The sequence below is a fragment of the Thalassophryne amazonica genome, chromosome 10 (assembly GCF_902500255.1).
Source record: "Thalassophryne amazonica chromosome 10, fThaAma1.1, whole genome shotgun sequence".
NCBI lineage: Eukaryota > Metazoa > Chordata > Actinopteri > Batrachoidiformes > Batrachoididae > Thalassophryne > Thalassophryne amazonica.
The window spans coordinates 64959976-65081871 of NC_047112.1; the positions used below are offsets into that span (position 1 = coordinate 64959976).

Here is a 121896-nt window from a genome sequence, read left to right on the forward strand (position 1 = left end):
CGAAGAGAAGACAGGTGTAGTTATCCTGTTGCTCCAGGTGGGTCAGCGTGGTGTGGAGGGCAGCGGTCACAGCATCCTCTGTTGACCTGTTGACATTGTAAGCAAATTGGTATGGGTCTGAAGTGGGGGGTATGAATGACATGATGTGACTTCTAGCCAGTTTTTCATAATACTTCATCACCACCAGTGTGAGTGCAACAGGCCGGTAGTTATTGAAGCTGGTTATGGGGGATTTCTTGGGTAGGGGGGACTATGGTGGAGGTCTTAGGAGTATAACAGGACAGCAGACTGTGTCAGGGACCAGTTGAAGATTTTGATGAAAATCTCAGCACAGCCTTTCAGCACCTGTCCAGGGACATCGTCGGGGCCCGTTGCTTTGCGTGGGTTGACACCCCTCAGCGTGCGTCTCACCTCGTGCTCCACCACCGTGAAGTTGCTCCCGGCCACTGGTGGCAACGTGGTTGCTCCTGATGTCACAGTCTCAAAGGGAGCAAAGAAGAGATTGAACTCTTCTGCCAACATGGCGTCACCTTCAGCAGGGGCTTGTCGTTGGTGAGGTGCTGGACCGCCATCCATGTCTGCCTGCTGTTGTTGCTGGCCAGGTGGTATTTGATGCTGCTCCTGAAATCCTCCTTGGCCTTCCTGATGCCTCTCTTCGGTTTGGTGCTGGCTGTGCTGTAGAGAGAGCCCAATCACCAGCTTTGAAGGCAGAGTTTCTCTCCTTCAGTAGCTACTTCACTTCCCCGGTCAGCCAGGGTTTCTGATTCAGGTAGAGCTGGATGCATTTCTCCACTGTGACCATATCTACACAGTTCTTAATGTAACTCAGTACAGTATCTGTAAATACATCCAGGTCCTCACCCTCGAAGATGTCCCAGTCGGTACTGTTGAAGCAGTCCTGCAGCTGCTGAGAAGCACCGTCTGGCCATGTTTTGACCGTCTTAATGGTGGTGGGAGTGAATTTCCAGAGGGGGGTATATGCAGGGATGAGTTGCAGACAGTGGTGGGCACAGCTAACGAAAAAGTTATCTTCGATAACCATTAATTAGATAACTAAAAAGTTATCTTTTATGACGCTAAACCAACAAACTGCTAAAAAAATTTATTTTTATTACAGATAACCGATAACTTTTAGTATTGATTCGGATACATTAGATTACACCGTCAGTTTCTGATAAACCAGTTTCACTTTAAGCGCCACATGGGCTGCTGGGTAAATTCAAGGATCACAAACAAAAAAAGAATGCACGAAAAATGAATGAGAAAAAACCCCCCCAAACACTGTCAGCATCTTTAAAAAGCAGTAAAACACAGTATTAGAAGTCACAGTTTATCTCGGTATTAGATACAGCGTCATTTACAAACTAAAAGATGTTGCTTTTTCACACACTTTGAACCCTGCGGCTTAAACAGCTGAAATACGTACATTAATGCATTGATTGGCAGAGTAAAAGACACGTAGTAAATATAAATTCTTACCTGTGGGATTCATGAAGAAAATAATCCACATAAAGCATCCTGATTATCTAAAACGGTGTCTAAAACAGTGAAGAAAAGTCCCTCTGTAAGACAGCTGTGCTGTGAGATCTTTCTCCCACTGAGTCTTGGAGATTAAATTATCTAGTCAGCCACAAATAAATAAAATAAAATAATGTTAAAATTAGTCCGTTTTGTTTGTGTCATGCGGATGATAACAGTATAACGTCCAAAATGAACCTGAACGACACTACCCACAATGCTCCCCGCGTCGACCGGCCAATCACGTCTTGCGCTTAATGATGACGTCATCAACAAGCGACAGCCAGTCTGCCACAAGCACTGATCTACACATGACAGGGACTAAAATGTTTGATTTTAGGGTTTACAAACATTTTTGACTGTTTGCTCATTTTACCAGCAAAAAAAATGTTAGGGGACTGAAAGTTATCGGAAGATAATTGGTCCATTGATGGTTTTTAAACTTATCTGAAAAGCTAATCCGCGAACAAAAACAGCTTAGCTAATTAGCAGTTATTGGATTAGCTGAACAGTGCCCACCACTGATTGCAGAGAGATGTGGTCTGACTTGCCTATGTGTGGTGCAGGTCTGACCTTGTACCCTTGCTTATTAATGTTGGTATAAACCTTGTCCAGTGTACTTGCTCCTCTTGTGGCACAACTGACATGTTAATGAAGTTTGGGGACCACTAATTCTAATTCCACATGGCTAAAATGGCTCGCGATAATGTGCACTGCGTCTGGATGTCGGTTCAGCTGTGGGCTGATGTTGCTGCATAAAAGTCAGAGGGCCGAACTAACATTAGCATCCGGTGGAATGTAAACAGCGATTAGCAAGACTCCAGTAAACTCCCAAGGAAGGTAAAACGGTCTGCATTTAACAGTTAAATATTCCAGATCTGGGGAACAGTGGTTGGCTACTGTTGTGGTGCTGTTACGCCAGTTGTTGTGGATGTACATATATAACCTTCATCCGTTTTTCTTACCAGAGTCACTGGTCCTGTCGAGGTGCCGCGTTGAATAGCATGCTAACTCGATAGCCGAGTCTGAGATGGATGAGTGTAGCCAAGTTTCTGTACAGAGCAGGACACAGCAGTCTCTGGTGAAGTTATCCAAAGCTGCCTGCAGCCTCAATTTTTATTAGAGAGGGATGTTACACTGACAAGGGAGAGACTGGGAAGCAGTGATTTGTGTGGCCGTTTCCATAGCCTGGAGAGCCTGCCAGCCCTGTATCCCCGCTTTTGCTCGCGCTCCCTGCACCACCTCCACTTCCTCCTCGTTGGGATGGTCATCCACAGAGAGCCGGGATCCCTTGCTATGTGTACCGGGATGTTTTATGAACGAGAAGATGCCGCTGTAATACTCCTCTCGCACAAAACTCCAATTTTTAAAAGATTGTGTTGACTGTAGGCGGTGTTAGCTCAACAGAAAGTTGCTAAGATGCTTAGGATGTACATAATAAACAATAAAACAAAGCACTGAAAGTGAGAGCAGCTGACTGGACATGATTTGGAAAGACACACACCTGTCTACATATAAGGTCTCACAGTTGACAGTGCAGGTCAGAGCACAAACCAAGCATGAAATCAAAGGAATTGTCTGTAGACCTCAAGACAGGATTGTTTTTGAGGCACAAATCTGGGGAAGGGTACATAAACATTTCTGCTGCTTTGAAGGTCCCAATGAGCACAGTGGCCTTCTCCATTATCCGTAAATGGAAGTTCGGCTTCACCAAGAAGTTCTACCAAGACATTTGGATCTACCAGGACTCTTCCAAGAGCTGGCTGCCCGTCTAAACATTGTTGTCTCAATCGGGGGAGAAGGGCCTTAGTCAGGGAGGTGACCAAGAACCCGATGGTCACTCTGTCAGAGCTCTAACATTATTCTGTGGAGAGAGAAGAACCTTCCAGAAGGACAACCATCTCTGCTGCAATCCACCAATCAGGCCTGTATGGTAGAGTGGCCAGACAGAAGCCGCTCCTTACTAAAAGGCACATGGCAGCCCACCTGGAGTTTGCCAAAAGGCACCTGAAGGACTTTTAGACCATGAAAAAACAAAATTCTCTGGTCTGATGAGACAAAGATTGAACTCTTTGGTGTGGATACCAGGCATCTTGTTTGGAAAAAACCAGGCACCATCCCTACAGTGAAGCATAGTGGTGGCAGCATCATGCTGTGGGGATGTTTTTCAGCAGCAGGAACTGGGAGAGTAGTCAGGATTGAGGGAAAGATGAACGCAGTAATGAACAGAGACATCCTGGATGAAAACCTGCTCCAGAGCACTCTTGACCTCAGACTGGGGTTACAGTTCATCATTTAGCAGGTCAATGACCCTAAGCACACAGCCAAGATATCAAAGCAGTGGCTTCAGGACAACTCTGTGAATGTCCTTGAGTGGCCCAGTCAGAGTCCAGACCTGAATCCAATTGATCGTCGTTGGAGAAATCTGAAAATGGCCGTGCACTGACGCTCCCCATCCAACCTGATGGAACTTGAGAGGTGCTGCAAGGACGAATGGGCAAAACTGCCCAAAGATAGATGCACCGAGTTTGTGACATCATATTCAAGAAGAGGCTGTAATTGCTGCCAAAGATGCATCGACAAAGTATTGAACAAAGGGTGTAAATACTTATGTACATGTGATTTCTTTGGGATCACACTCCTCAGCCTCCCCAGTGAGGTCTATTCCAGAGTACTGGAGAGGAGAATTCGACCCATAGTCGAACCTCGGATTCAGGAGGAGCAGTGTGGTTTCCGTCCTGGTCGCGGCACACTGGACCAGCTCTACACCCTCCATCGGATGCTCGAGGGTTCATGGGAGTTCGCCCAACCAGTCCACATGTGCTTTGTGGATCTGGAGAAGGCGTTTGACCGTGTCCCTCGGGCACCCTGTGGGGGGTGCTCCAGGAGTACGAGGTCCGGGGTCCTTTGCTATGGGCTATCCGGTCCCTGTACGACCACAGCAGGAGCTTGGTTCGCATTGCCGGTAGTAAGTCAAACCTGTTTCCAGTGCACGTTGGCCTCCGCCAGGGCTGCCCTTTGTCACCAGTTATGTTCATTACCTTTACTGACAGAATTTCTAGGCGCAGCTAGGGTAGGGGGGCCCTGTTTGGGAACCACAGAATTTCATTTCTGCTGTTTGTGGACGATGTGGTTCTGTTGGCTTCGTCAAATCAGGACCTTCAGCGTACACTGGGGCAGTTTGCAGCCGAGTGTGAAGCGTCTGGGATGAAAATCAGCACCTCCAAATCTGTGGCCATGGTTCTCGACTGGAAAAAGGTGCCTTGCCCTTTTCAGGTCGGTGGAGTGTCCTTGCCTCAAGTGGAGGAGTTTAAGTATCTCGGGGTCTTGTTCACGAGCGAGGGACAGATGGCGCGTAAGATCGATGGATGGATTGGTGTGGCGTCTGCAGTGATGCAGTCGCTGTAGCGGACTGTCGTGAAGAGAGAGCTGAGCAGGGGGGCAAAGCTCTCGATTTACCGATCGAGCTACGTTCCGACCCTCACCTATGGTCATGAGATTTGGCTCATGACCGAAAGAATGAGATTGTGAGTACAAGTGGCCGAGATGAGTTTCCTCCACAGGGTGAATGGGCACTCCCTTAGAGATAGGGTGAGGAGCTCGGTCACTCGGGAGGAGCTCGGAGTCGAGCTGCTGCTCCTCCACGTTGAAAGGAGCCAGCTGAGGTGGCTCGGGCATCTTTTCCGGATACTCCCTGGACGCCTCGCTGGAGAGGTGTTCCGGGCATGTCCCATTGGGAGGAAGCCCCAGGGAAGACCCAGGACATGCTGGAGGGACTATGTCTCTTGGCTGGCTTCGGAACGCCTCGAGGTTCCCCTGGAGGAGCTGGGGGAGGTGTGTGTGTGTGTGTGTGTGGATCGGGAGGTCTGGGCGGCTTTGCTTGAGCTGCTGCCCCAGCAACCCGACTCCGGATAAAGCGGAGGAAAATGGATGGATGGATGATTTAGTTTTTAAATTTTTAATAAATTTGCAAAAATTAAAAAACTTTTTCATGTTGTCATTATGGGGTGTTATGAGTAGAAGTTTTAGGGGAAAAATGAATTTACTTCATTTTGGAATAAGGCTGTAACATAAAATGTGGAAAAAATGAAAAGTGAAGAGCTGTGAATACTGTCTGGATGCACTATATATAGTATATATATATATATATATATATATATATATATATATATATATATACACTGAACAAAAATATAAACGCAACACTTTTGTTTTTGCTCCCATTTTCCATGAGCTGAAATCAAAGCTCTAAATCATTTTCTATATACACAAAAGACCCATTTCTCTCAAATATTGCTCACAAATCTGTCTAAATCTGTTAGTGAGCACTTCTCCTTTGCTGAGATAATCCATTCCACCTGACAGGTGTGGCATATCAGGATGCTGATTAGACAACATGATTATTGCAGAGGCGTAATGTTCTGTTTTATCACACAGCAGAATGCCACATCTATGTCGTAAGTTAAGGGCCACCTGCAAGGGTGTAATAAAGGTCATAGAAAGAAAACTGCAGACATTGCTATTTTTTTAAACAGCATAATATTATTTTTTCTTCAGTTTCTTGAAAGTAGTAACAAATTTGACAAAACATTTCTTCATATTTTGATTTGGAATAGAATGTGCAGTGTTCCCAATGCATTTGCGTGTATGGACATATAAGCTATCATAAGGTTTTTGAACACAACCGTATATGTATTGTTTATTTGTTAGCTTTAATGGGAAAATCAAACTTTCAGACAGTGAAAATCTGCAAATACAGGTTGAGCTTGTAAAACATTGTTAAATTACAAGGTGAATGACAAAACAGATTTTCATGAATCTTAAAAACTTTTGGCCTGTTCTTACATTTTATTCAGTTTTGGAGCCGACCTGATAAATCAGCAGTTAAAACAATTAAGTTTACTATATATTTTGCTAATTAACAAATTTATTTATTTAATAAGGTGAACTAGACGAGCACACAGTGTGACACCTGTGCCTTACATGTTTGACACTGTCACAAATTCTGTCCAAAATTGAACTGCTTTCAAAATAGTGGTTGCGCCCTCCCACACTTGGCACAAACTTTTTGTCACCCTCCCCTCTGGCAGGAGGATGAGGTCCATCAGGACCAAAACCTCAAGACATAAAAACAGCTTCTTTCCATCCGCAGCTGGCCTCATAAATAATGTCAGAGACCCCCACTGACTCTGCATCCCTCCCCCACTACCATAAATCTCAGATCGGTCATCCCTGCACTGAAAGGTACTGTACATCTGTACTCCAGTCACCTGTCCTTGCACTGTCCCATTCCATTACAGCTAGTTTTGTCTATTTGACTTTTTTTTTACTTCTTACAGAGGTGTTTTATCCTCTTCCTATTGTTTATGCACCAATAAAACCAGATCAAATTCCATTTATGTGCGAACTTACTTGCCAATAAATTAGCTTCTGATTTTTTATCCTTGACTAACACACAACCATTACACCATGTTTAATCCATATTAGTGCCAAAGTATTTGACTTATAAATTTTGAACACTGACAAGAGGAGTTTGTTATGCAATTCCAATGCACTGAAACATGTATCAGTTCTCATTTCCCATCTCTATGTCAATCTCCTTTGTGCTACAAAGTGCACAATCTGAGTGCAAATAGGCAGCTTGGCTCAAAGGGGTTGAATTTATGTTCTAACATGAAATCAGCCAATCAGAGGGTCATCTATTGTCCCCTTTAAGCTGGAATGCACTGATCACACAGCGCTGCTACTGAGAAAGTGAATTGAACTCAGAGCTTTTCTGGCAAATTAGCGGATCTGCAACAACCTATCGGAGTGCAGCAGTGCACAGCAGCCACCAAAGCTCCCTGAGGTCAAACAGTGGAGCAATAAGATGAAGTATTTTGTATTTTTTTAAAACTCAATTTCATGGACACCTGACCACATTACTTTAAGACAATATTTGGTCGCTTTTGTGCTGGATAAAAGCTCAAACACAGTGACTGTTTCAAATGTTTCTGAAACTTCCATTGCTACAACAGTGTTGTATTTATGGCTTTTGCTCTTCCTGTTTTCCTTCATGAGCACAAATTCATCATTTGCTGTTTTGCAAAACATTTTACGGTCGAATACCCCTCCAGGGCTGGTATGCTTAATTGACATGCAGCCATAATGCATCCATCCATCCATGCATTTTGTGTTTAACAAAGTTTTTTCTTCCTCTAGCAGAGATAAAGCAGCTCGCTGTCTCTCAGCATGCGGCCAGCTTGCAGCCCTTCACTTCCCCCTCGCGACCCCCACTAGTGAAAGGTGATCAAGGGAAGATAAAGGGAGGCACTGATCGAATTTGATAATGAAGACGACCCCTTTAAGCTGCTTTTCTCCACATGTTCAAATCTCTGCAATACTCAATAAACACTAGGAAGCCCCCCTCCCTGTCACTGGAACATTATGTAGGTATTGATCCCAGCTAACTGGGTCTTTTAATACCTGGGGTCTGTGGCCTGGGGAAATGTATACTGACATGTGACCATAGGAGCTTAATAGGCAAACGCACTGAAGAAAAGATGGGCCTCTCAGTTTAGCATTTCACTCCCATTTTTAGCCCCCTCCCAATGTACACATCTGCTGAAGAAAGGAGACGTGCAGCTTCTGCACCTGCTGTTAAGACCATGTACACTCTGCACGCACGGACAGGCTACAAGAGGCCCGGTGCTGCACTTAGAAAAAGCTGTCACACTGTCAGAAAGTATTTGTGCAACAATTGTTCAATTCCAAAGGCAGAGGAGCATCTTTTTGGAAACATACATTTTAATAATAATAATAAAAAAGAAAATGAACGCATACAAAATGAAGCAGCTTGCAGCATATTTACAAAACTCTTACATTTTCAGTCATTTATACATCCTGGAATAAACAGCACAGGTTAGCTGATAACTAAATGATAACTGTCTGCATATAATAACCCAGAATCAACTGTCACTCGAGGAGCCAAACCATCATTATGGAGCAATAACGGTGTCATACCCGTTCCCACAGTGACTCTCGCCTTATTCTTTATGTTTCATGTTTGCACATGAAAAGGAGACAGACACTATAAAATACAGTGATTATATCTGATCTACTGCTTCAAACAGGTAGCAACATTATATTTTTGCTGTATTTTCATCAAGTGTTAAAGGATTATTCAGAGAGAGCGATGATAAAATTAAGTTTATCTGATGCACCATGTAAACATGGTAGCAGTGAGGACAAATGTGCAACAACAAAAACACAAGTGTGTTTATGTCGCAGTATCCAACAGAAGCAGACATCACTGCACTTTAACTAAGAAGAAGTAACTTATTACTTATTGTAAGTGAAGGTTTAGAACACAAATGAGGTACTTAAACTTGGGCCCTGTATCATTAGAGCGTTCAATAGTGCAAGGATCATTTAGTGGACATGTTTCCTTCCTCCTGCAACAGTGAAGGCAGTGGAATAGAGGGGTCAGAGGTCATCTTTTGACCTTTGCATCCTCTTTGAGTTTCCAAATCATCAGCTCCATGCAGGCAGAGGCATCTTCGCTTGAGTCGTGGCCCTCCACTGGAAACAGACCAGAGAGGATCAGTGGAAGACAGGGAATAAATAACATTGCGCCAAACTGCTAAACAGTTTCTCTCCATTAAAAACACTTTGTAGTCACAACTTTGTAACTTGATATACAGCAAACTGAGCTGAGGCTGAGCTGCCACACATAACATAAAATCAGAAATCACTGCAGTAGATTCGGCTGTTGAGTGACCCCTGCTGGTGATAAGCTTTCAGTGTTTCCTCATCTTTTTGCAGAAAAATGGTAATCTAATGGCCCAGTCACACGACACACATCGATTCCTGAACGAAGGGAAAAAGTAAAAAACGTCACAATTCGTTGAGAAAAGGTGGACGAAAGAGCTTTTATCACCGAACAGTCTGCGAAGCAAGAGCGCAAAAGGGATGAAAGAGGAAATTAACAAAACTGAAGCTCACGATCTTGACGAAACACGAAAGTCTAGATTTCTTGTTTCGTCAGGGCTTCGTCACCCTTCGTTAAGTTGCCGTGTGACTGGGCCATTAGTTGTCACTTGGTTAAAATTCAAAAGAAGGAGCAACAATGTTTGACTGAAACACCTGAATACGAGGTCTGTTAGAAAATTATCAGACCTTTTTATATTTTGCAAAAACCTGATGGATTTGAATCACGTGTGCTTGCATGAGCAAACCTTGAACCTTCGTGCACATGCGTGAACTTTTTCACGCCTTTCTGGTGTTGTGCTCTTGGCGGATTTTCATTACAAGGAAAATGGCAGAACGACTGCATCACATTTTGCCAGAAACTGGGCGACAGCCAGGTGGAAACCATTCGGAAGATTCAGACGGCTTTCGGTGACGATCCTATGGACATCACAGAGATTAAGGAGCGCTACAACCGGTTTAAAGACGTCCGCACAACGGTGGAGAGCGAGCCACGCTCCGGTCGGCCATCAACATGCTGAAATGACCAGATCATTTCCAAAGTGAACGCTGTGGTGATGCGGGACCATCGTGTGACTATCCGGGAAATTGCGGAAGAGGTGGACATCAGCACTTTTTCAGCATATTCCACTGTGACAGAAGATTTGGCCATGAAAAGAGTGGCAGTGAAATTCATGCTGCTGCTGACGGCGGAGCAAAAGCACCTCCGTGTTGAAGTCTCACAGGACATGCTGTGACATGCCCACCTCTTCCATAATTTCTCGGATAGTCACACGACTGAAAAATCACCGAAAGCCGTCTGAATCATCCAAATGGTTTCCACCTGGCTGTTGCCCAGTTTCTGGCAAAATCTGATGCAGTAGCGCTGCTCCAGTCATTCCGTCTTTTTCCTTGTAATGAAAATCCGCAGAGAGCACTACACATCCTCACACAAAGGCTGCTTACCAGAAAATGATGCAATCGACAGGCGTGAAAAAGTTCACGCATGCGCACGAAGGTTCAAGGTTTGGTCATGCAAGCACACGTGATTCAAATCCATCAGGTTTTTGCAAAAAATAAAAAGGTCCGATACTTTTCTAACAGACCTCGTATAAACTGAAAACACAGTGCTGCCAAATCTGTGTGTCTTCTCACCGTTGTCCTGGATGATACGTTTGAGGTGGTCGGCCATCAGGTTCTTCAAGGCACGTTTGTAGGGTAAGCCAAGGCGGTGAGGGAACACGATGGCTGTGTCTACGACTGAACTGTGGATTAACTGGAAGCAACAGGCAGAAAGCAAAAGAAGAGCATCTTTATATCAGCCCAGGTTCAACAACACAAACCCACCATGCAGCCAAAGCTGCAGCATGAAACAAATTACCATGAGAACTCTGGATTTTTACTACACATCACAAGCAGAATGAAATAAATGGATGGATTTTTAAAGGACGTCACACAGAAATAAGAACAACTTAGATTTAGGCTGTTAGTGACCATCTGATGATACACCGGGATTACTTTGTGCACTTCCATAACCCGTCTCAAAGTATGCACCATTCACAACAAACAGCTACGGAGACTGCCAACAACAAAGTACTTGTGAGTACTCATTTTCCCAAGTGTTTCCGACAGCATTTAATGAGCTTTGGAGAAAACATCCCATCACCGCTTGAACGGAATGTAGCTGTTAATGTTAAGAACAGAGCCGCAGATTAATTGCAAAGTTTACATAAGTGTGATGTTGTGTTATGATGACTCGTTTTATGTGATAACTGTTCATTTTGATGCAGTCTCAGTAAAAGCAGCAGCCACTCTCCTCTGTGACAACACAGTGAGTGTGCATATGCATCCATAAATGCAGCCTGTTAAAAACAGTCTGCTAGAGGCTCAGCTTTGTGCACACTTATAAGTGTTGTCATCCATGTAACTGTGAAAAATCTACGAAATACATCTGTGTCATCAGACAGCCTGAAACACAGCAGAGTTCCACATGCACGTTCACAGTGGGAGCTACAACGGGGTTACCACAGCATGCTGCTCCGGTACAGAGACCCCACCCACCCACCCACCCACCCACCCACCCACCCACACACACACACACACACACACACACACACACACACACACACACACACACACACACACACACACACACACACACACACACACACCAAGATCCAAAATCCGACAGACTCTCTCAAAGTAAAATTAAGGAAGCCCATCAGCTCCACTGAGGAGAATTAAATACAAAAGAGAAAAAAAAACTGAACAGGGCAGTCACCCACTTGTAGAATGATTTCCAAAATTAAATATGTGAAGTCCACACTATCAAAGACGCCCTCATGCATGGATCACGTGCAGCATGGTGGGCTTAGTGGTTAGCACTGTTGCTTCACAGCAAGAAGGTCATGGGATCAATTCCCACCTGTGGCCTTTCTGTGTGGCTTTGCATGCTCTCCCCATGTTTGTGTGGGTTTCCTCCGGGTACTCTGACTTCCTCCCACATGTAAAGACATGCAGGTTAGGTGAACTGGAAACTTTATAATTGTCCAGGTCTCCCTTGTAAAAGAGATCTTGAACTCAATGGGACTAACCTGGTTAAATAAAGACTGAATTAAATGTAATTAAACTGCCAGCCAGAGAATAATATCCAGGTCCATTCCATCAAGGAGGTCCCGACTGGCACAGTCACACATGGATGGCGCACGATCACTAGCTGGACAATAATGTCCAAGCCATCAAAGAGGTTTTGACTGGCACTTTTGTGCATGGATGGTGTGAGATCGCCAGCCAGACAACTATGTCTAGGTCCACATCATCCTCCCGTGGATAGACGTCTTCCATGGTTCCACTGTGGTTAAGCCCACCTCTGTGCATGGGGGCTGACCACGGCCACCAGCATGAGCCGTTTTCCCATTGTGGTCCTGATTCAGAAGAAGAAGGAGAAAAAGTATAATCCCAGCTGGTGCGGACAGGTTTATCCAGTCCACTCCCCATTAGCCATAGCTGCTGGACTCTCTTGGCCACTTCCAAAAGCGGCTCCCTCTCTTCGATCATCTCTGCTATTTTGACATTCTCCCACGGCATCTGTGCCGTCAGCTCTTCACAAAGTTCTGTCATGATTCTTGCATATTATATAGAAAGTCCATTATCTCCTATTATTATCTACTATTGCTTATTTGCACATCCACATATTGCATTTTGCAATACTTTTTGTTTTTGGCATGGACTCTGGATTGAATATTTGACATTGTATGGGTATTGTTTTTATTTTATTTTATTATTATTACTATTATTATTATTATTATTATTATTATTAAGTTTTATTAAGTTTTACTTTTATTACTAAGTTTAGAGATAAAGGTTACTTAGTTAGTTGTTATTATTAAGTTTATTCCTTTGTTTCCTTCCTTGTTTGATTTTAGACTTTTAATTGGGTCTTATTTTCACTGTTGATATTGTTATCTTTGTGTATCTTGTCCTTTGTGTGCTCCTGCTGCAACATTAATTTCCCTTTACGGGACAATAAAGAAATTCTGATTCTGATTCTTCTGATTCTGATCTCCTGAAAATAACGTATTCTGACTTGTTCCAATGTAAGATACATCTGCATGTAAAAACAGCGTCGTGGAGACGTTCCACATGCATGTTCATGCAAGCAGTAAAATACTGTCCTGTGACAGACAGCAGAGTCAGCACACATTAGTAGGGTTGGGTATCGAGAACTGGTTCTTTTTGGGTATCCGTAAGAAATGATTTGATCCACCGACATCAACAGCCTTTTTGCTTACCAATTCCCTTATTGGTCCTTCAAAGCAGCCGTTGTTTTTGAGGGTGTTTGTCTGGAAAATTATCATTTCTCTACAATGATTACAGACCTGCAGCGGGTCTGTAATCAACTGCTTCTGCAGCACGACTTTGCTTTGAAGCTTGAAACAATGAAGCAGTGCCTCGATCTGCTGCTTCGTTGATTTTTTGATTCGCTGCTCTTCAGAAGCGGCAAGTCCGCGTCTTATCCCCTCTCAAAGCCATTAAAATATGTCAATGGTGAGCCACTTTTGTGTGGATTCAAGTCACTAACTGGGACTCTTGTCTTGTTGCAGTCAAGAAACGAGAATAGTACTCCGTTCCATTCGCACAGTTCCAAACGCTCTGTGGCTCTCTGTCAAGTCACGTTTGAGTCTGGTCGGAAATAATAACTTCAAAGTGAACTGCCGCTTTAAATAAAATGACACCTCTTTCCAAACGTAATACAGACAAGAAACTACAATTGACTAAAATGTTTTTATCCTCCCAAAACGAGACGTCCTGCGTTCTTTATGAATTACAATGATGCTGACGTGCAGCACAGCCAGCTGCAAGAGCTCAGCTCAGCGGTATGGAGTGATATTCATGCCAATAATGTCTGAAAGGAAATGCTTTTGACAAAAACTATAGATTTTGTTTATTTCTATTTATGTCCAGAGATCAAGGACCCACCAATGAGAGTTTATTATGTCCAGAATTTAAGGATCCAGTGACCAATTTCATATTTATTTACTTTAAGACTCAATACAATGTTGTTGACATAGAAAAACTGTAAAGCCTACTTTTATCCATCCATCCATTTACTTCCGCTTTATCCGGAGTCGGGTCACAGGGGCAGCAGCTCAAGCAAAGCCGCCCAGACCTCCCGATCCACACACACCTCCCCCAGCTCCTCCGGGGTAACCCCAAGGCGTTCCCAAGCCAGCCGACAGATGTAGTCCCTCCAGCGTGTCCTGGGTCTTCCCCGGGGCCTCCTCCCAATGGGACGTGCCCGGAACACCTCTCCAGCGAGGCGTCCAGGGGGCATCCGGAAAAGATGCCCGAGCCACCTCAACTGACTCCTTTCCATGTGGAGGAGCAGTGACTCGACTCCGAGCTCCTCCCAAGTGACCGAGCTCCTCACCCTATCTCTAAGGGAGCGCACAGCCACCCTGCGAGCCTGGCCAGCCAAGCCAGGCCTGGCTGGCCTACTTTTAGTACACAGAAAATTCACAAGAGGTATCGATAACGGAATTGATAGGGAATTGGGTTGATAAGCGGAATCAATATCAATAAAATCTTATCAATACCCATCCCCACACAACGTCAGAAACGTCAAGTAAGATGCTTTCCGGAAACGCACCTGATGACTCACAGAGAGAAGGATAATTAGCAATAAAATACATCAGAAACCACTAATTATTACAACATGTGCGTGGATAGACTTACAATCATGATTACTTTAATGTTGTGTTGCTAACTGGGGCATTAAATAATATGCAATGTCATTTAACAGATTTCACATCTGTAGTAATCATATGACTGTTTCAGTTTGTTATGTGCAGAGTCTTCTGTGGATGTAAAACATTCACTGCATCCAGAAAAACATCCATGAAAAAGTAACACTGTGTCAAAGCTGATGTCAGTTCGCAAGACGTTAGCTGACTTCTGTGCAGTGATTAACTTTAACTGCTGTTAATTTCATTTATTTAATCTTTATTTAAGCAGGTTAGTCCCACTGAGATCTCTTTTGCAAGGGACACCTGGTCAGATATAAAGTTTCCAATCCACCTAACCTGCATATCTTGAGATGTGGGAGGAAACCAGAGCACCAGGAGGAAACCCACACAAACATGGGGAGAACATGCAAACTTCACACAGAAAGACCACAGGTGGGAATCGATCCCGTGACCTTCTTGCTGTGAAGCAACAGTGCTAACCACTAATCCACCTTGCTAAGTCACAAGCTAAAAGACAATTTAAAGCAAAGTCAGTTTATGGAGACAGAAATATTTTTGTGTATAAAACTAATCATTCCAGGATTTTTTATTTACATCTCCAATGAATTATGAAATTAAAATTTATCTATACTATTTCATGAAAATCTGACAACAGATGTGATAACTGCATGCACATCACACGTGCTATAGTCCCGAAGAGCAAAACTATCCAAATAATCACAAAGTGTCACAAAGAAAAACAAAGGACACATTTGCTGCAGTACCTTCAGAGCCAGGAAGTCACTCTCAAGGCTGTGTCCTATCAGGATGGACTCATCACTGAACAAACTAAGCAGCACTGCCTGAACATCTCTCAGAGTGATTGTGGTGTTCTCCAAGTCCTCCTCTGTCACGCCTGAAAATCTGCAAATCAGATTAAGAAGTCGTCAAGAGCTATGAGTAAAACAGCTTCTGCTCCTTGTTTTACTACAACTCAACACCATTTTCAATGCACATAAGTGGAATTCTGAGAATGTTAAATGGCTGCACTCCCATAAATGTGTCCTGCAGGTGGCAGGGTTGGCATTTAATGCTGGTGATGGGTGAGGAAATGAGAGAAGTCTGGCGAGGGTGGGCTTTTTAACTTGAAATCTAACAATCGGCTTTGACAAGGATTCCAATATACAGTGAGGAAAAAAAGGATTTGAACACCCTGCGCTTTTGCAAGTTGTCCCACTTAGAAATCATGGAGGGGTCTGAATTTTTCATCTTAGATACATGTCCACTGTGAGAGACATAATCTAAAAAAAAAAAAAAAAAAAAAAAAAATCCGGAAATCACAATGTATGATTTTTTTTAATAATTTATTTGTATGTTACTGCTGCAAATAAGTATTTGAACACCTGTGAAAATCAATGTTGATATTTGGTACAGTAGCCTTTGTTTGCAATTACAGAGGTCAAACGTTTCCTGTAGTTTTTCCACACACTGCAGCAGGGATTTTGGTCCACTCCTCCATACAGATCTTCTACAAATCTTTCAGGTTTGGAGTTTCAGCTCCCTGCAAAGATTTTCTATTGAGTTCAGGTCTGGAGACTGGCCATCCTCCCTTCAATACGGTGCAGTCGTCCTGTCCCCTTTGCAGAAGAGCACCCCCAGAGTATGATGTTTCCACCCCCATGCTTCACGGTTGGGATGGTTTTCTTGGGGTTGTTCTTATCCTCCAAACATGGTAAGTGGAGTTGATTCCAAAAAGCTCTATTCTGGTCTCATCTGACCACATGACCTTCTCCCATGCCTCCTCTGGATCATCCAGATGGTCACTGGTGAACATCAAATGGGCCTGGACATGTGCTGGCTTGAGCAGGGGGACCTTGCTGCCCTGCAGGATTTTAAACTATGACAGCATCATGTGTTACTAATGTAATCTTTGTGACTGTGGTCCCAGCTCTCTTCAGGTCATTGACCAGGTCCTCCTGTGTAGTTCTGAGCTTTCTCAGAATCATCCTTACCCCACAAAGTGAGATCTTGCATGGAATCCTAGACCCAGATTGACAGTCATCTTGTGTTTCTTCCACTTTCTAATAAATAATCATAACAGTTGTTGTCTTCTACCAAGCTGCTTGCCTGTTGTCCTGTAGCCCATCCCAGCCTTGTGCAGGTCTACAGTTTTGTCCCTGGTGTCCTTAGACAGCTCTTTGGTCTTGGCTATGGTGGACAGGCTGGAGTGTGATTGATTGAGTGTGTGAACAGGTGTCTTTTATACAGGTAACAAGTTCAAACAGGTGCAATTAATACAGGTAAAGAGTGCAGAATAAGAGGGCTTCTTAAAGAAAAATTAACAGGACTGTGTGAGCCAGAATTCTTGCTGGTTGGTAGGTGTTCAAATACTTATTTGCAGCAGTAACATACAAATAAATTATTTAAAAAAAATCATACATTGTGATTTCCTGATTTTTGGTTTTTTTTTTTAAGATTATGTCTCTCACAGTGGACATGCACCTAAGATGAAAATTTCAGACCCCTCCATGATTTCTAAGTGGGAGAACTTGCAAACTGCAGGGTGTTCAAATACTTATTTTTCTCACTGTCCAGTATGTGAGATAAACATGAAAGAAGGTTCATTATTCCATATCTTTGTCTCTTTTCAACTCTCTTGTATGTCCTGCTGCTTCAGTTACTCCTGTGTTTTCTGAAGCTGACAGCAATGCTTTTTTGATTTTTTTCACTGACAAAATCAAGTTGATTAAGGATAAAATTCCACCCTCCCTGTGTGGTACTTCTACTGTTATTGAGCCTGCTCCCAGCATTTGGTCTTCATTTAAGGCTGTGACACTTGCTGATATTTCGGCATTGGTGATGAAGATGAAATCTTCCTCTTGCTCATTGGACATCCTTCCCTACAGGCTCTTTATTAAAGTATTTGAGGTAATTGGTCCGTGCGTTACTAGAATGGTAAATCTTTCTTTGTCCACCGGTGTGTTTCCCAGTGCTTTTAAGCATGCCATAGTGTTGCCTCTACTGAAAAAAACAGGTTTAAATCAAATAGAGCTAAGTAGTTTTAGACCTATTTCTAAGCTCCCATTCCTGTCTAAGATCCTCAAGAGGGTGGTTTCAGACCAACTGACACTCTTCCTGGATCAGAATAACATTCATGACAGGTTTCAGTCCGGTTTTCGTAGACAACACTCTACGGAAACGGCTCTTTAGAAAGTGTCCAGCGACATTATGATGTCTGCTGATGCTGGGAAATCCACCGTGTTGGTTCTTTTGGATTTGTCCTCTGCCTTTGATACTGTTGACCACCAGGTCCTGCTGAATAGACTGAGGGATCATGTCGGACTGTCGGGGTCAGTTCTTCTGTGTTTTTTTTCATATCTGTCTGGGCGCAGCTTTAGCATTTTTGCTAACCAGATAAGGTCAGAGTCTGCGGACCTATTATGTGGAGTCCCTCAGGGTTCTGTATTGGGCCCCATTTTGTTTTTATTGTACTTGATCCCTTTAGGTACAATCATTCAAAGATTTACTGATGTCTCTTACCAGTTATTTGTGGATGACATCCAGCTTTACTGCTCCTTTAAGCCATCTGAGATTAAGAGGATTGATTGTGGCTCTTGTCTGTGAAAGGTGCTATATAAATAAAATGTACTTACTTACTTTTCAACCAGTATCTTCTTCTACAGAGTGTTATTTGACACTGTAAAGCCTTATTCACTTATCTGTGAAGGGACAGTGCAAGTCCATCACCGTACAGTGAAGTAAACAAGCCAGAATATAACCATCGGCTAATTTCCATCTGTTGTGCCTGGTAAATGTTCCACAGCATGTTTTTGATTATGGAAAGAAACCCACGCAGACAACATGCAAACTCCACACAGAAAGGGCAGGAAGCGATGCCACATCCCTCTTGCTGTGAGACATCAGCACTAACCACTAAGCCACCATGCTGCTGATTCAAAGATGTGGCTTTGGACTATACAAAGAGTCATATGTCAGGTCAAGTCAGGTCTGGAAGCATGCAAAGGTGTCCCATGTTGCTGCATCCACCACACACTATGGAATTGCAATGGGTTCACTAAAGTAGACATCCAGCCCACGTTCACCTCTCAAAAGGAACCACCTATCTGCTCCAGCCAATTGAAACATGGACATCCCCTTGACCTTTTTAAGCTGCTGAGATCCTCATCACTAAGTACCTGAGCGCTGGATCACACACAGAGAAATGCGCCACATGTCCAAAATGTTGTTGCTGATGTTCCCACATAATCATAGGTGTGACTGGCAAAGGACAAAAAAAGCAGGAAATTATACGGTGCACCTACCATGACGCGGCAAATCCAGACACTCGATACATCATGTGCTGAGCAAATTAATGCATTGACGCGTTGAGACATTGCAGCACTACACACTGGCAGGTACAGCAGCTGCCACATAACTACACTGACCCACAATCCCCTGCAAGGCTATGCATGGCAGCTTGTAAAATTCTGGTCTGTCTCATCAGGTAGCCTGATTGTGCAGTTTTCCTGCATAATCTTCAGTGCACACAACCTCTGCAAACATTTAAATCCTGTAAAATGTATTACAATCAGCAGATTCTCATAAAACAATGATCCGTTTGTCTAAGAACAGACATCTCCTGCAGTCAGGCTACCATAGTGTGGACTCACCGCGTGTTGTAATCGACCACTTTGCTGTCTGGTTTGACAAACGTGTCATAGATCACTTTCAGCTCAGAGTCGATGACGGTCACTCTCGTCAGTTCCAGGCCTTGTTTTGTGTAACACTGTTTCCAAAGATGAAAGGGAGGAAAAAGAAGATGAAAACTGTCACCAAAGTGGCTCACAACTAATATTGACTCAAAGGATACAGTTCACTCGTGCACAAACATACACTGTAATATTACTTCTATTACTTCTACTTTTGTTGACACCATCTTTGTTGGTTTTTAAACTGCTGTCTGAGGACAACAAGGGACATGAACACATTTTTGAAAAGTGACTCACCATCTCGCAGTCCAAAGCAAACACTCCTCCGTTACCATCAGGTGATGGAGGTTTACTGAACGTGGAGACATAGCCATCTAGCCACTCTTTACGTCCATCTTGAACATGTTGCTGTACAAATACAAAATGCACAGTCAGGAATTTTATTTAAGTGTTAAAAAATATATATATGGGAATATGCTTTTTTAAAATTCTGATTTAGTTTTTAAGCACCAGTTTGAAGGCAATACAATTATTTAATCCCAAACTGGATTAAACAAGGACCTTTTATGACCTTTGGGAGTTTATTAACAATTTCTTCTGACATGATATACAAAAAAGTTAAGGCTTATTACTCCCAAACACTAAATGATAAAGGACATATTTACTTGGTACCAACACTCAGAATACATTTTTAGGAAAATGAGATAGCATTACATTTAGACATTCTCTCAGCTCCTATAATTATGATAATCACCAAAATATTTAGGCAAGCAGGATTTTATTTGAAGTTACAGTAAAAGAAAATGCTCATCTAAGGAACATGACAAGCCAGCTCCATGCACAAAATGTTGTAATGTTACCACATATGTCAACTAACTGAGAAAGATTTGAAAAATTTGTAAAAACTACAAAAACAAACAAGCAAACAACAAAAAAAGCTATGGGATTTGGCTTGATTGATGTCCCAGTTTTGGCACAAAATGTATATTGTTTATGTGCCCAAAAGGAGCTCCCCCCCCCCCCCCCCCCCCCAAAAAAAAGTACAAATTCTATTTGTATTTATTCTATTTCCTACACAATGCTTATTATTCTTCTTATTATTGCATTCTGTACAACAATTTGTCCCTCCATGACAGCGGTAATTTGATGCCTAATTTCCATGTGGTAAACTGTTTCCTGTTTCTATCAAAACCAGACTGGACCACCAACCCATCAATCAAATCCTCTGCTCGTCACAATTTAAAACCCTCCCAGAAATGGCATCAAGAAGCTGCACTTCAGCCTGGATGCTCTCTTGTGCTTTTATTAGATTTATTTTGGCTTGCATTGTCATAAAATGTTATTCTTGGGTTCATTTTGTTTGTGGGAGCGTAATCTTTCTGTTGACACATATAGGACCAATTTGTTGAAAAATTGCGAATATATAATGTGAAAGCAACTTCTATGGCGATGGACTGAAATTTAAATACTGATACAGTTTGCACAAACGTGCAAACTGCAAAAAAAAAACAAATTAAACAATGTTCAGTAATACCAATCTTTTGTAATAGTGCTTTAAGTTATTAATTGATGTGCTATATGTCCTGCTGCGTGAAGTTCAAATCCTTATTTGAAAATCAGCGACGATTTTGTTTGCAGTGTACTTTAACCTCATCCTTTTCTTGGTAAATAGGAGCATTGTTTATGTGATGGTACAAAAGCTGAAGACAGACTGACAGACATATGTGGAACAAAGTCACACATAGGTTTCCACCAAATGTATTTAAAGGAAAAAAAAAATCACCTTCCAAACAAGTTGTTTTTTTTTTTTTTTTAGACTGTCGAAACCTGAAGGTTATTTCTGAGATTATTTGCTCCATCCACCTAACTGACTGGATTAGTTACATAGATTGAGTTACATAGTGATAAGATTTCAATTTAGCTCACTGCTCTGGGAGTAAGGTCACTCCACTTTCAATCAATCCAACTCTGGCCTTTTAAGTTGGTTTTATGACAGTTCCGCCACGGCTGGAGCACAACACATGGATTTTTCTCATCCTTACGTACAGCAGTGATGGATAAAATAAATAAGATGAGTCATTAAGATATTTGAAGGGACAGTGGCGCTGTTTTTACCCGAGACCATCAAATATGGCCATCGGGTATTGCAAAGGCTTTGCGTCCGTGTGTCTGTGCTCAGCGAAAGTCCAGTTCTATTACTGCCACAGTCTTCAAATTCGCAGGAAGCATTCTTTGGACACAGACCTTGGACAAGTTCAAAGATGGCTAACCTTGACATATTTTAAGAAGTTAAAAAGTCACATTGTGTTTCAATCTGTTCCATTTTGCTTTTGAGTAGTGGGGGTGACAGCCAAATAGAGAGGAGCTACACTGTGACGTCAGTGGCTGGTCTCTCCAAAACCGCTTTGTTTTGTGTGTTTATATACATTATGTAAAAGCTCATAGAAATACACACTTCTAAGATTGAAAAGCTGTTTTTGGAACTTAATAACACCTCTGAACTTATTTACAAGACATTTTGCAGATGTTAGCATAGTGACATCACAGACTGATAGCTAGCTCAAACCTCTGTTTCGTTTGTGTGTAAATATATCCTCTTTGTTATGTATTATGTAAAAGCTAGCAAGAAATAAACACTTCTAAAACTGAAAACACTGTTTTTGTAACCTGATAACACCCCTGATGTCATTTACAAGCCAGCTCATCACTATGCATAAACTGTCCTAAAGCCATTTTATGCTGGTTATACCATCAGAATTATGTCTCACCAGAAGCAACTTCAGATATGTATTACTGGTCAGGATGGGGTTCAGCCTCAAAACCAAAAGTCTATAAGTGCTTTATTATATAGTAAACAAGAAAATTGGGAGTTTGCCAAACATACTAAAACTGAAAAATCAATCTCAAGTTTCAACTCTTTATCATTACTGTCATACTGCACCAACTGACATCCCATCAATCGACTGGAGATGCCTGTTAAGTCCGTGACGAAGAGTCATCAGGCTTGTTTTCTTATAAAGTTCGCCATTCGCCTGTCTAGTTTCTGCATAAAATCGACCGAGTACTCCGTCAAGCATCCGTCTGTCATAAGTTTCAAAGTTGGGTGCATGTCCCTTTTCAGTGACGTACTTGTGAAACAGGATGGCTGCTGACTGTGTATTTCTGTGGGTGTTCTTCGCATCTTTTTTGTGTAAAATTCATTTTAAATCACCGTCGCTAACAGACGCAAACCTGTCTCCTGCCATCTTGTCAACAAACTGACAACCAAAGTAGGCATTGTATCGCATTATCTGATTGGTCGTTATCGACAGAAGGCATTGCTTGATTAGCTAGCGCTACGCTGCACGCGAGGTGTACACGTTTCGCACGCGCGGTCTACTCGGCTCCACCAGCAGCCAACTCGGCATGTGGTACAGCTCAGAAAGTGGCGAATGGGCCAATCAGAAGTCGGCAAAATCCCATACCATATAATAATTTAAAATAAAATATAAAGAATGTGTTTTCACAGGATACAGGGAAGACGTGGGGGTGTCAGTCATTAGGTGTTCACAGGAACCCATTATTATTTACTTCTATATTTATTTATGTTCATTATTAGTTATTTTTTCTCTGTTGTGTTTTATTTTAATCAGGTTCTTTTGGTCTTTGGTCGCGCAACGAACAAGCTGCAGAAAGCATTTTGAGCCGTCTATAAAGGTAATTATTTGTCATGTTTACATTGTCATGGCTTGGTAAAAGCTGTGTGCCCTTTCCTTCTTGTGCAGCTGTTAAAGTATGTTTAGAACAGATTTAACCTCTTGTTATAATCAGGGCTGTGAAATGAAAATTGTGAAATCCGAGGAAAATTCTCAGGGGGTCTGAAATCAAAAATCAAAAGAAGTGCATTATTTAAATGATCCTAGATTCAACCTTTCATTTGAACCATCAATGATCATGTTGAAATAACAGAATATGACATGGAAGTAGGACCTGGTATGATTTTCCTTTTAATTGTAAACCAAATTATGCATTAACTAAGAACAATTAAACTACATTAAATTCATGAAGACTGTTAAACCATGTCAAAAATCACAGCTAAAGCTTGTAGAATATTTTAAAAATCATGGTAAATTATCAATAACATACCTTATAGTAAAAAAGCCACACATTCTTGTGTAAATCCACTCAAAGCCACAGTGTCTTTTTTCCCATGAAAAGTCTACATTAATAAAAACTAATTTACATTGTTGTGTAAATTCATGTAGCCTAAATTCATTCAAAGCCACAATGTTTTTTTTCAGTGAAAGAAAGTCTAGATTAATGAAAGAAAAAAGGCACATAATCTTTTCCGAAATTCTGTTTGAACAGCACAATGTTGAGAGACAGAAAAAAAAAATTCTTACAGTTCGCTTTCCCGTTTATCTTTCAGGTGTGTTCATGAAGCCAGCAACAATTCCACGGATTCTTGTCCTTATCAGACTTTTTCAAACCGTCTTTCTCGCCATCTTCGCTCTGTCTGATGTCGCTCTGTGACACAGACATGCTGCAAAATTCTTCTTTTAAAAACTATATATATATATATATATATATCAGCCGGCCGATATAAGCCCTTTTCAAAGTACTCACTATCGGCCGAAATTTTGCCGATGGAACGCCGATAATTTCTCATAAACAGAACAATTACTGAAATAATGTTTGTGTCGGCAATGTAAAATGTCCTTGCACCGTTTGTCCAGTAGATGGAGCTCTGACTCCATTCAACTGAGAGCTGCTTACACCCCTGCTTAAATGTGTTCATCACCGGCCCCCGTAGTTCGCAGTCACACTGCAGTGATCGGCTGACATAAGCATACAAGTAAGTTTATAAGGATGATGTTTGTAATAACTTTGCGATTACATTCACCCCACATTTCTCCCGTTTCAGTTCAACTCAGTTTGCTTAACTCAGTTTATGTAGTAATGTGTCAAATGTGCTTCACTGCATCGGTCACGCATTTTATTAAGCCCACATTGCGTAGACCTTATTTCTAGCATGAAAAACTTTCGTTTACTGCTAAGAGGTTGAAACATTCAGATTCACCGGTTGTCCGGAAGGGTTCTGGGAATTACTGCCGTTTGCCATTAACCCGGACCAAGCTTTACTAAATTGTAAATAACTTTTTAATGATATGAGATAGAAACTTACTCTTGTTTTTTGCTGAAAAGTTAACTCCGCGGACTTTCGATCCACCATCGGCCATCTTGGTACTCCTCATAGAAGATGTGTGATGACGTGCGCAATGTGAGTGTCCAATCAGAATCGGTTATCCGTCACATGGTTTTCCAAAATCCAATCGTAGGGCAGATTTACCTCACGTGATATGGCAAAGATCATTTTCAGGAGTGATATTTTACTAGTTGGCCCATTTGAATAGCCCCCTAACTGCTCCAATTGCATTTTTGCATTTTTTGAATTTGAAAATTCTTCTGTTATAAAGTTAATTAATATGAGGACAAACCTTCAGCGTTTAGCTCATATCTTTTTTGTTAAGGGTCCAAAAAAAAGCACATTTTATTCATAAAAAAAAAAAAAAATATCGGCTGATTTATCGGCTATCGGCAAATTAGCCGATTTATCGATTATCAGCATTTTTTTTCATCCAAATATCGTTATCGGCCTCAAAAAAATCCATATCGGTCAGACTGTAGAGTTTACTCTCCAGCACGACACAGGTCGCGCAAGTGCGTGAGTCAAAGGCATGCTCGTGTCAGGCGGCCTTAATGCATCTGACTCTAATGCTAACTTTAACATTGAAAATGCCATAGACATGCTAATGCGTTAGCATCACTTCCATTTTAAGTTATAAAATACATCTATCAACTGTTTCAGAAGACCATAACACATCAGTTTAACATAAAAAGGTAAGTATTACTCACAGACATATGCTCTTTAAGGTTTAGCAGGGAAAAAAAAATAAGAGAATAGATGGGTTTCCGATGATGTCACAGATTTCCCACAATTCCACAGTCCGCCATGTTGTGAGTCAACTTTCTTTGTCACTGATCTATTATATAGAGATCTATTATATAGAGATCAGTGACATGACCACGATAATGTTGACGTCAAAGCCAGATAAAAATAGCAAGAAGTTAAAAACCAATATATTGTGACACACTGAATCCAATTGGCAAAGCGAGATATTTACAGAAAATTGCTGAAATTGCTAATCAGGACCCATACACGATTGGAAAAGAAGAATGGTGCACGGACATGGAAGCGCTCCCAGCCATTACCTTCCCAGATCTTGTCAACTATTTGGTATACAGTGTGAGTGCATATACGTTAGAGGAAATGAAAGCCTACAATTATCGTGTACATGCAGACGAGGATGATTCGGGCTGCTGCCAGTGGAACAATCACACCGGGATTTACGCTGTGCCCGCAGTTGTTGCTCTGATCTGCAGCAGCAATAGCGCTGGCATTTTTATTATTACTGAGCCAATATCACCCGAGTGCTTTGAATAATTCACCAACATCTGAGTGCTAAAAGTCATGCTGAAACGATCGCCAGTTAGTACAGGACGGATCAAACCACTTCCCTCTGTCCTGTGCGCACTGGTTGCAGAAAGTCCTGGCACTGTCGAGAAGGCTTGCAAGAAAATAAATGTGACAATTTTCATGTGCTCACAGTGATAAAACGCCAGAACAGAACCCGGTGTGCATCCACGGGAAGCCTAATTTTTAGATCTCCGTGTGCCGCATCCCCGTGTCGTAGGTTAACAGTTGACGCGCGATGGTCGCGAAAAAACAAAACAAACACCTTTGGGCTGTAACATCTCGTTATAATCGTTCAGACGAGCTGCACTCTGATGCGATCTGCTGATGCAACCACTCGCTCTATTCACTTCTTCTTTACTCCGCCTGACGAGCTGCACGTCATGTTGGCAATCAGATTGCGCCACATGGCACGACATTTATATGTGAAGGATTTTTGAACATTTCAAAATTTTCTTTGCGCAATTGCACGCGCCGGCGCCCCTCTCACATTCAGTCTACACCTGTTAAAGACGAGTTTACTCTCCTGAACGACACAGATCGTGCAAGTACATGAATCAAAGTCATGCACGTGACAGTGCACCTTTACTGTTTTTACTACATAACTCCATTAACATTCAGTCATAGATAGTCTAAACTATACCTTTTTGGAATCTTTATGATCAGACAAATAATGTGGTATAGTTTTCAATGTGATTGGAGTATTTTTCAATTTTGACCCTATGTAATTCCTCAACTGACCCCTACCTGGCCGCCAATTGGAAAGTCAAGCCCCCAGTCTGTTGTTTCAAAACAGTAATGTTTAAGGAGTATCTGTGCCGAATTTGGTGCTTGTATCACCATTTGAAGGATTGTTTAAGTTTTCTGCTGCACTATATCTTTCTGCTAATGCAGTAGGTTTGTGACTTTAAACTGCTAGTTTCTTCCTCTATAACTACTTCTGTTGCATGTCATCATTTTAATGTTTGAAAGTTGTTCTACTTTTAACAAAATGTTCCAGTGTATGAATTTGAGATTAGAGCAACAAGGTTACCGTGGCGACAGAAATATGGTTTCTTAAAATATAAAGAAGAGAAACTAACAGCTGCTGGTGGTAAGTGGATGATACCTTGGAGACTTGACATCCTGTTGAACCCACAGCTCCGGAGCAGCAGCTGTAGTTGGTCTCCCAACCCCCAGCAACTGACAGAGGGGACACCAGAGACCAAAGTCACAAAGAGCTCAGAAAAATGTGTGGAAAAACTGGAGTGAGTGAAATTTGATAATATAATGTCCAAGGGACAAAAAAACCTGTCCGTTCAGAATACTCATGTGCAAAATTAATATTAGATAAAATGCACACAAACTGACCTTTTTGTCGATGCACTCGTCCCCAGTGGTAGTTGCATTCCTCTTTGCGAACGCAGTTGCCACTGATGTTGACCATATACTCTGTGCCACAGCGACAACAGATCTTGATGAATGCTGGAAATCACATTTGAGATGGGGGGGGAGAGACAAACAAACCATAAACTTATAGAAACATAATGACCTTGTCAAAAGGCTGGGATATATGTTTGGAGTACTATTAAGAATATATTGTAGAGATAAATCTACATCATAGTACTGCAAATGTTGCATCTGGTGAACTTTAACACACCAGATCCATGGAAAATGGTAAATGGACTGCATTTATATAGCGCTTTTCCATCTGCATCAGATGCTCAAAGCGCTTTACAATAATGCCTCACATTCACCCCGATGTCAGGGTGGTGCCATACAAGGTGCTCACTACACACCGGGAGCAATAGGGGATTAAAGGCCTTGCCCAAGGGCCCTTAGTGATTTTCCAGTCAGGTGGGGATTTGAACCCAGGATCTTCTGGTCTCATGCCCAAGAGGAAGCCATGGAAAGACATGACTGCCACCTGCTGAATGGCTGGTGGATGATGGACATTATTGCATTATTGTTAATTATGAACAGCTATGGTTGAACTCACATGCAGTTTGTCTATATACTCACTGCTGTGTGCTCCACCCAGCTAGCAAGCTAGCAACCATGGAAAGAAACATAATGCCTACTGTGGGTACAAATTTGGGATGAAATATACAAAAGAATGGGAAAGCAAGAGACAAAATCAAGAGACAGAATGTGTGGCTGGGAATGGCAATACAAAAAACTTTTGATAGTACAAATTAGTGGCTATGTATGTTTCAAATCCTGTTTCGAACATGGTTTCAGAGTCTGTATCAAAAGAAGACATCACAAGCTGTGCTAAATGGACCCTCCGTATATCACAGAGTCGAAACAAAAGCTTTGAAAACGTCCAGTTGATTTGCACCCTCTGTTATTGAAACATATTAAAATAGAAGTGTATAAACTAGAACTGCACTGTTTTTGAATGTCATGTTTACAGGCTTCAGTCAGTGCAGCGTCTGTACATACACTAGCTAGGGGTGGAACGGTAGGTGTATTTGCACCAAACAGTCACTGTACGGACGTCACAGTTCGATGACAGCAGGCACACGGAGAACATGCAGTGTAAAAATGTTATGCAGAAACAAATTTCACATGCACAACTTCTTTTAGGAAACTAGAGGGGACACCACTGCTTTTTTAAAATCAGTGGTGTGGGAAAACTTTGGGTTCCCAGTAAGCTCTGACTGGTGGATCAGACAAGGATGGCATTGTTTGGCAGTTGTAATGTATGTGAGAAGTCACTCAAACTCGTCAGTCACTCTTTTGTTTGCCTCCACCATTGCTCAAAAAACTCTTTGATGCATTCATTGTCACTCGTAAATCCCGATCTCCTTCTTGCTTGTCCATCCATGCCACACATGTACTGCCCTTAAGAGGAGCCAAGTTACTCTTATAACACACTGAATATACTGACACCATCACCATGATGTCCAGACCATGTTGTAAACCAAACTGTGACTTCTGTGTACCATTCCACCCTCAGCATTAGTATGTATGATGTTTATACGAGGTCTCTTAGATAATAAACCGACCCTTTTATTTTTTTTTAACTATATGGATTTGAATGACATGCGATTACACCAATCATGCTTGAACCCTCGTGCGCATGCGTGAGTTTTTTCACGCGTGTCGGTGACGTCATTTCCCTGTGGGCAGGCCTTGAGTGAGATGTGGTCCCGCCCTCTCGGCTGAATTCCTTTGTTTCACACGCTGCTTGAGACGGCGCGCGTTGCTTTATCAAAATTTTTTCTGGACCTGTGAGGAATATCCGAGTGGACACTATTCGAGAAATTAAGCTGGTTTTCTGTGAAAAGTTTAACGGCTGATGAGAGATTATGGGGTGTTTCTGTCGGTGTAAGGACTTCCCACGGAGCGGGACGTCCTGCAGCGCTTCCAGGCGCTGTCGTCGGCCTGTTTCGAGCTGAAAACATCCTAATTTAAGGCTTAATTCACCCAGGACATCGTGAGAGAACAGAGAAGATTCAGAAGAGGCCGGCATGAGGAATTTATGCGGACATTCCACTGTTTAAGGACATTTTTTTAATGAAAGACGTACGCGAAAATTCGCCGAGTCGTTTCCGTGACGACTCGGCAAATCTGTGTGCGCCGCGACAGGAAAAACACCTCCGTGTTGAAAACCATTTGTAGAATTCAGGCGGCTTTTAATGGCTTTCAACAAGTGAGTAACTGAGAAATTGTTTAACAGCTTGGGCATGTTCCAACTTGCCCGTTAAGATTTCCAACGGAGGTGTTTTTCCTGCCGCGACCCCCCGCGGTCAGGTCCGGCCCGACATGCGACTCTGCCCGCACGTTCTTTCATTACAAAATGACCGTTAACAATGGAATGTCCGAATAAACTCCTCATGCCGACTTCTTCTGAAAGTTCTCTGTTCTCTGACGACTTACTGCGTCAACAGAGCCTGAAATGTGGAAGTTTTCAACTTGAAACGGCGAGACGCTGCCGCCTCGAAGCGCAGATCGCCGTCAGGCGCCGTGGACCGTCCTTAAAGCGTCACTACCAGACCAAAATCACTCATCAGCCGTTAAAATGTTTACCGAAAACCAGCTGAATTTATTGAATGGTGTCCACTCAGTTGTGCCTTACAGTTTTGAAAAAATTTTTATCAAACAAAGCAACAGTCTCTGAGCCATTCCTAAACAATGAAAAAAATCGACGAGCGGGTGGACGACTCCTCACTCAAAGACTGCCCACAGGCGAATGACGTAACCGACAGGCGTGAAAAAACTCTCGCATGCCCACGAGGGTTCAAGCATGTCTGATGTAATCACACGTGATTCAAATCCATATGGTTTTTGAAAAAAATAATAAGGTCGGATACTTTTCTAATAGACCTCGTATATGTCAAATTAATTGTAAAACAAGAGCAATTTTAAACTGCAGACCTGTTTTCCAGGACTGCCAGCTTTTCACAAGCTATGTGCCATGAAGGCCATCAGTAAGTTCAGGGAGAATGAAAACAAAATGTTGAAAATCTTCAAATGGGGAAAAAATCATTTAAGAAATCGTAAACTCTAGATTTGAATCAGGATTAGTGTTTAATAACAGAGGCATGGAGATGGTATTTTGCGGAAAATGTTCAAGCCAAACAGGAAGAATTTTTGAGCATCATGTTAGGGATTTTACACGCCCTTATTAATACAGAGCTTACAGTTAAACAGAATGAGTCGCCCCCCCCGCCCCGACTCTACTTTAAATGTAAATCCATGTTAACATAAATGAAGAACAAAAAATGAGTATATACATCTAGTGTGAAAGCTATGGGACGAGTCTAATTTATGAGTCAGTCTTTGGGACACATGACCGCCTCTGTGCACAGACTCCAACAAATATGTCACAGAATATTTATTTTTTTTGGGGGGGGGGGAGCAGTTCTCACGGTCTGCAGTGGTCATTTTCTTTGGGAGGTTGTTTATGATAGCCTTGCCAGGGGCCTCAGGGTTCTTTCTTGGGTAGCCGTGCTCCTGCAGCTCCTCCTCGGTCATCAAGTACGCCTTCAGTTTGCGGAACAGTGCGGCTCCTGCAGATACAATTCAACCAGTAAAACAAAATGACATTAAATGGCCTCTTGTCAGAGCATAGTTCAAACTGTTTTGTCCTTGGTTTGTTTCTCTGTCAGACAAGAAACTGACTTTAGTGTCCTTGTGCACAGTCTTTAGTCCCCAAGTTGCTCCTGGGGTCAGGGATGAAAGTGGTGAGAAACGAGAAAAGCTGAAACCCAAAATTACTAGGGAAAATTTTGGAGTGCCAGAAACTCTGAGATGCAATCTGGGGCTATTCCAGACAATAAATTGCAGTGAGTGCAGCACCCATTTTGGTGAAAAAAAAAACCCAATTTTCCTTATTCAAAATCACTCCCCTAGTAGCATTCTCACAAGAATTTATAAATATATATTTTCAACATAAAGTAACAGAAACTAATCATACCTGTAAAGTAATGCACAACCACTTTAGTTCATCTGTACTACATAAATGTACTTCAATTTACTTACTTCGAAATTTTTCAACCTGCTGTCTACAGATACGATCAGTTTGGCCACCTCTGGCCTTGTCTGTACATCTTTGAAAAGTGGCTGGACACCATACGATGCTCTCGAGGATCTGACAGAACTCGGCAGCGTGCTGGTCATCTGTCTGGTCTTTATAACTTTGCAATATTTACTGCTAGTGACATGATTTTCCAAGGCTTTCACGCAATGTGAAGCGCAACTAACAGAATCCTGATAGAAAATGCACAACACTTTTCCAGACACATCGCTCTTGTGAAACATTCACAGAGGAGGTAATCGACAGTCTCCTCGCTTCCCACTAGCTTGGTTTGCACAACACAATCAAGCCAATCCCACCTGAAACGATTCTTCACTGGAAAGTCGATTTCTCTAAGTCGCAAGCCGTCTTTACGGTCCAAAATCCTGTTTGCCATTTTGCTATATTGCTATTTGGCACAAAAAACAACAGAAACGACCTATTTATGACTGGATGTTAACAGCCTGCGACACAAAGGAGTTTGCAACAACACCATTAACACGTAGTACAAAAACCAAGCAGGTGACGGACCCCGATTTTGCGACATCAGAGTCTGGTAACAACCTGAAAGTAACGCAGACATCAGTCTATAATACAGAACTGCATATATGTCACATATCGGATTCATAACACATTATACATATATATACTCCCCTCACTTTTTCTCCGGCGTTGGGAATGTGATATGTAGAGAATAGGGATGTGGAGATTAATCATATCAATATGATCAATATGAATCGGTATCTAGATACAAACGTGCACGATGCGAGTGTATCGATTCATTCAGTGTGCATCGATTCAATTGATGAAATTGCGAGGGATTGGTCGCTGCGTGCTTGCAACGATTTTTTTTCCGACGCACAATGAATGCACCCTGGACTGAAACCTGAAAGCACATTTCTTCCGCAACAAGTCTATTTCAAAATCAAGGCCAGCGACAACGGCACAAGCAGTTGTAGGAGATTTTTGACGCACATACAAACATTTAAATCAGGCGTTTGGAATTGTTTTGGCTTTTTTTTAAAAAGATGGGAAACTTGACAAGATGCAGGTCGTTTGGAAAGAATGCCGTGGCCGCCACTGCGCCCCCTAACTCGGCAAAACTGGTAAGAAAGTATCTCAAATTACTTTTGCCAAGGCGGTACTCAATCAATGAGTGACTCACTTTAAGTCACTCAATGAGAGTGACGTTGTTTTACTGTTTAAGTTCTGACAGTGTGATCAAACAGGCTCCAAATATAAGGGAACAGATTCCTGCTCCTTAACGTTGAATCTGGTAAATTTGCTGCTTATTAGGAGTAAAACAAATTCTCTGCCTCTAGTAGAATCAGAAGAAGAAGAATACCATAGTATCATACCGAATTGCAGCTTCTTATTTTCTATTTAAATTTTTGGTATAATTTCTTTGCATTGTGTTGAATCACATCATATCGCATTGTGAGGAATTGAATCACCATCGAATACATATCAAATCGGGAACAGGGTGAATCGTATGGTATTGTCAGTATCGTCATGTATTGCTATATGTATCATATCGCTGGTAGTGTATTGAATCGCTGTCACTGATGAGATTCACATGCCTAGTAGAGAATTGTTAATTTGCTGATCTACTTTATCCACCACAGAACTCCAGTCAGACAGTAGGCATGGACACGCAGGAATAATTCAAAGTCTTTATTTGCAGATGTGTTGCGCAACAGATGAACTTGAATGGCTCAGCTTAACATACAGGGTGCACAGTAGTTGGAAAAAACACATTCATAACTGATTGAATGGTCTGAATGAATAGTTTGGATGAATGGATGAATGAATGGTTTCTGAAAGATGGAAACAAATAAAATAATGTGATTTTCATTACAAATCCTAAACACACCATGCTTAGTAATACAGTAATATCAGAGAAACACCAATAACTGCAGTGCTATGTAAGTATAATACACGTAACAGTAGTTGGCTGCATTTACTTAATAAGCAGACATCGTCTAAGTAGAGTACATAATGGCTAAGTAGCTAGCCTTGCCCAGCCCAATAATGCCAAATAACACCACTTAAAACATCCCCACTCAGCAGGAATCACTATCATCGCCACGCAACATTCATCTCCAATAAAACGGAAAACCCTGCAAATCTCTTCACGAACGCATTCTCCTTTAAAAGCAACGTTGTCAGCTCTAAAAATAACTCTGGTCCTCCGCTAATGTGATCGAACCTAACAGTGCAATGGGGTGCCTAAATCGGTGCCTGACCTAAATAACATAATATAGATACAACAACTAAGGGGAATTTACAACACAACAGATTTACACTAATATCAAAAATGACCCAGGCAACTGGCAAAAAAAGCAGAAATCCACCAAAAAGTGGAAATTTTCATCCCTGTGGTGTGCAGTTGTGTGCCTTGCATGGCAGCACACTGACATCGCTGTGTGTGAGGCATCATTGTAAAGCACTTTGAAATCTGCATCCGATGGTAAGCAGCTACAGAAATGTAGTCCGTTTATGACATCACCAAGACGTTTTCAGGAAGCACCGATAGTCCTTATAATACAGGTCTCCCACAACTGTTTTTGCATCTCACATGATACAAGTCTGGTGTGTTACGACATGAAACCACATACTAGATCACATTCAGGGGCAACTGTGATTATTCAGTCACAATTTATAATGTGTGACCGTTTGAGAGGCACAGCCGCGAGACTGACAAGAGAAGTATACGGTGTTTCACAGCAAGAAACTAAAACAAGAATACTGTTTACTGTTTTGGACAGCAGCACTCGCCGAATGCATTAATGTAAAACAGGAATGGCACAAACATTGTGATGGAAAAAAATAATGTGATATTTCCAAGACCATGACTAACTCTCGGTGTGAGATGAGCAACAAATAAAATAAATACATAAATAATAATAATAATAATAATAATAATAATAATAATAATGTAGCATGAACCCACCAGTGAAGGATTCCTCCTGTGGTTTCCCCATCCTCTTCACAGTGAAACTGGTTGTAGCAGCGAGACGACCTCCCAGCACACCTTCATGGGATTGTGCCCTCCTGTAACCCACAGATGCCTGAACTTCTGCAGAGAAACACACAAACAGATTAGAACTACAATGCATTTAGAAAACAGAGCAGACACAAGTGAAATGATTTGTGGCACATTAACAGATTAGCGCATAGTGATATGTGCAAGCAAGCAGGGTATATGTGCATTGGTAATCCATGTATGTAAAGTGCATCTGAGTGTTGTGTTCCTTATACATTATTCCCTTATATCAATGCAACAGCTCTGTGCCTGAACACATCTCATTTTTAGACGAGACACAGACATGAATTTATAAAGCGATGCAGAAATACAGGTCTCTTTTACATGACGAAAACTCATGCATGTTGGAAACTGGGTGCAATTTGCATATGAGTGAAATGTTATTTTATCAAACCTGCTTTTACTCTTTTCAGGAATATAATGTGGTTGACATCTCTATCTCTCTATCTCTATCTCTGTTCAAAGCTAAACTAAAAACCTATTTGTTCAGAGTAGCTTTTAGTACATAGTTTTATTGTGGTTGTTCATTTGTTGTTGATTTTATGCATTGATGTGAAGCACATTGGTTCAGTAGTCACTGTTGTAAAGGGCTATACAAATACAGTTTGATTGATTGATTGATTGACATGTACAAAAATACCCACAGAAGGGACTGAACAAATGGAACAGCGTTACAGTTCTGCATGTATGCAATTCACACTGAGCTTCCAGCACACAGACGTCATTAGAGAGCTGAAGCTACATACTGGTGATGGGCATAGCGGAGGAGCCGCTCTCGCTGCGCAGCTTCTTCAGTGTGTTGACAGCCACATTGAGGTAGATGTTCTTACTGCTACTCCGTTCGTATACTAGCTTCTCCTCATCGAGAGCCTGAAAGAAAACAAACCTCAGCTGATTCTACTGGACCACCTATAGCTCTGCATACAGTAATGACTGACAGCAGACAAAATAAATAAACAAAACATGTTCTATAAAACTATTTCATAGCTACACATATTTTATGAACTACTAGCTATCTCACATATGTCATCCTGCTAAGCAGTGTGACTGAGACTCATACCATCTGAAAGGCAGCATTTTCTGATGTGCAAAATTTGACACATTCGTCTATGAAAACATTGAGGTAGCGCTGACGGATGTTGGTCGGTACTTTGGCCCCGAACTCAGTGGGGATAACCGGGCGCTTCATTGTAGTGCTCTGACAATATCAAGAGAATGAGAAAGAGAAAGAAAGACAGACAGACAGACAATCATATTCAAATTCATATTCATAGACAATCAGAACCTACCATCCCTGGTTCTCAAGACTAGGCACTTAACTAGCTCTACTCTACTCTTTTCTACTCTTCTATTTTACTCTTCCTTTTTAGATATTTATATATACCTTAGTATACTAGCATAGTTCCACCTTAGAATTGGAATACAATATAGAAGATATACCTTCTGAATTTTCATATACAGATGGAACAAACATTTATCACTAATCAGTCATGATCAAGATCAAATTGGGACTGGGGGACAAAAATACACAACTATCCTTGAGAAAAAGAAATGAATCATAAACCTGCAACATGAAGTTCTGAAAAGACATCACAACACTTCTGTAAGTAACAAGAACAACCATGTAGGTCTGTGGATACCTTCATGGTGGGTGTGTGAGCCACTCTCTTCTGCGCAGCAGTGGACAAGGTCTTGGACAAGATACCAGCTGTGGTTTGGGCCTTGACAGACTGCTGGCTTTGGCTCAGGGACAAAACTTGACTGCTTGCTGTTTTGGAATCTGCAGGACCTTGACACACACGATTTCAGTCAGAGTCTCAAAAGTTACATTTCTGCCTCCCAAGGAAGAGAATCTGAGACAATTACTCATATATCCACTTTGTGGTTCTCATTTTTCCCAGGCTTTGGAAGCAGCTAATCATGGACCCTCTAACATGCAGTGAGACATAGTAGAGAAGCTTGAATCTTCGACTGGACTGGGTTGCTTGACGTGAGGACGTTTCGCTTCAAATCACAGAAGCTTCCGCAGCTAAAATTCTTGCTCTGGTAGTCTGACTTCTGTGTTGGCTCTTGTAGAGAAGAATAAACCAGAAGCCAACAAAAGCTGGAGTTTTTAACCTAACCAGACCCCTCCTACCGAGAGGCCGACTGCTATAGGCTAGTGACTAAACAATAGCTCTAATTAGCACCTATTGTGCTCTAGTTAGCACTCTCCTAATGATGGGATGGAAGCCTCCCCTGATGGCTCCCTTGACGACTCTCCTGATGACGAAAATGACTCATTACCATGAACAAAAGACTGAAACTGCTTTGACCTGAGCACCCCATTGTAAACAGGGGACAAAGCGTGTCTGAGACCCGCCCCCCCGGTTAAGGCTGGGTTTCAACTGTTTTACAAAGAGTGCTTCCTTGACACCTCTCTCAAACCATTTCTTCTCTCTGGCTAAGATTTTAACTTCCTTGTCCTCAAACGTGTGGCTATTGTCTTTCAGGTGGAGATGAACTGCAGACTGAGGTCCACTGGTGACCTCTCTGCGGTGCTAGTATAGCCTCTTGTTTAAAGGTTGCTTAGTCTCACCTATGTAGTGTTCACTACAGTTTTCCTGACATCTGATATAATACACTACATTGCTCTGTTTGTAACTAGGGATCCTGTCCTTAGGGTGAACTAATTTCTGTCTCAAGGTGTTAACCGGTTTAAAGTAAACTGGGATTTTGTGCTGTTTGAAGATCCTCTGTAGTTTTTCCCCTACTCCTGCTAAATAAGGGAGAGACACTCTTCTTCTTGTCTCCGTCTCCTGTCTATCTGGTCTCTTTGTTTTCTGGGACTTCTGCAGTTTGTCCAGGGACCATCGTGGGTACCCACATACTGTGAGGGCTTTCCGTACAAGTTGTTGTTCTTTAGCCCTTCCCTCTGCAGTTGTGGGCACCTGTAGGGCTCTGTGTTGAAGAGTCCTGATCACCCCGAGCTTGTGTTCAAGGGGGTGGTTTGAGCCAAAGAGCAGATATTGGTCAGTGTGAGTGGGTTTTCTGTAAACCTCTGTCTGGAGCTGCCTGTTCTCTCCAATCGTAACATCACAGTCCAAGAAGGCTAAATGGTTGTTTCTGGCATCCTCACGTGTGAACTTGATATTAGAATCCATTGAATTGATGCGTTCTGTAAAGTCCTCGACCTCCTGTTGCTTGATTTTAACCCATGTGTCATCGCCATATCTAAAAACTCCAGCTTTTGTTGGCTTCTGGTTTATTCTTCTCTACAAGAGTCAAGACAGAAGTCAGACTACCAGAGCAAGAATTTTAGCTGAGGAAGCTTCTGTGATTTGAAGCGAAACGTCCTCACGTCAAGCAACCCAGTCCAGTCGAAGATTCAAGCTTCTCTACTATGGAAACCACCCGGACAACTGAGAGCCTACACAGAAACATGCAGTGAGACAGTTGGTAGGATGGATTAAGTCCATCTCCTCCAGTTTATTAACATGCTATGTTCTTGTAACTCACCAAATGAAAATGGTCACATAATGAGGATAAAGTCTTTCAACTGTGGTGACATTTGAGGCATCAGATCAAAAAACCAACTTTGTTCTGCCGATATAATATCCCACAGACATTCTTCTCTCTCAACATATGTGTGGTTTTAAGGTTACATGTAGGTGGAAATAAGTTTGTTAGTGTTAGTATTTGCATTTCCAAAGCTTGGGTCTGGTGGCCATCTAAGCCGTCACTGCTTTACTACAGTAAAGACAACACAAGAAGTGGAAGTTTTTTCAGTTGTTTGAGGGGGGAAAAAAACATATAGACAAGAAGAGTGTCTGTACTCATACTTGATTTGGAGGATGAGTTCAGCGGGTTGGGGCGGTGGGCTATTCTCTTCTTCTCTTTGGAGAAGGTGGAGCTGGAAGTTGGGGAGGTGGTTGTGACTGCAGCAGAAAGCTGAGCAACTTGCTGCTGTGCTAACTGCATACGCTGGTAGCAAACTTCCTGAGCTGTGGGTCTCCTGTATGGTCGCACTACAGGCTTAGGAGCTGCATCAGTCTGACAAAGAGGAGTACATTTTTATTGTAAAGTACCCTCTGTGTTAGTATTCTTAGTATAATTCTTAAAAGATAATGGTTAAGTGAACTTATTCGAAGGCTTTGAAAAAGCCTAGTCCTGTACTCTGTAAAAAGCAGTGAGTGAACGAATGAATCCGTCTCCTCCAAGTAGTTAACACAATAACTCAAACAATAAATGCCATCATCTTGTACAGAATCTCACCACAATAAAGGGGTGTATAATGAGTATAAACTGATCAGGCACTGATTAACACTGATGCACTAAATAAGGCCAAAAAAGCAAGTGCACTGCTTATCTAATATCCAACAGAGCTGTCCGATACATACTGAACACTGCCACCTGTTGGACATGTCTGTGGTTGCTGGAGGAAACAATTTTATCTCATGCATGATGGAATTTAGCAGCAGGTGTGGCTGAAGTTACATGTAGCTTGAAATGAGGTCGTTTGTCAGTTTGTTCCATCTCCAAAGCAAATGTCTGGAGACCACACTGCTTCTTCTTTGACAAACAACACTGATAAAAAAGAAATTTGATCGTGGCCCCCCAAAATACAGATTAAACACCTATTATTATTATTATTATCTATGTTATCATAGCCAAGTGGCCTCTGTGTGCATGTGTATGGCTTCAATCACGCAGAAACCCCAAAGAGCTGACATTTGCCGTTTAGTATGCTTATGTATTTTGAGTCAAGGATGAACTGCGCCAAAACAGAAAGTTGATATGATTAATATTTCTGGAGGAACTACGGATATTAGCTAACATTGCTAATTACATTCTGGACTCACATGCCATTCCAGCAGGGGGCGGTAAATCATCTTTATATTAAAAGCATGAGTTTTTGCTTGATTTTATTTGGTAAGTTCAATGCAAGTACATAATTATAAATATGTTAAAAATACATGGATGCCACAAGAATGTGACAACACTTATTTCCATTGTGATCCATTTAAAAATCAAATTAGAAAATAGAAGTAGTAATAAACCATAACAATAAAATAATGATAATAATAATAATATGAATGACCATAATAATAGTGTGTATGTGATAACAAGAACCTAAACAATTTATAAATACATTAAGATGGTAAATTAACATTAAAAAAATTACATAATTAACAAGAAATAAAAGGGTTGTGTACCTCCTCTAAAATTTCTTAAAAAGTCTAAGGTTCTAAAAACATTCTGGACTCACACACTATTCCAACTCATTATACAAGCTTTGCTTAATTTATTACCACCCTTGAAAAATGTCAGCTACCTATTTTATAAACACTACCCAATCTAGAGCCCTTGGATCCCCAGGGGCAACATGCTGACTACTGTTATATCTTAACAAGAAAAAGTCTTACTGAGACTAAATGTCCTTTGCAAAAGAACATCACACACTGTTACAATAATAAACAAAGGAAAAAAAACAAGTAAATACAAATGTCACATGCTAAGGCCCCATGACCACATAGCATTTTGTTCTGGGTACAGGTGGCTTTTTAAAATTGCTCTAAATGGCAACAGAGCATATGCAGACACATGCAGCTGCTTCAAAAAACTGCTGCATCTATTATCTTTTTCAGAACAGATGGCTTTTTCTGTGGATATTCCAGCACGTTTAAGTTGAAAATCCCTGAATTCATCAGAAAGATGCTATGATGTCATTGCAGTGCCTTTTTAGGCAATGAGGAGAAGTTTATTTTTGCTGATGTGTCATTCAAAATCAAAATCTATGACAGAGACAAAAAAAAAAACCTTAATATCTGAGATAGCAGATTGGACAGATGATTGGTTCTTGCTGAGAGTGAATACTTTTGATCACCATACATTTTAAGGTAGCCCTTAGCTGTTTATTGCTGCCACAGAAACATGCCACAAGGCGTGTTTATAAGAAGGATCTTGGGATAGCGTGATTGCGAGTGCCCTCTCAGCACTTTTCTGACACAAAAAAACTCTACAAGGACATGGCCATCGGGGGGTGGGGGGGAGAGTAAGCAAAAACCCACAAATTCCAGCAATTCAGTTCATATACAATAGCATTTCAACCACAATTTCTACACAAATTTAACAGTAAATTTTTTCCATGTTCCTGTGATTATGCAGCATTTTCACAAAAACAGTTTTTCACAAAAAGAGAAATAATTTTAAAGCAATGTTATACAAGAGGCAAGCATGGCATCGAAAGGACTCTATTAAATTGTGGTTTTCAATACTAAATCTACCAAAACTACATACAAATCAAAGTGTCAAACTTACATTTCCTTTGACACCAAAATGGGAGACTCTCTTTTTTTGTCCTGGAAAAAGAGTTGTTAAAGTGTTGTCTGTGATTCTGTCCTCTTCTGGGTCCCTAGAAGACTGAGACAACACAGCACATTCATTCAAATCTCAGCTGCTGCCTGATGCAAACTATGACTAAGAAAGTGAAACAAAAAATATTCACTGCAAATGTGCACATTACCTCTCAGCCCACAGAGAATACAGCTTTTTTTTTGGGGGGGGGGGGGGGGGGGGCAGCAAAACAAACAACAAGAAAATGCTTCCGGTAACCTTGACCTTTGACTTCTGACCTCAAAAATCAATGACCTTTGACACTAAGCTGGTAAAAACACATTGCTAAAACCTGCTTTTGGAAAAATATGCATAAATCAGGGGATGGACAGACACACAGACAGCAAGATGGTGAACGAGTGATGAAAACACTTGTGCAGAGATGATGGGCTAAGGATTTAAAATAAAAACAATATTACTGATTTATGAAAAGAAAGAAACCACAGTACCTGTTTAGCCTGCCTTCCCTTGTCTTCCCGCTTCACATCACTGGATTCATTGAAAATCCGTAAACACTCTTCCATGGGATCCGACTCAAAATCCAGATCTTGAAAAAATGAAAAGTCAGTGCTGTCACTTTTCTCCTCATCCTTGTCGGTGCTGATGCTGCCGACACCATGGTGACCTTCATCGCCGGAGGATGACTGAGTCTTGGCTGATAGCTTCCTCTTGTTCAGACATCCGCGCCTTAACGCATTGGCAGATTTCCTCACCAGCACTTCCTCTACTTCTTCTTCATCGTCGTGCACCTCTATTGGTTCAGCCTCCTCTGGGCTCTCATCCCCAAACAGGTCAGCGTGGCTCAGACTTACAGTCTGCCGTTTGTCCTTAAGTTTGTTCCCATTTGATGGGCTCACGCTTCGCTTCCCCTTAACATTACTGCTCAAAGCTTTACTCTTACTAGGTACACTGTTCGAACTATGCTTATTAATTTTCTTTTGATCCTTTTCTCTTTTAGCACTATGGAGTTGACCGTTTTTGTGTTGGTGATCTCTATGTTTACTGTGCTGCTTTTCCTTCTCTGATGTCTTAAGTATCTTGCTTTCCTTTGCAACATTCCCCATGTCCTTCTTCTGTTTGCCTGACCCTGTTTTTACTTTCTCCACAGCCCTGATCTTATCACTTCTCTTCTCTCGTTTCTCAACTTTATCAGCTGTCTTAACCTTAACTGTGCTTTTCCCATCATCTGTCTTCCCATGACTCTTGTTCTCCTTTTTTGCAGAGTCTTGACTTGCCTTCTTTGTCAACTCTTTGTCCTTACTGCTGCTACTACCTTTACTACTTGATGGTTTCTTTACTTCCTTTTCAGGTTTCTGCACTTTTGCAGATTTGCCACTTTTTTCAAGACCCGTTTGACTGGTCAACTTCTTAACCTCTAGGCTGTCCTTTTGCTGAACATCTTCCAAGATGCCTGAGTCCAGTTGCCCCTCGGCATGATATCTATGTTCCTCTGTAGCTCCATGTGTTACTACATTTAATGCCCCCTCTGCTGTCTCGTGAATCTCCTTCTCTGCAGTGTCTCCAACTGAACTGCTGTTGCCTTTCCGCTGCAGGAGACTGGAGAGTGAGCTGGGCCGATACTCTGTTTCAGAACTCTCACCTTCAGACTCAGAAATAGTATATTTATTTGTATTTATTTTCTCCTGCCGTGGTTTTTTCACAGCTGTAACATATTCCTCATCTGACCCAGACAGTTTGCACGTCTTCTTGTCCTCAGGTTTAGCAGTGTGTGCATTCTCATCCCGTTTCCTCTTCCCTGTGATTTGAGCAGAGTAATTGGAAAGCGGGTCATATTCCATATCTGTGGATGGTTTAGAATTGTCCACGGTGTATTTACACTTAGATGGCAGGCTGTTCAAATACTTTGAGCTGACAGGAGCAGCGGGGGGTTGGGGGATGTGCATCCGACTCACAGGCTTTTTCAGTAATGTGGGAACATATTCCAAGGAGTTCAATTGATTCCCCTGGATATCTGCGTCCAAGGTGTATTTGCTGCTGCGAGGGGTAGGATTATATCCTCCTGATGTTAGCTGGTATTCCCCGGGGTCATATGCTAAGTGGGAGCCCGCTGCTGCACAATTTTTAATATCTGATGCAGATGAATTGTTCATCCCACAGGAATTATACTGATCATCCCCAATCCGAGAGAGCTTCCTCTTCTCCCTCTCCACCTCACTGCGGACCTCCTCGATGGCCTTGTTGACCAGCTCCAGAGCACCACTGATGTCACCCGAAGCAGCCGGCTTTCCATCCTGCTGCTCTTGAGGCCTCACGACTTCTGGGTTGAATGGATCATAACCTTGTTCTGCAGTGATTAAAGACAAGTTACATAATGTTTATTAAAACATCCAAAACATACTGTGACACACAGTAAAACAAGGAAAGATGTTGGATTTTACGTTACACGCATATATAACATCTGCTTCACTCCTGGAGATGCAACAGGCAAAAGTTGAACAATGCACAGTTTGTCCACTGCCACAGAAGAAGACTATGTCTTGGTGGCTTTCCTCATTAGGGTTCTCAACCTTCATGCATGCCACTGTACATGATGCTATCATGTTTTTGTGAGAGCATTTTCTTTTGTATGTTAATTTAGGGGTGGTACAGCGGCTTAGTAGTTAGCACTGTTGCCTCACAACATAAGGGTCACAGCTTCGCATCTGAACTGGTCCTTTCCATGTGTTTGCATGTTCTCCCTGTGTTTGTGTGGGTTTCCCCCAGGTTCTCCGGTTACCTCCCACTTCCAAAGAAATCCAGGTTAGGTTAATTGGAAACTTTACATCAGCCGTAGGTGTGAATGTGTTCGTCTCTCGGAGTCTCTGTGTTATGTGTCAGCCCTGCCATAGACAGGCGGCCTGTCCATGGTGCACCACGCCTCTCGCCCAGTGACCATTGGGACAGGGTCTACCCCTTTGTTCAAAAAATGGATGTATGTTAAATAACTAGTTCAGAAACCAGTGACTTAGAATTGCCTGGAATAGGTGTGAAGGGAAACAGTGAAAACAGAATTAATGTGTTCCATGGAAACTTGAGGGAAATTCCAACTTCTTATCTCAGTGCATTCTGAAACATCAGAGCCAAATATAAACAAGGAACTTGGCTGCATGATCCTTATCGCAGTTGATACTAATTTCTGTGCAAGTCAAGTCATGACCTGATGCTGCATGTCACTGCATCCGCCACAAAACCACCCTGGGTCCTGAATACCAACCACCCAGGCAGTTTTCTTTGTGTGTGTGTGTGTTCATTTTTTTGTTTAATTTTTTTTATTGGGTGGGCGCAATTAATTAAAAATTGAATGCAAAATTATTTCCAGCCGCTTTTCCAGCCACTTGTGAAAGCTGTACCTAAAATATAGATAATGATCTCCAAAAATAACTTCTATAATGGTTTTCTAGCTGTTGCAGAGGTTCAAAGCACTTTACAACACCTCACATTCACTCATTCACACACACATGTAATGCGCTACCCACCCAAACAGACTGACTCTAGGCTCAAGTATTTTCTATGCCTTCATTTTTTTTTTTTTTACAAGTTATTCTTTGTTGTTGGAACAATTTGCCCCTGGGGATATTAAAGTTTACTCTGCCATGCACCAGCTGTATATGTGGTGAAACACCACACAAATGTTATACTATTTACAGTGTTTCCAATTGCATCCACATAAGACTGTAACTGTAATACCCATAGAAACAATTATTTGCCTCTGGAGCAGCAACAGATGGTTTCAACTGGTAGCAAAATGACTTTAACCTACTTTGATGCTTTTGCATTATGGGCCTGGTTGTCATTCTTTTAAATATAACTGGCAGCTATTCCTTTACATATTACAACCTCAAATTACAAAAAGTTGGGATTACAAGGAAAATACATATAAAACTAAACTGCAGTGATCCTTACATTTACGTTGACTTCTGTTTCATTGCCAACAGGAATTATACTGAACACACAAATATTTTGTGTGTTCATCTTCATTTCATTTATTTATATACATCCTTTCTTGAATTTAAGCCCTGTAACACATAAAAATAAACACTAAATATAAGGAATAACTCATCACTTTTACAGCCTGTTTTCTTGAGACACGTCAGGGGGTGGATACATGAACACGTCCTGGACTTCGCTGACAATAAAGAAATACAAACAGTGACAAATATTGCACAATTACCAGTTTCTTCACTCACATCCACAGAAGCCTAGAATTCTTTCAGAGCTCTCTGGGTGTCTTGATGTCTTCCCTCACTAGTCTCCTTTCTGCATGGTCACTCAACATTTTTTAGACCTGCCTACTTGGCACAGATTTAAGATAAGATCAACTTTATTTATCGTGAAGGAAATTATTTTGTACTGAAACAGTTAACAGTGAACAATGTTTTTTTTTTTTTTTTTACAATAAGTATAACAAACTTATGCAAAATGACTGGAAGACATTTGCACAAGATGTTATATATACAATATTGCACATAACTCTGAAAAACTGGGTTTGTTGCATGTTCATCCTGCAAAAGGGGCAGGAGTTATACAGTCTGACTGCCAAAGGTAGGAAAGACCTCCTGTGGTGTTCTGTGGTGCACCGCGGTGGTCTCAGTCTATGGCTGAAGGCGTCACAATACAGTACTATACTGTTAGAATTTTTAATGAGTGATGTAAATGAAGTCCAAGACATAGTCAGTGACTTGTAAAAGTTCATGTATCCATCCCCTGACTTGTCTCAAGAAAACTGGCTGTAAAATAATTTAATCTTTAGGTTTACAATAAATTGCTTCGTCACAACTTTTTTTTTTTCTGGAATGTGTGGCAGGTCTTAAATACAAGAATGGATGTATAATAAAATGAAATTTAATGGATCACACAAAACAGGAAATACTCGTATCTTGGTTTCATAGTTTGCAATGAAATAAAAGTCAAAGTAGACGTTATGATCACTGCAGGGTTTATGTTACCCCCATTTTCTATACTGCCCCAACTTTTTCTGATTTAGAGTTGTAGTTAATGTTAAATAAGATAGTTGTCGCAGTGAGACGTGTCTGGGTTTGTTCAGGTATGCACATATAAAGCATGCTTTTGTTTGCATGTCATTTCTGAAGTCTTACTGCCAATCGAAGGGTCCTGTTGGCACAAACTGATGGACATTTTTAAAAACTAGCCTATGTTTCTGTTTGCTGATAGTCATAAAATGAACAGATAGATACAGTAATAATAAGTGATAGTTGCAGACTTCATTTCAATGCGTTCATGGGAAACTGTCACTTTAGGGGGAGAGAAAAAGTCAAACATCACCTTTTTGATGCATAACTATCAAAAAGGGTGAGGATGAGTTTCTGTCACACACCCTAAAAAGGCTGTGTGACAGAACAGGTGGGAACCACTGATCTAACTTACAGAGATACACTTACAGTGGTCGACAGAGAACAGGGAAGTTAGCAACATAAGTAAAGCGCGCAGGTTGCTGGCTAACCCGCCGTGAGGCAACATGACATGAGTTATGGCGTCAGAGGGGTAATAATAAGTTTATCTGAGCACCCTTGGTGTTGCTGTCGGTGTTTGTAGCTCTCCTCTGCTGGCTGTGTCTGAAGTGACAGTACGGTCTCCCACAGCCGCTCCTGCTGCCGCTAGCCGCGCTGCCCTCCGCATAAAACGGACAGTCAATCCCTCGGAAAAACCCGGTGGACCTGAGCATTATCTCCAAATGTTGCTTTCATGCCCGCACGAATAGGAGCTGCCTTCTCTCGGCTCGTTTCTTTTTGCTCCGTTCAGACAAAAGCTACATACAACAATAACAACAACGTCTCTACGCCGCCATGTTGCTGGAGTGGGGGACGTATCGCGAGATCACACGTGTTCTCGGCGCGCGCGCGCGCGTGTGTGTCTGTGTGTGTGTGTGTGTTAGTCATGGATCCACGTCGGAAGTTTGTCTAGTTCATTCATTCATATTGATTGTAAAGTGTGGACGCACACGGGTTTCTTATGTGCAAAAATCAAGAGGTTTATTTCAGGACAAAACAAATTTAACACGCATTCAAAGACATTATTGTGCAGGAAACCAGAGTTGTCGTCAGTTCTTTCAGAAAAATAAAAAGCAACATTAAAAGAAAATCGTACATTGTTTATTTGGACAATTTTTTTTTAAACAGCACATTGATTTTTGTTGTTGTTGTTTGTGCAGTACAAATGATAGAAAACATAAAACCTACTGCTGAGGATCTTGCAAAAGAGGGTGTTTTACAATTTTATTTATTTTTTGGTCGAGGGTCGAAACTTTCGCAATCTTCCACTTCGCCATCCAGCTCAGGTGGGGGCGCTAATGTGCCAAAAACGTGGCTTGTCAATCGCAAAGCAACACAAAGTGCAACAAAGAAAAGTCCCATCTAAAATAACAAAATGCTAAATAATGTGAGTATCAGACTTCATTTTGTGTTAAATATGCCAGCTAAAAGTAAGTTAAATAAATAAATAAATCATTTTAAACATGATTTAGGTTAATGGCTCTTTGTAACACGTGTCATTGTCGTGCAGCTAAAGAAAACTAATGAGTCTTTGGGGATCCACGCGGAGGGCTCAAAATACACAACTGTCTTTTATTTGACAATTAATTGTTGCGTCCTGTATTGGACGTAAATTGTTCCATATTTTCATAATTGTCCCACACACACGCTCATCAAAACTGAATAATGAACAAAATAAAACAGGAAATATTGAGGGCTGCCAACGTCATCTGGGCACCTCATGTAAGGTCCTGTAGGGATCGGACCCAACAACAGGTCCAATGGACAGACCACAGACTTTCACTTCTGCATCTCCATGTGCCCACCTTTCTGGTAATGTCAGGGGTTGCCTGGTTGCCTGACATTTCTACACCCGAAACTCCACCACATCCACATACACTCATCTTCAACCACTTAGTCCAATTAAGGGTCGCAGGGGGCTGGAGCCTATCCCAGCCACCACAGAGCGTGAGGCAGGGTACACCCAGGATAGGATGCCAGTCTGTCATGGGGCCACAAACACACAAACAAACAGCCACACCCACATGCACACCTACGGACAATTCAAAGATTCCAATCCACCTAACTTTCTTGGTCTATGGATGTGGGAGAAAACTGGAGCACCCGGAGGAAACCCACGCAAACACGGGGAGAACATGCAAACTCCACACAGAAAGGCCACAGGCGGGAATTGAACCCATGACCTTCTCGCTGTGAGGCAACAGTGCTAACCACTCATCCACCGTGCTGCCCCCACCACATCCAAATAAGCAAAAATTTGCAAATGTTCAGACGTGAGTGGGAAGAGTCGAACCCCTGGCTTGACAGCGTTAGTGGCATAGTTTTAGGCAGCGAGCCGCCGTGCCATCATTTGGATGTTCAAATTTCGAAATGTGTGTGTGTTTGTTGAGTCAACTGGCTGCATACTGTGAGGTGGGGAGGGGGGGATTCCTGAACGGAGGCACGAGATGTTACATTCTGCTGAGAAACGTGAGACGGGGAGCGCAGAGCAGAGAGAGAGGATTTAACCCGAGTGAACATGTTCTAAACCAAACCGTGGAGCTGCCTTTACTTCTCTCTCCACTTTCTCTACCGGTGCGGTTCTGCTGCTACCATCCTGTTCACACCATGTGCGCGTCGTATACTGAATTTATGAGATCATGAGATGAAATAAACGGCCAAAAATCCTTTAAAAATTCATAAAAAATGAGAATATACTCGTATAAATGAAGTAAGCAAAAATTACACATACACAGGTTTTAAAAAAACCCTGATGTGGAGAAGCTGTGCAGTGATGTTCAGAGGCACAGATCACATAAAGCAGCTGAGAACTCTGAACTTTAACAGCTGTTATTTTCCAAAGGTATTTATTTGTTCAATCTTGAGCTTAATGTAGTGTTCAAGCACAAAACGTGACTGATGAGGGAAAAAAAAATGACTTCATCACACTAAAATGAACTGGAGTCAGAATAACAATACAACCTGCTGATTTTTGTTATTTTTCAAAGTTATTAAGCTGCAGTTATATGTTTTATTAATTTCAAAGTGAGTTACCTGTTATTTCATTCTTATTTGTTTACAAAACAACATGGGGAGTCAAATCAGCCTGCATTGTTCTGTTCATTTTATATCAAAGATTTCCTGCACATGTCCAGGTATTTTTTTTTTCCTTCTTTATAAGTTTTATGTTTACATTCATTCTGCAAAGTTTAAAAAAAAAAACAATAAAATGTTCACACTTTTCTTTATAGCAGTTCTGTCATTTCAGAAATGCAACAGAAACAACCACAAACCAGAAAAAGTTGGGACTATATGTAAAATGAAGATAAAAATAAAAATGTTGCACTATTCCCAGTTTCTCCTCACAGAAGCCAAAAGTTCTTCCAGAATTGTGTCCCTCCCTCCTTTGACACAGATTTACCATAAAGTACCACACTGTTTGTATTTCTGAATGATTGATGTAAATGAAGTTGAAGAAATAGTCACTGATTTGGAAATGTTCATGTTTTCATCCCCTGACCTTTCTCGGAAAAAGCCGCAGGCCTTAAATGTAGGAATGGATGTACATTAACAAATAAAATAAAGCTGACCTCCTCACAAAACATGAAATATGTTGGTATCATACAGTCTGCAGTAAATAGAAGTCAAAGAAGATGTCAAGATCATTGTGTGCCCCCCCCAACACACACACGTTTCATATCATCCAAACCTATCTGATTTGGGGTTGTAAAAAACAAAACAAAAAGAACACACACTCATCTTCAACTGCAGTCCAATTAAGGGTCTTGGGGGCTGGAGCCTATCCCAGCAGTCATAGAGCGTGAGGCGGGGTACACCCAGGACAGGACGCCAGTCTGTCACAGGGCCACTAACAGGAAAACAAACACAGTCACACCCACTCCCACACCTATGGACAATTTAAACATTCCAATCCACCTAACTTGCATGTCTTTGGATGTGGGAGGAAAAGGGAGCACCCGGAGGAAACCCACACAGACACAAGGAGAACATGCAAATTCCACACAGAAAGGCCACAGGTAGGAATTGAACCCATGACCTTCTCGCTGTGAGGAAACAGTGCTAACCACTAAACCACTGTGCTGCCCACAAAAAGAACAATATATATATATATATATATATATATATATATATATATATATATATATATATATATATATATATATATATAGTTGAACTGTATATAGAAAAACTTTATAAGCTGTCTTATCTTTATTCATTCATTTTAAAGGTCAAACTTATTTGTGAAAGACGGGACACAAATGGCTCTTTTGTCAGTAAAGGTTGCAGATCTCTGACCCAGACTGACTTCAAATATTAGTAAATTAAGTACTTTATTTTTTGGTGGTTTTCATGGCATTTTGTAAATGCTCTCCATCTTTAAAACGGTACATGTACTCTGGGTGGGTCTGTCATCTGGGGTTCAAGAGATAAAACTTCAGCCACTCACCCAACAACATCACCATTCACATGTGCAGAAAAACATGTACGAGGTCTGTTAGAAAAGTATTGGACCTTTTTATTTTTTTCAAAAACTATATGGATTTGAATCACGTGCGATTACATCAGACAACCTTGAACCCTCGTGGGCATGCGTGAGTTTTTTCACGCCTGTCAATTACGTCATTCGCCTGTGGGCTGGCTTTGAGTGAGGAGTGGTCCACCCTTCCCATCGGAATCTCTTTGTCTGAGAACCTGACCTGAGAGACTGACGCGTTGCTTGATCAAAATTTTTTCCAAAACTGTGAGGCACATCGAAGTGGACACCATTCGAGAAATTCAGCTGGTTTTCTGTGAAAATTTTAATGGCTGATGAGAGATTATGGACTGTTGCTGTCGCTTTAAGGACTGCCCACGGACATTCCACTGTTAAAGGAGATTTTATTAATGAAAGACGTGCGGACGGGTCCGCGCGTCGGGATGCAGCCGGCGCAGTGCGGCGGCAAAGGAAGAACACCTCCGTGTTGATAACCATTTGTAAAAACCAGGCGGCTTTTGGTGGCTTTCAGTTGAGTGAGTATCTGAGAAATTGTTTAACAGCTGGACATGTTCCAACTTGTCCTTAAGGCTTCCAACGGAGGTGTTTTTCCTGTGGCGGCGCGCGGCGCCGGCTGCGTCCCAACGCACGGACCCGTCCGCACGTCTTTCATTAATAAAATCTCCTTTAAGAGTGGAATGTCCGGATAAACTGCTGATCCCGACCTCTTCTGAAAGTTCTCTGTTCTCTCACGACGTCCTGGGTCAACAGAGGCTTAAATTTGGAAGCTTTCAGCTCGAAATAGGCAGACAGCGGCGGCTCAGGGCGCGTCGCGACGTCCCGCTCCGTGGGCAGTCCTTAAAGCGACAGCAACAGTCCATAATCTCTCATCAGCCGTTAAAATTTTCACAAAAAAACAGCTGAATTTCTCGAATGATGTCCACTTCGATGTGCCTCACAGTTTTTGAAAAAATTTTGATCAAGCAAAGCCTCAGTCTCTCAGGAAGTTCTCAGACAAAGAGATTCCGACGGGAGGGGTGGACCACTCCTCACTCAAAGCCAGCCCACAGGCGAATGACATAACTGACAGGCGTGAAAAAACTCTCGCATGCCCACGAGGGTTCAAGCTTGTCTGATGTAATCGCACGTGATTCAAATCCATATAGTTTTTGAAAAAAATAAAAAGGTCCGATACTTTTCTAACAGACCAGGTATACCATTCCGTTCTTTTACATGTTTCAGCGTTCTAAAGAGCTAACTTCTTGGAGGGGGGGTGCAGGGAGAGAAAGAGAGAGAGAGAGAGATAATAGAAACTATTTCAGAATCTACATATGTAGGTGCAGAGTTTTGGGGTACAGAAAGAATCAATGTGCCAGCTACAGATGGTTTTATACAAGCACTTGGAGTGAGTTGAGTCAGGCACAGGACAGATACAAATTCATGGAAAGTTGAAAACTATCACCAAAGAAAAGAAACCATTACCTGAAAAAAGGTAACATTTAAACAAGGTAAGAAAGGGTACAGGTTGCATTAACAATAATGTCAGGCAGAAAAGAAAATATATTACTGTAGAAAAGCAAAACGTAATTTGTTTTCTAAAAGGTCAAAGTATAGTATTTGGTTCTCCAGATGCAGTAGAATGCATCATTTAGGGTCTATTGCTTTCAAACATTTCAGGGGGGAGCTCCCGGCCCTTTGGGTTTGCTACATGTGACGCGCTTGGTGCTGAAAATTTTTGACACCCTGATTTTTTTTTTGACACCCAAAACTTAAATTTCTGCCTAAAACTATGGTTAGTGCCAATGGGTACAAGGCAAACTGTAGGCAAACAAGTATTTTTATTTTTTTATTTCCTCAAAGTAAAAATTTCTTCACTTTAAAGATTAAAATTATTGGTCTGTTTTCCTTAATATTTATGTTTATTATTGCACACTTCAGTGACTGCACAGTTTATCATTAATAGTTTTGTGTTAATAAGCACTTAAAGCTTTAAGTATGACTCAACGCTTTTTTCAATATTAAGAGCCAATTATTTGAACAATCAGGCGGGCTGTGATTCAAGCCGACTCACATTTCAACGAAACATGGCTCAGGGATGGAACCTACCAAGAAACGAACTTTCCCAAAATTTTTCGACCGAAAACCAAACAGTGACCTTGCCAGGGGTCATCAAAGTTCAAGGCAAAAATACGCAAAAACTCACATTTCATTAAATTCCCATCTTTAAAGTGATGTAACATTCAGTGCCATCAAGTCCCCAAGCTAGTTTAACTATCAAATAACTTATGGAGGCAAACTTTTTCATCTTATATACATATTAGGTTGGGGGATCGATGGCACTGAATATAGGGGTGCTCAAAGTCTGGTCATTTTGTGAAATTGGCTGCATTTAAAGGCCCATAACCCTCTGTGCCATCAAGACCCCAACCAGATTTCAACGTTAACAAATATAGGCCCTACTCGATTAAATGCAACTGAAAAAAAAATTGGGACCTTGATCGCGCTGGCCACCAGGGGCCGCCAAAGTACTCGACTTGCTCAATTTTGAGGAAGTTTAGCGCCACCTGATGGCCATCAACCTTTTTATCGAAATTTGCAGGAGTGGATAAACCAACATCTCTACTTTATGTAACAGTTTGCAGAATTTTGGGTACTCTTATACTGGTTCGATACCACTTTTTAATCAGGTACAATGGATGCAGGTTTACGCTGTGTTGGTTAACAAGAATCAGCGGGATTAGAGATTTTCCATGTTCTATGATCACATTTGTCACTATCTGTTTTGAAACCAACTGTAATGAAAATCTGACTCCTTTAAAATTTGGTGCTTTGGGGACTTGGCCACCAGGTGGAGACAAATACTTGTGGTGTCTCCGTACCGCAGTTATTTCGTCATTCAATGCTTTACTATGTTTAAGATGAAAGCTGTTGTATCTAGAACTGTTTTTTTTTTTTTTTTGTAAGTATAGGTGGAGCACACACACAAGGGTGTTGGTACCGCCAATGTCTCCTGATATATATGGAACTCATTATTGCAGCACTTGCATCCTTGATCACGACATGATTAAATTTGGCCCAAGTTTGGAAGTGTACATCAGCACCTCGCACCTCATGTTCGTTTGCACAGATTGAATTTAATGCAGGATTTAGCGCTTAAGTAGAATTAAAATGGGTGAGCTCAGGCAGAAGCTCTCAGCAGGTCTAATGTAAACTGAAACGAGTCACGTTTTAATGTGCCTGACCACACAATTGTGCTCCTATTTGCCAACATCAAGGACATTACCCTCATGTGACAAGCCGCTCAGATAACATGCAGTGCCCCCCCCCCAAAAAAAACCCAACTGCCAGTTAATCAGAAGCTGGATGTCCAAATCAGCAGGCATGCGGAAAGGACTGAATTTTCACTGCTCACAAGTAAAGCAGCATTAAAGATAGGACAGTAATCAGGCAAAGAAACATAGTTGGAAGCATTTTATTGCTTTTTTTTTTTAGAAAAAAAAATACAAAATTCTGTAGCAACTGTAATAAAGGTTGCCTTGAATGAAATGCAGTCATTCACATGGTACAGTAAAGTGCTCATTTCAAATCAAAATATTTCTGTATTTAAATGGTGATTTCAAAAGTTTCTTCCCATGAATGGCCCCCAGGTGATTGAATCATCTGGTGTAGAATTTAAAAACAAAAGCCATTATGCATGTAAAACTTTGTCCCCATTCCCCATAGAAAGCAGGCCAGAAACTGAAATACAGAAAATATCGTGACCAAGAACAGAAGGGGGATCCCAGGTTATCAGACTGTGGCCACCGTCTGCATTTTATTTAACCCCCCAACCCTATCACATATAGGGACTAACTTGTGCTTTTACACACAAAAAGGCAGAATACTGAAATGAGTAGGTATCTTCAAAACCCAAAGATTGCCTTGATCATCAGCTTAATGCTTTGTTTAGCGCACTGACAGCAAAGAAGTTTCCTGAACAAAGAAACAGCTGCATACACAAATTCAAGTAAGTCTTATTATAAGACATAAAACCCCGCATAGATACATCCGTCTTCAAACTATTACAGTGTCCCAGTATCAGCATAGCGGGTCCTTTGACAGCAAGGGAACCGCTTGCAGAGTACCGCTGCTGCAGCAGTGGAAGCAGACCATCAGCAGATCACTCAATCTCACTGCTGGGTGAGAGACGCTCATGACTTCAAAACGTTCTTTGGTGAAACAGCTACAGTGTTCCGAGACCTCGGTACCCGTCCCTTAACAGTCAGTTTCAGAATGAGCTTCAACTTGATCAGATTTCAAATATATAGCAGTCATTAACGTAAAATGAATTACAAACTTAAACTCTGCCTTCACCAGGCATAAACGCTCCTGCTGACAAACACTCCATGTCACACCTTACACCACATACTCTGAACTTGAAAAAGTAGATAGAACCTTAGCAAAACAGCTGGTGTGTAAAACGAACAGCACCTGCATAAGAGTCACCATGTACACACAAAAAAAGTGGCACATTAGCATGGAGTTTTAAAAACAAAAAGTAAACTTACAACTATGCATCCTTGATCGATTTCCCCCCCCCCCCTCCACTTCCTGGAATGTCTTGAGCATTCTGTCAATTTGCAAGTGATTCTGTCATTAGAAGTCAGTTTTTACTTTTGATAAACAGAAGGGGACAGCATACTTGATTAACAGGTCACATTGTTGTCCAAAATGTGCTTTTTTTTAATCCTGATGGTATCAAACCTTTATAGTCAATGTTTTACCATTTAAAAAAACAGTTTTATTCCACAGAAAGCTTGGGAAGCATTTTTGTTGAACCATGCACTGTAAACCCACAATAAAAATTAGTAAGCTCTTCAGAGGAACTAGTCCAATTACTCTTAAACATTGAACCGTGCCTCTGTGGGGTTTCTTGTGGGTGGCTAGTTAAATATTCTCCATTCTGATTTTTAGAACAGTTGTGAATGGCCACAAACTGAAAATTTTAATCTTAGACCAACTACCCCCACTCCCCCCCAGCCAAAAAAAAAAAGTCAAGAATGCGGGAGTACAAATTTTGCTTTGATGAGGCCCCAGCCACCTCCGGTCTCACCTCAGGCACAGAACACACTAGCTGATACCCTTCCAAACCTTTGACACCAAATCCTTTCAGAACAGCCTTCATCTGGGCATCTTGCATAAGTGCGTACGTATCTGCAGATGGGCCGTTCGTGCACATACATACAAGCAGAGAGAACATTCCAGATAACTTAATTCACAGTGGATCCAGTTGTAACGTGGGAGCAGCACAAGTTGTCCTTTGGTGTCCAAGCTTAGATTCAAAGACAAGTGTTCCGATGTCTACTGAACAGAGTTGTACATGGGGGGTGTCTGAAATCAATTAACGATTCTCTCCAACCCAGACGTGCATATATCCTGGTACTTTCTGTACACAGGGCCAAATTTAATGTGCTTCAGAAGTGCTGCTTCAAAAGAGCAAAAGGCATTTAGAGGAAGCGCTGCACGCAGCAATCTCCCTTATACAGCGAGGCAAACACGCCTGTAAGGACAGAGGGACCAGGTTTGAGCTAGGTCAGGGAGAGAGGGGGGCCAGAATCAGAGTAAGAAAATCAGGGCACTCTGAAGATTTATATTTTAATCGGAACACAAAGTCACAGGTAAGAGATTGGCGAAATCAAGCACAGTCTCCCACAATGACAAGAGGTGCCAGCAGCCGGCGAAGCTCTGCCGCAGAGACGGGCCCTCCTTTATGTTGGCTGCTTCGTTGTCTGCGTTTGGCCAGCTTGGAGGTGGAAGGTGGGGAGAGTCGCACGGATGTGCCACTAGCCGTAACGACAAGTGGCGCTTCCTGCTGCTGCTGTTCTTCCATGCCGTCCTGCTCAGCCAGCTGCCGGTTCACAGCCATGGCTTTGTCAGCAAAGAACGTGAGGTCTCGTGCTTTGCTGGTTCTAATGGACAAGATCAGGAGAAAGGAGATTAAAGTCAAACATGCAACATTTATGGGGTAGTTGTCAAAACAATGTTTTCACAAACCGTCACCTTTGATGCAATATGGATGTTGGTAAAGTGTCTGAGGCACCCTGATGTAAAAGAAAGTACATCATTAGAAACCACAAGTTACCCAGTTAGCCCAAGCAATGCATCAACATATGTTTGCAGCTTGGTAGTTACTTACTCCCTGCACCCAGGGATGCTGCAACACCTGGCTAGCACTCAGGCGATGTTTGGCATCCCGAACCAGTAGTCTGGATATCAGATCTTTGGCACTTGGGGAGATGTGAGCCCAGTCCTTCTCTGGAAATTCATATTTCCCTTCCTGGATGCTCTCAAACAGTGTGTTCTGGAAGATGGGAATAAAAAAATACACATTATACTGAACATGCATTATTTGAGGCTAGTGTATTTCTGAAGTAATAGAATCTCAGGGAAAAAGACCTTAAAATTCTGATCGAAATACCAAAAAAGTAATTCAAATACTGCACTCATGTGGGCAGTATGTGGCAGACCAGGAATAGGTTGTTTAGTTAAAGTAGACCTGCACTGAAATAAATGGTCAGATTTCAGAAAGAAATAGCTGATATGTATTTATAAGACCCTTGTGAATGCAGTAAAGTAAATCTGTAAGCCCAAATTTGTAATTCAGCGGAGAAATCTTCGTTTAAAAGTGACAAATTTGCAGCTAAAATTTAGCCCTCTGTGAAAACAGTTTGTACAGCTGTATCATTTCCATGACGTCAGGGACAAGACACGCTCCCGCCTTCAGTCCGATCCCACATTGAAATTGATCTGTTAGTAATGTTACTTATACACGTCCTGGTTTCAACATCCAAAAGTAAGCTGCAATGAATGTGAGATACAGATCTGTGTGCCCAGATCAGCAACGACATCGACAGTGGGCGCCGTTCTTCCTCTCCCGCTCTCTGCCTCCGCTACGCTCGCTGTTTTAATGTGAAGCGGCCGGTACACCTGTTGCTGCAAGGACAGGCTTCTTGTGGCAAAATCCACAGCACCGCATGTCTTGGCAATCGGAGCCCCAGAGCTCCATGGACGCTGAGAGAGGTTTATATATTTTTAATGACTGGGATTCTTTGCGGGTCTCGCCTCCATATCCCACGATGGTACCGGAGGCGAAAGACATTTTCATTGCGACACCACTCAAACGGGCGTATGAAGAAGTCCCCCAAAATAATTTTCAAGCACAAATAAAAGAAATGTGTACTCAAATGTGCCGCAACAATATGAAGTTTTAAAAAAAGCAGATCCTTCCGTATAAGACAAGAAAAAGGTGCAGATGCAAACTGACGTAAATCCACAAATTACAACTGGCGCAATGCATGCTGGGAGAGGGTCTTGTCCGTGACGTCTCGGCAGCGTCCATGATGAGGGACAATTTGCGGAGGGCTAAATGTTAGCTGTAAATCTGTAATTGTCAAATGAAGATTTCTCTGTTGAATGACAGATCTGGGCTTGCAGATTTACTTTACTATATTCAGAAGGACCTCATGTGTAAATGTAAGTCATTTTTTGTTCAAAAAATCTGACTGCATTTTTTTCAATGCAGGTCTACTTTAAGATGGAAAATTCAACCTCTGAAGGCTGTGAAAACAGCCACAAAGCTACAGTACATGCAGTCAAAAGTTCAAAATGTTAACTTTCCACTTGCCCCAGCAACAAGACTGCATGTACATTATTGCTGTCTACCAAATATAAGAACATCTGGTGAAAAATATCCATTCATAAAGGGGGCTGGCTTCATTCCTTTCCAGTAAGAAGTCACTTTTTGTTCTTCAGAAAGATTGGGATCTCAGAAGATCTTGAGTAATAAAGAAAGGGAGGTGTGTGGAAGTGAGAGAGCAACTACCACATTCATACCTGACATGTATGGCAGGGTTCTCCCAATTCCCAGCCACAGTCACCACCACAGCGTCCTACGAAGGGTGGGTAACCACTCAGCATAATGTAAAGGATGACTCCAAGGCTCCAAAGGTCACAGCGTTTGTCATATATTGTCGCTTCCTCACTGAAGGCCTCAACCACTTCAGGTGCCATGTATTCTGCAGAACCACACTGTAAAATGATAAAGGGCGGCATTTGTTAGTGCATAATGCCAGCCAAAAGCCCTAAAAATCTATGCGCTCACAGGCTGAGAGTGGGCACTTTAAAATGCATTATACAACTCTCCTCAATCCATGCTGACATAACACTGGTACAGATTACCACTGCAGGAAAGGCTGAGCTATAATGGGACTGCAGCAGGAGTCAGTCACTGTTTGACCATTCAGCTGTACACAAGCCAGACAAGAGCAGCTAAAAGCACTGATGGGCTCAGCTGTTATGCATCTAAAAGAAACTACATTTATACAGGTGCACCCAGTTAACTCGCACATGCATGTCACGAATCTGCTTCACTCCTGGTCAAGTTGTGGACACTGGAAATTTAGACTAGTGTATAAAAGTCTAATTTGATTTGACCGTTTTTGGAGGGATCTTCAGTGTGGACAATTCTGGAAGATTTGAAGTTTTTGGATCTGACCTGCTGTGTGTGTGTGTGTGTGTGTGTGTGTGTGTGTGTGTGTGTGTGTGTGTGTGTGTGTGTGTGTGTGTGTGTGTGTGTGTGTGTGTGTGTGTGTGAGGCACGTGTATACAAGCCAACCCAATCTGAACTGGCAGTAAGGCTATAAAGAGTGACATCTAAAAACTTTGAATCATCCGCACTGACAAAGCCCTCATCGCTGATGTGCAGCAGCCAGAGGAGGAAGAAAAAAAAAAAAAAAATCCCAAACCCACTCCAGATGAAGCAATCACAGGAAGGAAATTACACTTAAAATGTGTGAAAACTATTGTAATATGGCAAAGTAAGCTCATTTAATTTTTTTTTTTGGTCAACCTCATTAACTCGTGGTTTCAGGTAACTCGGTCTGATTTTGTGGACCCCAAATTGAGCAAGTTAACAGGGCTCACCTGTATTAGGGGCTTGAATGTATTAAGGGCTCAAGCACCCCACTGCACAGATCCAGGCCTGCCCCAAGCAGGGACCACAGAGAAGCAAGCAGCAACACAAAGCACACATTTCATTTTGCCCAAAATGTATACTTTTGTATTCTGGGGCAGTCATGGACTTCCCACCAATGCACCAGTCAGCTGATTGGCATACCACCAAAACAGGAGAAGGTGAAAGCACAGATTCTAATATAGTGAAAGTAAATTGAGGACCTCAATGTTTTTCAGTAAAAAAAAAAAAAATCCCATCTGATCAACTTAACATGGTGTACTAGTCATGTTGGGTAATTTCTGAAGGCTTCAGCAGTCTACTATTAAAAACAGGCAGCACTTTGAATACAGTACCGTTTACCCACTTTGCATCTTACCAGTGGCCCTTTTTCTTTTGTGCATATTTTGTTTGATTCCTATATTCAGCTGGCAGTCAACAGATGGAAACATTTACTGTACACTCAGCATGTCAGCAGTGACCACTGCTTGCCCTCCCAGCATGCACTGTGACAGCAGCCATTTTAGCTGGAAGCGTACACTCTGCTGTTCTCAGTTTTCAACAGCACTTGGTCCAAAGGCCTGGTAAGTAATCATTTATGTGATAATTTTACTTATTTTGCTACTTAAGTAAAGGGTTCATGTTTAATCAAATCAATAGGAAAAAAACAATTCATTTATAAATTATTAGCCAAAATTCCAGTTCTAAGATACCTGTTCAAATGTCTGTCCATTACATCAACAACTGTTTTTGGAACATTTTTATGTCTTATGAAAAAACCTGACGTTTAGTAAATACTTTCTCCTATTAATGTCCTTATACAATTGAGAAGTGTGAAAACTAGTTATTCTGTCAAGAATACACAGGTGTGCAAGCTTAAATGTTTCTATCAGTCTATTACATCAACACTTATGTGCAAATTGCCTTCCGATACTCAAGCATCAGTTTTATCAAAAATATAGCACTCAATTTTATAAGAAATTTGGATCACATTTATGAATGTTTAGTCAGAAAAGCTGACCTCGCAACAATGTCAATTTTGTGTTTAATATGCCAACAAAAATAGTTTAGAGAGCAGCTTATTAATAAAACTATTTTTAAAGCAATGACAATGATACATGCATACCAATCCAATTCATTAATAGCTTTGTAAAACCAAGTTTTTAGTTTAAAAGAAAGCCAAATCTTTGACCAAATTAGATTTTTACTTTTAAAAGTACTATAAATGTAAAAAAAAAAAAGAGAAAATTACTTTGTTTATATTACCGAATGTTTAAAATTGGTATTTCATGTATATAATTGATATTTCCAGGTCACTGAAGCAGCTTAGTCACCATGTCTGACTCAGAAGATGCCAGTCCTCTGAAATCTACACAACAGCTTTCATTTGATATCTTAGACTTGTGTCTACTGTAATTTTAATTTTTAAGTCACAAATCGCCGAGAGAAAGTGGATGAATGAGCCGGCACTTCTCCCATCACCGAAAAGCCTGCGAGTCCAGAGTGCACAAAAGAATGAAACAAAACCAAAACTAACAAAAGAAAAACAAAGCGAACGGCGACCTTGACGCTTTAAGCAAAATCAACATTTATGATGACGTGACAGCGGATATCAGACAGAGCGCCAGCCTGTGATCATTTCTGCAGCCAACATGCGCTCTCCACAGCACCTGCGAGAGTTGTCTTAACAGGTCTGTCTTCACAAAAAGATGTGCGCATGCCGCCTGTGCCTGGAGCATTCCAACCCCACACAGCTTGCGAACAGCCGTCTGTGGCACACAGCCATTTGTGTGCATGCACAGCCTTTCCAGCCACAGACGGCATGCGAACGTGCGTAAATAGTTAAAGTTGATCAAACGTTCTTGCTGCTATTGTTTCTGTATGAAAGCGTAGCTTCTCTTCCCACACATGGACGAGTCACATTCAGCTCGTTGGATCTTTAGTTACCGATCTGTTCAGATATCGTCAATTTTCGTGCAAGACGTCGGACGAAAATCAAACGGAACACTGACTTTACGCAAACTACACAAATGATGAGGAACCGTCAAGACAGACAGCAAAACTGATTACGGACGAATTGCAGTTGTCATCTGGATTCGTTCACACTTTTTAACAGTTTGAAAATTGTGACGAAGTGGCAGCTACAGAAACGAAGCTTGATGATGGTTAAATGTCTCCAAAAGTCAACGCAAGTCCAGATTTCTTGTTTTGGCTTCGGTATCCTTCGTTAGTGCCGTGTGACGGGGCTTAAGACTCTCAGCCAAGAGCTACATGAAGTTTAAAGCTTGTCAGAGAAGTTCACATAAATATGCTTTGCAGCACTATCTAGTGGTGTAGGTCCACCAAATTTGGGAATGCAACTAACAGAAGACAGATATACTTGCCCGATTTCTCGCCATTCGGTGATCCCATTAATGAGAAATTGCATCATGAAGTAAAGAGCATCATACATGGCCTAACTCAAAACCATGAAAATTGCAAACAGAGCAACAAATTAAGGTTTCCAGTCAAATTATTGAGATGCACAAACCAGAGGACATTTTGATACCAAGCTGGCTTTTCTATGTCAAAAATCCAGAGACGAGTTCATTCAGGCCAATTTCACAATATTGCGAGAAAGAAAAAAAAATTACAAGCGGGAATGTGCGTGGCCTGCACCGTGGACTTGCACCAATCGCAACAGTATGAAGTTTTCCTGTGGTTGCTCTCATAGACCAAAAGTTATTTGTGTTAACATGTTTATTATAACGCCACCTAGCATTTTAACTGGTTATTTCTGTATATGGCAAGTTTTTCTTGACATCTACCACCCCTGTAAAAACAATGTGGTACTCTGACGAGCTTTGCTGGTGCTTGTACCCCAATTAGGCCAAACCAACCAGTGGAAAAGAGGGGTGTTTGTCCTTGATACACAACCTAAACACCAAGTGTCCTAGTACTTTTAACAAGGTCACTAACTCAACAGAATAATTTCTTGCTTCATTCAGCCAAAAGGGCAGACCATATAAAAAAAAAAAAAATGGTGCATTAGTTTAATTTCAACTTGACATTAGACTGATTTTTGCTGTCATTTATGGTTGTGCTAGTTTCTCTCAGTCTCCATTTCACGTACATTGAACAGAGACATAGGTGAAGTAACAATTACTGAGAACTCATTGCACTGCTGTACATGCAATAAAAACTTTCCAACAAATGGTAGTCTGTCTGAAATGAAGACAGACTGACCAACAAAACGTCTGGTCAGGCCAAAACACCCTTTAAAAAAAATAAGTAATAAATCTAGTGACTGTTGAGGATATTCAAACCTGTGTTGCTGATTGTGAGGAAACCAGTCCCAATAACTGCATGATCAGCTCTCAAGATGACATAGCTACACACCACAAGAGTTTTAAACCAGGAAATACTCAAATTCAAAACCACTTTCAGTTCAAAGTCAAGCTTTTGTCTGTGCAGAGAAAAAAAACCTACACACAAGGTGGCAAAGAAAACTGTCATTGGCAGTGTGGACCCTAGCCTTATGAGAAATCACCAATAGTTTGTACTTCTGAAAGTTTCAGAGATGTCAGTTTTGACTGACATCACACTGGTATAAGGCCAACAGACTTGAAAAATACTTGCAATACTCTACACCAAACCACAAGATTGTTCAAATGCACATCTAGGCCTGCACCATAGCAAACTCCTCCCTTCCATCTGCAGACAAGCATGTTTACATTGAGCAAGTGTCCATTGTGTCCTAGGGCCAGCTGTCCAGCCCCCCCCCCCCCCCCCCCCCGCCTGCACAGGAATCTCATTTCAGACAAAGCTGCTTCTGTCAGGGGAGGAGAATAAAAACACCCAACCCCCACCAACCACATCATGTCTGCCTCTGCAGACAAGACGCCAGAATCCAGGCCAAATGCAGCTGGCAAACATACAGTACTGCAGGCAACAGCTTGCTATTCAACTGACTACTTTCAAACACTGCTCACTAATGGGGGGGGGGGGGGGGGGGGGGTGATAGCAGCATAGGTTTCCAGTTTTTACTTTGGATCAAAGCAAGCCCATTACAGTATGTGTAGGGTTTAGATAAAAGGGAACCACACAAAAAAGCCACAGTTCTAACTCTGTCTCCAGTAATACCACAGTCTAGTGGATGTGACTAGTTTGCACACTTGGGCAGCTACATTATCGAACTGGAAGTGTTGTAATCATGTATGTCATCTTTAGCAGGGAGGGGGAAATGGTCCAAATCACAGCTGTTACAACTTAAAATTGTGTTCTCAAACAGCTCCATTAAGTCAAATTGTGGAAAAACTACGCTATAACTTGCATGGGTAATAACATACAAGGGTCATCTCCAACCAAGGGGCACCAGAAAGAGGGAGGGGTAAAGGCAATGCAATAGCTGTGGTATCAAAATAGCTACGTATCTTGGCTAATCCATTCCAAACTCAGTCATAATAAAGATAGGCAGTCGAGGACCCAGTGCTATAGCCACTGATAAGTGCTGAAGGACATGATTCAGTGCCACGACAATTATAGCTCTTTGTTCAAGACTCAAAACAAAACCTATTCTAACACTGCTGTTACAAATTCCTTGTGAGCTTTCATCAGTCAAAGTCTCCTCAGACCAAGATGCAGATGGCACTGTTCAGCTGCTGATAGAGATTTGTTGGCATTTGTAATCTGGGGCTTTCCTGAAACCATGTGACTAGTCAGACCATACTGACACCACTGATGACAGAGTTGGTGTTTCTAACTGAAGAGGACGTGCTGTCAACCACATAAATGTACCTACATCTCAAACAAAAATGGTATGCATTCTCTTATAGTTAAAGGCAGTGGTTTTTAAACTGAGGCTTTATAGTTTAAGGCAGTGATTTTCAACCTTTTTTGAGCCGCGGCACCCTTTTTATATTTACAAAATCCTGCGGCACACCACCAACCAAAATAATAATGCTATTACCTCTGGTTTTGCGCAAAACCCAATTATCGCAGTAGAAAATCGATACAGAAAACACCGCATTTTGAAAATCCTCAAGCATTTTGCACTCTGATCTCAAGTAGGGCTGTCACGATTAGGAATTTCTGGAGACGATTATTTGTCAGACAAATAATTGCGATTGACGAATATATTGTCTATTTTTTCTTCTTTTTTTCCCTTCTTTATATTCTACTGTTGTAGTATAATTACACAACTCTGGAAGAACGTTTGGTTTGTGAGTGGAGAAACTGGGAATGGTGCAACATTTTTATTTTTATCTTCATTTTACATACAGTCCCAACTTTTTCTGATTTGTGGTTGTTTCTGTTGCATTTCTGAAATTGTTTCTCCTCATCAGTCACGTTTTGTGCTTAAACACTGCATTAAGCTCAAGATTGAACAAATAAATATACCTTTGGAAAACAGCTGTTAAAGTTCAGAGTTCTCACCTGCTTTTGTGATCTCTGCGTCTGAACATTTTTTTTTTGTGGCTCAGTTCATTCATATATTCTCATTTTTTAAATATGTTTTTAAAGATATTTGACCGTTTATTTCATCTCATGATCTCAAATTCAGCATACGACGCGCACATGGTGTGAACAGGACGGTAACGGCAGAATCACACCTTTAGAGAAAGTTCAGAGAGAAGTAAAGGCAGCTTCACGTTTCCGTTTTGTTAACGTTCACTCGGGTTAAAATCCTCTCTGCTCCGCGCTCGCTGCGCACTGAACGTGTCGCGCCTGCATTCAGGAATCTCCCTCACCCACCCCCTCCCTCGCAGTCTGCAGCCTGTTAACTCCGCGCGCGCACACAGGCACAGACACACACCGACAACTCCGCATTTTAGACGGCTTTTGAAGGAGACTGCACTGTTTAATCGGCCGTCAGCCTCCTTGTTATTGTCCCGCCTTAAGACGAGAGCGAGGCTGCAGCACGTTTGACGTCAGATTCTGAGTCGTTTTATGCTTTGTGGATAAAAATAAATAATTCACGGTAATCGCGAATATGAAAAATACCCACGGCACCCCTGACGATCGATCACGGCACCCTAGGGTGCCGCGGCACCCCGGTTGAGAATCACTGGTTTAAGGCATATGTACATAACTTCTACATTCTTGTTTCATGCTGGAACACTGACGTTTTTACAGCAACATTTTTCACACTGAATAGAGACGGCTGCCAATACTGCAGAGTTCTCAGCATACTGAAATCACAACATGCTTAGAACTTTGTCTACGTATTTCCTACTGGTCCTCATTATACAGGATCACAAGTCTGAGGACAAGCTACATCATCTGAACAATACAGGAAGTTGACTACGTAGTAGACTCCTTTGCACCCCAGGCTCACATGCGAGCAATGACGTAAACAGCAATTATGTGGTGTATCCATTACAGCAACTGTAACCGATTCCAGATCAAGCAGTGTGTGTGTGGTTACCTCGTGTAACTTGTTTTGCAGCGTTTGTTTGCAGTTTTAATGCATAGCTTAATTTGCATATTTATTGAAATGCATCCATTTCTCCCCTCCCCCTCTGGTTATATAAAGCAGTTAAGTAGGATCAGGAAAATGAGAAATAGACGTGCACACTATTGTGCAACAGCTACCAAAAGAATGAGTGTGCACAAGGAGCAGACAGCATTGCTCCTGTAAAAAGAAAAAAGCTAGAGCATTTCCTTCTCCCCCTCACACTGTCAGCCGATCACAGCCCGGTTGCTAGGTAAGGGGTGGGGGTTGTGGGCTTAAAAAAAAATTCCAGAACAAGCACCATGTGCAGCTTTTGTATAAAGAACAAAATAGAAACTGCAGAGCAGCACAAGCACGGTTGGGGCGAGTGGAGAGTGAGCATGAAGGGGGAGGATCGTTTTCCCCCACTATGACAGACACAAAGAGGAAATCTGTAAAAGTTTGTTTGGCTTTGGTTCCTTCATACCACCTGATAGCCTTGGTGACAACAGCATGCTCTTTATGCTTTGATACTAGGCATGAGAATCTCACCACTGACAGCGATTCGATACATTATACGATTCACCGCATTCCAGATTCAATGCGATTTGATGGCAACTCAATTCCTCACAATGTGATACGATGTGATTTGGTACAATACAGTTGATTATTGATAAAATTTTATCAATAGAAGTCTATCAATTCCGCTTATCAGATTCTTTATCGATTCCCTTATCAATACCTCGTGAATTTTCTGTGTACTAAAAGTATTCTATGTCAACAACATTTGAGTCAAAGTAAATAAATATGAAATTGGTCACTGGATCCTTGATCTCTGGACATAAAGAAAATTAAAATCTGTACATGGTCACTGGATCATTGATGTACATGATGGATTCTTGATCTCTGGATATAAATACAAATAAACAATTTGTAGTTTTTGTCAAAAGCATTTCCTTTCAGGTAGTAATGACACAAATGGAACCACTGAGCTGAGCTCTTCAGCTGGCTGCTGCACATCAGGATCAATGTTTCATAAACAACGCAGGATGTGTCATTTTGGCGGGGGGGGGGGGGATTTGCTCGTTTATACTATAAAAAAAAGAGGTACCATTTGATTTAAAACAGCGATTCGCTCTGAAGTTATCAATTCCAACCGAAATCTGCGCAGCTCTTTAGAGCTGTGCACTCAGTCCCACAAAACAGAGGATATTATTATTAGGGTCCAAGTAGGACAAAGTCCTACAAGGACCCTATTGTAATTGTGCTGTTTATTATTATTATCATCATCATTTATACTTTATTATTCCATTTAAGCCCAAATTTCAGCCTTTTCCCATGCTCAAATCTCAGTGGGATCCAAAATTCACTATTTTGGGGGTCGTGCACATGCTCGCAGCGAAATGATGAAATGGCGCCCCCTACAAGTTTTCCAAAAAAACCTCCCCAGTGGGGTTTTTTGACATAGCCTCACGAAATTCTGCACACACTTACCATGCTGGGACGCACAAGTCTCTTAACATTGTGGTGAAATGTTGACAGGATTTTGGCCATTTTGATTTTAAGTTTTGATTTTGAGGTAATTTTTGGTCATTTCCACTACTTACATTTGAACAAACTCGTCCTAGGGATTTCATCCAATCGTCTTCATTTGGTACACACCATCATGACCCCAAGCTGATCAAAAGTTATCAAAATAATTTCTGTAGGTCAAAAGGTGTGGCTGCTAGGGTTTGTCAAACTTTGGCGAGCGTTTCAGAGCACGCCATTTCACTTCGAACAGCTGTCATGCCAGCATATTTCATCGTAGATCCTTCAAACTTGCTGCTTTCACTGATCACTGTACATAATGGCACATGGTGCACTGAGTATGTACTAATAGTATGTACTCATTGGAGCACCCAGGGGGCTATTCAAACAGGGCAACTAGTAACATATCACTCCTGAAAACGATCTTTGGATTTTCACGTGAGGTAAGTCTGCTCTACGATTGGATTTTGGAAAACCATGTGACGGTGAACCAATTCCGATTGGACACTCACATTGCGTACGTCATCACACGGCTTCTATGAGGAGTACAAAGATGGCCGATGGCTGGCTCGAAAGTCCGGAGTTAACTTTTCAGCAAAAAAAAAAAGTCTCATATTAAAAAGTTATTTATAATTTAGTAAAGCTTGGCCTCAGCCGTTGTATATGACGGCGTCTGCTCAGAGGGTTAAGAGGTACTGATGTCATAGTTAAACTCATCAACTTCATTCCACTTCTAAAACATGCAGAACAAGTTGGTGAACATACGCAACGATCACCGTGAAGCTACGAGTACTGGCGTCCGTGTGGTGGCGTGCCGAATATCAATCCTTTGCCATGAAATTACCTTCTTCCTTTTGATGGCTTTAATTTTGTCATATCATGAAAATTGATACACAGGTCAAGCATGACAACCTCTTACATTTCATAGCGATGTCACCCGTGGGCGGGCCAAATGCCCCTATAGCGCCCCCCCCCCTTGCAACTTTCAAAAACCCCTCCCAATAGGGTTGTTTTTGTTTTTGAAGTAGGGAGATGAAAATTGGTGCATGTGTGTGACTTGAATAGATTTTGTCCAATGCACTTCAAATTTCTTTCTGATCATCCAAAGACTATACTGATCAAAAGTTAAAAGCTTTTTTTTCCCCTATGTTGAAGGGTGTGGCTGCTATGGCGCCACCATTTTGACCCTTCGCCATGGAACATCAAGTCATAACTCCTTCATGCTTTGCGTGATTGATTTGAAACTTCACATGTGTGATGAGGGTCAGTCCCTGAACACACCTAGCCCCCCTGTGCTCTGAGCGCCCCTTAGTGGATGAACCATCAACTTGTCATAACTCCATGCATTGTCTGATTTGCTTGAAACTTGAACTGTGTGATGAGTGTCTGCCCCGTACGCACCTGACCCTTCAGTGCTCTGAGTGCCCCCTAATGGATGACCCATCAACATGTCAACTCCTTCATGCATGATCTGATTTGCTTGAAAATTGAACTGTGTGATGAGGATTGGCCCCTGAACAGAAATCGTGCTGGCGTGGACACGAGGACCTTTATATGACTGCTTGCAGTCAGTTATTTCCTTTACCTGATGTAAAACTTCAGTTTATGCACAGCTGGTGCTCAAGCCAGACAACCATCTCGTAAAACTCTGGTGCGGAACGTTTGATGTTTCTTGCCCACAACAGGACAAGAGTCCTAGTTTGTGACTTTAATCCACACAAAGCTGACTCACAACTGACTTCTTTAAATCTTCATTGCTTCGAGCAGACCCACCACTGTCTGCAATCAATGTAGAGAAATGCTCATTTCCTGATAAATGCCTTCAAAAGCAACGGCTGCTCCGGTATCATGAACTGAAGGACTGATAAGGAATTCGTTAAACTTCCTGGCATCCATCTGTGGTGCATTCAATGTGCATTAAATCGATGCAAGCAGGCAGCGAGTGATGCAACACAATTCAACCCGTCAAATGAGTCGATTCACTTGGATTGCACACGTTTGTATCCAGATACCCATTTGTACTGATTCAAATAGTCACTATCAAATTTCCAATGTTAAGGCATTTTAGTGTAAATAGTCAATGGTCTGGTAATTTTATCTGAATTTACACCACAGTTGTGCCAAGCTTTGATGTTAACTTGTACTTTTAAATCTACAAGTTTATATTCTCAGTGGGTATATGAAGAACTACTCTGGCTTCCTACCATAGTCAAAACCTTAACATTTTACTGGCATCAAACTTATTTTGGGATAATCAGTTTTTGGCACAGAAACATGCAGTGCCATCTGGTCGTAAAACTCATTTACCCTTTAAATAGTGCAGAGATAGTGACCATCCATTTGTGCAGCTAAAGCAGGATCAAGTTACTAGAGTAGGAAACCACCTCCCCCCAACATTCCTCCAGGCTGGAGGATTTCTCACCTGCTCCAGTCAGTCTACATGACCACCAGATAAGCAGCAGATTGGGACAACATTGACTTGAATAGGAGACACCAGTTGAACATTACCAGACCACTTTGAAGTTACAAGTGGGCTGCTTCGTTTGCTGCCATTTAGCAGATTTTGTGTGCATGACGACAACAGCAGAAAGGTTAAACAATTTTAACCCTTGATTTGGCCTCAATATTTGCCGTTGACAAACTACAAGTTGTGGACATTAAACTGAGCATTATCTGTGGAAATGCTGTGAATTCCCTGGCATGATAAGGAATTAGCAGCCTAAAGGCCCCCTTCACACTTGCACGACTTTGACCCGCACACTTGGGTCTTGACGATCCCACTTGCTGTGTTCCCAGCTGGATGCCACGCATTGTGTGCTGGAGGTTGCGTATATAGAATTATTTCGTAGCAGATTAATCATTTTCTCTGCAAGCTGGCTGCTGAAAACAGCTCTAATTGTTTCCTGAATCACAGAGGACCGCTCGGGCGTGGGCGCTGAACGAGCTGGAGAAAGCATTTGGAGCCGCCTCAAAAGGTAATTATTTGTCAGGTATACATTGTCATGGCTTGGTAAAACATTTGCGTGTCCTTGTGTGCAGTTGTAAAAGTATGTTTATGAAAGCTTTAACGTCTCAACCGTTCAGACGAGCTGCGCTCAGATGCGGTGCACTGACGCAGTCACTCGCACTGTTCAGTTCTTTACGCAACTTGACGAGCTGCACGTAGTGTTGGCGAGCAGATAGCGCAATGTTGCACGGCATTTATGCATGAAAGATTTTTGAACATTTCAAAATTCTCTGTGCAACTGCACGCACCGAAGACCCTCTCACATTCAGTCTACACCCATTAAAGATGAGTTTACTCTACTGCACGACACAGGGCATGCAAGTGTGTGCATCAAAGTCGTGCAAGTGTCAGGGGGCCTTAAGGTCATGCAGCCAGCAATGCAGTCATTTCATAGAAGCTGTATCAACTCTGAACTCTTAACCTCAATAAAATGATTTGTCTCTTAAAAAAAAGTCCATCAAGTCCAGGCTTGCCCAACAAGGAACCAGACAGTGGACTTTAGTCATTTAGCATTATCAGTCTACAATAAGGAAGCCTAGCTGCTTTAAAATGCACCCGTTAGATAAACGGCTTTCCAAACTTATGTTACACTGAGATCGCAATTCCTCTTTCAGCAACCACTCCTCACACTTAAAATGGCACACAGACAAAGCTAATATAAGACTTACTGGAGTCAGAAGCTCAGGGGTGGAGATGGGTGAACTGTCACTGTTCAGCTTGATGCCACTTCCCAAGTCAAAGTCACAGATCTTAACTGGAGAAATCTGTTGGGAGAGTATTAAAAAAAGTTTTATTCCACATCTCAAAATGTTGACTTTCTGACCCAGAATCAAACTTATTACCAACATGTCACAACCCTCTTACCCTCTACCCAGCTTATCACATTTTATAGCCACATTAATTGCCCTTTGAGCCAGTCAATCAAAAAAAAAATATACTTGTAAACTCACCTTGTCTGCACTCTCACAAAGGATATTTTCAGGTTTAAGGTCCCTGTGTGCCATTCCTGAAAAAACAAGCAAGTGGTCAATTATTTGTGTTTTAGTCTTCACATCAATTAATTACACATACCCATTTTAAAACTTAAGAGACACTGAAGGTCTGTGCACCAAGTCTGCACACTGACAGCACCCAAAATCCAGTTTGATATGTGAAGCATTAACACAGGCAATGAAGGCACAGAGGCAGGTTTGTCATAATTCATAGAATAATACATTTTGTGTGTAACTGTACCTTTGTTATGCAGGAAATCTAGTGCACTGGCAATGTCCTGCACAACAACACTGGCTTCCTGTTCGCTGAAGTGCAGTCTCTTGTGAATGTGAGCCAAGATGGACCCTAAGAGGAATAAGAAATGAGTTATGGATTTTTACCAAGTGCAGAACAACTACGAGAAACTACACAGCCTAGAATGCCTCTCAGTGCCACATACACAATACTGTATTTCTTGTTTATTTAGGTTCCCTTCATGTTAAACTATTTAAAAACACTAACCTCCTCTAAGCTTTTCAAACACCAGGTAGAATTTATCCTCTTCCTCAAAAAACTCTACGAGTTCCAGGATGTTCCTTTAAAAGGGAAGGGAAAAAAAAAATGAAAAGATGACCATGACATCAGTGACACGTAACATTGGCCTAGTGATTTTATGATTCAGCTTGTGCAGGCATAAGATGCAACACTAATTAGATTGCAGACTGTCTTGACAAATTCATCAGATGGGATTATGTATCGATTGTTACACGTTACCTGTGGCCCTGGCACTGATACAGCATCTCAACCTCACGGAAGACACGACTTCGACTATGACCTGGTCTTTTCTCAATTATCTGGAGAGAGTAACAAAAACATTTAATTCGAGATGTTTTTCTGGCAGCGCCTCTACAGTCACAAAGACCCACTCTTGTCTGCATCTGCAACTCACTAGGCAGTATAGCACAGATTATACTGTACATTCCACATTCTCCCATCAACCATTTCCTGCCAGACCTACAATTTCCTCCCCACGTCAGCTTCTCTGCACCCCAACCCAATGCTTTTAGTAGCAATGATGGCTTAAGCCACAACCTCTCCATGTTTAGTTCTGGCATACAGCTTGTTTAAAATTTTAAGTGTACTTTGGGAGTGTGCTTAAATTGGGAGTGTTGTTCACTCCAGACAAAGGAACAGCACTGCGCCATTATACTGCTACGCAGCACTGCGATACTGTGGTGTCATCTTTTTTTTTATTTGACAATTTATTCATCAACCTCTGTCAAAGCCATTTAAACATCAATAGTGACTCTCCTTTCTGCTGATTAAAGTTACTAACAGGGACTCTTGTCTATTGTTGCTGGAAAGATATGAGAATCATCCATTTCAGCATTTATTTGTGCCTCATTAACATGCCTTTTTCATGGGGAAGCCAACAACAGCTCTCTGGCGTGGACTGGACCAGTAATATCTCCCACTTGGCCAGTTCATAAACTGAAGTTACAGTCCCTTGTGTAAAAGGAGGGAAAGTAACAGGCTCTAGATGTTTATACTATATAGTGTTTATACAATAGGCAGCTGAAGTTTTTCAAGGGTGGTAATTATTGTGCAAAGTTTCTATAATGAGTTGGAATGATGTATGAGTCCAGAATGTTTTAGAACCTTAGACCTCAGTTTAGAACTCAACCCTTTCCTGTTGTGTATTTTTTTAATGTTAATTTACTGTCTTAATGCATTTATAAACTGTTTAGGTTCTTGTCACACACACACACACACACACACACACACTATAATCAACATTATTACAACTTTGTCATTTGAGTTTAAAATAGCCCACAATGGAAATAAGTTTTCACTTTCTTGTGTCATCCATGTATTTAACACATTTACAATTATGTACTTATGAGGTCTATTAGATAATAAACCGACCCTTTTATTTTATTTTTTTTAACTATATGGATTTGAATGACGTGCGATTACACCAATCATGCTTGAACCGTCGTGCGCATGCGTGAGTTTTTTCACGCGTGTCCGTGACGTCATTTCCCTGTGCGCAGGCCTTAAGTGAGATGAGGTCCCGCCCTCTCGGCTGAATTCCTTTGTTTCACACGCTGCTCGAGACGGTGCGCGTTGCTTAATCAAAATTTTTTCTGGACCTGTGAGGAATATCTGAGTGGACACTATTCGAGAAATTAAGCTGGTTTTTGGTGAAAAGTTTAACAGCTTATGAGAGATTATGGGGTGTTCGTCGCTGTAAGGACTTCCCACGTAGCGGGAAGTCCAGGCGCCGTCGTCGGCCTGTTTCGACCTGAAAACATCCTAATTTAAGGCTTAATTCACCCAGGACGTCGTGAGAGAACAGAGAAGATTCAGAAGAGGCCAGCATGAGGACTTTATGCGGACATTCCACTGTTTAAGGACATTTTGTAATGAAAGACATGCGCGCAAATTCGCCGAGTCGTTTCCGTGACGACTCGGCAAATCTGTGTGTGCCGCGACAAGAAAAACACCTCCAGGTTGAAAACCATTTGTAAAATTCAGGCGGCTTTTGATGGCTTTCAACAAGTGAGTAACTGAGAAATTGTTTAACAGCTTGGGCATGTTCCAACTTGCCCGTTAAGGTTTCCAACGGAGGTGTTTTTCCTGTCGCGACCCCCCGCAGTCGGATCCAGCCCGACATGCGACTCTGCCCGCACGTTTTCATTACAAAATGTCCGTTAACAATGGAATGTCCGAATAAACTCATGCCGACTTCTGAAAGTTCTCTGTTCTCTGATGACTTCCTGGGTCAACAGAGACTGAAATGTGGAAGTTTAACTTGAAACGGCGAGACGCTGCCGCCTCGAAGTGCAGATCGCCGTCAGGCGCCGTGGGCCGTCCTTACGGCGACACTACCAGACCAAAATCTCTCAGCCGTTAAAATTTTTACCGAAAACCAGCTGAATTTATCAAATGGTGTCCACTCAGTTGTGCCTTACAGTTTTGAAAAAAATTTGAACAAAGCAGCAGTCTGAGCCATTCCTAAACAATGAAAAAAAAAAAAATCGAGAGGGTGGGCCACTCACTCAAAGTCTGCCCACAGGCGAATGACGTAACCGACAGGCGTGAAAAAACTCTCGCATGCCCACGAGGGTTCAAGCACGTCTGATGTAATCACACGTGATTCAAATCCATATGGTTTTTGAAAAGAATAATAAGGTCGGATACTTTTCTAATAGACCTCGTACATTGAACTTACTAAAAATCATACACACACTTAATATAAAGATGATTTACCACCCCCTGCTGGAATGGTCTGCTAGTCCAGAATGTAATTAGCGATGTTAGCTAATATCTGTAGCTTCTCAAAAAATTATTCCAATCAATGTTCTGTTTTGGCAGAGTTTATCCTTGACACAAAGTACAAGCATACCAAACAGCAAATGTCAGCTGTGCTCGGTTTGTCTATGATTGAAGTTATACACGCACACAGAGGTTCTTGTCTTTTCCGCACTCTGCTGTAAGCAGGTGCTTCTATTTTTAGACAGATGGTAGTGGAAGACAAACGCAATACACACTTCACCTGTGCATTCCTCCAAATGCTGCCACTGTAACCAATTTGTGGGCAAGGTGAAGTTACAGCCCCTCGTGTAAAGGTAAAACAATATCCTTTGTGCATTGTTTTTGTGGGACTTCACTGATTAAGCACTTTTCCTCCAAACTACTCAGCCGCTGCCATCATCTTTCACAGACTGCACGCAATGACTTCCTTCACCCAAGTCGCAGGCTTGACTGACGAGACATTCCCTCTCTGCTTGACTCACTCCTACAGCTCTTCTGGCCTGGTTCCAAATGTCCAGGTGTTTGCATGCTTCGGCCAGTCTGCTGGAGCATGTTTAAAGGCCGGTTGACATCGTAAATCACTAAAATACAAACTTACGAGAAAACAATAACATGGTGACGATATACTGTTTTCCCAAGTCATCACCAAGGAAATTATCCAGGTAGCTCATTTTACAAGTGAAAACTCTCCATTTGTTGAAATTTGCTACATCCCCGATAAGTAGAGTTGCCGCTTCTGAAGAGGAGCGAAGCAAGATCCAAGGAAGCAGTGGATCGAAGCACTGGTTCAAGGTTCAAAGCAAGTGACTCGACTACTAAATTGTTGTTGACCGTTTCAATAGTCGATGTAGTCGGGGCAGCCCCAGCGACTAGAGTTATGTGTAAGGGCTTCATGAACAGACACTTGTAAGCAGTGCAAAGCCTCTGCACTGTTCCAGTTTGTCCCAGCAGTCCAAAAAACCCCTAGCCAGCCCATGTTCCCCTCAGCACAACTAACAGTTTAAAGTGTAGCTCCTTGTCTTTTACAAAGTAGAGCATTTTTGTCACCACAATAGTTGCTTAGTAATCAAATGAAGGATTAACAATACTGTAGTGCTAATACAGTGCATCCACAAAGTATTCACAGCGCTTCACTTTTTATATATGTTACAGGCTTATTCCAAAAAGGATGAAATTAATTATTCTCAACATTCTACACACAATACCCCTTCAAAACAATATGAAAAGTTTTTTACTTTTGCAAATTGATCAAAAATAGAAACCATGAATTCACATGTAAATATAGTAGAGAAGAACACAGCAGAAAGAGCCCACTCACACCACCCACCCAGACTGATGGGGTGGAAGAGTGAAAAGGACATATGGCAGGGACCTGTCCCAACTCCCACATGACCTCCAGTAACTGCTTAACCTCTCAGACAGAACTGCAAAGTCTTGAGACCTACCAAAGCAATGAGGGGTAAATGGCACGAAACTGCTCACATCACAGAAGCAGTGCCCCAATTCCTTTGAAATATTTCTAGCATGATATTGCACACTTGATCTGTGGGGATCTGCAACTTAACACCGCTATGTTTCCCTAAACAAATCTACTACAAAACAATAGGCTATGAAGTGTGAAAAAGCCATAAACACAGGAACAAGCAGCTTTTATTGCACAGTATTACTTTAGGCAGGGGAAAGAAAAAGAAAAAAAATTTTGTATGAGTGTAGGAAGAAAAGAGAACCTCAGAATCCAGTATAATGACAAATTCAACACATCTGGAAGGAAGGGTTAAAAAAAAAGCATGCACACAGGAAAGAGAACAAAAAGTAAACACTCTGGGTCACAACCCTCACCCAACACCCCTCCCTTCTTTGTAGAATTTCTTTTGGCACATTCTTTAGTACACTATGTTCTCACTACCAGCGTCCTCTGTAGGCAATGCAAGTAGAAACAGTGGGCGGATACAATCCTCGAGGCTCTCCAATAGCCTGCCAAACCATGAAAACAGTGAGGGAAGCGTATAATAGCAGCAGCTCATACTGCACGCTCAAAGTTTTGTCTTGCCCTGGAACCAATACTGTCCTTGAATTACTCAGCTGTAACCACAACACACTAGTTTTCTCCATTTGCCTCTTCAGTTGTGTAAAACAAGACTCCCTCAATCACAGGCATTTTATTTCACAATCCAAACTTCAAAGTTCAATGAAATAACCGATCCTTGTCCTTGAGAAGCAATATATCCATATCAGTCTGCAGTGCCTGACAAGCTACAGGCAAGCACAGCAAAGCAAAAGGGCAACCAAACAAGCTGAATAGGCACTGACTTACAGCCATCAAGAACATCCTACATGAGGCCAATTCTTTCAAATTATATCAGATAGCCAAGATTTTTTCCAACATCTTACCTTGACAGCATATTCTTTATTGGTGATCAGGTTGATGCATGTTTGCACTTTAGCATAGGCACCCTCTCCCAGTAACTCTTCCTGCAGCCTGTAGACATCTGAAACAATTTTACACCTTATAATGAAGTTTTGTATTTTATTGACATAGCATCACAGGTCTGAGTGCTGTGTGAAATCTACTTAGAGAAAAATACCTTCAAACCTCCCAGAGAAACTGTCAGTTGCCCTGCAACGCTTCTTCTTCTTGTTTCTTTTCTTGGCATTTGGGATGTCAATAGGCTTGCTCGAAGGCATGTCTGAAAATGAGTGATTACAGTAATAAGAGGAAAAACCTAACCAAATACTCATTTAAGGTCAGTGTTAAACATGCATTAAGCAGCACCCTGAATTACAGCAGTAAGGTGCCACCATTTGTGCGCCATGTAAATTATTGCCATGATGAACTTTTGGAGACCATGTACAAACTTCAGCAACTTAGCCAAGCAACTCCTGGTGTTATTAAGGTATGGCACTTCGCACCAACAACACGAACAGCGAAGTGGCAGTTCTCAATGTAAACATTTACCATGTCTTGGGGGGGAATCAAAACTGAATGTTGAATCAAGCAGATGGGATCCATTTTTAGTGAAGTCCACTGGCTCAAAAGGATTCTGGCCCTGTAAAGCAAAAACAAATTCATCTGTTAAATGATATTCAATCTTATCAATGAACTACTTTGCATCTTAATGGCTGGTTATAACTGATAAAGAGATTTTGAAATATTCCATTCTTCAATCTTTAACTGCATTGCAGCAAGCTGGGAGAAATGAGCAAAAATAGTCGATAGCCATAAATGTTCTTGTTCACAAAGAAAGATTCAAAGTCTGTAGCAATGTGTCAATTCAGTAATATAACTAAATGTACAAGCACTTTTTGTAAATTTATAGTCATTATATACTCATGTAAGAAATGGGTCCAACAGTATCACCATTTCATAAATATTTGAAACATGTAAGACATATGAGAGAGAAACCAGTTTATATGTTGAGATGTGGCCTTGTCTCACATGTACTGACAAATGTGTTACAGCTCTTTAAAAGCATGAGAAGCAGCTTCCTCCAACGTCACCACAAAACTCACCTTAAAAGAACGGTGGAATCCAGTAACTTCTGTGATTTTATTCTGCACCATTTTGCTTTGATTAAGGGTGACCTTTGAGGACAAGTGGCAGCAGCAGTGCTGTGGATAATGATGTCCACTTCCCTGAATCTTACTTTCAAGAAAAAAGTAGACTACCACACTGCGCTGACTGGTCAGCTCTGCTGTGGCGCTTTAAAGGGGAGACCTATGGACAATACAAAGCAACGTTACAACCCACAAGACCACAGCAAAGCACCAAGTTAACTAGAGTCATTGACAACAGAAGTGAGCAACGACAGAACTCAAACACATTTCATAATGTCTACAAATTTAGATAGAATGCAACCTATTCAGCAGATTTTGATAAGCTCTGGGTAAGCAATCGTGCTATAGAGGACCAACAGTCACTGATTTTGCAGTTAACCACCTTGATTTAAAGGCTCCACCTATAAGATGGCCCCACACAGTGGCACCGACAGCCATAAAAATGAGAGACAGCATTTTAAAGTTAGCTTCATAACATTTAACGGCTAATCAATGAATACCATGAGATTTTTTTGTGGTAATTTTGGTAATTGAGATCACCTGCTGGCTAAGAAAGCAGCTAATAAAAACACTGGCTGTTACAATAGCTAGCAAACCGCCGCCCACATTTAAATGCACTTAAGCTGAATAAAATGCCACAGAACTGGTACAACCACGTTACATTAAGTTTATAAAAACGCCAACAGATAAGTCTTACATTAACTTAAAACAGCCGCAGTGTTAGCTCGTTGTTATGCACGTAAAGTTAACACTGCGTCAGACAAAGCTAAGCATAAAGCTATCGTTAACACCGCAACGACTTATTACAGCAAGAACAAAAAGAAGAGGAGAAAAAACATATCATGGCTTGTACTTACCCCGTTATTAATTTTACAGCTCCAGTGTTGGCGTTATTTGTTTTCTTTGACCCGCTGTCCGCAGAGGACAGTCAACGGGGAAGCGCCTGATCGTAAGTGCGTTTAGGTGGTGAAGAAAAAGCCCCTGCACAGCCTCTTTTATAACCTTCTGGTTGACTCCTCCCCCTGCGCTTCGCCGCGCGCGCGCACGAACGCACACACACACTGGATGGATCGCGTGCGTTCAAGAACAACATGGCTGAATTCCATTTCGTACTGCAAATACACTTTGTCTGATCACTGGTCAAGGAAAAAAGGAAAAGTACACAGTCACTATGTTTTATAAGACAAAATCCAACACTTAAACCTTTGATGAGTGTCGTGTGTCTATTTATGAACGTGATTTCAGAAAACAAAACTTGTACTGCCGTGGAAATGGAACCCGGTCAATAAGCACTGTTTTGTCTTGCAGACCGTGTTCCAGTCAGTCATAGGGTATGGGCGGGGGGTACTGTGTACGTGCACGTCGACACAAACTGTACTCCCCCAGTGTTTTGTTTTGTTGAAAGAGATGTATAGGATATAAATGGAGGTAAAGAAGGAAAGGATTAGAGAAGCCAATCCAGACGCACCAGTTTGTACTGGATGACATAGACTGCAAATAAATATTGAGTGTAACACAATATAAAGATTTAATTAATTCATGAAAAATACAAATGAAAGGCATCAGAGGACTGTTGCACATACCCTGCATGCTCTACACAACGCAATATGAATGTAATTCGGGGTTTTCATGTATCCCATAATCCCTTGCGCGCCAGAGAGTCGCTGCAGTCAAAACAACATAGAGAATCCACACGATGACAATTGTAAATGAATATTATACTACAAAAATGTAATTTTTTTATGCTTTTCATCACGTTAATCACGTAAACATGCATGATACCCTGAAAACTTGCTAAAACAATTCTAACAAATAATCCGTGTCTGCTACGTTTAATCTGCGTGGAATTTAATAAGCGCAAACCGAATTTCAGACATATTGTATATATATATATATATATATATATATATATATATATATATATATATATTTATTAGTCTGGAACAAAAAGGACAGTGTTGTAAAGGACAATAATAAAGACGTCAAAGAGCAAACTTCACTTTCTCCCAGAACGACATCAGGAAGCAATTGTAGCTCACAGCAGCTCCCATTGAAAATAACAGAGAGATAGCCTGTGATTCTTGCATGTTTACATAAAACAAACGCAATAACAAAGTCTATAAACCCAGAGAATTCACGAGAGTTTTAGGCACAATATAAAAATAGATTTATGTTGCGATGTTAATGGTGTGGTCCATGTGCAGCGGTTAAAGTGAAGTGTGATCGGAGCGTCTCAGTGCAGTTCTCAATGTTACTGAGATCTCACAGCGCCTCAATATGTATAAATAAATACAGTAAAACTCACATAATGGATTCAGGTGGATCAGCGATTTTTTTTCTGTTATAATTGAAATCCGATATATATGTATAAAATGGACAAAATCCATTATATGTATGTAACGGATTAGTTACAATCAGGAGGCACCGAACGATCTACAGGGAACCTGGTCATTTAATGACCAGGCTGAAAGAAGGAGCCACAATTTCCCCATTTCAACAATGCAACGATGTGTCACTCTTTAGTTAGCATTTTGTCTGACAGGAACAAACACTAAAGGGGCCAAGAGACTTTGATATGCACTTCACATAGGTCAACGTGTGACCAGAATACACATCAACAAAGCGGCAGTCCAGGCTGGGATACATCAAAGAGGCTGAAACACTCTGAAAACAGGAATCAGCATAGCATTGCATAGCAAGGATACACACCGGTGAGATAGCTTTATATGCATAGAATACATATTGCTCGCACACGCAGGGGCAGAAACAGGAAACAGCTTTATATGCATAGAATACACATTTCAGAGACAAGAAAACTCAGTAGGGCTATGCACGCCTCGGTATGGTGAATTATGTCCACAAATGTGCATTACATGTTGAATGTCCACTACAGGGTCAAAACTTAATCTGAAAAAAAATAAACGCCTGCCTTAAATAAGCACCGGACATTATGTGCATTAAAAAGATTAGAATTTGTCAAGTCACTCTTTTTTCTATGTCCGCTGCAGAGTGGTATCTTAAAATCATAATGCCTGATTTAAACTTCTGTAACTCTGTAACTCCATGGCCAACCACAATTTGTGTGTTAATCTTATAAAATTCTCCGTCGTGTCTTTATGCAATTTGCTGCAGGAATGGTGGCCTTTTCTGGATTAATTTGTCCCTCAACGAGCTTCTTTATATAATTATCAACCTCCAAACCAAAGGTAAGGTGTACAATTTCCTCCATGAATTGCAGGTCATTTGAGCATCTTTTTTCTGACTCCGTGTTGTAAAATTGGTCATATTTGTAGACTTTTCTGCCAAATGTATTTGATCCATAATCGAAATGTAATCGGAAGGCACACTGCAAAAAAAAATTTTAAATTATGACGAGAGAGGAAGGAGTGAAAATGTAAATGTGACAAATCACAGCCCTCTGTGGTCTCTGATTTAGCAGGTGCACTGGTGAAAAAGCTCTTTGGTTTGCCACACCCAGGGATATGTGTGAAACTTATCACCATATTACAGTGCAAGCAACAAGCAGCATTTTATTAATAATCACTGGCCTTGAATAAAGGCCTGCCTCGTTGAGACGCCAGGTCTGAGCACTGTTTGAAAAAAAAATAAACGCCCGGTGTACCGATCGAACGGTCCCCCTAAAAATTGGTCCCCCGATGACGTGGTTCACAGAGTAACACCTCATTTCTGCTTCAAACTACACACCAGTCATCATCTATCTCAGCGACAGATATCTGAAGCTTTTGTGCAACAATCATTTCCACATAAATTCAGCATTATTTCTTCATAAACAGCGGCGGAAGCGATCAGAGTACTGCGGCTAAATGAACTTCTAGCTGATGCGTTGACTGCGTGTCACACTTTTCAAAGCGTCACTGAGTTTTGCCTCGTTTCTGCTAAAAATTGACTTTAGAATGATTTAAGAGGTTTTACCTTTATCACCTGATGGTTAATAATCCCATTAATCCATTTGATTGCTTTGGGTGAAGAGACTCCGTCTCAGACGTGCTGCTGTGGTCCAAAATGGGGCATGTGCAGATGCAAAAGGTGGGCCGATTTTTAGGGGCAGACTGTTCGGTCTGCGACACAGGTTATTTTAATCACGGAAATACGGTGCCCCCTTTCCTCGAATCAGCGAGTGTCAGTGCTGAATTTCATTTCGTACCTCTGTTACTGTGCACATCCAGACTTCTGTGACCATTTTTTAATCCAAATGCATTGCGATTAGACAGGACATTTTGTCCGATGTGAACGAAAATCCGTTATACAAAATCCGCTATATACGGTGTTGATTACATGGAAAACCATACAAAAACATTGGAACTTTTGCTTTTGTGTGGTAAGTGCGAATACGCGGTTTATACAATGATGCTTTAAGCGAGTTTTACTGTATACATATGTCTGTAATGGTGCTTTTGACTATGCATGACTTCATGACTTCATAATCTCTTTTTTTGTTTTTGCTAATACATACTTCTAATTTTTTTTTTATTTTGCACTGTGGACATTCTTTTTACATTCTGTTAAGTTTTATGTTTATTTTATTTTCTTCCCCAGACCTTTCAAGTCCATGTGTGATTACTCAGGTTTATATTTGCACTGAAAGGCTTGCACCTTACCTGTTGTTGTACTAGTAACAATGACAATAAAGAATCTTTATCTGTATCATATGACTTCTGTGTGCATATGAAGTCATTCATACCAATGAATCACAAATATTCTGATCCCGCCTCATGGCCCATGACTGCTGGGATAAGTTCCAGCCTCCCTGTGACCCTTGATTGGAGTAAGCGGGTATAGAAAATGGATGAATAATTTGTTATGGGTGTCACATCCAGTAGGTGGCAGACACATCTATGGGATATTGCATAGGCTTAGCTAAGTTGTTGTTTTGATTGATTTTGTGCATTCAAGTTGACGAGGTTTGAGGCAGTTTGTCCTTATTACATGCCCTGTTAAGATAGAGATGTCAAGATGATAGTATTTACTGTTTTTGAGTTATTGTCTAAACAGGATGGCCCTACACAGTTACCAGCACAGGGCAAAAATACACACCTACCTATTCATATTGTAAATTTGTGCACAAATGTGAATCAAATATGTAAAAATATAATGTGCATGAATTGTAAAATATATTTTAAAAAGTTCATGTACACCTTTTCAGCAAGTTAAAATATTCCATAGATGTAAAGCCTTCTTTAAAAAAGTCTGAGAAAGAGCCTTTGTGTGTGTATGTTGCTTTAAACAGAAAGAAGCTGCCAGTTGCCTCTGTGCTGACTGGCTTTCGTGTTTTTTTCCGAGAGGGACATATGTCATGGTGGAAGCCTAAATCACACTGTTTCAAGCCAAAATTTTGCTTACAGCTGCACAAATTCTACATGCACAGTTGTATAGTTGTGGGACTTTGGGATCACTTGTTGTGCTGCTACCCACTGAACACTGGCACCTTCTGAATGGTTCAGGAATGTGCATCCATATCAAATTATAAAGTTCATACCTCAAGGCTGCAGTCAGGGCAGGGTCTGTACGTGCACTAGCATGTGCATGAGTTGTTTATTTTGGCAGGTATTTAAAGTAAACATTCATTCATTCATTTTTTATACTTGTTTATTCCAGTTAAGAGTCACAGCAAGGCTGAAGCCTATCCTAGTGGTCTTAAAGTAAACAATCTTGGTATATTTTATGGTGCAGATACTTTTGAATGTGCAAACAACACAGGATGTGATGTTTGAAAGCCAAATAATTGCAAAAAGCAGTCAAGTGCATCAACAGAGTGCACTGTGACAGCAGACGTGACATGTTTTGAAGTCTGGCTGTGATAATGAAATATTTCTCCAGCTTGTGTGGTGTGCTCTGTTGAGCTGTTTGTGTTGCACCAAAACAAGATTGGAATCACACTTATTTTTGTAGTAGAAGGTATATCAAAGCACTTTCTGATCACATATTAGTGAAGTTGAGCACAAACTATAAGCATGCAGGAGGAGCATAACCTCTGTTGTTGGTAAGTCACATATCCACACACAAGACGCACATGGTGTGAATGCACTGTGTATCAAAGGCCTCTCATTTGATTCCATGTAAGGTGTGTTTTCAGGAGTTGGCTGTCCTATGATCGGAGGCGGGCTCCCTCTCCCTCTCCTTCTCCTCCTCCTCAAACGGAGGCCCAACCAACAGTAACAAACATTGCGCAAGCCATTGACTCCATTTAGCAACCAAGAGCACATGGGGCAATCGCACATTTACCAGGAAAACAAGATCGTGCGTCAAAGTGGAAGAGGCGTGTCCATGTCACTATAGGACAAAACAAGGGTGGACAGATAATCATGAACATGTGTACAACTGATCTCAGCCACATATGAGAGACATGTGAGTTTTAAACGGGAGCATTTTTCTCTCTTGGCTGTGTGCAGAAGTTGTTGCAGTTCGACTTATGAAGAACTACAGGTGTTTTTGTGCATGACGACAATAAAGCTCCTGGACTGATGTTCTAAAAACAGATAGATGTTGCTGCATTGATCACACTCAGAATTTAGCTGCAGCCTGCAGTCATAAGCATGTGTGGATGCCACTGGCAGTCACTTCTAGCCTATGAAGAATGCACCATGTAGTCCAGCATGCAGTGACGAATACTGTCCTCCTAAAAAATGCGATATATAAGCACATGTAAAAATAAAGTTATTACCTTTGTCAAGGAGTTATTATGATCACCAGCATCTGTTTGTTTGTTGGCTGAACTACATAACAAGAGTCATCAGGAGATAACACCCCCCCCCCCAGGTCAGTAATACAAAGTGTTGGGGATCACCCAAGTACACACTTGTGCCAAATATGAATAAATTTGGTCAACTGGTTCTTGAGATATCTTATTAACAAGCGAAAACAGATGGACGGACAGATGGACATGCTGATCTCTAGATTTGTTGTCACATATCCACACACATATACATCAATTCATTCCTTTTATCCTCCCGGTATGAAATGCGGGGGGATAAAAAGGAATGAATTGATTTATTGAAAACTGGTGGATAAGTGGGACATTGGTTAAGGAAGAATACATTACATTTTGGTGTGAATTCTGCCTTTGAACCTTAATATTCATCTTTGATTGTGACTGAATTGATCCTGATTACACAATCCTAATTCGAGAAACATAGCAATAAGCAATCAGGATACAAGATCAAGGTTCAGGATCAGGCTCAAAGACCAGCAACAACTCATAGCTCAGCAATCAGGATCAAAATTGCAGTAAATTGCAGCAATAAGGATCAAAGAGTAGCAGTCACGATAAAAGTTCAACAGTCACAATCTAAGTTCACTGATCAGGATTAAAGTGTTCGAATGAAGATCAAAGGTATACAGTCAAGGTCAAAGTGTATGACTAAACACTTAAAGATCACTGAACTCATGATCTGAGTTCAGCCATCAGGATCAAAAGACCTAAATCAAGATCAATCAAGAATCAATGCTCAGTGATCAGGATCAAAAGACACAAACAAGTTCAAAGTTTAGCCAACGGAATCAAAGCTTAGTTACCAGGATCAAAGGATGGCAATCTAGATCAAAGCTCAGTTGTCAGGCTGAAAGGACAGCAATCAAAAGTTCAGTGATTGAGATTAAAAGTCAGGACATGATCAAAGATAAGTGATTAGGATCGTAGATCAAAATTAATGATGAGTGGCCAGGATCAGGATCACAGATCTACAATTGGATACAAAGGTGTGTGACCAGGTTCAAGGTCATAAGTGTTCAGAAGTGGACTAAGATATCGATCCAAATTTGGTTGACAATAATGTCTTTTCTGACAGGGTTGTTCCCAGAGAGTGGTGTAAAGATCAGAATTTGGTTTGAGTCTCAACACAAAGGGGACTGTGGTTTCTTGGCAGAGGTGTGCACTCCACTGAGTGCCCTTCTAGTTTATTGGTGTGCCAAGTGGTGCTGAGGTAGCGTTTGTGAACTTTTATCTGTTGTAAACAGCATGGCACTGTGTGCCACATGCATCTGCATGTCTGTTCAACTTGTGAATATGTTCATTTAATTTAATTTAACCAGGTTAGTCCCATTCAGACCAAGATCTCTTTTGCCAGGGAGACCTGGACACTGGAGACTGTCGAATATTATAAAGTTTCAATCCACCTAACCTTTAAATGTGAGAGGAAGTGGGAGTAACCGGAGGAAACCCACGCAAACACAGGGAGAACATGCAAACTCCGTACAGAAAGGCCACAGGTGGGAATCGAACCCAGGACCTTCTTGCTGTGAGGCAACAGTGCTAACCACTAAGTCACCATGTTGCCTATAATGCACATGTCGAACGTATAAAAGCAGCAAACACAAGTGGAAAAGCAGCCAGTGCATATTAAAGTGCTTAAATATTATTATTTCAGGTGCTTAGGTCATATTGGCCTGCGGCACTGTTTCTGAGAATCACTTGGAGAGAAAACCTTCTCAGAAGAAGTAGCTCGCTGCCTCCAGGTAAAACAAACAAACAAACGGAATCAAACACACCTGAACGTGGTGAAAGTCATGACTCGTGACTGCGGTTTACTGAGAGGAAGCAAGTTCCTAACAGAAATCCTGATCTGGAGAAGCAGCTATGTAGGATTTCACAACAGTGTTTGCTGTGTTCTGTCTTTGTGCTGCAGGAACAAAAACAAAAACAAAAAAACCCAAGAGGTTTGCAGCCTTTTTTTGCACTTTGCTCATTACATAACAGTCCCATGGATTTTGAATTTTATTTATTTTGTTCCAATCTTTGGCCTCCTTTTAGGTGAAGTGCACAAAATCTGACCACACAGCACACAACTGAAGTAATGACCATTTCAACCTACATATAACGTTGATTTTAAATAAAGCTACAGCATAGTATGATGTTTCAGTCACTATTTTTTGGAGACACTCTTGGAGCTATGATGGTGCAGGTCTTAACTTGATGACCTCAGCAGGTGACCTCACTGAATTCATTGAGGAGCTCCTCCGCTGGATGACAGAGGATTTCATTCCGTTTTGAACACAATCGCCATCACAGCAGTTGGCCAGATCAAGAACACTCTCCACAACACCGGCAGAACTACAGCGGCCCATTTGAAAGGGTAGAGAAAGATCTGATGACATATCAACAAATGATTTCACCGACAAGCTCAACTCAGTGAGGCCACCTGCTGACCTTCTTGGCATTTCATGGCTTGTGGTGCTGGTCGGCTAAGGTAAAAACTTACTCTAGTCATCATTTTTAATGCACATTTTTTTTTTGTATTAAACAATGGAAATCTAAGGCCATTAATGTCAGCAAAATGAGCTGAGCACGCAGCAGAGTTCATCAGCTTTGGTTTATTTGTAAGAGACCTTTCCCATGTTTTATCACACCTTAAGTCAGAGGCTAGATACCTAATTGTATTTACTGTATCCGCTGTGGTGACCCGGAGCAGCCAAATGAAGCAGGACTGCAGGTATAAAAACATAAAACAAGAATCCAGACTCGTAGTTTGATTTTATTGTCCTCTACATCATGAGACTGCATGAACCTTCGCTGGTTCCCTTGAAACATCAGTGTTTCTAATATTATGGTCACATTTCATGCAGCTATCGATAGCACATGATGCAACCGGTCTGCAAGACACTAAACCGTTAGGGTGTGTGCTCATTCCAACATTTGCAGTCATCACCCAAACCCATTCAGTCTGTGTAAATAATCACCCTGTACCATCTACACACCAACAGTCAGGGCCTGAAGAAGCTGCAGTCTGATTGGACCAAAAGCCTGAAAGCCTGCCACTTGAACTTGGCCTCTTTCCAGGTTCCCCCCCCCCCCCCCCCCGTCTTTCAGCTGCGTAGCTCTGTGGGGTTTATTTGGTACATTACATAGGAGGAGGAAGAAAGACGAGCAAGAAAAAAGAAAACACCAGAGGGAGGGGAAGAGATAAGCGTGCTGATCCCACACGTAACAAGAGTTGTGCTGCACGGAGTGTGCACAGGAAGTGCGTGCGGGCCAATCCTGTATGAGCATCACGTTGCAACAGGCAATGAGGTCACTGCAAGGGTTGATGTTAAGTTGCGAGATGGTTACATCATTTTTTTAAATAAACAGATAATATTTGAAGCTCAAGTGAAGTACTGACAAAGAATCAGCTGGGAATAAACTCAAAGAATTCCACTTTGAATTAAACATCGTTTATCAAACAACTAATGGAACTTTGCAAAATGCAGTTTCTTTAAAATGACCATTTGTCATGAGCTGCTTACTTTTAAAAACTTCTCTTTAAATATTTTGTACTCAGGAATTTCTTCACACACTTTTCAAACTATTACAAGTGATTATAATCAGAAGGTTGGGCACATAAAACTGCATTATCACAGAACAGTCCATCCCATTTCTTACATAACCAGCTTAAGTAAAAATCATTGACCTGAACCAAATCCATGAGAGCTCCACTTTCCGTTTATGAGCAGAAGTGGGACAGTGAACACAGCTCAGCAGTGTTTTCTGACAGATGGTTTTAGGTCCAACGCCACCATGTGGACAGTGTGAAATCTCATCTATGTGTTGTGACTTAGTCTCACGTGACACGCAGCAGCCAACACCTACAGGCCTGACATCTGAAACCTGTCTGCTGTCCCGGAAATAGTCCACAATAACATTTACTTCATTATAGCAGGAACATTTCTGCAGTGTGCCCATTTGTAAAAATATCTCTTTGATTGTATGATCCTAAAGAGTAAACTCCTAAATAGTATTCTTCCACTCCAAAATGCATACTATGATTTAACATGTTGCAAAGTCTATAGAATGAAACCGACACAAGTCAGTTCAAAATTTAACATTGACACACACACAGCTAAAGTTCTGTTCATTTAGTTCAGTTTACAGTAAGAGTAGAGATCCATTTTAATGTAACATCATAGTGACCTCACAGATGTACAGTTACAGCTACAAGAAATTTTCAATCAATTTAGACCCAAAAAAAGAAAAAAGGTGAAGCATCCTGGAATGATTGAGCTTCAAATAAAATACACATCCAAACATACACCTCTTAATACTGCGCTGCTGAAAAAAAAAAAAAAAAAAAAAAGCTTTAAAGAAACACACCTCCTCACACGATAAGATTCGTGGTTAAAACCTGTGTGCCTAAAATAGATTACAGTACTTTAATATAAAAATAGACTCTTTTTGATTTGTTCTTCGAGTTCTCTTCTGCAGTCTTCCAGATGGGCGGATGTGCTGGTCCAAAATGTGTGTTGCCTCAGTGACACATCCGTGAGGTCATCTCTTTCTGCAGAAAACACAAACCACACAGACACACATTACAGTGTACTGCAACAGCAGGGCAGGAAAATCCTACATGCATAGAGCATAACAACTCAGCTCAGGAACATCTTTGTGAAATGTACAATACTTATGACAATAACTTATAAGGAACTGCAGCCTTTAGGTTCTTATTTACTCTTTTTAAATTCAAGAAATATACAGAAAGTTTTTGCCTCTTGCCAGTCACTTTTCTGCAGTTTTTAGCACACAATATATAAAGGGAATCCTATTTTTTTTTAATGCAGATTTCTCCCACAGAATTAAAAAAAAAAAAATCTGAAAGGTGTTTTAGTAAAACTGGTATCCTTTATAAACTTTAGAACCAATGTCAAAACCTGAGTGAACAGCCTTTACCCACACAATTAGCATAGCCAGAACACACACGCTCATTTAAACTGGCAATTCTGCATTGGAATGATTTACTTTTCAAAGTTCCCATTTACTAGCAGCACTTCAGCAAAGTTTTGCCCAACGTAATTCAAAGAGCATATGAATACTGTAGTTTTTCATACATAAGACTGCATTTTTTTTTTCTTGGAGTTACATCTAGAGGGACAAGATGTGGGGCGAGGATCTTATATTCAGGGTGTCAACTTTTATTATTAATACATCCACACCAGTAGGTGGCACCATATCATCAGTGAAAGGAGAGTACTCCCCCAAAGTAAACCACACATTTAACTTGTATGGAAGGACAGTAAAACTCACATATAATGGATTTAAATGGACCAGAGAATTTTGTCCATTATAATCGAAGCCCGTTATAGAACAGCCAAAATCCATTATATGTATGTAATGGATTAGTTACAGCCAGGAGGCGCCTAACGATCTACAGGGAATCCCAAGCTACAATTAAATGTACGTATTTCCTTGATTAAACGCCTGACCTTTAACAGGGGCCTGCCTCATTTAATGGCCAGGTCAAAACTTCATCCTTCAATAAGCACTGGGCATTTCGTGCATTAAAAAGATTACATTTGGTTGAGACACTCTTTTTTTCTAAATCAGCTGTGGAGTGTTACATTAAAATTGTAAAACCTGATTTATGCTTCTACATCTCCGTAACTCTGTGGCCATGCAATGGCGTCGACATGCTCATAACCCTTTTATAGTTCTCCTTCACGTTGGTGGGTGTCTTACTGCAATTTCTGGATTAATTTATCCCTCAACGAGCTCCATTTCTTTATACAATTATCAACCTCCAAACCAACGGAACAGTAATGCAATTTCCTTCATGAATTGTGGATCATTTGAGTGTCTTTTTACAACGTAGTGTTGTGAAGCTGGTCATATTTGCAGACTTTTCTGCCAAACGTATTTGATCCATGATCGAAACGTAATCAGCATGCTCACTGCATAAACTATTAAAATACGACGGGAGAGGAAAGAGTGAAAACGTAAAAATGACCAAACACAGCCTTTGGCAGTGTCTGTCATTTAGCAGGTGTGTGAGGGTTCACAGCCATGCAGAGGGATCTGATCTAATGCACTCTGGTTCGCCACACCCAGGTATATGTGTGAAACTTATCATATTACAGTGCAGGCAGCAAGCAGCATTTTGTTAATAATTGCCAGCCTTGCAAAAAGGCCTGCCTTGTTTAGGCGCCAGGTCTGAAGAGTGCTTGAAAGAAATAAACGGCCGCTCTTTGAATCAAGGCAATACAGTACCCACTTTCCTTGAATCGGTGAGTGTCCAGAACTTCATTTCGTACCTCTGTTACTGGGTGTGTCCAGACTGCTCTGACTGGTGCATGCGAGGGTTCTTTAATGGGAATACATTACGATGAGGCGGGACTTTTGTCTGATTGGAGCGAAAATCCATTATACAAAATCCGTTATATACGGTGTTTATTCCATGGAAAACCATACAAAGCCACCAGGACTCTTGCTTTAGTCCAGTGAGTGCAAGTATCCGGTCTATACGATGATGCTTTAGGCGAGTTTTACTGTACTTGTACTGGCCAAATGTTGCTGGTAAGATGTTTTTTTTGAATAATTAAAATCATCATATGCCTTGTAAGCTTGTTGTTGGTTGTTTATTGTTGTCAGAGAAAGAAAGCCCATGCACTTATCCACTTTGTTTTGAACTTATTAGGGTCTACCATGTCTATGACTCACCAGAGGCTCCAGCTCTTTGTGGTCTGTGAGGTTGAACTCAGTTACAAAGTAATAGAAATGCTTGTAGCAGGTATTGACATGAGCCTCGGCTCCCATTTGGCTCACACGATCAAAGTGGTGGATGTAGACATGGACAAACACACGGAACAGGCGAGATAAAATCTTCTTAGCCACCTGCATGAAAGTCTTAGGGAATGGAGTACCTGCATGTCAGACAGATCAAGAAAAGGGGGGAAAAAAGAAAGAGGAAAGAAAAAGAGCCACGATTAACACATAATGACCTTTTGCTCCACAGCAAAGAAGAGTGAACAAGAACTACAGTGTATCCCTCTGAGCAGAAAGAGGAAGACTACAAAAATTGTGTCACAGTCCACATATTTATGGTCCCAAAGCAAATCTAATACTGTTTACACTAATGTTTTGACTTGATGCGTTCTGAGAAAATTTAAGTTTTTGTTCCAAGCAAGACCCAAATTTTCCCAAACTGTACCTCCTTAATGAGGGTACAATTCTGTATTTTTAACAAAAGCTTATAAAATATTGTCCATTACTGCTGATACGGTAAAGTATGCAAACCACAAACTGCTATTAGTGCGGCAGCCATTGTTGTTTAAACTACCCAGTCGCGGTTGATGCATAACCCTAACCGTAACCCTAAATTCTGACCTTGATATTTGTCAGCTGCCTCCTGTACAGCTTTGATGTCATGATGTCCACGTTTATCTTGCGACAATCACGGCAGTTTGTTAATGGATGCCGTACGACATGGCAGAATAAGGTACTGTATCAATAACCACTTTGAAAAATATTTCATGTGAGATTAAAAACTCAGTCACTGTGACAGTTAATCTTTGTTGCCATCTAGAGCACCCCACCACCACCAATCGTCATGCTTGAAGAGCCAGCCAGTATCACTTCATGTAGGATATGACAGAATAACCAACATGTTTGCGTGTGGTGATAAATAAGCATTTGTCCCGTCCAGGCGATTAATTTCATATTTCATTTTTGCTTTGGCTAATTCAACAATGTTTCAGGAATCTGTTCCAGAGGATAAGCTATAAGGTCATGTCTATTCATAGTGTACTGTACACTGTGCGACCCAATTATAAATCCATTGTGGAGACATTTCTGGCATGAGATGCCAGGCCACCATCTTCTACAGCGCAGCAGATCAAGGTAACAGAGAAGCAAGTATGCCAGGGTGAGGAGTGTACAATGTTTGCAATGTGCCCATCTACAGTTCAACTAACAATTATGGCCTTGTAGATTAAAAATGAAGAAGTAAATAAAATAAAATCTTCAAACAGTGCCTTCAAATTGTAGCTGTCACCTTCAATCTTAAGAATTTCTCATTCCCTGAACCACATAGGAATGTACAATCTTCATTTTATACATATTTTCAGCAAGATCATACAGGTCACCAGATATTTTAAAAACAAGTACATTTTTCAGCCAATAACAACAAATACTTCAGTGAAGAGGCACAGACAGTGGTGTCTCACAGAGCAAGCATGAGGTCATATACAGATTTTGTCAGAAGTCTAAAATGGGCCATTTTGTTTTAAAACTTGTCATGCACAGGCAAAATGGCAAGATTCTGAAGGGTCTACACTGATGGTCTACAGCACACAGTGCAGGTGGATTTGGGGTGCAGTCATCTGTGCTATTAAGATGATGCAGAACCTGAGCATAATATTGGTTACTAGTTGAAAAGTTGCTGGATTTTTCCTTTTCAATGGGCAGCACAACGTGAAATAAACCAATCAGAAAGTCATGTGTTGTCCACTTTAGGCCAGCATGTTGAGAAAGTGAGGATTTTGACAAGTTTATGGGCCTGGACCAACCTGACACCAAAGCTCCCTGAGGTAAAACAGTAAAGTGAATTTTTATCATTTTACCCAAGTGTGTACTTTTGTTTTAATAGTTGCTTTCAATTCAGTTTCAGAGTGTATGTGCCATGAACTCACTTATGTAAGGAGCATCCGACTTTTGCAACACTTAAAATTCAACAGCGCAATCTTGTTCTGCTGCCAGACAGCACACCAGCAATGCACTTGACCACAACATTTAGACCAACACCCCCATGAGCACAATCTTTGATTGTCGTTATGTAGGCACTTGAACTGAAAATCCCAAGTGTGTTGGGTGGAAACTATACAGGATGATTGTGTTGCATTGTTCACTCTTGTGGAAAATCGGCCCGTGACTGCTCTAAGAAACCTAAGAAAGCTCTAAGACACTACAAGCTCAAAATGTATTTTACAAAATTCAATTCAGTTTATTTATGTGGCAAAAATGGATGAATAAGAATTAGGATTTGCACCTATGACTCACATCAGTCACTGCAGATGTTCTTGAGCTTTTCTTTCTTATGCCAATGTAGAGCATTAAAAAGTCTGTGTGCATATTTGGCTAATCGTAACACTTACCGACGTTGGTGGGAAAGATGTTCTCATTGTTGATTTGTACCTCAATCCAATCCATTAACAGGCTCATGTATTTGGGGGCCGACAGAGCAGTCGGTCTCTTGTACTTGTGCTCGTCCTGCCAGCGGTATTCATACTTGGGCCCACCAGACATGACAGGGCACGTCTGGTCGGTGCAAGAGTCGCTGATGGTGCCATAGATGAGGTTTATACGGTTGAAGAAGTCAACCACGTGGACGGCCACCCAGTCGTTAAGGTCCTCCCCATGTGGCAGCTGTACGGCCTGCTTCAGGTCCAGTCCTGCATTGAGGGACGCCTGGGCCTTCTTGTGCAGCTCAAAGCGCTGCGTTCCAGGTTCAAACTTGCGCTTGGGCCGGAATGTCCTGTCTTTGTTGAAGACTTGTTTCAGGGGGGCCAGGGACATAGTTGTATGTGGTGGCAGTAGGCGGTCTGTTTGAATTCTTCTGGTGAATTATTTACTGTAAAAATGAAACGGTCAAAGGCTGTGTAAATAGGCAGCGCGTAGCTTTTGATGTGGACTGTTTTTTGGTATCAGTTTCCACTCTGTGATCCTGTACGCCTGATAAAAGGAGAAAACAAGACTATTTAAAAATAAATTTTAAAAAGAACCTCAGTTTCCATAAAATATTGGAACTCTGGTTTCATATTTAACAGATATTACAACCTACAGTTCCAATCTCAAATCAATATGACAAGCTGTCACCAAAAAAAAAAAAAAAAAAAAAAAAAAAATCCATTTATGTGGCAACTATGGTTGAAACCGCAAACGTCCACGTTCTCAGAGGTAGAACCTGTTAACAAAATTAATTATTATTACTAACATGACTTTGGCTTGTAAAATTGATGGTTGAATAATCACAAATTTTGGGACAATGGAAAAAAAAAATCTAATCCAATTAAATTTTTTTTCTGCAAATCTGATTGGTTAATCGTCTGAGATATTAGACCATAAAATATCGCATGGACAGTGGCAAAATATTAAAACCGTTTCACATTTGATGCGTTACTCCGCGTCCTGACCATGTTGCTGTCACCTGAGACCGACAGAAACTAGTGCAGCAACAACGAGATCCCGAAATGTGTGGATTTAATGGATTTAACTGGATTCATTGATGGATTTACATTGGATTTAACTCAATGCAGCTGATAAGATGGCGAAATTTGTGGGTCTGCTCACAGAATTTCCATGAAGACGATGTTGTGACAATAAGCTTTGACGAGCTAACCACATCCTTTCACAATGATTCACCGACTAAATTACTTACAGAAAAATAAACTGTGCAAACGATGGAATTGGATTAGAATGGGAATAACCCTGTTATGTCTGATGATTTGCAGATGTTCATGCTGGATTACGGTTGCAAATATCCATCTCTCAAACTCAATTTGCGACCGTAAAATCCAGTATGAACATCCGCAAATCAGACACAACAGGGTTATTCCCCAATTGCAAAGAGGAAGAAAAAATGCAAAAAGGTAGTCACTTTATTTAAAATTCATGGATGGAATGCTGTAAACATTTTAATAAAGCTTTTGGACTCATTTGCAAAGTGAAATGAATTATTTACTACTTGATCTAAATTAAGTAAAAACCTAAAACTCAGATTAAGGAATCAAAAAAGTATTCCCTCCATAGATATAACAACTAAAACACTGTGTGGTGCTACACAGTGTTTTAGTTTAATTTAAATCAAACTATACAGTTTTGTTTTTAGAATGAAGTGGATAAAAAAAAAAAAAAAACTTTCTTATCAAAGAATTTGTTTGAGGGGGCCTATGTAAAATAAAAATGGAAAGATATGTTCATGAGCACCTTTTTTTTTTTGGCATAAAATAATATTACCATTTTGCATTAATAACAGTATGTGTAATAAAAGATGAAGCTTTCAAAACAGCACATCAAGATAAATTATAATTTATGTCAAATCCACCAAAAGCACGAGATTTTTTTGAACCAATACGTAATCAACATTTAAAGCGGTACTCGAGTAAACAGCACATCTTTCCAAATACCTTTTGTAAAGTGCCATGGTAAAGCCTCATTTTCTACAGTATTATGGAATACTACCAGGTCATGTTCAAAGTCAAAAGGGCAAAACCCAGTTCAAAACACTAGCTCAGAAATTTTTACTAAATTAATTTTCTTCTCAGGAGTCTTTGCCTTTAATTTGGTATGAATGTTTTAGCATGTTCTGTATTAACACTCAGTAATATTTATCTTTTTTAAAAAACATTTATTGTTTTTAAATTGTCACTGATACACTGTCATTTGTTTTGTAGTTGCTTTATTGTATTATCCTTTAATTGTGATGGTGCTGTTAGATCTTAGTGCTGCATTTGATAAGGTGGATCATCATATTCTACTCGATAGGCTGGAGAATCATTTGGATTACTGGGAGTGCCCTTGCATGGTTGACATCATACCTGACCAGTCATTCTCACTGTGTTTTGTACAGTAACACTACCTCTAACCTTAGTGACATGAAATTTGGGGTTTCACAGGGGTCCATCTTAGGCCCCCTGCTTTTCTCCCTTTATATAGCACCCATTGGGCACATATCACAGCATTTTGGGATTACCTTTCATTGCTAATCTGATGATACTCAGTTATACATGCTGATAACTGCTGGTAATCTCATCCACATAAAATCCTTAGAAGATTGCCTTGCATCAGTGAAAAGCTGGATATCTAGCAATTTCCTACTTTTAAACTCTGACAAGACTAAAATGATGGTTCTTGGTCCAGTGAGACATCGGCATCAATTTGATCAGCTAACGCTTAGCCTAGGCTTGTGTGTCATACGTCACACTGACAAAGTGAGGAACTTTGTGGTAATTTTTGATCCTACGTTGTCTTTTGACCGCCACATTAGTGATATTATGAGGACTGCTTTCTTCCACCTGTGAAATATAGTGAAGATTCGTCCCATCCTCTCTATGGCTGATGCTGAGACCCTGTTCATGTGTTTGTCTCTTCTAGATTGGACTACTGCAATGTTCCATTTTCTGGTCTACCGCAGTCCAGCATTAGGGGTCTCCAACTGGTTCAAAATGCTGCTGCCAGACTTCGGACAGGAAGCACAAAGTTTGACCACATTACACCCATTTTGGCATTTCTTCACTGGCTTCCTGTCCCAGTGAGATCAGATTTTAAGGTTCTGCTACTAACCTATAAAATTGTTCATGGACTGGCACCTCCCTACTTAGCCCGGGCCAGCCCTATGCACTGGCCTGGGCTCTGCATTCTCAGGGTGCAGGACTACTTTGTATCCCTAGGGTGACTAAGAAATCTGTGGGTCACAGAGCTTTCTCTTATTGTGCCCTTGTTCTGTGTAATGATCTCCCTGCGTCAATAAAACAGTCAGATTCTGTAGAGACTTTCAAGTCCAGACTTGAGATGCACTTATTTTCCCTTTCATATGGCTAGCATACTAGCATAGTATGTTACTATGCTTTTTACCCTTGTAATTCATTTTATCAGGAAACGGAGCGGGCCGCGGCCTCAACTTTATCTAAAGTCTGGGTCTTTTAGTGAAGCTTAGGGCTAGTGGCCAGCAGTTATCTTAGTATTTCTTCTGCCTTTATTGTTGCTTAATACTGACAAATTATACTGTATTTGTTGTTTTTCTGATGCCTGATTCAGTTTTTTTTCTCTCTGTTTGAGGTGCGGCTCCATCCAGAGATTGGCGTCTAGCCCCCTGTCCTGTGCACCGGCAAAATTTCCTGTATATTCGTTTTGTAAATTGGGAAATTCTATGGTAACGGAATTACAACAGCTGCAAAATCTGGACATATGGCATCTAACCACGACAGATTAGCTCAGATTGTAATTCCGTTACCGTAGAATTGCCCAATTTGTTTTATCAATTATGTCAGGGTCACCCCTTTGAGTCTAATCTGCTTGAGGTTTCTTCCTCAAATCATCAGAGGGAGTTTTTTTTTCTTACCACTGTGGCCTGTGTGCTTGATCTGGTTGGTAACATTCGACCTTACTTGTGTAAAACGCCTTAGGCAACTTTGTTGTGATTTGGCACTTTATAAATGAAAATGGTATTGTATTTATTTTATACAGTGGTATTTTAATAATAAAATCAATCAACCGATCAAGAGTCAAAATGAATCATTTCCTATTTCAGGCCGCCAAACCAAGAATATTCAGAAGGCCAATAAAACGCAGCATTGCTCTGGATCTCTGCACCTCATCCTCGTCACACTGAAAACTTCAAAGCATTCACATTTTACGACATAAAAGCTTCACATAAAGCGCACAGAGGCGTGAAACGACTTCGTGACGTGATAACGTTAGCTGACGGACTTGTTGCTTCAAGCAACAACAGCTACAATGAGACAACAATATAAAAGGGATACATTTCACTACCGAGTAACTCAGGTATGTCGTATTAGAAAGGACGCGGCTTTAAAGTGTTTATTTTATAAAGGTAACCAAACGACGACGAATTTCCACAGAAGCAGCGTTCAGACACTTTCCAGAACTTACTTGTTCCGCCTTCCTGTTCCGTCAGTTTCCTTCGCTCTTTTTTTTTTTTAAACCAAATATTACGTCATTAATGTTTAACAGCTTCTGGTTCACAACATACACAAGCTACATTATGGATTCACTACGCCGTACATAATGTAAAAAGTACTAAACATTAAACAAAACATGCCAGTTTATTAAAAGGTTTGACTCCGCCCTACCAAGAGAAAACGACACTAACGTCAAGCTGAAGCCAACAATAACCACTTCTGGAAGGAAACTTTCAAAATAAAAGCAACTCAGTTAAGAACCAAAAATGAATTTGGAAAAAGTAAAAAAAAAAAAAAAAAATTAATAAGATCAATACATATATTCAGGGATAAATTAGAGACAAATGAATATTAAAAAAATAACCAACTTTTGTACATGATGAAATGTTATTGTTTTGCGAACCACAGAGAAGATACCACTGTTGTGGCCCAATTTTATCTTGCAATCAATCAATCAATCAATAAACAAATAAGTTGGTGGTGGTATGTGGGTGGGATTTGGGATTCCAGCCCGGGATCCAGTTTTGTGTAGCTCCAAAATTCAAAACACTTGTTGCCATGACAACACACACACACACACACACACACACACACACACACACACACACACACACACACACACACACACACACACACACACACACACACACACACACACACAATATAAACAAGAGCAATCAGAGATTTCTGACGTCCGCCAATCCGGATCTGGTGTCGCCGACCGAGCGGTCCCCCCTAAAAATTGGTCCACCCTGCTTCACTGCGCCTTAACTGTGCATGCGTCTGAGTCTGACTCTCTACACCCAAAGCGATCAAAGGGAATAATTTTTGTTAACCATCAGATGGCAAATTAAAACCACTTAAATCATTCTAAAGTCAGTTTTAAGCAGAAATGAGTCCGTTTTAAGCAGAAACACGGCAGTAATCAGTGAATCCCTACTGATGCTCCGAAATGACGTATGCGTGGAGGCACGTCAGACTCAGACATGTTGCTGTCCTCTGATCGCTTCCTTCATCTTTTAATATGAAATAATGCTGAGATAGACGATGACTGGAGTGCAGTTTTAAGCAGAAACGAGGTGATAATCGGTGAATCGCTGCTGTGCTTAGAAATGATGCATGCTCAGTGAAGGCAGGGTGGACCAACTTTTAGGGGCGACCGTTCAGTCAGCAACACCAGATCTTGATCACCTCCAAAATTTCATGGAGTCTTCCATGGCTTAATATGTATCTGTGGTGAAAATTTAATAAAAATCCGTGCAGTAGTTTTGATGTAATCCTGATAACAGACAGACGGACAAATAAGTAAATAAATAAATGAATGCCAATGACGTTATGATGTCCGCCAAGGATATCCTAACAACGTCATTGGCGGACAATGACGTTATGATGTAATCCAGTTCCATGTAGTGAAAGAAGGAAAATGTGTGGTCAAATTTTTATATTTAACTCATTTCACTAAATCATTTATAATAATTTTGCAAAACATTTTTTAATTATAGGTCAAATTTTTTTTCTTTTAGTAATTTAAGAACATTTTTAGCACATAATTTATCCTTGGATTACTTAATTTTGTCCAATATGTTCCCATGTGCTCTTTTATATTTCCCTTTAATCTAAAGCAAACGGTTTGTGTGCACTTTCCATCTCTAATGAAAATTGAAATATTTCAAAAAAAGGTAACATATTCTATTATTTTGAAGGCACACACATTCATTTTCCTGGTTGTGTGGGCTTCAGGGCAGGATCTTGACAGCTCAGAAGTACCGCCTTTAAAATGCTGACTGGTAGGGGGCAGTAGCACACATTTTATATTTGTATTTATACAAATTTGCATAAATATTACAATTTAAAACTGTTGCAACCCTTGACTTGGATTATAAAAGATACAGCATTCAGTTTAAAAGATGATTTTGTGCTGATTGATGTATAGTGTAATATAGTACAGTATAGTATAGTAATCACTTTGTACTGTTTTCTTTTTCCAGGATTTGATATATTTTCATGGTAACAAGCTCAGTCATATCGAATTTGGAAGAACTGCATTATGGCTTCCTTCTTTTGGGGTATTTATACTTTAATAATCATACATAACATCATCTGTTCATACATAGGTGGCAGATTACAAAGGCGATACAATTTGTACATGTTCATGAGAAAAATATCAAACCATAAAATGTATTGGTTGATTACTGTGAAGACAACAGACAATTCTCCACTTAACATTCAAATCATGACAGACGTGCAGACAGAGACACCCCCTTGTAAGGCCGTCTCACTGACGTCTGAAACACAAATGCACACTTATTACTGAGGCCTGTGTGGTAATATGGGTACAGTAGTTAAAGCCGATCAGTGTGCACGTTTTATAAAAAAGCTCTTTGTTCGCTTGTTTAATAGGCATTTGAAAGGATGCATTGTACTGGTGCTAGAGGATAGACTGTGCCTTGTTTCTGTCTACTTGATAGGCTCAGCGTTGCCTGCTGGTTCCTCAGGTTTGGCCTTAGTCGATATGGAGCAAAGGTAAGACCTCATGGACTCCTCCACCTTCTTGAAGTCAGGACGGTCCTCATGCCTGGTGAGAACAGAAGGCCAGAGATGCTAATTCAGACAAAGACCTTCAGGCCCATCTTAGTTATGTTCTCGCAGGACTTAAAATGGAATTCTTACTTGTATGTCCAGCACTCCATCATCAGGGCATACATTTGCGGTGGACATCCTGCTGGAGACTCCATCCGGCTCCCGCTTTCAATGAAGCGGGTCACTTCTGGGCCTCTCATTTTCTGTTTGAAACAGGAAGAGGATAGAGCTGTGACTAGTGTATTATGACCCTCAGTGGACATACTTACACTTTAAAAATGAGAGATGGCATTGGCGACATTCTGAAAAAAATAAAAACCTCAAAACTCACTGTACCTTATAAGGTTTCCCTCCGTAAGAAAAGGCCTCCCAACTGGTGATACCAAAACTCCACACATCACTTTTACTGGAGAATTTGTGGAAGTTTATGCATTCTGGAGCGTACCACTTCAGTGGCCATTTGCCGGCAGTGCGAGCCTGTACAACACATAACAACACAGGAATGATTCACTAATAGAGGCCAATAAACTCACTTTATCACATATTAAAACAACAAATCTGCCCTATACTCATAAACCAGCCCTCATGAGATACAAGAAAAAAATAGGGCTGATAAATCATACACTTGTCCTCTCAATTTTACTGCCCTGGAAACTGTGGCAATAAAATTAGGGTGATACAAAAAAAAAAAAAAAAAGACATTGAAAATACCAGGCTTTGTATCGCCCCGCTTTTCATCCAATCAGGAGCCCCCATTTAATTTCTCGGCCCCACCAATGACACACCCTCAGTTTGTGTTACCCTGGTGACAAGTGCAGGATCCTGATCATTTCATTCAACTAAAATGTCTGATCAAGGTGAGAGAGTTTTAGCCTCCCCAACAGGGAGAATTCTACAACTTGAGTCTCATACTGAAGTTGTGAGACATCAAGAAGTTAGGGAAGAGGACACTCATGACTTTATAGAGAGACATAAGAACATTCCATAATTTGCATATCTACAGTATTTACCTGCACTCTTCGTTCTACATCATTCATGATGTGTATAATCATACACATCATATTCTTTCACTATTTTGATGATTATATAGATCAGACCTACTGTGTTATGCTATTTATTATTAGCACAAGTGTTGAATGAACGTTGTTGGTGTAGTGAGTAAACAAGTAGTTATTAAATGTAGTTGACAATAATTATATGGTTCTTGCTCTTTATTTTTGTTGTAATATGTGATAAATATCACACGTCTGTTTATGTATCATGCCCCGATGTATCTGTATCAGCCTGAGTCCTAAGGGCTGGTACAGATACATCGGGGCATGATACATAAACAGACATGTAATAAGGTATACATATCTGAACATCTTCCATAAAGTAACCCAGCTGATTACATTACTGAAACATACAAGATTTAGTCTGGCAGTTTACAAGACTCCCAAAACTCCACATCTGCACCTGGATATCATGAAACTGGGTCAGAAAGATGAGCTTTCTATTGACACATTGGTTCCCAAATTTGTTATTGAATATGGTTGAATTCTAGTCAGCTCATCATATCTGAGGCCAACTTCACAGAGAAAACAGGAATCACATCCAGACTCCCTTAATATATGTCACATAAGTCGAAAATGAACTTGTAACTGCTAAATTTTGCAGTGGATCTACGTCAGGACTTAAGGATGAAATCCCAACTCCAGTTAACACCAAAAAAGGATTAACTCTGATTTTGAGCCATAAGACCACGTGTACCTTGTAATAATTGTCATCTGCTCCAAGAGCCTTGGACAACCCAAAGTCACTGATTTTGGCAAATTGTTGGTTAACCAGTAGGACATTACGAGCTGCCAAGTCTCTGTGCACAAAGTTTTTCTCTTCCAGATACTTCATGCCCTTTGACACCTGGTGCATCAGGTTGACAATGTTCTCCACAGTTACATTGTCCCTGTGGGACAGAAGAGGAGCAGGAGAGATGTTTTTTGACAAATTATTCAAACAAACACACAAACAAAAAAATCATCATAGCTGTAAAAAATAACCACTTAAAAGCACATAAATAATCAGAGAAAGGAGCAGACCCTAAATAAGCATGATTTTTTGATTGTGGGAACAAACCGGAGCACCTGGAGAAAACCCACGCAGACACGGGGAGAACATGCAAACTCCACTCAGAAAATATGATTTACTTAAAAAACAGTAATAATCCAGGATTCTGCATCTGAATCTCTCCAAAAATTTTAGCTTTGCATTTCTTTTTTATACAGTCATGAGGCATACTGTTAAAAAATAAATAACTCAAATGTTAATTACTGTTAAGCACTATATTGACACTCTATTGAGTGCAAAGCTTGCTGCTATTTTCTGCTTCATTTCAGCAACCCGGACCTGACCTTGAATACGTTCAAGGTCACCCAAGATTAAACTAGAAGTTGCATATTATAAGCTCATATAGGACCATTCATGTCTAATAATAACCACAGGCCTATCTGGCAACATTTAGCTTCAATAAACAATTACAGCTTGAGTGACTTTGTTTGTGGTCTTCAGAGTCACTCAAGCACAAATGCAATGTTATATTTTGAAAGCCCACATATGACTTCCTATTCAAGTATAATGGTAACTATGGGCCTGTCTGTTACTGTTTAGCCATCATAAGCGATCGACATTTGACTTTGATTGTGATCTTTAAGGTCACTTCAGGTAAAAGGCAAAGGTGTATTTTGATAGGCCACATACAAGCTGCTATTCATGTCTAATAGTGACCATGTATATGATTCACCACTTACAAGCCTAGAATATTTCCCCCTTAGTCTATTTGCATTGGCTAAAATTTCTGACCTTGACCTTTGACCCCTTTATCTGAAAAGATAATGGATTTGTGCTTGGGTGGGACTTAACAAATGTACAAAATTTGGTTAAAATTTCTCAATTAGTTTTTGAGATATTTTGTTAAAAGACACACATGCAGGTGAACACAATAACCCTGATGATTTATACATACGCGTATGATTGAGGTGAATCATTCTTTTAGCTATATACAGTGTGCTCGACTAACTGATCATGGCACCATCAGGAAATCCTGCTTTTGACAGCCATCAGTTTTGTAATAACACTTTATAACCGAGTGTCTCGAGTCAGTGTCTTAAATCTTCTCACTGATCATGTGACTGAGTTTAACATATCAACTTGTAGGCACCTGTGTGAAGAGAGATATTTGTTGAGTGGTCCGAAAGAGGCCATCTCCATGACCAGCATCAGATTCTCAGCACTACACAGGCCCAACATGCGCACGATGTGACGGTTGTTGAGCTGGTGCATGATCTCTGCCTCTCTCATCATCTCCTCCTTCACGAGCTTATCGTTGTCACTCTTCAGCACTTTGATGGCCACGTCTATCTGGCCCCTGAGGCAAAACAAACAGGTGGAATTACACCATCCATCAGTCTAAATGATATGTATATCTGGGTGTCAGAGACAGCATAAATAAAATCAAAGCCGTCACTTCTCAGTCTTGAGGACCCCCTTTTTGACGCAGCCAAAGTTCCCTGAGCCGAGCTCCACCTCATCAATCAGCAGCAGATTCCTCTGGATGTTAAACTTTCGGACTTCGTTTGGGTTATGATAAGGGTCGACGTCGTCATCAGCTGGGGTAACTGGCATCGGGGTCTCTGTGACAGCTAAGAGGTGAAGGTACAGGTTTATGACTTGAGGAAAAAACACTTTATTAAATATCAAGTAAAGTCAAGTCTGAGAATATGCGCTGCTGCAACCAAAGCTCCCTGAGGTGAAGCAGTGAAACAATAAGGTGAACATTTTTGGTGGTCTGTGGTGCCATCAGTTTCTGATGCCTCAAAATAGTAAGGCACTAACTAACACTGTGCCTGACCACACCTCATTTTACGACCATGAGTGCACAGTACACCTGCCATTTAAGCAATGTGGGAGCTGGGTGCAAAAACTACAACAACATATTTTGGAACCTACAAATGACACGTTCAAGTGTGATGGGTGCTGCTTTGTCCTGAATGAAAGCTAGCACTCCAAAAGTCCAAACCAAAGAGGGACGGTGTGAAAACACCATGTATGCAAACTAACACATATTTGTCACCAGGGGCCTCATGTACAAAGCGTGGGTACACACAAAGACGTGATGTACATCCGTCTCCATACCAGCATTCACATCTATCAAATGTGAAATGACCATGGAAATGTGCAGCGTGTCACGCAAAAATCCTGGCTGGCGTACGCACATTTCTACAGCGACTATTCCACTGCTGACAAGTAGAGGTGGTGCTGGGAACCTCAACAGAATTAACACACCCACATGTGTGCAGTTATATGGGTGAATATAAAAGCATGTGCAAAGTGATGTGGAAAATGGCGTTAACAGTGGCTGCGTTAGTGTTATTAGAGGACCTTGCAAATGGTGCAATCTGACGTGAGCGTGTATTCAGGGAACGCAAGGATTTACTTGCAAATGATGATAATTGGCTCATAAGCCGATTTTGATTGCCAAGGCCACTGTTACTGGAGTTGCACACAGAACTGTGGCCAGCCCAGAGCACAATACAGCGAGGAGCCAGGGGTTGTCTGTGCCCACACAGGTGATGACCACTCTGGGCTTCCTGGAAACAGGAGCTTGCCGATCAGTCAGGAGTGTGCCAGTCAACCTTGAGCCGAGCCATGCCAGCTGTGTAGAATGCAATCATCCAAATGTCATCCAGGTACATCAATCATTCCATCAATACAGCGCAATTTACAGCAAGAGCCGGTTTAGGCGCTATCATATGATAAATTTGTTTTTGTTAATTAGTAAACAATGTTCAAATCATATGTGATGTGCAAATGCATCTAACTAACATCATGGCAAGGTGGCCTGGTTCAATGCAGGACTCATTCATCCTGAATAACAGCGTGGTTGGGGAAGCCGTCACACTTTTTTCATGCTCCCATCACAAAATGAGTGGCATTTCTGTGACACTGTTTTTATATTTTAGTATTCTAAACCTAACCCCTTCTCCTAATTCTAACCATACCCCCCACATTTTGTGCCCCTGTCTGGCACATACGCAATGAGTAAATTGTTTATTCGTATAATTGTACCAAATGAAAACCAGAGTGGGCACATTTGGGCATGTGCGCATTCATATATGTATTTTGTTATTATTATTGCTATTATTTTTGTTTCTTTATCGTGAAACTTCAGAGTCAGTTATCCTCATTTGGAAGTAAATCCTCTTGTTTCCTGAGTACACGCTCACGTCAGATTGCATCAATTGCAAGGTCCTCTAATAAAGCTAGCGCAGCCACTGTTAGTGCCATTTTATGCATCACTTTGTGTGTGCTTTTACATCCACCCATATAACTGCAAACATGTGGGTGTGTTAAAAGTTCATCAGTGTGTCTCTGATGTGCACATCACTCTAATGACTTCTTGTTTTCACACTATTAACGGTTCCCTGCGTCACCTGTGCATGTCGGAGCGCACAACAGCTGTAGAAACGTGCGTACGCCAGCCAGGATTTTTGTGTGATGCACTGCACATTTCCACGCACTCTCAAGTCACTTTAGATACATCTGCACGTGGATGTGGAGACGGTGTACGCCAGGTTTTTGTGTGTACGCACGCTTTGTACACGAGGTCCCCTGGAAGTGTGACATAGGTCACAGAATTGTAAGATGATCCCATTCAAACCTAAAATTAGCGACAGTAGTTTCTGTGGCTATAACATAGAAATGAAGGACCTTGAGGTTACTAAATGTGAAACCAATAATTAATTGCAAGGAAAAAAAAAGGTAAATGTGTTTTTTGTGCAGAGAACCTCTGTAAGCGGTGCTGGAAAAAAAAAATAAAAAATCAACCACCAGGTTCAACACTAAAAACAATGAAGATCTATGAGTTTTGAAATATTGTTGTGTGTTAAATGTGTGCTTTTAGTAACTGACCTTGAGGTGGTGGTGTGTATCCATTTGCGGGTCTCAGCCTCTGAGAGAATGACATTAAAATGAATCTCAGACAAATGGAAAGAAAAATAAAAGCTGAGTGTGGACAGTGGAAGCTGACACTCACCGAGGCTGGAAGCACCGGTGTCTCTGAACGATTAAAGACACACAAGACAGAGATTAACAATCTGAACAGTTTAAATCAAACTGCCTGTTACACATTAATGGAAATGACCACAATTTGTGCAGAAAAAACAAAACAAAAAACAAAACAACAATTTTCCAAAAAATGAGGTGTTGAGTACTTTCAGCGGCTCTGTTGATCACACACGACTCCCCGAGAACAGTGACGAGGCCGTCAGGCTTCATTTTCAGGTACTCAACCAGCTAGTGACACCAGAAAGACAGAAAGTTACGCTTAATTCAGAAAATTCTGAAGTACAAAATCAATGTAATATAATCTGTTGCTGTCCTGGTGGGGTGGGGGGTGGGTGTCCAAATGAAGTTACAGTTAATCAGTAAAATATTAGTGATTACAAAGGGATTACATTTAGATATAATAATGGGGTTAATCAACCAATATCCAAAAAAGTTCCAGCAGCACCACCTTTGATTTGCATCATAGTCTGTCTCTGTGTGCCATTTGGTCCCAAAGGAATATAGGAAACAGGTTTTCTGTAATATGGCACTATTTTGGGTCCAACATCTGAACTTCTGAATGAACCTTTTATGTTTTCAACATTTTTTCTTTTTTTTTATCATTCAGCCACATACAGCAACACATCCAGGTACAGGTGCTATCAAAATAAATATAAAAATAGTAAAGCTATCAAATTTACATAAATTTACAATTAGCCTGATTTATGCTTCTGCATCTGTAACTCCGTGTCATGCAATGAAGTGTGTGACAGTTCTGAAGTTCTCTGTTGCTGGATTATGCTTTATTCTGGATTAATTTGACCCTCAACAAGCTTTTCTTTCTACAATCATCACCTCCAGTTCAAAGGTAAGGTGTACAGTTGAGTCTTTTTCTGACTCTGTGCTGTAAATTTGTGGACTTTTCTGCCAAACGTATGTGATCCTGAAATGTAATCAGCGTGCACATTGCAAAAACTATTAAAATATGATGGGAGACAAAGGAGTGAAATGTCATGATTTACAGGTAGTCAGGGCTCAGCAGGTGGTAGGGAGCAAAATGCAGACACACAGGCAGGTGGTGGATTAAGAAAAAGGCTTTATCAATAAATCAGGCAGGGTCTGGTACACAGAATGGCAGTCAGCGTTGCAGAGGTACAGGCAGGTGATAAACAGAGGTGTCGTCAGAAAACAGGCGGGGTTCAATAACACAGCAAATGACGTAACAAGGGCAAAGACAAAATCCTGATCCAGAATACAAGTGGGGTCGAGAAAAACGTGAGAGCAAAAAACTGTGACAAGAGGCCAGGATGAAGATAAAATCAACGAGCAAGCAAAGGAAAAGAAAACATGCAGGGCTTAAATACACTGAGTTAATTAGGAGGTGATATGGAGCAGGTGTGGTGTGCAGGCAGGAGGAGGGTGTGGCCTAACAGGAGAGGCTGTGAGACAAGAGAAGGCTGTGACAGGTGGACAAGGAGGTGACATACAAAACTGGGCGTGGCCAACTGAGCTGAGAAGGTGATGGGCAAGAGAGTGGAGTGATCTGAGGACGTGACTGTGATCCAAAAGAAACTGGATGTGAAAATATAAGAACAGAGACACAGGAGTGCAGTGACAAGATGGACATGACAAATGATACTAAAATATCCAAGACGGCATAGAAACTAGACATGAACAGAATCAGGTTGGAGAACAAGAAAATCCAAAAGCTAAAACCAGAATAGAACTGACATGAATAATAACTGAAGACAAATGTGGTAAACCTGACAAATAAACTTAGTGACACAAGTCCATAATATAATCTTCTGATTATATTATGGACTGTAGATGAAGGAATCCCTAAATTTCTTGCAATTGAACGTTGAGAAACGTTCTTAAACTGTTGGACCATTTTTTTCATGCAGTTGTTCATAAAGTGGTGATACTCGCCCCATCTTTGCTTGTGAATGGCTGAGCCTTTTGGGGATGCTCCTTTTATACCCAGTCATGACACTCACCTGTTTCCAATTAACCTGTTCACCTGTGGAATGTTCCAAACAGGTGTTCTTTCAGCATTCTTCAACTTTCCCAGTCTTTTGTCGCCCCTGTCCCAGCTTTTTTTGAAATGTGTTGCAGGCATCCATTTCAAAGTGAGCAAATATTTGCACAAAAACAACAAAGTTTATCAGTTTGAACATTAAATATCTTGTCTTTCTGGTGTATTCCGTTGAATATCTATATTCAACAATGATTTGCAGATTGAAGAGGATTTGCAAATCATTGTATTCTGTTTTTATTTACATTTCACACAACGTCCCAACTTCACTGGAATTAGGGTTGCCAGGCTGCGAGTCCGAGTCTGACCACGGTGTGAAAAAAATAAATGGTCGGGCTTTTAATCATAGAAATGACTCTGGTCCCACATGCGAGGGGTTTAATGGAAATGCAATGCGATCAGATGGGACATTTTATCCGATGTGAGTGAAAAATCTGTTGTACAAAATCCCTTATATATGGTGTTTATTACATGGAAAACAATAATAAAAAAAAAACTTTGGGACTTTTTTGCCCGGGGACTGCGAATATCTCTCAAAACTTTGACAATGAAGTCACTTCCATCCCACAGGGCTGACTTTATTTTCCCAAATTTTTCTTCTATTTGGATCTGAAGGGAATCTGTACATCTTGAAAGCCCTCGTTGTGACTATTTGTGCATCCAAATGCACAGCAACCTGGCATTTTCAGCAAATAAAATAGCTGGATTTCCATGCAGACAGATTAACAGGGAACACTATTTTGAACCCAACATAGCACCATGAGTCATGTGACCGATTTTTTTTTTTTTTTTCGACTTGTCACATCACTACTCTCTGAATAAAGGGACTCTAATTCAGGTAGGTACTTCACAAAACCACAATTCTGGAAATGTAACAGTTGGAGGCATGAAATTCACAGCATCATCGCATTTTTCTCTGCTGGTTACAAAACAATCTGATTTTTAGCCTGAGTCTGAAAAATTTTATGGAGGGTTAATTTCTTGAAAAAACTCAATCTTAATTTCACCCATGTCTTTAAAGCTCTCCATATACCACGTAAACCAATAAATCATGATTCATTGTATTTGATCATTGAGTATGGATCTTTACTGACATTTTTCAATCACTGTTGAAGTACTCAGCTGTTCAGTGTGTCTGCAGGACCAGGTCAAAGACGGGCTTCAAAGTACCTTCGAGACATATTTTTGCCATATAACATATATTCTTTTGAAGTATCAAATGTGTCATATTTCAGTTCAGGTAGAAAGCAGATGTTATTAGACCACACTGAATACCTGCTGAGGCCAACACACCCAGCCTAGGGACACCACAAATATTTACAGTGATGCTGTACTTTAAGAGGAGGGTTTGGGACAGGTTCTGAAAAATCTCAGCTATCTTTGCCCTTCTGTGGGCTATTGGAGATTACATGACTTTGGTACTTTGAACTGTACTGCAGACCAGTATTTGTGAATTATACCTTTCTGTTCTAAAAGGTAGCAAGATGGTTAGAGCCATACAGCCCTGCTTGGTGGAGCAGCACATGAAATCCAGTGACGGCCATAAAACCGCACCAGCAAACGTGGAGTGATGCCAGTAATTTCTTTAGAGAAGGAGCTGGTTGAACTGCTGTTGCTGCGAGCTGGGATCAGTGCTGGCACAAACATTGAGGGTCAACCAATCTGTTATCACCATCAGAAAGTTCTTCTTGAAAAGTATGAATTCTTACAAAATAATTGCTGTGATCCCTTTTGTGCCCCCCCAAAAGAAATCTGTAACAGGATCAGTGTGAGTTATTGACACGGCTACCTCACAGTTTCTCTCAAGCAAAGCAGGACAGCATGTCATACCTGGACAAAAATATTGCCCTTCATGTAGAAAGAAAACCAACTTCTTGGCTCCAGAATCATGTAAGTCAGACATGGATGGTGACACAAGCTCAGATTATAACCCAGTTATGAGTGCAGTATTTTTAAATCCTCTCCATATAGGCCTAGATGGAATGTTGCAAGCATCTTATATAAACAACACAGAAACCTGTAACCCCTAAGGGCCTATGATACTTTCTCTGCCTTAAAATGGGCAAAAATGATGGCCGGGGCCATTTTTAGGCCCCACTTTGATCTAGATTTTCAGTATATGAAGGAGACAGAACACCAATACAATATTTTGAGGTTTTAACAAATAGTACACAAAGATTCACTGCAAAAAGTTTCAGAATGGTGCTATTTATCACACATGGTGAAAAATGTGGTTGAATTTCACAAAATTTCAGATTTCCCCTAATTAAAGTCACATTAAACAGTTCAACAGTGCTTTTAGCATGACAGTAGACACTATTTTTTATTACGTTTTTTAGATTAAAATAGCATACAGAGGCCTTTTAATATATTGGTAAAATTAGGATTTTAAGTTTTTTCAGGAATTCCACCCTCCATAAAATTTTCCACACTCAGGTCAGGGCACCCAGCAGTGAAAAATTAGATGCTCCTGTGGATTTCATGCCTCAAGCTGTTATTTCATGAATTATGGCCCCGTGAAGTACTTACCTAAATGACGGCCTTCAAATGTAGACCTAAACCTACCCTCATATAATGGGGTGTAAAAGCAAAACACACACACATATTACAACAAAACTGTTTCCTGCCTTCCTTTGGGACCTAATGGCACACTGAACCTGATTATAATGCAAATCAGAAATAGTGCTGCTGGAGCCAATGGTTGATTTGAGATGGAACGTCACAATAATAATAATAATAATAATAATAATAATAATAATAATTATTATTATTATTATTCTAATTATAATGATGTGTAAAGTATTCATTAGGTCTATATTGCTTTACAAGGGGCAAATGGGAGGTTTTGAGCCTAACCCACAAAAAGGAGGGCATAGCTCGCCATCTTCTGGATTCTGAGAAACCAACATTTTTCAACATTGCACCTAGTGAATCAAAACTTCACAAATTCTTGAGAAATGTTGATTCCTCAGAATACAAAACATGGAGAACCACACCCTTCTTTTTGTGGGTCAGGCTCAAAACTAGGGATGGGACGACTCGCCATAGTCAACTACGACTAGCTAACATCCGACTAGTCAGTTAGTCAAAAATCATTTAATAGGTTCATTTAACTCTTAAAAGGATGCAGCTGATCTGCTCTGTGACAGCTTGATCCCGCCAGATCTCAGAAGCTAAGCAGTGCGGAGCCTGGTTAGTACTTGGATGGGAGACCTCTTTGGAACACCAGCGGCTGTGTGTGTTTCTCCAGGTAAAACTGGAGTTGTGTCAGGAAGGGCATCCGGCGTAAAATGTATGCCAAATACCAGTGTGGATCTGGCTGTATCCGCTGTGGCAACCCCAAACAAAAACGGGAGCAGCCGCATGGACAACAACAACAACATTTAACCCTTAAAAGAACAGACCTGCTGGAGCTGCCACCATTCTCTTCACTCAGTGAAGAAAGCGTGTGAACCTTGGCAGGTGACTAATTGGCTCAAACGGGTCGTCTATGCCTAGTAAATGAATGCAGGTATTGTCTTCATGCTAATGTTGTTTTTTGTATTTATGATTTTATGCTTGTATTTGTTAAAATAAGTGTCACATTTGAGTTTCACCATGAAAATTCAAAATTGGCTTAATGCATTCAATGTCAAATTTAGTCATTGACTACTTGACTAGTCGATGACTAATAGTACTCGACTATTCAATTAATGATTTTCATTAGTCCTCCCAACCCTACTCAAAACTTGTCAATCACCCCTTGTACATCTTTTCTGTGCAGGAATGGCATGTCTGAACTATGGGCAGCACTCTGGCTTAGTGGTTAGCACTGTTGCCTCACAGCAAGAAGGTCATGGGATTGATTCCCACCTGTGGCCTTTCTGTGTAGTGTTTGCATGTTCTCCCCGTGTTTGCGTGGGTTTCCTCTGGTGCTCTGGTATCCTCCCACATCTAAAGACATGCAGGTTAGGTGGATTGGAACCTTTATAATTGCCCAGGTCTCACTTGCAAAAGAGATCTTGATCTCAGTGGGACTAACCTGGTTAAATAAAGGTTAAATGAAAACAAAACTACGTTGGTCAACAAAAGCCGCTGAGACAGATTTGATCGGCCCTTATTTTGAATTTGAATAAGCAACCTCTGTCTCAGTGTTGCCAATTTTTGACTGCTTGACCTTCCCTAGCAACTAAAAAATCTTATCAAGCACAAATCTGGTGCCGTTTATGCCACACTAACTGGCCAGTTTTGTAACAGTGGGATTGTTTGGGATGTTGTTGCTTGTGAGAGCAAATGTTCTCTGTAGGTGACCATGAAAATTCTTTATTCAAGTTATATTGAAGAATTTTTAATAAAGTTTTTGACAGAAATCATTCTTGTGAGGTCTGCACTGTCATTTTTCAGCTTTATTGTCCAGTTTAAAATATTTGTTTGAAAAGTAATCAAAGGTAATAAGTTACATTATTCTGATGGAGCAATTAAAATAGTTACATTACTTATTACACTTTAAGAGAGTAACTAGTAAATCTGTAGCCTATTACATTTCTAAAGTAACCTTCCCAACACTGCCAATAATGGACGATGAGGTTGTATAGAATTCTGTATAACCTATAGGATGTAAAAGAGGATGTACCTGCCAGATTGTGTCGAATCTTGTTCCTTCTGGCATGGAAAATTTTCCGGATTTGTCTTGTAGGATTTGATAGTGGTACACTGTTTTCCCATACATCATGGAGAGAGCAAAAGCACCAGTCTCCTCTTTCTGTCTCACCCTGACGACAACAACAGCAACAACAACAACAAAAAAATCCTTTATGGAACTTGTACAACATCAGTCAATCACTCCTTAACGTCACCTTGAGCTACTTACAGAAACTTTCCATCTGGTTGCACTCCAGAGTAAAGCCGCCTCTCGCCTTCTTGTCGTGTGATTTTTCCGTGAAACCACTGCATTTTTTCGTGTGCTGTGGTGGCGATTAGCTTTTCCAGCTGAGAAGCTTGACTGATGATGGCCTGCTCCATGGCTTCTCCCTGAGCGCAAGAAGTCACAAGAGAAGACACATGGGTTAATCTTGTGAAGGATCACTGATGTCTTACCCCAGCAGACAGGTGGGGTCCAACCATTACATCAAAAAAAGCAAACAACTGTGTGGACTAATATGCTTACGTTTTGGACTATGTAAAGTATTTCTCGGTACCAGGACACTGGCCCCAGGTCAGTGTAGAACCCAAGACCTTCTTGTCATGAAGCAACAGTACAAACTGCTTGTTCACCCTTTACTGCGCAATCTGTATTATTCTTATATCTGGCAAAACAATAGGGGAAGCCGGGGCACAGTGGATCAGAAATGTTGTTTTGTGGCAGCATAAACACATTATGCAGAGGTTTAGGTCATTCTATTGAGGATTTAATACAGCAAGTTATTGTTTATAAGGCTGTGTTATTTATTTCTCCCCAAGTGTAATTTACAGGTGTTTAAAATCGATTTTAAAATTTTTGATACACCTTCCCCCGGACACTAATTCATGGGGCACAATGAATCAACTTAGAATATAATAAAAAAATCACAAGTTTATAAAGATTTCTTCAGAATTATTAAATATATGCTGATGTATACACAAACTATAATCCAGCAAACCAGCTATGTGATGTGTGAGTGTCTTATATAGACATAAGGACATAAGTCCTTTAGAAACTATTATAAATACAACTGTCATAATTTCTGTTCAAATGTGAAAAGTTATTTATATACACAAATTATATAAATAATTCATGGAAAAATAAATGTATAAGTTTCAACAAGTAATATTTGTCATCCACTTGATATTGGGGCTTAGTAAATCACTTTCTAGACTGACTCACTGTGCCCCGGGTGCATGTGACACACATGAGTCATGTTATCAAATATCTGATAGTCTGAAGAAGACATAACACATGCTCATCAGTTGGACGGGGTAGTCTTCTAACTAATAACACTTTTTTTGGGCCACCTTTCCTCTGTTGTGAGAAATAAATACAAAGACACTGACGTCCACAAAATTTACTTTTGATAGGAAAAAACTGACTTCACTTGCCACTTAGTTTTACCTTTAATGTATCCAAAAACAAAACACTAATTTATAAGGGGGATGTCTTTATGCAGAAAATATGGCATAACTGCTGCAAATATATATGTAGCTTTGCAGATAGATGAGTAGCTACTGATTCACTGTGCCCTGTGATTCACCGTGTCCCGGTTTCCCCTATGTTTTCACACATCTCAGATGTCCGTTTTTTTTTTTTCTCCAGGATACTCAAAAATTAAAAGACCAGTTTTTGTAAGCCTTAGTGGAGAGGTGGGATATTGGAGGAAAATGTTAACCAAATGCATTTTTGGTGGGGAGAAATGGATAAATGGACTTAATACTTCATTAAACTGGATGGAAAGATAAATTAGACACACACCCGGTAAGAACCCTAGACTGAATATATGCAAGAACTAATTCAGTGTGAGTACATAATGCATATTTTTGTTTGTCACCAGAATTACCTAAAGGATCAATTTTCATTAAACTTGGTGAAAGGATGGGGAATGGGCCAAAGAAGAACTCATTAAAGTTTGATATGGATCCAAAGAAAGGGGATGAGTCAGTAAAATTGTTTTGTATGTCACAGAGATTTCTTAAATCACCAATTTTAATAATATTAGTTAGCTAATATGAGGTAAAGCAAAAGTTAGCTTTAGCTAGCAAAGAGAAGAAAGAAGAAGAGCCTTTACTGTCATTTGACGTATTTACAGAAGGTTGACAGTGACTCCATGGACAGGGGCTGTGACCTGGCCTGGATGAATTCTGGGGGCCTCCGTCTGGGGCCAGGCCTGGATAGAGGGCCTGGATAGAGGGCCTGGATAGAGGGCCTGGATAGAGGGCCTGTCAGCGAGCGTTTGGTGCCCCAAAGAGGCAACATGGACTTTCCATCTCCACTCTGTGTTCGCACCACCCGCGGAGGGAACTGCTGGGGTCGGGTGCGCTGTCCCATGTGTGGCAGTGACAGTTGAGGGCCTCGACGGACCAGACTCAGATGACAGGACCTCGCTCTGAGGATGTGGAACGTTGCCTCACCGTGGGGGAAGGAGCCAGAGCTTGTGCGAGAAGTGAAGTGCTACCAGCTAGATGTGGTGCGCTTTGTCTCCACGCACAGCCTTCGTTCCGGAACCACTCTCCTTGATCGGGGTTGGACCTTAGTCTTCTCTGGAATTATTGTATGTACAGTATGTCCATCTGGTTATGGTTTGTTTTTTCAGTCCTTTTTATTTTGTTTTGTGACTTGATTTTTAACTTGATTGACTTGATTGTGACTTGATTTGTGACTTGATTTGTGACTTGATTTCATACACACACACACGAACACAGGAGGTGTTCGTGTGTGTGTGTATGATGTCCTTGTGTCCCTGCGTGTGTAGGGGTGTTTTCCCTCGCCTAATATATGTCCTTTCAGTGTGTCCTCTCTCCTCTCGTATGGGTGTCCTTGTAGTGTCTGGTGTGTTTGGGTCTAGCATATGTGTGTGTGTGTGTGTGTCAGTGTCTTGTGTGTGTGTGTGTGTGTGTGTGTGAGTGTGTATTTTATTCCCCCGCTGTTGTTCTGCCTGCCATTTCATGCACACTAAGCATCCTGTTGTCCTCGTTGCCTTGTGGTTGTAGTTCATGATCATCATTTAATAATCTTTTGTGTTCCGATGATTTTCTGATTTCCTTCTTAGTTATTTTGTTTGCTTTCTACCCTGTTACTCATTTTTCACTCCCAAGTTTCCTGTTTGTTTTTTGTATGATCATTTCTCCTCCTCTGTAGTTATATTTGGTTATTGTAATGATTTATTTTTACTAACTCTGTGATGTCCGTTATGTTATCTTTCTGCAAACTGTCCTATTACTTTTTGTCACCTTGTGTTCTGTTCATTTCCACGTGTATTTCTGTTTCCCGTGTTCATTTCTGCGCACCCGTTATGATTTGTTGTGTTGCGTATTGTTGTAGTTCCTTGTTCTGTCGCTCGTGTGATTCATTCCGTGAGTATGTTCATGAGTTCTGTTGCCTTGTCTTTATGTTCTTTGGTGTTTGATCATTTTTGTTTTTGTCCTACCAGCAGTTTTCCATGTTGATTATTCATTGGAGCTTAGTTTTTGGTCACATTCACATTATTGGATGTTCTGGAACTTTGGGGGGCTTTGGGGGGAATAATAATAAATCACCTTCTTTTTGGACCTATCACCTGTTTCTCCCTGCATTACTGGGTTCATTTTGATAGTGACAAAACCTAACAGGAGTTGCTTAGGGTGGGTGGGGGGGTACTCACGAGCCCCTGGCTGAGTGCTGCTGCGTTGGAGTTCACCCCGGTAGTCTTTGAGATATACTGTTGACTGTTATGAACTGCATGTTATTATTAATATGGTTGTGTTGTTGGTAATTGCAAGTTTATGATAGATTTTAGAAGTTGCGTGAGTGGGAGTGTGAATAAGATGTTTAAGGTTTCATTTGTTGTTAAATTGGTGCTAATTTTGAAGGTAATCTAAACAAATATTTATGAGTTATGTTGCATGGCCATGCTGGTTTTGCTCATCTTTTTGTATGAGATACTCGTTGATATCTCCACACATGTAAGTGAGCGATTTGCTTGTTGCCGATGTCTCATTTTCCAGTCGTCTGACGGTTGTAAAGGATTGGGAATTGCCAACTGACAACCACCAACTTTAAACGTCAGGGAAGACTTAGAGTCTTTCATAACAGCCTTCCGTTCGTCTTCTTGTTCTACGGGGACATTTTGTAGTGTGAGTGCATAAGATGTGGGCGCAAGTTTTTTCCGCTTCACACATATTTTATAGCCCCATTTTTGGCAAAAATCTTTTAAAACAGTGACTTTCCAGCACTAAAAATCCTCAGTATTTACATTGCTCTCAACCATTATTGTGTGCTTTGGGTAGTTGTGCACCTCGCCCGCATACGGACACACTGAACTGTCTTATTATTAGAGCCCGTCACTCAGCTAATCTCATCAGTGCCAGGTAATATATAGTTTTAATAGCACCATCAAAAAATGCCACCTAATATAATTTTTCTAGAAATCAATAATGATTTCAGCACATCAACAGAGAAACAAGGGATAAAAAAACTAAGTTCATTGTTTTCTGTACTCTGATGCACACCGAAGTCAAATCTGTGAATTACTTTTATTCTAGAAGTAACTTGTTTTCATAACTGTTATGAAATTATGCAAAATGTGTGTGTGTTTATGTTAAGTAGCAGAATTTTGCACTGAAATAGTGGTTAGGGATTGTTTATTAAACACTCACGGACCTCTGAAAAATGTAATCTGTGTAAAATATTTGATTCATGTTGTTTTTCGATCCAGGTATTAATGTTGAAGGACCATAAATTGCAGGTGATGCACAGATACGCATGATTGCTATTCATATTTTTAAATAATAGATCAAAAGAAAGTAGCAAATGGGCTGTTTTTTTTAACTTAAATGTCTAATGATGTAAATTTGGTTTTCCAGGTCTAAATTAAGCCAAAGATAAAACAGATATGACTGGAGCTGCCATATATGAACAGTAAATGCAATGTCCAATTGAGCTCGAAGGCAATATGACTTCAAATCGCTAGTTTAATCATCAGTCTCTTGATATATATATATATTGACCAGGTTGCCCAGGTTGCCCAGTAATTCCATAAAAGATAAATAGATACAGAGAATAGCTTATATATATATATAAAAGCTATTCTCTGTATCTATTTATCTTTTATGGAATTACTAGGCAACCTGGTCAAGCTACTCTGGCTGCCCTGGTTGCTGGTCCCTGACAAATGTGTTTGTCTTTTAACCGAGTATTTCCACTTAGTTTGGGGAGTCCACCTCTTATAGTTCTGCTGGACAAACTTTAGTCCATTAAATATTACATTTGTAAGACATCAGTATTACAAAAACAAATGTTGGGCAATTGTTTTAATTAAAATGATTGGCATTTGGCCTATGTCTAAAACAGGTTAACCCGGGCAGCGCCGGGTACCCCAGCTAGTGTATATATATAGTTAGACCCCACCAGCACCACCTGTAATCAAACATCAAACTATGTTTACAGCACTCTAAATTTGTAAAATGTAGGAATAACCTTTTTTTAAGAGGATGTGAAGAAATTTAAAGTAATGGTTTGACATCAGGCACTTTCTGAGCGGAGCCTCACCTCCAGGTTCCATGTCTGTTTGACGTACTCCCTCAGCATGTTATCTCTCAGAGTGTCAAACACCCCGAGGCGTATCTGGGTATCCTGGGGACGCAGACAGGGTTTCTTTAGGCTGCACACCAGACCATCAGGGTCCTTGCTGTAAAATTCACAGAGCTCTGCTGGCCCGAGGTGTGGCTTTCCTCCTATGATGCAGTACGTCCCGTTCAGCTGTTTCTCTATGGAGTAGTGGTGAAACTCCAGGTTCCACACCATAGACAGGACATAGCCGCCGAGGCTGCGGAGACACTGTCGCAGCAGAAACAGCCCATCGGACATCCCAGCCAACTTCAAATGCTGCTCGGCCTCCGAGCGACTGATGCTGCCGTAGAAGAACGGCAGCTCGGCTGCAGGGTCGGTGGACATGATGAACACCTGCAGTCAGGATGGAACCCTGTGGGATGAAGGCGACAATCCAGAGAATGAGCAAAACCAGAGCTGAACAGCTTGAAGTCTAAAATATCAATTTGGCTGAGTATATGAGTCAGTCATGACCTCTGACCTTGTCACTCTCTGCTCCATCAAACTCTTAAAAATAGGCAACACAATATTAAATGCTGCTAAAGTGCTTCATCTTGAGATTCTTACCTTTTCTTCTCCAGATGAACTTTAGGTGTTTATCAGCTCTCTGTGAGGCACCATAAGTTGGGATGAGACATTCAGCGTACACCCACACGCTGAGCGTGCTGGTGTGCTTGCACATCTACGAGCTGGTGTCAAAAGCCACAACAGGAAGCTGCAGTTCCTCCTCACAGCCTCCTTTCTCCAGCATTCGCCTCCTCTGTTCAACAGGTGCTTGTTTGCTTCTAGATCTTTCCCTCTGCTTTAACAAACATACAAGTTTTCCTTTTTACCATAAAACTTTTCAATAAATTTGTTAAAAAAAATGCAACTGCGCAAAGGAATCTGATAAAAAAAATGATCGGAGTTGAAGTAAAAGAGGAATGGAAGATTAGAATCAAACAGCTTTTGGCTGTCGTGGGACGGTTATGTGATAACGACGTGGAAAATGACTGTTGAGATCAAAAGAGAACAACTTATTTTTTACATTGTTCAATCTTCCTCATACATCAGGATATAACATGCAGATATTTATTACTTTGATCCACATCAGGCTGTAGAGCTTTAACACTGCAACATTTAATTTCACAGAAATGAAAGTTCAATTACAAGTCATCATGTAACACCTAGCTATTGTACATCCTTGTCATTTGATTGCTGGGTTGTATATCACGTCATTGTATAGAAAAATAGTCCATTGTATGATTTGTGTCATTTTTCATGCAATTTGGTTCGCTTTATCATTCATCTAGGCTCCGTAGGTTTCGCTTCATTGAACGACTCTACAACCTTTTCATAAAAATGCATCCATGATATGAGTAAGCTATTTATAGCATGTTGACTTTGCCTATGGACGCATGCAGAGGAAAACTAAGTACTTTTGCATCTGCCATATTAAGTAAAATATCAACAGAGCATGCGGAGTGGAATGATGAGAAGTCCTGCTTATCACTTATGCTCCTCCCACTATGCTGCTCAGAGCCACTGTAGAATGTTCCACTCATCATCATTGACCACTCTGGAGAATATTCTCCAATAAAATCTATCACCTCTCGCTCCAAAAAAGAAAACAAAATGTTCATCATGAGGTATGCTTCCAGCAAGGTGCTGTTATGTAATAACTGGATCACCTCACAGAGTCATGAGTGGACACACACACACACACACACACACACACACACACACACACACACACACACACACACACACACACACTCACACACACACACACACACACACACACACACACACACACACACACACACACACACACACACACACACACACACACACACACACACACACAAGTGAGAAGCATCAATTTTGGTGTCATATAAAACAAGCCATGAATGGTTTTCATTCATGCAATGGAAAGAATGTTTTCATGAGTTCAATATAAAAAATTTTCAGGAGATGGAATGTTCCATCTTTCAATCATGAAAGTATTCTTACCATTGCACTCATTATTTGTATAGTGTTACATTTTTAAGCCAATCGAGAGTTCCTCTTACATTGATATATAATATATAAAAAACCCCTATAATTTAAAAGTCAACCTTCTCTACCAGAGGAGCCCACATTCTTTACTTTGAAGTACCATAAATTAATCAGGCTTGAGGTCCATAAGCCAAAAAATAACTTGTATGAATTACTTCCATAAAATTACAATACATTTAATTAAATATACTATGGTGGGGCAGTGGCATAGTCCTAGCATACGTCACAGCGAGAAGGTCCAAGGTTCAAAGACTACCTGTGCTCAAATCTACAAGTGGAGCTGCATCAGGAATGGCATCTACTCTAGAACGTCTACCAAATGTGGCCGTTCACCAGATCTAGTATGTAGACTCAGAAAAATGGGAACAGCCAAAAGAATAACACAATTAAATGTATCATATTTTTGAGAAA

The 121896-nt window shown here is 41.0% G+C and overlaps 4 protein-coding genes across 7 annotated transcripts; all 4 read right to left on the reverse strand.

The window, feature by feature from the left end:
• Positions 1 to 7709: 7709 nt before the first annotated feature.
• rexo1 (REX1, RNA exonuclease 1 homolog) lies at positions 7710 to 46669 on the reverse strand. Its single transcript, XM_034180144.1, has 16 exons — positions 46364 to 46669; positions 41287 to 43142; positions 40763 to 40864; positions 38284 to 38494; positions 36103 to 36251; positions 35523 to 35660; positions 35209 to 35332; positions 34370 to 34495; positions 30770 to 30910; positions 27264 to 27377; positions 27022 to 27095; positions 19697 to 19807; positions 19361 to 19476; positions 15476 to 15614; positions 10621 to 10741; positions 7710 to 9078 (listed from the first exon to the last, which is right to left on the reverse strand). Exons 1-16 carry the CDS (start codon positions 46518 to 46520, stop codon positions 8990 to 8992), a joined length of 3768 nt encoding a protein of 1255 aa, XP_034036035.1. The 5' UTR covers positions 46521 to 46669; the 3' UTR covers positions 7710 to 8989.
• Positions 46670 to 53790: 7121 nt separating this feature from the next.
• Positions 53791 to 79110, reverse strand: mknk2b (MAPK interacting serine/threonine kinase 2b). Its single transcript, XM_034180145.1, has 14 exons — positions 78961 to 79110; positions 78059 to 78263; positions 77505 to 77595; positions 77134 to 77235; positions 76940 to 77037; positions 72005 to 72084; positions 71753 to 71826; positions 71492 to 71596; positions 71209 to 71264; positions 70927 to 71022; positions 58193 to 58387; positions 56496 to 56660; positions 56360 to 56400; positions 53791 to 56268 (listed from the first exon to the last, which is right to left on the reverse strand). Exons 2-14 carry the CDS (start codon positions 78107 to 78109, stop codon positions 55995 to 55997), a joined length of 1428 nt encoding a protein of 475 aa, XP_034036036.1. The 5' UTR covers positions 78110 to 78263; positions 78961 to 79110; the 3' UTR covers positions 53791 to 55994.
• Positions 79111 to 88928: 9818 nt separating this feature from the next.
• mob3a (MOB kinase activator 3A) lies at positions 88929 to 98687 on the reverse strand. Of its 4 annotated transcripts, none has more exons than XM_034180147.1 (4): positions 98472 to 98687; positions 93956 to 94532; positions 91524 to 91726; positions 88929 to 89370 (listed from the first exon to the last, which is right to left on the reverse strand). In XM_034180147.1, the coding sequence occupies exons 2-4, from the start codon at positions 94374 to 94376 to the stop codon at positions 89341 to 89343; spliced, it is 654 nt and encodes a 217-aa protein (XP_034036038.1). In that variant the 5' UTR covers positions 94377 to 94532; positions 98472 to 98687; the 3' UTR covers positions 88929 to 89340. The 4 variants fall into 4 exon arrangements, with proteins under 4 accessions (XP_034036038.1, XP_034036037.1, XP_034036039.1 ...); XM_034180146.1 differs by having other exon boundaries at positions 93956 to 94524; positions 98472 to 98686; XM_034180148.1 differs by lacking the exon at positions 98472 to 98687 and adding an exon at positions 98342 to 98457 and having other exon boundaries at positions 93956 to 94524.
• A 1869-nt stretch (positions 98688 to 100556) lies between these two features.
• Positions 100557 to 120141, reverse strand: LOC117518900 (tyrosine-protein kinase ZAP-70). The gene is made up of 13 exons (XM_034180150.1): positions 120016 to 120141; positions 119389 to 119821; positions 114043 to 114203; positions 113806 to 113944; positions 107326 to 107407; positions 107148 to 107170; positions 107024 to 107063; positions 104580 to 104754; positions 104274 to 104480; positions 102830 to 103022; positions 101417 to 101557; positions 101171 to 101283; positions 100557 to 101075 (listed from the first exon to the last, which is right to left on the reverse strand). The coding sequence occupies exons 2-13, from the start codon at positions 119791 to 119793 to the stop codon at positions 100958 to 100960; spliced, it is 1797 nt and encodes a 598-aa protein (XP_034036041.1). The 5' UTR covers positions 119794 to 119821; positions 120016 to 120141; the 3' UTR covers positions 100557 to 100957.
• Positions 120142 to 121896: the final 1755 nt, after the last annotated feature.

Excerpts from the sequence above, each read along its gene's own strand:
- mknk2b (XM_034180145.1), bottom strand. The coding sequence starts at position 78,109 with ATGGTGCAGAATAAAATCACAGAAGTTACTGGATTCCACCGTTCTTTT. Across the intron at positions 77,236-77,504 it reads TGATTCCCCCCCAAGACATG|ACATGCCTTCGAGCAAGCCT; the intron begins GTAAATGTTTAC and ends ACTCATTTTCAG. Across the intron at positions 72,085-76,939 it reads ATAAAGAATATGCTGTCAAG|ATAATTGAGAAAAGACCAGG; the intron begins GTAAGATGTTGG and ends TACTCTCTCCAG.
- rexo1 (XM_034180144.1), bottom strand. The coding sequence starts at position 46,520 with ATGCTCAGGTCCACCGGGTTTTTCCGAGGGATTGACTGTCCGTTTTAT. Across the intron at positions 40,865-41,286 it reads AGGGAAGGCAGGCTAAACAG|TCTTCTAGGGACCCAGAAGA; the intron begins GTACTGTGGTTT and ends GTGTTGTCTCAG. Across the intron at positions 27,378-30,769 it reads GAAAATGACCACTGCAGACC|CATTCATCAAGATCTGTTGT; the intron begins GTGAGAACTGCT and ends TGTGATTTCCAG.
- mob3a (XM_034180147.1), bottom strand. The coding sequence starts at position 94,376 with ATGTCCCTGGCCCCCCTGAAACAAGTCTTCAACAAAGACAGGACATTC. Across the intron at positions 91,727-93,955 it reads CATCTTTCCCACCAACGTCG|GTACTCCATTCCCTAAGACT; the intron begins GTAAGTGTTACG and ends TCTGACATGCAG. Across the intron at positions 89,371-91,523 it reads ACAAAGAGCTGGAGCCTCTG|AAAGAGATGACCTCACGGAT; the intron begins GTGAGTCATAGA and ends TGTTTTCTGCAG.
- LOC117518900 (XM_034180150.1), bottom strand. The coding sequence starts at position 119,793 with ATGTCCACCGACCCTGCAGCCGAGCTGCCGTTCTTCTACGGCAGCATC. Across the intron at positions 101,558-102,829 it reads CAGATGACAATTATTACAAG|GCTCGCACTGCCGGCAAATG; the intron begins GTACACGTGGTC and ends TGTGTTGTACAG. Across the intron at positions 101,076-101,170 it reads ATGGAGTGCTGGACATACAA|GCATGAGGACCGTCCTGACT; the intron begins GTAAGAATTCCA and ends TGTTCTCACCAG.